Here is a 144,179-nt window from a genome sequence, read left to right on the forward strand (position 1 = left end):
TCATAAGAACTTGACTTATCTCGAGTCTGCCAAGCGGTTGAATCCTAGACAGGCTCGTTGGTCGCTGTTTTTTGCCCGTTTTGACTTTGTGATTTCGTACCTTCCGGGCTCTAAAAATGTGAAGGCGGATGCTCTGTCTAGGAGTTTTGTGCCCGACTCTCCGGGTTTATCTGAGTCGGCGGGTATCCTCAAAGAGGGAGTAATTGTGTCTGCCATCTCCCCTGATTTGCGGCGGGTGCTGCAAAAATTTCAGGCTAATAAACCTGATCGTTGCCCAGCGGAGAAACTGTCCCTGATAGGTGGACGAATAAAGTTATCTCTGAGGTTCATTGTTCGGTGTTGGCTGGTCATCCTGGAATCTTTGGTACCAGAGAGTTAGTGGCTAGATCCTTTTGGTGGCCGTCTCTGTCGCGGTATGTGCGTTTTTTTGTGCAGTCCTGTGGGATTTGTGCTCGGGCTAAGCCCTGCTGTTCTCGTGCCAGTGGGTTGCTTTTGCCCTTGCCGGTCCTGAAGAGGCCTTGGACACATATCTCTATGGATTTTATTTCAGATCTTCCCGTCTCTCAAAAGATGTCAGTCATTTGGGTGGTCTGTGATCGCTTCTCTAAGATGGTCCATTTGGTACCCTTGTCTAAATTACCTTCCTCCTCTGATTTGGTGCCATTGTTCTTCCAGCATGTGGTTCGTTTACATGGCATTCCAGAGAATATCGTTTCTGACAGAGGTTCCCAGTTTGTTTCGAGGTTTTGGCGAGCCTTTTGTGGTAGGATGGGCATTGACTTGTCTTTTTCCTCGGCTTTCCATCCTCAGACTAATGGCCAGACCGAACGAACCAATCAGACCTTGGAAACATATCTGAGATGCTTTGTTTCTGCTGATCAGAATGACTGGGTGTCCTTTTTGCCTTTGGCTGAGTTCGCCCTTAATAATCAGGCCAGCTCGGCTACCTTGGTTTCGCCGTTTTTCTGCAACTCTGGGTTCCATCCTCGTTTCTCTTCAGGGCAGGTTGAGTCTTCGGACTGTCCTGGTGTGGATACTGTGGTGGACAGGTTGCAGCAGATTTGGACTCATGTAGTGGACAATTTGACTTTGTCCCAGGAGAAGGCTCAACGTTTCGCTAATCGCAGACGCTGTGTGGGTCCCCGACTTCGTGTTGGGGATTTGGTTTGGTTATCTTCTCGTCATATTCCTATGAAGGTTTCCTCTCCTAAGTTTAAACCTCGTTTCATTGGTCCGTATAGGATTTCTGAGGTTCTTAATCCTGTGTCTTTTCGTCTGACCCTTCCAGATTCTTTTTCCATACATAACGTATTCCATAGGTCATTGTTGCGGAGATACGTAGCACCTATGGTTCCATCTGTTGATCCTCCTGCCCCGGTTTTGGTGGAGGGGGAGTTGGAGTATATTGTGGAGAAGATTTTGGATTCTCGTGTTTCAAGACGGAAACTCCAGTATCTGGTTAAGTGGAAGGGTTATGCTCAGGAAGATAATTCCTGGGTCTTTGCCTCTGATGTCCATGCTCCCGATCTTGTTCGTGCCTTTCATATGGCTCATCCTGGTCGTCCTGGGGGCTCTGGTGAGGGTTCGGTGACCCCTCCTCAAGGTGGGGGGGTACTGTTGTGAATTCTGTGGCAGAGCTCCCTCCTGTGGTCACAAGTGGTACTTCGGCTGATTCTCTCTGTGAGCTTCCGTTGGTGGAGGAAAGTGGTACTGCGGCTTCTGAGTTTCCTTCCTCAGGTGATGTGATGAAGTCGTTAGGTGCTGCTCTATTTAACTCCACCTAGTGCTTTGATCCTGGCCTCCAGTCAATGTTCTAGTATTGGACCTGTTTCCTCCTGGATCGTTCCTGTGGCCTGCTGCTCTGCATAGCTAAGTTCCGCTTTGCTATTTTGTTTGCTGTTTTTTCTGTCCAGCTTGTCTATTTGTTTTTTCCTGCTTGCTGGCAGCTCTGGGACGCAGAGGGTGTACCTCCGTGCCGTTAGTTCGGTACGGAGGGTCTTTTTGCCCCCTTTGCGTGGTTTTTGTAGGGTTTTGTGTCGACCGCAAAGTTACCTTTCCTATCCTCGTTCTGTTCAGAAAGTCGGGCCTCACTTTGCTAAATCTATTTCATCTCTACGTTTGTCTTTTCATCTTAACTCACAGTCATTATATGTGGGGGCTGCCTTTTCCTTTGGGGTATTTCTCTGAGGCAAGGTAGGCTTTTTTTCTATCTTCAGGCTAGCTAGTTTCTCAGGCTGTGCCGAGTTGCATAGGGAGCGTTAGGCGCAATCCATGGCTGCCTCTAGTGTGGTTGGAGAGGATTAGGGATTGCGGTCAGCAGAGTTCCCACATCTCAGAGCTCGTTCTATGTTTTTGGGTTATTGTCAGGTCACTGTATGTGCTCTGACCTCTATGTCCATTGTGGTACTGAATTACCTTATCATAACAGGCTGCCTCTAACGGCCCCGTCACACTTAGCGACGCTACAGCGATCCCAACAACGATACGACCTGTCAGGGATCGTTGCTGCGTCGCTATGTGGTCGCTGGTGAGATGTCAAACTGTGAGATCTCCCCAACGATGCAGCAGCGATGCGGCGACCTGTAGCGACCTGTACAACGATGTCACATGACAGCTATTTCATGACGATTAACAGACCTCAATGAGGGACGTCCTGTCATGAGGTTGTTGGTAAGGTGTCAAACACAGCGATGTGTGCTACCCAGCGGGACCTCAACGATCAAAAAAAGGTTCAGGCCATTCTGACACGACCAGCGATCTCACAGCAGGGGCCTGGTCGCTGCTATGTGTCACACATAGCGAGATCGCTACTGAGGTCACTGTTGCGCCACAAAACTTGTGACTCAGCAGCGATCTCGCTAGCGATCTCGCTTTGTGTGACGGGGGCTTAAGGGAATAGCTTATTTCCTCCCTGATGACCGCTCTAAGGTCTGATGACCGAAGGGGAGCTTCCTCTTCTAAGGTCTGACAGATGCAAGCCTGACAAAGCCTCTTAGTGTAACTGTCAGGCAAAGGAGTCGTGCATAAAGCACATTGCTTGTGCTTAGATTTAGCTGATTTTTTCCCCTAAAACAAATCACAAATAACAGACCATATCAGCACCAGGTGTTTTGTTAACACTCACCATAAGGCTGATTCTGTGAATACCGGTTCTGGAGGAGTGAGATCCTCGCACGCTACTGCCCCCGTACCACGCTGCTGCTGCTTCTCCTTGAGCGGCCGCTACCGCTCTTACTGCGCTGCTCCGTTCCCTCTCCATGAGGGTGCTCGGCGTCCCCTACTGAGGACATAGCTGCACGCATCATTCCATAGGCGCTGCTCTTTTACAACGCTGCAGCGCTCCTCCCCCGGCTTACCCCGGAAGTGTAAGAACTACTTCCGGGTTCACCAGCTCCGGTGTGAACGCTGCACCGCGCTCAACTGTGGACCAGGACGGCACTGCCCGACTTCTGGGACGCAATCCGCCTGGCCAGACGAGGGGGGGTCTGCAAGCAGGACACCCCCGACGCTGCTTCCGAGCCCCGATTCTGCTGTTCCTAAAGACACCGCGCAGAGGCATGGAGGCCCGGGTAAGACTGCTGATCCTTTCCTGCAGGTTCCCGCCGTCCGGACAGGAAACCAAACTGGAGTGATGAGGGGGACCGCCCCTTTAAATCCTGTAGGTTCCTGTCCGGAAGGTGGGCGGATCCCCTCTCTCATAGGGGTGCTGTCGTGGCGATAGGAAAAAGAGCCACCTTGACAGAATGCAGCATTAGCGCTGCACAAGATGGCTCTTTTAGTTAAAAATGCCTGGGGGGGTGACAGGTTCCCTTTAAATACAGCGTGGGAGCAACTCAAAATGTTTTGTTTGGGGGTAAGCAGGGGGTCAGAAGTCAATATACATGTCGGTGTAAGGGCAGCGCTTTGGACGCAGTGGATCCCGGCTCCGCCAAAAACGCTGCCCCCTTTTGTACATGCGGTGATACTGCATCGTACCTATACATAGGACAGGGATATTTATCTTGTGGAGACTGATTGTCTCCACAAGATAGACATGCTGAGGTCTATAAAGACGCGTCGCATGTGCGTAATTTTGGGTGTTTCACCCCCATCCATGTACGCATAGTGGAGATGGGATTTCATAAAATCCCCTCAACTATGCTGTAACATCTCGACACTACGGCTGTACGCAGTGTTCAATCCGCACCTAATCCAGACCAAATACGCCCCGTGTGCACATACCCTAATGCAGCACAGAGCAGGTAAAGGCGGCTGCATTTGTTAACAGACTCAAACACTGGTGATAAGTTCCCTTTAAAAATATATTAGTGTGCACAAATCTGCAACACAGGGCAGTAAAATGCAAGTCACAGACATACAGGGTTGGCAGCCTGGGGGGTCATGACTCTACTGCATTACAGTACATACACGCAGACTCACATACAGTACATAAACAGACACACTCACATACACTACATATACAGACACATAAGGTGCATATATATACTAGATGGTGGCCCGATTCTAACGCATCGGGTATTCTAGAATATGCATGTCCTCGTAGTATATTGCCCAGCCACGTACTATATTGCCCAGCCACTTACTATATTGCCCAGCCACGTACTATATTGCCCAGCCACCTAGAATATTGCCCAGCCACGTAGTATATTGCCCAGCCACGTAGTATATTGCCCAGTCACGTAGTATATTGCCCAGCCACATAGTATATTGCCCAGCCACGTACTATATTGCCCAGCCACATACTATATTGCCCAGCCACGTAGTATATTGCCCAGCCACATAGTATATTGCCCAGCCACGTAGTATATTGCCCAGTCACGTAGTATATTGCTCAGCCACGTAGAATATTGCTCAGCCACGTAGTATATTGCCCAGTCACGTAGTATATTGCCCAGCCACGTAGTATATTGCCCAGCCACATAGAATATTGCCCAGCCACGTAGTATATGTTAGGTCTCGAGTTCCCGCTTCTGCACAGAGGGAATCTCGAGCCATCTCCGCTGCGGTCTCCCATTCTTATCCAGCCGCAGTGGAGTCTGCTCAGCAGGGACGTCGGTCCCAGCATCTTGCTCGGTCTCACTCTGTACAGAGAGTTACTGCTGCTTCTTCAGCGTCTGCCATTAAAGTCAGTGCTGGTCAGCAGCGAGCGGACTTCTCTGGGACTAAGTCCTTGTCTGCACACACTGAGCATGCCCAGGGCAAGATCTCCCGTTGGAGATCGAGGGTCATGTGCTCAGGCTCTGCAGCACATTCCATTGGTCCTCTTGGCAGGTCTTGGAAGGGCAAAGTTTCTGTGGCCACTTCCTGTGCTGCAACTATATACAGTTAGGGCCAGAAATATTTGGACAGTGACACAAGTTTTGTTATTTTAGCTGTTTACAAAAACATGTTCAGAAATACAATTATATATATAATATGGGCTGAAAGTGCACACTCCCAGCTGCAATATGATAGTTTCCACATCCAAATCGGAGAAAGGGTTTAGGAATCATAGCTCTGTAATGCATAGCGTCCTCTTTTTCAAGGGACCAAAAGTAATTGGACAATGGACTCTAAGGGCTGCAATTAACTCTGAAGGCGTCTCCCTCGTTAACCTGTAATCAATGAAGTAGTTAAAAGGTCAGGGGTGGATTCCAGGTGTGTGGTTTTGCATTTGGAAGCTGTTGCTGTGAGCAGACAACATGCGGTCAAAGGAACTCTCAATTGAGGTGAAGCAGAACATCCTGAGGCTGAAAAAAAAGAAAAAATCCATCAGAGAGATAGCAGACATGCTTGGAGTAGCAAAATCAACAGTTGGGTACATTCTGAGAAAAAAGGAATTGACTGGTGAGCTTGGGAACTCAAAAAGGCCTGGGCGTCCACGGATGACAACAGTGGTGGATGATCGCCGCATACTTAATTTGGTGAAGAAGAACCCTTCACAACATCAACTGAAGTCCAGAACACTCTCAGTGAAGTAGGTGTATCTGTCTCTAAGTCAACAGTAAAGAGAAGACTCCATGACAGTAAATACAAAGGGTTCACATCTAGATGCAAACCATTCATCAATACCAAAAATAGACAGGCCAGAGTTAAATTTGCAGAAAAACACCTCAAGAAGCCAGCTCAGTTCTGGAAAAGTATTCTATGGACAGATGAGACAAAGATTAACCTGTACCAGAATGATGGGAAGAAAAAAGTTTGGAGAAGAAAGGGAACGGCACATGATCCAAGGCACACCACATCCTCTGTAAAACATGGTGGAGGCAACGTGATGGCATGGGCATACATGGCTTTCAATGGCACTGGGTCACTTGTGTTTATTGATGACATAAGAGCAGACAAGAGTAGCCGGATGAATTCTGAAGTGTACCGGGATATACTTTCAGCCCAGATTCAGCCAAATGCTGCAAAGTTGATTGGACGGCGCTTCATAGTACAGATGGACAATGACCCCAAGCATACAGCCAAAGCTACCCAGGAGTTCATGAGTGCCAAAAAGTGGAACATTCTGCAATGGCCAAGTCAATCTCCAGATCTAAACCCAATTGAGCATGCATTTCACTTGCTCAAATCCAGACTTAAGATGGAAAGACCCACAAGACCTGAAGGCTGCGGCTGTAAAGGCCTGGCAAAGCATTAAGAAGGAGGAAACCCAGCGTTTGGTGATGTCCATGGGTTCCAGACTTAAGGCAGTGATTGCCTCCAAAGGATTTGCAACAAAATATTGAAAATAAAAATATTTTGTTTGGGTTATGTTTATTTGTCCAATTACTTTTGACCTCCTAAAATGTGGAGTGTTTGTAAAGAAATGTGTACAATTCCTACATTTTCTATCAGATATTTTTGTTCAACCCTTCAAATTAAACGTTACAATCTGCACTTGAATTCTGTTGTAGAGGTTTCATTTCAAATCCAATGTGGTGGCATGCAGAGCCCAACTCGCGAAAATTGTGTCACTGTCCAAATATTTCTGGCCCTAACTGTATACTGCGCATGACCGCACGGCCATGCGCTAGTGTACAATTGTTAATGTGTGTATGTTGTGAGTGCAAGTCGTCCTTGGATACCCCTACCCTATTGAATGTCTGTTCGCGGAAGGTGTATGGTTGCTATCTAGCGCCCGACTTAGCCTACAGCACGAATCACACATTACAGCGTCCAGTTGCTGTGACCGCCAGTACGGCGCCGTGCACTTCCTCTGTGCTTTCCTTACCCAAGCCTGGGTGGTTAGTGGCGTTCGTCAGTGCGGCACCGCATGCACTCTTGTGCCTTAAAATCGTTATTTAGTTTCCTTACACACCCAGTTGCGGTGTTATGCCAGCAAGGGTCTAATCGGACTTCAATCCTAGTTGGGTTTGAGTTCGCTGAATAATTGCTCGCGCTCTATGTGCGGTACCGCGGTCCTGTGACGCAACAGGATCGCTTCCTTCACGTTGGGTGAAGTTTAACCCACGTGTGTATACTTATTAGTACCGCCATATAGTCCGTCGTTACTTGGCAGCAGGTTCCATCTCTGCACGGTGGACCCCGGGCTGCGAACGCACCATACTCTATCTGTCTTAATATTTGGTGCGTTCCGCTAGCCCTAACAGTATATTGCCCAGTCACATAGTATATTGCACAGCCACATAATATACAGCACAGAGCCTCGTAGTATATTGCCCAGTCACGTATGTAACAGGTTAAAAAATAAAAAAGAAACATACTCACCATTCGAAGAGCCCGTTGTAGTTCCGGCGCTTGTGTGCGGTGTCCGGTCCCAGGATTGGTATGAGCGCAGGACCTTCCATGACGTCGCGGTCACATGACTGTGACGTCACGGTTAGTGTTGAGCGATACCTTCCGATATTTGAAAGTATCGGTATCGGATGGTATCGATCGATATCCAAAAAATATCGGATATCGCCGATACCGATACCCGATACCAATGCAAGTCAATGGGACACAAATATCGGACGTGATCCTGGATGGTTCCAAGGGTCTGAAGGAGAGGAAACTCTCCTTCAGACCCTGGGATCCATATTAATGTAAAAAATAAAGAATACAAATAAAAAATATGGATATACTCACCCCTCCGGCGAACCCTGGCTGTCACCGCTGCGAGCGTCTCCCTCCGTTCATAAGAATGCAGAGAGTGAAGGACCTTCAATGACGTCGCGGTCAGGTGACCGGTCACCTGACCGCTCACGTGACCGCGACGTCCTCGAAGGTCCTTCACTCTCTGCATTCTCAGGAACGGAGGCAGACGCTCGCAGCGGTGACAGCCAGGGTTCGCCGGAGGGGTGAGTATATCCATATTTTTTATTTTTATTCTTTATTTTTACATTAATATGGATCCCAGGGCCTGAAGGAGAGTTTCCTCTCCTCCAGACCCTGGGAACCACATGCACCGCACACGCCAACGATGACTAGGAACTTCCGATTCCGATTTCCGATATCACAAAAATATCGGAACTCGGTATCGGAATTCCGATACAGCAAATATTGGCCGATACCCGATACTTGCAGTATCAGAATGCTCAACACTAGTCACGGTCACATGACCGTGACGTCATGGAAGGTCCTTCTCCCATAGCATCTTTGGAAGCGGAACCTGCCGCTTGCAGTGCCGAGGAGAGGACGCGACGGCGGAAGGTGAGAATAAGTTTTTTTTTATTATTATTATTATTTTTAACATTAGATCGTTTTACTTTTACTAGCTCCAATGTTTAGGCACACAGGGTCTCTCCAAACGCGACATGGTGTCCGCTAACGATGGAGATAATTTTTCATTCAAAAAGTCAAATGGCGCTCCTTCCCTTCCGAGGCTTACCATGTGCCCAAACAGTGGTTTACCCCCACATGTGAGGTATTGGTGTACTCAGGAGAAATTGCCCAACACATTTTAGGATCCATTTTATCCTGTTACCCATGTGAAAATGAAAAAATTGAGGCTAAAAGAATTTTTTTGTGAAAAAAAAGTACTTTTTCATTTTTACGGATCAATTTGTGAAGCACCTGGGGGTTCAAAGTGCTCACTATGCATCTAGATAAGTTCCTTGGGGCATCTAGTTTCCAAAATGGGGTCACTTGTGGGGGAGCTCCAATTTTTAGGCACACGGGGGCTCTCCAAACGTGACATGGTGTCCGCTAAAGAGTGGAGCCAATTTTTTATTCAAAAAGTCAAATGGCGCTCCTTCCCTTCCAAGCCCTGCCGTGCGCCCAAACAGTGGTTTACCCCCACATATGAGGTATCAGCGTACTCAGGACAAATTGGACAACAACTTTCGTGGTTCAGTTTCTCCTTTTATCCATTGGGAAAATAAAAAAATTGTTGCTAAAATATAATTTTTGTGACTAAAAAGTTAAATGTTCATTTTTTCCTTCCATGTTGCTTCTGCTGCTGTGAAGCACCTGAAGGGTTAATAAACTTCTTGAATGTGGTTTTGAGTACCTTGAGGGGTGCAGTTTTTAGAATGGTGTCACTTTTGGGTATTTTCAGCCATATAGACCCCTCAAACTGACTTCAAATGTGAGGTGGTCCCTAAAAAAATGGTTTTGTAAATTTCGTTGTAAAAATGAGAAATCGCTGGTCAAATTTTAACCCTTATAACTTCCTAGCAAAAAAAAATTTTGTTTCCAAAATTGTGCTGATGTAAAGTATACATGTGGGAAATGTTATTTATTAACTATTTTGTGTCACATAACTCTCTAGTTTAACAGAATAAAAATTCAAAATGTGAAAATTGCGAAATTTTCAAAATTTTCGCCAAATTTCCGTTTTTATCACAAATAAACGCAGAATTTATTGACCTAAATTTACCACTAACATGAAGCCCAATATGTCACAAAAAAACAATCTCAGAACCGCTAGGATCCGTTGAAGCGTTCCTGAGTTATTACCTCATAAAGGGACACTGGTCAGAATTGCAAAAAACGGCAAGGTCTTTAAGGTCAAAATAGGCTGGGTCATGAAGGGGTTAACCCCTGGCACACTGCAATCAAACGTGATTGCAGCGTTCTGGGGGCATAGGGAAGCATCGTGCAGGGAGGGGGCTCCCTGTTGGCTTCCCTGAGACCCTCGGTACAAGGTGATGTGCTCACCTTGTACTGAGCATCTCCTCCCTGCAGGCCCCGGATCCAAAATGGCCGTGGGGCTGCATCCGTGTCCTGAAGGGAGGTGGCTTACAAGCGCCTGCTCAGTGCAGGCGCCGGGAAGCCTTCCTGCTGTGCCAGTGTGATCGCTGATCTGACACAGTGCACAGCAAGGTAAAAAGTAAAAAATATTTACATGTGTAAAAAAAAAAATCCTAAATAAATGAAAAAAGAAATATTGTTCCAATAAATACATTCCTTTATCTAAATAAATAAAAAAATAAAAGTACACATATTTAGTATCGCCGCGTCCGTAACGACCTGACCTATAAAACTGTCCCACTAGTTAACCCCTTCAGTGAACACCGTATAAAAAAGAGGCAAAAAATAACGTTTTATTATCATACCGCCAAACAAAAATGGAATAGCACACGATCAAAAAGACTGATATAAATAACCATGGTACCACTGAAAACATCATCTTGTCCAGCAAAAAACGAGCCACCATACAGCGTCATCAGTGAAAAAAATAAAAAAGTTATAGTCCTCACAATAAAGCGATGCAAAAATATTTTTTCTATAAAATAGTTTTTATCGTACAAAAGCGCCAAAACATAAAAAAAGATATACATGAGGTATCACTGTAATCGTACTGACCCGAAGAATAAAACTGCTTTATCAATTTTACCAAACGCAGAATGGTATAAATGCCCTCCCCAAAAAGAAATTCATGAATTGCTGTTTTTTTGGTCATACTGCCTCACAAAAATCGGAATAAAAAGCGATAAAAAAAAGTCACGTGCCCGAAAATGTTACCAATAAAAACATCAACTCGTCCCACAAAAAACAAGACCTCACATGACTCTGTGGACCAAAATATGGAAAAATTATAGCTCTCAAAATCTGGTAACGCAAAAAAATATTTTTTGCAATAAAAAGTGTATTTTAGTGTGTGACGGCTGCTATAAAAATCAGCTAAAAAACCCGCTATAAAAGTAAATCAAACCCCCCTTCATCACCCCCTTAGTTAGGGAAAAATAAAAAAATAAAAAAAATGTATTCATTTCCATTTTCCCATTAGGGCTAGGGTAAGGGCTAGGGTTAGGGTTAGGGTTAGGGCTAGGGTTAAGGCTAGGGTTGGTGTTAGGGATAGGATTTGGATTACATTTATGGTTGGGATTAGGGTTAGGGGTGTGTCAGGTTTAGGGGTGTGGTTAGGGTTATGTTTGGGATTAGGGTTAGGGGTGTGTTGAGGTTAGGGGTGTGGTTGGCATTAGGGTTATGGGTGTGTTTGGGTTAGGGTTTCAGTTAGAATTGGGGGTTTCCACTGTTTAGGCACATCAGGGCTCTCCAAACATGGTGTCTGATCTCAACTCCTGCCAATTATGTGTTGCAAAAGTAAAACAGTGCTCCTTCCCTTCCGAGCTCTCCCGTGCGCCCAAACAGGGGTTTACCACAACATATGGGGTATCAGCATACTCAGGACAGATTGGACAACAAATTCTGGGGTCACTTGTGGGGGGTTTCTACTGTTTAGGTACATCAGGGGCTCTGCAAATGCAACGTGACACCTGCAAACCAATCCATCTAAGTCTGCATTCCAGATGGCGCTCCTTCCCTTCCGAGCTCTGCCATGCGCCCAAGCGGTGGTTCCCCCCATATATGGGGTATCAGCGTACTCAGGACAAATTGAACAACAATTCTTGGGGACCAATTTCTCCTGTTAGCCTTGGGAAAATACAAAACTGGGTATTAAAGATCATTTTTGTGGAAAAAAAATGATTTTTTATTTTCACGGCTCTGCGTTAACTGTAGTGAAACACTTGGGGGTTCAAAGTTCTCACAACACATCCAGATAAGTTCCTTGGGGGGGTCTAGGTTCCAATATGGGGTCACTTGTGGGGGGTGTCTACTGTTTAGGTACATCAGGGGCTCTGTATACGCAATGTGACGCCTGCAGACCATTCCATCTAAGTCTGCATTCCCAATGACACTCCTTCCCATCCGAGCTCTGCCATGCACCCAAACGGTGGTTATCCCCCCACATATGGGGTATCAGCGTACTCAGGACAAATTGCACAACAACTTTTGGGGTCCAATTTCTCCTGTTACCCTTGGGAAAATACAAAACTGGGTATTAAAACTAATTTTTGTGGAAAAAAAAGATTTTTTATTTTCACGGCTCTGCGTTATTAACTGTAGTGAAACACTTGGGGGTTTAAAGTTCTCACAACACATCTTGTTAAGTTCCTTGGGGGGTCTGGTTTCTAATATGGGGTCACTTGTGGGGGGTTTCTACTGTTTAAGTACATCAGGGGCTCTGCAAATGTAATGTGATGCCTGCAGACTAATCCATCTAAGTCTGCATTCCAAATGGAGCTCCTTCCCTTCCAAGCTCTGCCATGCGCCCAAGCGGTGGTTCCCCCCCACATATCGGGTACCAGAGTGCTTAGGACAAATTGGACAACAACTTTTGGGGTCCAATTTTTCCTGTTACCCTTGGGAAAATACAAAACTGCTAAAAAAATTAAAAAAAAATGTTTTGGCTCTGCGTCATAAACTTTAGTGAAACACTTGGGGGTTCAAAGCTCTCACAACACATCTAGATACGATCCTTAGGGGGTCTACTTTGCAAAATGGTGTCACTTGCAGGGGGGTTTCAATGTTTAGACACATCAGGGACTCTCCAAATGCAACATGGCGTCCCATCTCAATTCCAGTCAATTTTGCATTGAAAAGTCAACCGGCGCTTCTTCCCTTCCGAGCTCTGCCATGCATCAAAGCAGTGGTTTACCCCCAAATATGGCGTATCAGCGTACTCAGGACAAATTGCACAACAACTTTTGGGGTCCAATTTCTTCTGTTACCCTTGGGAAAATAAAAAATTGGGGGCGAAAAATTCATTTTTGTGAAAAGATATAATTTTATATTTACGGCTCTACATTTTAAACTTCTGTGAAGCATTTAGAAAGTCAATGTGCTCACCACACATCTAGATAAGTTCCTTAGGGGGTCTACTTTCCAAAATGATTATCACTTGTGGGTGGTTTCAATGTTTAGGCACATCAGGGGCTCTCCAAACGCAACATGGCGTCCCATCTCAATTCCAGTCAATTTTGCATTGAAAAGTCAAACGGCGCTCCTTCCCTTCCGAGCTCTGCCATGCGCCCAAACAGTGGTTTACCCCTACATATTTGGTATCAGCGTACTCAGGACAAATTTTACAACAACTTTTGGGGTCCAATTTCTCCTGTTACTCCTGGTAAAATAAAACAAATTGGAGCTGAAGCAAATTTTTTGTGAAAAAAAGTTAATTTTAATTTTTTTAAACATTCCAAAAATTCCTGTGAAACACCTGAAGGGTTAATAAACTTCTTGAATGTGGTTTTGAGCACCTTGAGGGGTGCAGTTTTTAGAATGGTGTCACACTTGGTTATTTTCTATCATATAGACCGCTCAAAAGTGACTTCAAATGTGATGTGGTCCCTAAAAAAAATGATGTTGTAAAAATGAGAAATTGGTGGTCAACTTTTAACCCTTATAACTCCCTAACAAAAAAAATTTTTGGTTCCAAAATTGTGCTGATGTAAAGTAGACTTGTGGGAAATGTTACTTATTAAGTATTTTGTGTGATATATCTCTGTGATTTAAGGGCATAAAAATTCAATTTGGAAAATTGCGAAATTTTTTAACTTTTTGCCAAATTACCATTTTTTTCACAAATAAACGCAGGTAATATCAAAGAAATTTTACCACTATCATGAAGTACAATATGTCACGAGAAAACAGTGTCAGAATCATAAGGCTCCGTTGAAGCTTTCCAGAGTTATAACCTCATAAAGGGACAGTGGTCAGAATTGTAAAAATTGGCCTGGTCATTAATGTGCAAACCACCCTTGAGGGTTAAGGGGTTAAGGACCAGGGGTATTTCCATTTTTGCTTTTCCATTTTGTCCTCCCCTTCTTCCCACAGCCATAACTTTTTTATTTTTCCATCAGTGTGCCCATGTGAGGGCTTGTTTTTTGTGGCACGAGTTGTACTTTTGAATGGCATCGTTGATTTTACCATTGATTTTACCATATCAGGTACTGGAAAATGGGAAACAAATTCCAAATGCGGTGAAATTGAAAAAAAAGTGCAATTCCACAATTGTTTTTTACCATGTTCACTAAATGCTAAAACTGACTTGGCATTATAATTCCCCAGGTCATTACGAGTTCACAGACACCAAATATACCTGGATTCTTTTTTATTTAAGTGGTGAAAAAAAATTCCGAAGTTTGTAAAGAAAAGAAAATGTTGCCATTTTCTGAGACCCGTAGTGTCTCCATTTTTCAGGATCTGGGGCTGGGTGAGGGCTTATTTTTTGCATGCCAATCTTGCGTTTTTATTGTTATCATTTTGATGTGTATATGATCTTGTGATCGCCTGTTATTGCATTTTATTGCAATGTTGCAGCGACCATAAAAACATAATTCTGGCATTTTTAGATTTTTTTCTCGCTATGCCGTTTATCGATTCAATTGATTGTTTTTCTATATTGATAAATCGGGCGAATGTGAACATGGTGATACCAAATATGTGTATATTTGATTTTTTGTAATTGTTTTATTTTGAATGGGACGGAAGGGGGTGATTTGAGCTTTTATATTTTTTTATATTTTAATATTTTTAAAAACTTTTTTTTACATTTGACTTGCTTCAATAGTCCCCAAGGGAGACTAGAAGCTGCAATCAGCTGATCGCTTGTGCTACATAGAGCAGGACTGCAGCTTTATGTACAAGAAATGCTCACTTGCTATGAGCGCCTACTGCTGGGTGGTGCGCATAGCTATCCAGCTATGACAACCACAGGGGTCTCCTGCTGACCCACGGTTGTCATGCCAACCCATCGGCGCCCCGCGGTCATGTGACATGGGCTCCGATGGGAGGAGGTAATGACACGTTTCCTGCGCGTGCATGTTAAATGCCGCTGTCAGAGTTTGACAGTGGCATTTAACATGTTAACAGCCGCGGGTGACTAGCGATTCCACCCGTGGCTGTTAGGGGCACATGTCAGTTGATCAGATCAGCTGTCATGTGCCGGAAAAGATGCGGGCTCAATGCTGGTGTCTGCACCAAGCAAGGGGAGGCATCACATGACGCACTCTGCCCGTCATTGGACGTAAGGGGTTAATGCTGTTTGTGCTTTTATGACAGGGCCACATAGTAACATAGTTAGTAAGGCCGAAAAAAGACATTTGTCCATCCAGTTCAGCCTACACTCCATCACAACAAATCCCCAGATCTACGTCCTTCTACAGAACCTAATTGTATGATACAATATTGTTCTGCTCCAGGAAGACATCCAGGCCTCTCTTGAACCCCTCGACTGAGTTCGCCATCACCACCTCCTCAGGCAAGCAATTCCAGATTCTCACTGCCCTAACAGTAAAGAATCCTCTTCTATGTTGGTGGAAAAACCTTCTCTCCTCCAGACGCAAAGAATGCCCCCTTGTGCCCGTCACCTTCCTTGGTATAAACAGATCCTCAGCGAGATATTTGTATTGTCCCCTTATATACTTATACATGGTTATTAGATCACCCCTCAGTCGTCTTTTTTCTAGACTAAATAATCCTAATTTCGCTAATCTATCTGGGTATTGTAGTTCTCCCATCCCCTTTATTAATTTTGTTGCCCTCCTTTGTACTCTCTCTAGTTCCATTATATCCTTCCTGAGCACCGGTGCCCAAAACTGGACACAGTACTCCATGTGCGGTCTAACTAGGGATTTGTACAGAGGCAGTATAATGCTCTCATCATGTGTATCCAGACCTCTTTTAATGCACCCCATGATCCTGTTTACCTTGGCAGCTGCTGCCTGGCACTGGCTGCTCCAGGTAAGTTTATCATTAACTAGGATCCCCAAGTCCTTCTCCCTGTCAGATTTACCCAGTGGTTTCCCATTCAGTGTGTAATGGTGACATTGATTCCTTCTTCCCATGTGTATAACCTTACATTTATCATTGTTAAACCTCATCTGCCACCTTTCAGCCCAAGTTTCCAACTTATCCAGATCCATCTGTAGCAGAATACTATCTTCTCTTGTATTAACTGCTTTACATAGTTTTGTATCATCTGCAAATATCGATATTTTACTGTGTAAACCTTCTACCAGATCATTAATGAATATGTTGAAGAGAACAGGTCCCAATACTGACCCCTGCGGTACCCCACTGGTCACAGCGACCCAGTTAGAGACTATACCATTTATAACCACCCTCTGCTTTCTATCACTAAGCCAGTTACTAACCCATTTACACACAATTTCCCCCAGACCAAGCATTCTCATTTTGTGTACCAACCTCTTGTGCGGCACGGTATCAAACGCTTTGGAAAAATCGAGATATACCACGTCCAATGACTCACCGTGGTCCAGCCTATAGCTTACCTCTTCATAAAAACTGATTAGATTGGTTTGACAGGAGCGATTTCTCATAAACCCATGCTGATATGGAGTTAAACAGTTATTCTCATTGAGATAATCCAGAATAACATCCCTCAGAAACCCTTCAAATATTTTACCAACAATAGAGGATAGACTTACTGGCCTATAATTTCCAGGTTCACTTTTAGAGCCCTTTTTGAATATTGGCACCACATTTGCTATGCGCCAATCCTGCGGAACAGACCCTGTCGCTATAGAGTCCCTAAAAATAAGAAATAATGGTTTATCTATTACATTACTTAGTTCTCTTAGTACTCGTGGGTGTATGCCATCCGGACCCGGAGATTTATCTATTTTAATCTTATTTAGCCGGTTTCGCACCTCTTCTTGGGTTAGATTGGTGACCCTTAATATAGGGTTTTCATTGTTTCTTGGGATTTCACCTAGCATTTCATTTTCCACCGTGAATACCGTGGAGAAGAAGGTGTTTAATATGTTAGCTTTTTCCTCGTCATCTACAACCATTCTTTCCTCACTATTTTTTAAGGGGCCTACATTTTCAGTTTTTATTCTTTTACTATTGATATAGTTGAAGAACAGTTTGGGATTAGTTTTACTCTCCTTAGCAATGTGCTTCTCTGTTTCCTTTTTGGCAGCTTTAATTAGTTTTTTAGATAAAGTATTTTTCTCCCTATAGTTTTTTAGAGCTTCAATGGTGCCATCCTGCTTTAGTAGTGCAAATGCTTTCTTTTTACTGTTAATTGCCTGTCTTACTTCTTTGTTTAGCCACATTGGGTTTTTCCTATTTCTAGTCCTTTTATTCCCACAAGGTATAAACCGCTTACAGTGCCTATTTAGGATGTTCTTAAACATTTCCCATTTATTATCTGTATTCTTATTTCTGAGGATATTGTCCCAGTCTACCAGATTAAGGGCATCTCTAAGCTGGTCAAACTTTGCCTTCCTAAAGTTCAGTGTTTTTGTGACTCCCTGACAAGTCCCCCTAGTGAAAGACAGGTGAAACTGTACAATATTGTGGTCGCTATTGCCTAGATGCCCGACCACCTGCAGATTTGTTATTCTGTCAGGTCTATTAGATAGTATAAGGTCTAAAAGTGCTGCACCTCTGGTTGTATTCTGCACCAATTGTGAAAGATAATTTTTCTTGGTTATTAGCAGAAACCTGTTGCCTTTATGGGTTTCACAGGTTTCTGTTTCCCAGTTAATATCCGGGTAGTTAAAGTCCCCCATAACCAGGACCTCATTATGGGTTGCAGCTTCATCTATCTGCTTTACTAGTAGACTTTCCATGGTTTCTGTTATATTTGGGGGTTTGTAACAGACCCCAATGAGAATTTTGTTACCATTTTTCCCTCCATGAATTTCGACCCATATGGACTCGACATCCTCATTTCCTTCGCTAATATCCTCCCTTAAAGTGGACTTTAGACAAGACTTTACATAGAGACAAACCCCTCCTCCTCTCCGATTTTTACGATCCTTTCTAAACAGACTGTAACCCTGTAAGTTAACTGCCCAGTCATAGCTTTCATCTAACCATGTCTCGGTTATTCCCACTATGTCAAAGTTACCTGTAGATATTTCTGCTTCTAGTTCTTCCATCTTGTTTGTCAGGCTTCTGGCGTTTGCGAGCATGCAGTTTAGAGGATTTTGTTTTGTTCCAATCTCCTCGCTGTGGATTGTTTTAGAAATGTTCATACCTCCCTTCTGAGTATGTTTTCCTGGATCTTCTTTGTTCAAGTCTAATGTTTTTCTTCCCGTCCCCTCTTCTTCTAGTTTAACGCCCTCCTGATGAGTGTAGCGAGTCTTCTGGCGAATGTGTGTTTCCCAGGTTTGTTGAGGTGTAGTCCGTCTCTGGCGAGGAGTCCATCGTACAAGTAATTCACACCGTGGTCCAGGAATCCGAATCCTTGTTGTCTGCACCATCGTCTTAGCCAGTTGTTTGCATCAAGGATCCTGTTCCATCTCCTGGTGCCATGCCCGTCTACTGGAAGGATAGAAGAAAAAACTACCTGTGCATCCAGTTCCTTTACTTTCTTCCCCAACTCTTCAAAGTCTTTGCAGATTGTCGGTAGGTCCTTCCTTGCCGTGTCATTGGTGCCAACATGTATCAGAAGAAATGGGTGGACGGCCTTGGAGTTGAAGAGCTTTGGTATCCTATCGGTCACATCCTTGATCATCGCACCTGGAAGGCAGCATACTTCTCTTGCAGTTATGTCCGGTCTGCAGATGGCTGCTTCTGTGCCTCTCAGTAGTGAGTCTCCCACCACCACCACTCTTCGTTGCTTCTTGGCTGTACTTTTTGCTGTCACTTGTTGCTATGTGCTCTTTTCTGTGTGCCCTGGCAGTGTGCTTGGGATCATTATCATGCTGAATGACCCAGCCACGTTTCATCTTCAATGCCTTTACTGATGGAAGGAGGTTTGCACTAAAAATCTTACGATACATGGTCCCATTCATTCTTTCATGTACACGGATCAGTCGTCCTGGTCCCTTTGCAGAAAAACATCTCCAAAGCATGATGTTGCAACCACCATGCTTCACGGTAGGTATAGTGTTCTTTGGATGCAACTCAGCATTCTGCCTCATCCAAACATGATGAGTTTTGTTTCTACCAAGCAGTTCTCCTTTGGTTTCATCAGACTATATGACATTCTCCCAATACTTTTCTGGATAATCCAAATGCTCTCTATCAAACTTCAGACGGGCCCAGGCATGTACTGGCTTAAGCAGGGAGACATGTCTGGCACTGCAGGATCTGAGTCCCTGGCGGCATAGTGCGTTACTGATGGTAGCCTTTGTTACGGTGGTCCCAGCTCTATGCAGGTCATTCACTAGGTCCCCCATGTGGTTCTGGGATTTTTGCTAACCGTTCTTGTGAAAATTTCAAGCCCCAGATCGAGGGAGATTATTAGTGGTCTTGTATGTCTTCCATTATCTTATTATTGCTCTCACAGTTGATTTCATCACACCAAGCTGCTTGCCTATTACAGATTCAGTCTTCCCAGCCTGGTGCAGGGCTACAATTTTGTTTTTGGTGTCCTTTGACAGCTCTTTGGTCTTCACCATAGTGGAGTTTGGCGTTTGACTGATTGAGGATGTGGATGGGTCTTTTATACTGATAACAAGTTCAAACAGGTAATGAGTGGAGGACAGAGGATCCTCTTAAAGAAGAAGTTACAGGTCTGTGAGAGCCAGAAATCTTGCATGTTTTTAGTTGACCAAATACTTATTTATTATTATTATTTATTTATATAGCACCATTAATTCCATGGTGCTGTACATGAGAAAGGGGTTACAATGACAGACTAGTACAGAGGGGAGAGGACCCTGTCCTTGCAGACTTACATTCTACAGGATAATGGGGAAGAGACAGATGGTCAGGGGTGCAGCAGCTTTGGTGGTGTTGAGGCGGCAGATCTGGTGGTGAGGCGGCAGCTCGGGTGGTGGTGAGGCGGCAGCTCATGTGGTGGTGAGGCAACAGAATGGTTATTGCAGGCTGTAGGCTTTCTTGAAGAGATGGGTTTTCAGGTTCCGTCTGAAGGATCTGAGGGTGGTAGATAATCGGACGTGTTGAGGAGTGGAATTCCAGAGGATGGGGGATATTCGGGAGAAATCTTGGAGGCGGTTGTACAAGGAACAAATAAGTGTGGAGGAGAGTAGGAGTTCTTGAGAGGATCGAAGATTGCGTGAGGGAATATATTGGGAGATTAGTTCAGAGATATAGGGAGGGGACAGGTAATTTATGGCTTTTTAGATCAGTGCTAGTAGTTTGAACTGGATTCGTTGGGGAATTGGGAGCCAGTGGAGAGATTTGCAGAGGGGAGAAACAGGGGAGTAGCGAGGAGAGAGGTGGATTAGCTGGGCAACAGAGTTGAGGATAGACTGGAGTAGTGCAAGAGAGGAGGGTGTTGTAGTAGTTGAGGTGGGAGATGATGAGGGCATGCGCAAGAGTTTTAGTAGATTGTGGGATGAGGAAGGGATGGATTCTTGCAATATTTTTGAGTTGGAGGTGACAGGAGGTGGCATGAGTTTGGACGTGTGGTTTGAAGGACAGGGCAGAGTCGAGAGTTACCCTGAGGCAGCAGATTTCAGCGAGTGTGGCGCCGTTTACCATAATAGGTAGATCAGGTGGGGGGATACGCGAGATGGGGGAAAGATGATGAGTTCAGTTTTGTCTGCATTGAGTTTTAGGAAGCAAGAGGTGAAGGAGGATATGGCTGATAGACACTCCGGAATTCTGGACAGCAGAGAGGTGACATTGGGCCAGAAAGGTAGATCTGAGTTTCATCCACATACAGGTGGTACTGGAAGCCATGGGACTTTATGAGTTGTCCTAGGCCAAGGGTATAGATGGAAAAAGTAGGGACCCCAGGACAGAGCCTTGAGGGCCTTCAACAGAGAGATGAGGAGGTAGTGTGGGAGTGGGAAACGCTAAATGTGCAGTCAGAAAGGTATGATGCAACCCACGACAGGGCAAGGTCTTTCATGCCAAGGGAAGAAAGAATCTGTAGCAGAAGGCAGTGGTCGACTGTGTCGATGGCAGAGATCAATTTTCCACCATAATTTGCAAAATAAATCTTGCCAAATCAGACTAGGTGACTTTCTGGATTTGTTTTCTCATTTTGATTCTCATAGTTGTGGTCTACCTATGATGTCAATTACAGGCCTCTCTCGTCTTTTTAAGTGGGAGAACTTGCACAATTGGTGGCTGACTAAATACTTTTTTTCCTCCACTCTATCTATCTATCTATCTATCTATCTATCTATCTATCTATCTATCTCTACCACCTAAAAATCTGTAACTTCTATTCTGCATTGTATTCAGGTACGTGTCACACGGACGGCACAGGGATGTCACACGGATGGTACACATGGACTTCCAACAGAAAAACCACACTGAGTAAAAACAGACCATCGCGCGTGTATGGTTTTTTTATGCGGACGTGTGAAGGGGGCCTAAATGCGAGTGTGACAGTGCTTTTCTAAGCATGTCAGGTGTGTGTCATGGAGTTTCAAGTGTGAGCAGAACTATTACTTTAGGATTATAAGGAAAACTTTCTCCATATAGAGCACAGGAGTAAAATAATAGTTATACAGAAAAGTGGAATTATTGTGTGTTTCTAAATGGTTGTAGTATGACACCTTGCACATCACTTGAAATCTTCTCAATTGCTTTAGGATCTTTTATTTGTAAGCGATCATAACTTTTATGCTCAATTTTGTTATCACTGTCATTTAATAGGAGAAAGCTAAATGTGTTGCTGCTTTTTTCTGGCTTCCCTAAGGTCTATCTCTGAAATGTTCTTCTGAACAAAATGAAAATAAAAATAAAAAACCTCTAAAGATGCATCAACTGGTTAATGTTGCAATGCAGACAAAGGAGCTCCAGGATTTATCTGACATTTATACGTTAATGTCAAGTTTAATTTCTTTTGTGTTTTATTGTTTGCCTCTATTCAAAATTAAAATATTATAGTTAAGTATTTTATGTTAATTACACTGTGACAAGATTGACATTTTGTGATCGTTTTATTTATAACGCTAGTATGTTTAGCGGCACGCTGTCTGTTTTATATATTTTTATTAGCAAGTCAAAAGAATACTTTCAGTAAAGGGGTTTTGTGATCTTTCGTAAGGTTTAGGAGCGATAAGGGAGAAAACAAAAGAAACAAAAAAGGCAATTTTAACAAATTTTAATAAAGACCATAAGACTCCTTTTAGTAAACATTAGCATCTGGAAATCATATTTGACTTGGGCTAGGGTGTTGGACCCTGACCGATCGGACATTGATGACCTATTCGCAGGGATAGGTCATCAATGATAAAGTAGTGGACAACCTCTTTAATGTTTTTTTCAATGTGTTCTTTTTAGCCAGCTTGTACAGCATATGAAAAACCAAGGCAGAAAAATTACAATAATTCTACAATAAAGGCAAAAAAACACCACCGTGGACCCAGTTTATTAAGACTGATGTTTTATGCCATAAGTAATTAGAAAGATTTGACAAATTCATTAAGAGGCGTGCACGCTTTAATGAATTTGGTGCCTATTTCAATTGCCATCTGCCTCCTCAAGTAATGCACTTTAAAATGCCAAGAGCTGGCATGCATTTATGTTGTAACTTATGCCACTTTTGAGGTGCAATTTAAGATAACGTTTTTTGGGAACATTTGGATGTGTCCCGTCCCGCCCAAGCTTAGCTCACTGTTCAAAAAGTGGGCAAAACTGGCCCAGACTTTTATAAGAACAGGAAAAGTCAGAAAACTAGAAGTTGCACAAAAATTTTGTGGCTGTTCTAACAGCTTCTTTTTGGCAAGAATTCAGGTGACAACTGCTTGATGAGTTGAGTCCTATGTAAGTAGATATTATAAAATTTTACTATAGAATTAAACGTATCATCTCATTGCAGCCTTTTTAAAAAAAATATATAAAATTAGAAAAAAACTGTTGAACATACTACTGAAACCATGACGAAGAATGAAAGCAAACCCGGATTTATGCCATTGTAAGGCATGTAAGTTAGACGATTTCTAATGTGTTTAGTGCATGCCAAAGGTGATGTGTACAGATTTTATTTGGACACATGAAGCGATTTGCACCTTTAGCCACTAGTAGAAATTGTCTATTATTCTTCAGATTGGAAAATTATTATTATGATACATAATTTGGAAAAATCAAGTTTAAAATATAAAAAGCATATTCAGTAATAATTTTTCTGGTCTTGACTGCGGGATCACGGCTCACAGATTCTGTAGGGTCTTATTTTTAGGCTATTCGGTATTGTTACCCTGTGAGCAATGCCTCCTTGTAAAGAGAAATTAGCACTACATAAAAAGGCCCATATCTCTGGAACCATATGGCTGATTTAAAAAATAAAATAAATAAAAACGAATATACAGGGGAGCAGCTGGATTAAAATAACAGCAAAAACTGTCCACCTGGTGTCAGGTCCTCTTCAAGACTAAAATAATAACACCTAAATTCTTCCCATTTATCAGTTTTTTGTCTTAGAACACTAGAATTATTTCACTCATAACTTTCTTGATGCATTTTTGGGATGAAAAATGCAGACTAAGGTCCCAAAACAGCTGCATAAATTACGTGCAGTCTTGATGCTTTTGTTGGAGGAATTTTGGTGCGTGTTTTTATTGCTAATCTAATTTGATCTAAATTGGGAAAAATTGCAGTAAAACCTTTGAAAAAAATTGACATGCTGCACTTTTTATAAAACACTCCGAAGATCAAAAAATTCAAGGAAATATTCATCATGTGAATACAATTTTAGAAATCACATTTATTTTTCAGTAACTGTAAGATGTTGCATATTTTCCATGAACAATACTTTGATGCTTCAGATGCACATACAAGTGCTTCTCACTAAATTAGAATATCATCAAAAAGTTAATTTATTTCAGTTCTTCCATACAAAAAGTGAAACTCGTATTTTATATAGAGTCATTACAAACAGAGTGATCTACTTCAAGTGTTTATTTCTGGTAATGTTGATGATTATGGCTTAAAGCCAATGAAAACCCAAAAGTCATTATCTCAGTAAATTAGAATAATTTACAAAAAATCACCTGCAAAGGCTTTCTAAGTGTTTAAAAAGGTTCCTTAATTTTTTCAGTAGGCTCCACAATCATGGGGAAGACTGCTGACTTGACAGATATCCAGAAGGCAATCAATGACACACTCCATAAGGAGGGTAAGCCACAAAAACTCATTGCTAAAGAAGCTAGCTGTTCACAGAGTGCTGTATCCAAGCATAATAATGGAAAGTTGAATGAAAGGAAAAAGTGTGGTAGAAAAAGGTACACAAGCAACTGGGATGACCACAGCCTTGAAAGGATTGTTAAGAAAAGGCCATTCAAAAGTTTGCGGGAGATTCACAAGGAGTGGACTGCTCCTGGAGTCATTTCTTCAAGGGCCACCACACACAGACGTATCCAGGACATGGGCTACAAATGTCGCATTCTTTGTGTCAAGCCACTCATGACCAATAGACAATGCCAGAAGCATCTTACCTGGGCCAAGGAGAAAAAGAACTGGACTGTTGATCAGTGATCCAAGGTGTTGTTTTCAGATGAAAGTAAATCTTGCACTTTATTTCAAAATCAAGGTCCCAGAGTCTGAAGGTAGAGTGGAGAGTCACACAATCCAAGTTGCTTGAGGTCTAGTGCAAAATTCCTACAATCAGTGCTGGTCGTGCTATCTGCTGGTGTAGGTCCACTGTGTTTTATCAAGACCAAAGTCAGCGCAGCCGTCTACCAGGAAATTTTAGACCACTTCATGCTTTCCTCTGCTGACAAGTTTTTTGGAGATGGAAGTTTCATTCTACAGCAGGACTTGGCACCTGTCCACATTTCCAAAAGTACCAATTTAAAAACAACAGTATCACTGTGCTTGATTGGCCAGTAAACTTGCCTGACCTTAACTACATAGCGAATCTATGGGTCTTTGTCAAGAGGAAGATGAGAGTAACCAGACCCAACAATGCAGACGAGCTGAAGGCTGCTATCAAAACAACCTGGGCTTCCATAACACCTGAGCAGTGCCACAGGCTGATCGCCTACATGCCACACCGAATTGATACAGTAATTGATGCAAGATGATTCCTGACCAAGTATTGAGTGCATTTACTGAACATACATTTCAGTAGGCCAACATTTCGGATTTTAAAATAATTTTTCAGTCTGGTGTAATAAAGTATTCTAATTTACTGAGATAATGACTTTTGGGTTTTCACTGGCTGTGAGCCATAATCATCAACATTAACAAAAATGATCTCTCTGTTTGTAATGACTCTATAGAATATATGAGTTTCACTTGTATTGAAGAACTGAAATAAATATACTTTTTTAGGATATTCTAATTTCGTGAGAAGCACACTTGTGTGTCCTCCATAGACTGCTTTGGGCCGATATTATTATACATTCATGTGTCAGTCATAATTCTAATTCTAATTTAGTGAGAAGCACTTGTATGTGTTTAAATACTTTTCCAGCATTCTCAAGTAATTTCTTGAAATTATACCTTTTATTAATCCATCAAACTAAATATGCAAGGAGCAGTGCATTTTGGTCAAATATCATTCTGGATTAAGTAACATAGTAACATAGTAACATAGTTAGTAAGGCCAAAAAAAGACATTTGTCCATCCAGTTCAGCCTATATTCCATCATAATAAATCCCCAGATCTACGTCCTTCTACAGAACCTAATTGTATGATACAATATTGTTCTGCTCCAGGAAGACATCCAGGCCTCTCTTGAACCCCTCGACTGAGTTCGCCATCACCACCTCCTCAGGCAAGCAATTCCAGATTCTCACTGCCCTAACAGTAAAGAATCCTCTTCTATGTTGGTGGAAAAACCTTCTCTCCTCCAGACGCAAAGAATGCCCCCTTGTGCCCGTCACCTTCCTTGGTATAAACAGATCCTCAGCGAGATATTTGTATTGTCCCCTTATATACTTATACATGGTTATTAGATCGCCCCTCAGTCGTCTTTTTTCTAGACTAAATAATCCTAATTTCGCTAATCTATCTGGGTATTGTAGTTCTCCCATCCCCTTTATTAATTTTGTTGCCCTCCTTTGTACTCTCTCTAGTTCCATTATATCCTTCCTGAGCACCGGTGCCCAAAACTGGACACAGTACTCCATGTGCGGTCTAACTAGGGATTTGTACAGAGGCAGTATAATGCTCTCATCATGTGTATCCAGACCTCTTTTAATGCACCCCATGATCCTGTTTGCCTTGGCAGCTGCTGCCTGGCACTGGCTGCTCCAGGTAAGTTTATCATTAACTAGGATCCCCAAGTCCTTCTCCCTGTCAGATTTACCCAGTGGTTTCCCATTCAGTGTGTAATGGTGATATTGATTCCTTCTTCCCATGTGTATAACCTTACATTTATCATTGTTAAACCTCATCTGCCACCTTTCAGCCCAAGTTTCCAACTTATCCAGATCCATCTGTAGCAGAGTACTATCTTCTCTTGTATTAACTGCTTTACATAGTTTTGTATCATCTGCAAATATCAATATTTTACTGTGTAAACCTTCTACAAGATCATTAATGAATATGTTGAAGAGAACAGGTCCCAATACTGACCCCTGCGGTACCCCACTGGTCACAGCGACCCAGTTAGAGACTATACCATTTATAACCACCCTCTGCTTTCTATCACTAAGCCAGTTACTAACCCATTTACACACATTTTCCCCCAGACCAAGCATTCTCATTTTGTGTACCAACCTCTTGTGCGGCACGGTATCAAACGCTTTGGAAAAATCGAGATATACCACGTCCAATGACTCACCGTGCTCCAGCCTATAGCTTACCTCTTCATAAAAACTGATTAGATTGGTTTGACAGGAGCGATTTCTCATAAACCCATGCTGATATGGAGTTAAACAGTTATTCTCATTGAGATAATCCAGAATAACATCCCTCAGAAACCCTTCAAATATTTTACCAACAATAGAGGATAGACTTACTGGCCTATAATTTCCAGGTTCACTTTTAGAGCCCTTTTTGAATATTGGCACCACATTTGCTATGCGCCAATCCTGCGGAACAGACCCTGTCGCTATAGAGTCCCTAAAAATAAGAAATAATGGTTTATCTATTACATTACTTAGTTCTCTTAGTACTCGTGGGTGTATGCCATCCGGACCTGGAGATTTATCTATTTTAATCTTATTTAGCCGGTTTCGCACCTCTTCTTGGGTTAGATTGGTGACCCTTAATATAGGGTTTTCATTGTTTCTTGGGATTTGACCTAGCATTTCATTTTCCACCGTGAATACCGTGGAGAAGAAGGTGTTTAATATGTTAGCTTTTTCCTCGTCATCTACAACCATTCTTTCCTCACTATTTTTTAAGGGGCCTACATTTTCAGTTTTTATTCTTTTACTATTGATATAGTTGAAGAACAGTTTTGGATTAGTTTTACTCTCCTTAGCAATGTGCTTCTCTGTTTCCTTTTTGGCAGCTTTAATTAGTTTTTTAGATAAAGTATTTTTCTCCCTATAGTTTTTTAGAGCTTCAATGGTGCCATCCTGCTTTAGTAGTGCAAATGCTTTCTTTTTACTGTTAATTGCCTGTCTTACTTCTTTGTTTAGCCACATTGGGTTTTTCCTATTTCTAGTCCTTTTATTCCCACAAGGTATAAACCGCTTACAGTGCCTATTTAGGATGTTCTTAAACATTTCCCATTTATTATCTGTATTCTTATTTCTGAGGATATTGTCCCAGTCTACCAGATTAAGGGCATCTCTAAGCTGGTCAATCTTTGCCTTCCTAAAGTTCAGTGTTTTTGTGACTCCCTGACAAGTCCCCCTAGTGAAAGACAGGTGAAACTGTACAATATTGTGGTCGCTATTTCCTAGATGCCCGACCACCTGCAGATTTGTTATTCTGTCAGGTCTATTAGATAGTATTAGGTCTAAAAGTGCTGCTCCTCTGGTTGGATTCTGCACCAATTGTGAAAGATAATTTTTCTTGGTTATTAGCAGAAACCTGTTGCCTTTATGGGTTTCACAGGTTTCTGTTTCCCAGTTAATATCCGGGTAGTTAAAGTCCCCCATAACCAGGACCTCATTATGGGTTGCAGCTTCATCTATCTGCTTTAGAAGTAGACTTTCCATGGTTTCTGTTATATTTGGGGGTTTGTAACAGACCCCAATGAGAATTTTGTTACCATTTTTCCCTCCATGAATTTCGACCCATATGGACTCGACATCCTCATTTCCTTCGCTAATATCCTCCCTTAAAGTGGACTTTAGACAAGACTTTACATAGAGACAAACCCCTCCTCCTCTCCGATTTTTACGATCCTTTCTAAACAGACTGTAACCCTGTAAGTTAACTGCCCAGTCATAGCTTTCATCTAACCATGTCTCGGTTATTCCCACTATGTCAAAGTTACCTGTAGATATTTCTGCTTCTAGTTCTTCCATCTTGTTTGTCAGGCTTCTGGCGTTTGCGAGCATGCAGTTTAGAGGATTTTGTTTTGTTCCAATCTCCTCGCTGTGGATTGTTTTAGAAATGTTCTTACCTCCCTTCTGAGTATGTTTTCCTGGGTCTTCTTTGTTCAAGTCTAATGTTTTTCTTCCCGTCCCCTCTTCTTCTAGTTTAACGCCCTCCTGATGAGTGTAGCGAGTCTTCTGGCGAATGTGTGTTTCCCAGGTTTGTTGAGGTGTAGTCCGTCTCTGGCGAGGAGTCCATCGTACAAGTAATTCACACCGTGGTCCAGGAATCCGAATCCTTGTTGTCTGCACCATCGTCTTAGCCAGTTGTTTGCATCAAGGATCCTGTTCCATCTCCTGGTGCCATGCCCGTCTACTGGAAGGATAGAAGAAAAAACTACCTGTGCATCCAGTTCCTTTACTTTCTTCCCCAACTCTTCAAAGTCTTTGCAGATTGTCGGTAGGTCCTTCCTTGCCGTGTCATTGGTGCCAACATGTATCAGAAGAAATGGGTGGACGTCCTTGGAGCTGAAGAGCTTTGGTATCCTATCGGTCACATCCTTGATCATCGCACCTGGAAGGCAGCATACTTCTCTTGCAGTTATGTCCAGTCTGCAGATGGCTGCTTCTGTGCCTCTCAGTAGTGAGTCTCCCACCACCACCACTCTTCGTTGCTTCTTGGCTGCACTTTTTGCTGTCACTTGTTGCTGTGTGCCCTTTTCTTTTTTGCTTGCTGGTATTGCTTCATCCTTAGGTGTGCCATCTTCATCCTCTACAAAGATTTGATATCGGTTCTTCAGTTTTTACTTTTTTAGAAAACTTTTCACATGTTTTAGAGAAATTTTGCAGCTTTGATCAGCGGGTCTGGATGCTGAGAACCCCAGTGATAGCTGAAATAAATGGGCAGAAACATTCAGCTGACATGTGCTCTTTCCTGTGACTGAAGACAGGCTCAGTGGAAATTGAATAGAGTTTGTCTTCAGTTTCAGATGAGAGAAATTGAGTGCTTTTGTAATAGATGCTTTCTAAAAACCCAGAGAAAAATAGCCAAAAAGAATGCCCTTTATAGACATTTAAAAAGTTGCTCCTGCATCTATATGCTATACAAACGATAAGCCTGCAGAAAAAGAAAGTCCCATAGTGGGCCAAAGTAAAAAAGTATAAAAAAGTAAAGAAAAAATTGTAAAAACCAAAAATAATAATAAAAAGACAAAATATATGTACCTAAATAAATCTTTTTATGAAAAAAACTATAAATAATAAAAGTACAGATATTTGGTATTGCCGCATCTGGACTGACACGACATATAAAACTGTCTCACTAGTTAACCCCTATAGTGAACATCATAAAAAAAATCAATAAAAAACAAGGCAAAATACAATGTTTTATCATCATACTGCCAAAAAAAATGGAATAAAATGCGATCAAAAAGATGAATGTAAATAAACATGGTACTGATGTCCTGTAAATACAAGCCATCGCACAGCTTCATCAGTGGAAAAATAAAATACCTATATCTCTGAGAAGAAAGCAATGCAAAAGTAATTATTTTTTCTATAAAATCGTTTTTTATTGTGTTTTTGTGTTTTTATTGTGTAAAAGTGGCAAAACATAAAAAAAGATATAAATGTGCTATCACTATAATCATACTGACCTAAGAATAAAGCTGCCTTATCAATTTTACCACACACGGAACCGCATAAAACCCCCCCATAAAGAGAAATTCCTGAATTGATGGTTTTTGTTCATTCTGCCTCCCAAAAATTGGAATAGAAAGCAAAATATGTAATGTGTCTGAAAATGGTACCAACAAAAACATCAACTTGTCCCCCCAAAAAGAAGCCCTCACATGACTCTTTGGGCCGAAATATGGAAAAATTATAGCTCTCAAAATACATTGATTCTTTTTCAAAGAAAAGCATCTTTTAGTGTGTGACAGCTGCAAAACATAAAAACCCGATATAAATATGGTATCGCTGTAATCGTCGCACTGAACCGAAGAATAAAGTTGTCTAATTACTTATCCCGCATGAGGAATGGTGTAAAAAAATAAAACCAATTCTTCACCTTTTGTTTTATTTATTCTGCCTCCCAAAGATCGCACATTTATCCTGCGCTCTGCACTGAGTGCTTCCATCGGGGTTTCCATGTAAATCTCAGAAATGCATGATTTAGATTGAACCCCCGTCGGAAGATTCCCTATAATGAAGCAGATAGAGGCACTCTAGAACCATAGAACCTGTGATTCGGCAGTGTCCGTCTTTTTAGGTGATCTTAAAAGTGCCGTGTTTTGTGCAATTCTGAAAAGAAGGACAACGGTGAATAGAGGTCAGACGGAGTACAGAGTAACTCTGCTGCCTCTTATAGTGAATGGATGCTTTGTGGGTTTGATCTGAATCACGTCACACGGAGGGTTAGATGGAAACAGTAACGTAAGTACTCAGCGTAAAGCACCAGATAAATGTGATCCCAAATTTTATGTAGAATGTTCCCAATGAAAGTTTCAACTCAATCCACAAAAAAAAGCAAGTCCCCATTCAGGTCCATCATCTGTTAATGGAAACATAAGGGCTTCCACATTACTGGTTATACAAAGGCTCTGGAAAAGCCAAATGGCTCCTCGCCCCTCAAAAGAAATTCAGCAAATTCTGCACTCCAAAATCAAAATGCCCCCCATATTTGGCATCTCTGAAGCGATGATAGCCTGCCTAACTTATGGGTGCATGTCTGCAGAAGCATGAGCTGGGTATAGCATACTGGTGACTTCAACATACTGGTTACTGCAACGTACTGGTCACTACAGTGGCAGTTTGCAATTTTCACTCAGAAATATTAATTGCTACTTGTTCATGGAAAACACTCATGGAGTAAAAATCGTCACTGCACCTGTAGTTAAATTCCCAAAGATAATATCATCTCAGTCACAGCAGGATGATATTATCTCTAATAGAAAGCCCTTCAGTTTGAGTCAGTGTTTTGCATAGAATGGTCTGCCTGATCACAAATGACAAGAAGTGATAATTTTTGGACTATTTTTTAATTTTTAGTGCATTGTGTTATTAAATGGGCTTCCATCAAGTTTCTATGGTGAGATCACTCTGACATTGCTCAGACTTGTGTTTGCGTCAAAGGGATTGTCTGAATCTGAGTAAATTTCATGTGATATGTCTATTTAATTTAATAACCTAACCAGAAATGCTCTACCCTTCTCTCTCTACTCTAAATTCTAGAGTTTTTTCTTACTGTCGATGACAAGTTGTTTGAGTCTCCCAGCATGCACTGGTGATTGATTCTGAAATGGATTGTCATCAGGAGGCTGGGGCTGCTGTCACTCCAACTTCTTCTTTTGCCGCTTTGACATGAAGCATCATCAGGAGGCAAATTTGTCACTGCTTTCCCCTGATGATGCTATGTTTCAGAGAAGTGACTGCAGCTTCTCTCGTGCCGCTCGCATGATCATTGTTTCCCTGCACCTTTAACTTTGATGCGGTCTGTGGTCATAAATCAGCTGAGAGCGGCTCAGAAAAGACAGATGAGTTACAAACTACCTCTCAGACAATCACAATGGACTGACTAATGGATTCTCAGTTAGGCTACGTTCACATTGGCGTTCCGCCAATGTGCGTCGCTGTTGCGCCGGCGACGCAGCGGCGACGCGCCCCTATGTTTAACATAGGGGACGCGTGCGTCGTTTTGGTGGCGTTTTTCGCCACGTGCGTCGTTTCCGACGCTAGCGTCGGACGCAAGAAAACGCTACATGTAGCATTTTCTGTGCGTCCGATTTTCGTCGGAAAACGACGCACGCGTCGCAAAACGCGCGCGTTTTTGCGCGCGTTTGCGCGCGTTTTAGCGTGCGTCGCGCGTTGCGTCGCCGACGCACGGCGGCGCAACGCTAATGTGAACGTAGCCTTAGCTCATTCTGCAGCCAGCAATAGGCAATGCTATAGAGGCTATAAAAGTCAAATGGTGCAAAGTTTGTAAAGAACCTACTTAATTGCAAAAATGCTTAATTTTTAGTTACAAATACACCAGTTTAAGTAAGACAAATTAATGTTCCAAAATGTGAACAACCATGGCTTGGGGACAACATGACTTTGGGCCATCTTGCATGATCTGCTGTTAACAGTATTTAACAATATGTTTTGCAGCAGCCATGCAGACCAAAAGTCTGGACATAACTTATTGCATTGTATGGGAGAGTGTTCTCAGCATGATCTATGATGTGCAGAAGTAATTCTGCAGGGAGGGGGAAAGGTGAGCTGTGACATCACTTATTTTTGAATGGTGGATCCTGTGTTTTTTATATATGGGTGTTAAATTTCATTTTCTGAATAGTGATCTCTACAGAATAGGAAGTGCAAATTTATAATGAGGATCTGTGGCCAGTGTGAAAATGCAAGATTTCATGGTTTTTTTTCATTAAATTATAAATGTTAGTGCTAAAGATGAGCAAATTCATTCTAGTAGAATTTAATTCTACTTCAATATACAAATAATCCACATTTTTGAGAATATAGATTTTTGCAAATTTGCTTTGTGAGGATTCAGCAAACTGTCATCTGGCTAGGCAGACAGGAGAGTGGTGAGTGGATGTTCACCATTTTGTTGAACCACAGGTAACAAAAGTTTTAAAAATAAAATAAAAAGTTGTCCTCACCTCATCACTCACCTGTCTGGCCCATATGCTGCTCGTAGATAACAACAGAAGGTGGAGGGCACCAACCAAAATATCTTAGAAAATAGAGAGGATCGACCCAGGGTATGTCAAAAAATGGCAGACAAATGAAAAAGAAAAAAGAAACATACCTGATTGGGGAACACCCAAAAACAATCATATGAAGTATATTCAAATATTCAAAGTGTTAATAAATTTATTAGAGTCCAAAACACACAAAAACATTTTAAAAACATTTAAAAACAATAAAGAGAAAACCCCATAAGGGGGTAGACCCCCCTGGACCACAATTACAATGCCAATAATTTAACAATAATATGACAATAACAAAGATGATGAGGGCAATTTGAGAGCAGATCACATGTTATCTACTACATAAAGCTGAATGTGTGTGTGTGTGTGTGTATGTGTGTATGTGTGTATGTCCGGAATTGGCATCTGCACCGTCGCAGCTACAGCCACAAAATTTTGCACAGTCACACGTCTGGACCCCGAGAGCGTCATAGGCTATATTGTGAGGTGAAATTTTAACCCCGCGCGTTCCAATTCACCAAACAATTTTGCCCCTATCTACATAATGGGGAAAAAAGTGAAAGGAAAAGTGTTGGAAGCGTCGCAGCTACAGCAACAAAATTTTGCACAGTCACATGTCTGGACCCCGAGAGCATCATAGGCTATATTGTGAGGCGAAATTTTAACCCCGCGCGTTCCAATTCACCAAACAATTTTGCCCCTATCTACATAATGGGGAAAAAAGTGAAAGGAAAAGTGTTGGAAGCGTCGCAGCTACAGCAACAAAATTTTGCACAGTCACACGTCTGGACCCCGAGAGCGTCATAGGCTATGTTGTGAGGTGAAATATTAACCCCGCGCTTTCCAATTCACCAAACAATTTAGCCCCTATCTACATAATGGGGAAAAAAGTGAAAGGAAAAGTGTTGGAGGCGTCGCAGCTACAGAAACAAAATTTTGCACAGTCACACGTCTGGACCCGAGAGCGTCATAGGCTATGTTGTGAGGCGAAATTTTAACCCCGCGCTTTCCAATTCACCAAACAATTTTGCCCCTATCTACATAATGGGAAAAAATGAAAGGAAAAGTGTAGGAGGCAAATTGACAGCTGCCAGATGTGAACAAGGGGGACTTAAAGAATGAGAGCGATGACGCCAAAGAGTATATACCGTACAGTTGCTAAGGTGGGGCCTCGACATGGGATACTCACCACACACGGGGATATGAACACACACAAAATGCGCCACACACTACCACGTGCTTGAACACATATTACCCTCAGCACACATTTCACCACAAATACACCAACCTCGCCACATAAAAGTCAAAACACAAAAGTCGCCACTCAAAACTCGCCACGCGCAGAACTCGCCACATGCAAAAACTAGGCTCTTGCAAAACTCGCCACAAGTGCAAAATTCTCCTCATGAAAAACTCGCCACACGCAAAACGAAAAATTGCCACATTCACAAAAGTTGCAACACATGCAAAAGTTGCCTCACACAAAACTTGCACATACTCAAAAGGCACCACAGATAATACTTGCAACGCGCAAAACTCGCCATGCGCAAAACTTGCTGCACACAACTTGCTACACTAACCTGTCACATGCAACTCGACACACAAAAAGTTGCTACACGCATGTTGCTACACAAAACTCATCTCACAAAAGTCGCTACATGCATGTCGCCACACGCAACTCAACACACACAACTTGACAAACGAAACTCGCCCTAAAACACACACAAGTCTGGTATTATCCTTCAAAAATAAAAATCTGATTAATAAGCAGACAAACTACAACAATTGCACCATATAGGAAATACGGCAGCTGTCAGTCACATGACCTGTCTATTATGTGTATGTGTGAGCTAATATATACTGCCAGGGGGAGGGCTTCCTGTTGGCTGGGGATTTATCAGGCTGCCAATTTAGCTTACAAATACTGAGGTAGAAATACTGAGCAAATAACGTGTGAACGAGGTCTAATACAGGAGGAGATGACACACAGGTATATACTATATACAGGGGAGATGACACACAGATATATACTATATACAGGAGAGATGACACACAGGTATATACTATATAGAGGAGGAGATGACATATAGGTACATATATATACAGGAGGAGATGACATACAGGTATATACTATATACAGGAGGAGATGACATACAGGTATATGCTATATATAGAAGATGACGTGCAGGTATATACTATATGCAGGAGGAGATGACACTCAGATATATACTATATACAGGGGAGATGACACACAGGTATATACTATATACAGGAGGAGATGACATACAGGTATATGCTATATATAGAAGATGACATGCAGGTATATACTATATGCAGGAGGAGATGACACTCAGATATATACTATATACAGGGGAGATGACACACAGGTATATACTATATACAGGAGGAGATGACATACAGGTATATACTATATATAGAAGGAGATGACATTCAGGTATATACTATATATAGGGGAGATGACACACAGCAGGTATATACTATATACAGGGGAGATGACATACAGGTATATGCTATATACAGGAGATGACATACAGATGTATACTATATATAAGGGAGATGACAAACATGTATATACTGAGGTGATGAGGTGAAAATGAGAGGTGTGAGGAAAAATAGTGGAGTGATCAGAAAATGACAGATGTGAGGTTGAAATGACAAGTGTTAGGGGGGAATGAGAGGAGTGAGGGAGAAAATGAGAGGTGTGAGGGAGAAAATGAGAGATGTGAGGGGGAAAATGAAAGATGTGATTGGGAAAATGAGAGGCGTGATGGGAAAATAAGAGAAGTGAGGTGCTATAACTAACCACAGATATTTACTATGCCCAGGCAACGCCGGGCTCTTCAGCTAGTGAGCAAATACAAACCAAACTTATGGACATGCAAAATGGGTGCATTTATATATATTTTTTGCATGTCCATAAGTTTGGTTTGTATTTGCTCATAACATGTGATCTGTTCTCAAATTGCCCTCATCATCTTTGTTATTGTCATATTATTGTTAAATTATTGGCATTATAATTGTGGTCCAGGGGGGTCTACCCCCTTATGGGGTTTTCTCTTTATTGTTTTTAAATGTTTTTAAATGTTTTTAAAAAGTTTTTTGTGTGTTTTGGACTCTAATAAATGTATTAACACTTTGAATATTTGAATATACTTCATATGATTGTTTTTGGGTGTTCCCCAATCAGGTATGTTTCTTTTTTCTTTTTCATTTGTATGCTGCTCGTAGCCCACAGTCCAGCAATCAGACCCACCTCTTCTTTCCTCCATCCCAAACCACATCTTCTGACCTGTTCACTCTAGGCTGTGAGCAGGCTTATGAAATCACTGCACATTGCACGCCGTGACTTCACATTAGTGTGTTTTACCTCTGAGGCCTGGTTACAACTGGAAGTCATGGCCTAGAGTAAACATGTTGAAGATATGACAGTGGAAAGAAGAGGACTGGACGGTCCTCGGGGCCTCTTCTTTTTGCTATTGTAGTTCCAGCCTGTTCACTCTAGGCCAGGATTTCCTAACACAACTAGGCCTCAGAAGTCACCGAGTGTCACATGTCCATGACATCATAACGTTTCATGAGCAGTGACCTATGAGGGTTGGTCACAGCCTAGAGTGAATATGCCAGGAGATGCAACTCATGACAGTGAAGAAGCCGCTCTGAGGACGGATGTCGCCCAGCGATCAGTGGAGGGGCTGGCAGGTGAGTGATGATGTAAGTATAGGTAGTTTTTCTACATTTTTTACATCTTATTTTTATTACTCTCTGGAGTCTAAAGGGATCCCAGTGCATAATAAGAGACATTCAGTTCAAAGAGAATAACTTTGATCAATTTCTTATGAAAATCCATTTGATTTGGAGATTTCAAATGTTACCAAATCCGCTCATTTCTAGTTTGTGCTAGCAATATTCAGTATGATTTCTTTGTTCATTGAATGATATAAGATTTTGGTGATGTCACTGTCTTTGTAGTTATTCTTTTTTAACACAAGATGCCAGTATAGGACTGAAGATGAGGAAGGAATGACTGAGCTAAGTTCAGCAATAAAAGGCATAATGTATACAATACAAGCGCTAAACAAGATGAATTCCGTTTGATGTACTGGGAAAAGCATTTTCTGTGTCTTAGTCTTGAAATGTATTTAAAGCATTCTAAGTGAATGTGATTAAATCTAAAGCTCGACGTTTAAAATGTCAAGTTAAAGGAGTATACTTTTCTAATAGTGCATGCTTATGCTTTGCCTCAAGGACGAGAAATGAGTGACCCATTTTCTTGTATATGTAGGAATATGGATAACTCCCTGCAGCAACATCTGATTTTTGTAGATTGTCATTATCTTGGGCACTGTCCCCAGCGCTTTGTTAAGTCTGTGTCATTGAGTGGGTCAGCACATGTTCATGTAAAAAATGTTAAATCAATATTCAAGTTAGAAATGTTTTATAAACTTTCTATCTTTCTAATAAATAAATACGCTATAATGCTGCTACAAATGTCATCACTTAGCTAAATACGCCTTACTACATTGTCTCCATAGGACTCTACGTACAGTAGTACATTTTGCCTTGTGACCATAAGTCACAACTTTACAGAGGGCAACCTTATAACCTATTTACCACCTAGCTATCCTAAAGTCTAGCCTAATTAAGTTGTTATTTGAATGCCAGGTTAGGCACAACGGAGTTGAAGACAGCAAGATGGTGACCCTTAGCAATGTTATGCAGACATAGGTAAAATCAATTACTAATAACGTGAGGCCGATTTTCCATCTATCTGACAGGGGTCTTTATTTCCCTCCAGCATAGCAGTGAAACTCCGAAGTGAAACTGATGCCAGAACAAATAACATGTTGTGTTTTTCAATCCTGCTCATTAGTTTTGTGGTAGAAACTAATGAAAAAGTAGGGCTACAGCTGATGCCATTTTTACTTTAGTTGTCATTAGTTGAGGGACAAGTGATAACTGATCTGGATGTTACAGATATACGGAAACTTGGCATGACAGATCCAAGCAAGGACTCATATCCTGTGATTTTTTTTTTTACATACAGGGGTTTTCCCAAGAACAAAGTTCATTTTGACCAGTAGATATTAGAATAAAAATAAGTTCCACAATTGAATGTGTTAAAAAAAAGTCCAGTGCTGGGATAACTTGTAAATGTGCTCCTACTGTGTACTGTGTAATGGCTGTGTCTGACAGTGCAGGAACATGTATCAAAAAAGTGCAGGAACATGGTCTGATCATATCACATCTCTTGGGCAGGGGAGGAAGGAAAAGAGTATATAGACAGGACATCATGGGATTGCAACCGCTGCTTTCTGTGAGGTAAATATTTTTACCTGTCCATTTAAATCAGGCAGTGAATATGTTTTACCTCACAAAAAGAATCAGCTGTGATCTCGTGCTGTCCTGTCAGTATACTCTTTTGCTGCCTCCCCTTCCCAGGAGTTGCAGTATGATCAGACCATGTCCCTGTATGGTGAGACACAGCCATTACACAGTACACAGCAGGGACACATTTATAAGATTATCTCAGCACAAGAAAATTTTTTTAAAAACACATCCAAATGTGGAAGTGGATTGCCCCCCAAGGGCCGTGGGGTACTTGGTACCGGGTCTGATGTTCACTGGGGGATGTCACTTTGGCTGACCCAGTCCGTGGCCCTGGGACGTCCGTATAAAAGGGAAAGGTCTTTAAAGGGATAAAGTTTATGTTCGTGATCCCACCTGTGGTATTCAGTCAGGGTGACCGATGCTGCTTTAAGGGGTCTGCTGGGGTGATGTTATGGCAGCTAGATAGTATACCTTCCCACAGGTGAAGTATGTCCCCAGGGCTTCCCGGTGTGTAGATGGTGGTATGGTGAGATACGCAGAGAAGAACGAGGACACAAGGTTGCAGTCTCTTTACCTTTAGTGAAAACTTCAGCATCCACAGTCCAGGGCACCAGATCACAGGGCAGGCAGAGTCCGGCCGGTTTGGAGGCAAGTCCAGAGTTCCCTTGTCCAGATGGAAATCAGTAGCCTTTCCTTGCTCTGGGTGGTCTAGTCCCTTACTGCCTACGGCTTTACATAAGGGTCTCACAGATGTGCTCTCTCTGTCCCCCATTTAGGATAGGACAAAACCTGTATGACTGGTGACTTGAGCCTGTTTATATGGTCTCTTAGATAACCTGGCTCTGTAGGTGTCACCGTGCCTCCTGGGTGTAGGTGCGGACAGGTAACCTGCAATTAGCTGTCCTGCCGGTCCCTGAAATAAGGCGTAGAGGTGCTTACTCCCTCGGTGTTCCAGCTACCGGGATTTTGCACCTCAGAAGGAGGCAGCCTGATGGGGGCTGGTCCCCTTCTGGTATCCTCTCCTTTGTTTCGACATCCTTCACGCTCGCTGCAATACAATTCTGCCTTTCAATGTCTTTTTCTGGGAGCTACAGCTCTGAGGGCATGCACAGCTCCGTTAACCTTCAGTCCTCCTCAGACTCTGATCTGGAACCAACTGAGCTGAGCTCAGCCAGCAACTAACTTCTGTCTGGAACTGACTGACTTTCCCTACAGACTACCAGTTATATATATATATGTGGGGAGTGACCTAATAAATAAAATAAAAAGCTCCCCATGGTGGCCTGGAGTGTGAATGTGTTTGTGATACCTGGATGCAGTTATCCTTTCTTGCCTCCAAACATAGCATCACTCTCCCCTGGAGGAAAGCAATACCACTGCGATGACGAGGACACTGGGGCGCTGCAGAAGTTTTTATTATTCCAGGATCTACTGATTAAAATGAACTTTGTTCTTGGGAAACTCCTCTAAGAACATTTAATCTATCATTTCTCCTACTTTTATAGTCAAATTAAATAAATTATGAGTATTGGTACTAAATTACTATTAAATCCTTCTAACTATCTGTTGAACACAAAATAGTATTACTCAAGCTATCTTTTCTTTGTCTCCTGAACCCTGTGTAACATTAAGATACGTGCAAAACAAAGTGAATGACACTGCTAAGGCTGGTTTAGACAGCTGTATTTCAAGTTCTGCATATAGACCAGAATGCACAGACTGACAGTGGGTTTTTACACCAGAAACTTGCAGTCTCATAGACACATACAGTGGGGCAAAAAAGTATTTAGTCAGTCAGCAATAGTACAAGTTCCACCACTTAAAAAGATGAGAGGAGTCTGTAATTTACATCATAGGTAGACCTCAACTATGGGAGACAAACTGAGAAAAAAAAATCCAGAAAATCACATTGTCTGTTTTTTTAACAATTTATTTGCATATTATGGTGGAAAATAAGTATTTGGTCAGAAACAAAATTTAATCTCAATACTTTGTAATATATCCTTTGTTGGCAATGACAGAGGTCAAACGTTTTCTGTAAGTCTTCACAAGGTTGCCACACACTGTTGTTGGTATGTTGGCCCATTCCTCCATGCAGATCTCCTCTAGAGCAGTGATGTTTTTGGCTTTTCGCTTCGCAACACGGACTTTCAACTCCCTCCAAAGGTTTTCTATAGGGTTGAGATCTGGAGACTGGCTAGGCCACTCCAGGACCTTGAAATGCTTCTTACGAAGCCACTCCTTCGTTGCCCTGGCGGTGTGCTTTGGATCATTGTCATGTTGAAAGACCCAGCCACGTTTCATCTTCAATGCCCTTGCTGATGGAAGGAGGTTTGCACTCAAAATCTCACGATACATGGCCCCATTCATTCTTTCATGTACACGGATCAGTCGTCCTGGCCCCTTTGCAGAGAAACAGCCCCAAAGCATGATGTTTCCGCCACTATGCTTTACAGTAGGTATGGTGTTTGATGGATGCAACTCAGTATTCTTTTTCCTCCAAACACGACAAGTTGTGTTTCTACCAAACAGTTCCAGTTTGGTTTCATCAGACCATAGGACATTCTCCCAAAACTCCTCTGGATCATCCAAATGCTCTCTAGCAAACTTCAGACGGGCCCGGACATGTACTGGCTTAAGCAGTGGGACACGTCTGGCACTGCAGGATCTGAGTCCATGGTGGCGTAGTGTGTTACTTATGGTAGGCCTTGTTACATTTGTCCCAGCTCTCTGCAGTTCATTCACTAGGTCCCCCCGCGTGGTTCTGGGATTTTTGCTCACCGTTCTTGTGATCATTCTGACCCCACGGGGTGGGATTTTGCGTGGAGCCCCAGATCGAGGGAGATTATCAGTGGTCTTGTATGTCTTCCATTTTCTAATTATTGCTCCCACTGTTGATTTCTTCACTCCAAGCTGGTTGGCTATTGCAGATTCAGTCTTCCCAGCCTGGTGCAGGGCTACAATTTTGTTTCTGGTGTCCTTTGACAGCTCTTTGGTCTTCACCATAGTGGAGTTTGGAGTCAGACTCTTTGAGGGTGTGCACAGGTGTCTTTTTATACTGATAACAAGTTTAAACAGGTGCCATTACTACAGGTAATGAGTGGAGGAAAGAGGAGACTCTTAAAGAAGAAGTTACAGGTCTGTGAGAGCCAGAAATCTTGATTGTTTGTTTCTGACCAAATACTTATTTTCCACCATAATATGCAAATAAATTGTTAAAAAAACAGACAATGTGATTTTCTGGATTTTTTTTTCTCAGTTTGTCTCCCATAGTTGAGGTCTACCTATGATGTAAATTACAGACGCCTCTCATCTTTTTAAGTGGTGGAACTTGCACTATTGCTGACTGACTAAATACTTTTTTGCCCCACTGTATGAGTCCAGAGACCAGCAGTTCGTATTATGATTTGTATGCGGACCGTGAAATATGGCCGTCTAAACAGTGCCTAAACCAGACAGAGGTTGTGCGGCCTATAATCACTTTTGTACATACTGCTCCACCAGCTTACCAACAACTGGAGGCGCCTCACTGATGAAGCCTGCAACACAGATTAAGAAGTAATGGCTTAAATCTTTGCTTATATGGCACACACACATCACCTGCAGAAACGCATAGGATCATAATCATAATCCAATAATTTTTTTGAAAATTTGAAAAAAGAGTTAAATTAAAAATTTAAAAAAAAGAATAATGATCACAAAGCAAATGTAAATCTAACTACTAACAGCACATTAACAACGGAAAAAACAACAACTTAGAATCCGGCATGTAGAGAGCAACATAAAGTGTAAGTACCAAAGAAAAGCACATTATCATAGACATGCACATCTAACAAAAAGAAACTTAAAGAAGTTTTCCATAAAATAGGAACTTATACAATAGCAGTCGTATAGGGACCCAACCCAAATACGTAAAGTATTGAAGAACTTGGCATCCGTTGAGGAATGTGTATCAAGGTGCTTTATTTACAGATGCGTCACAGACGCCACTCACACAGCGGCGATCCGCTATCCATAGGGCACTTTCCTTTTCATGCATTTACTGTGGATTACATTTGTAAATAAGGCACCTTGCTACACTTTCCTCAACAAGTGCCAAGTTCTTCATTAATTTAATGATTAATTTAAAACTGATATGTCACCAGATTTCTCAATGCAAACTACATACATTGATAAATTAAATATCCTAGACCTGATAAGGCTGGTGTGCTATATCAGAATGGCCATAATCCTCAAATTAAAACAACCATTTTTTTTTAATTCCATTTAAGGACCAAATAATAAAAAAAATCATTAATAATTGACTATGTACAGAAGATGATTTGCTTCCTTTATCCTATTTGGGTCTTAGGGTAATAATAACTGAGTACTTGAATTACAGCATCAGTATTGAGAATCACAACACTATTTTCATATCTGTGTTAGGATTGTTATGCTATTGAGAAACACCTAGGCATATCCACCAAAAAAGGGGGCCATGAAGTCAACAAATATAAATAACCCAAAAGAACCAAACTCCACACAAGGCCAGTAAAACTAACAATAATCTTTATTAGAATCAATGAAATACAACTATTAAAAAGTGGGCAAAAACACCACAAGCACAGGTAAATATGGTGGTCAACCCAGGAAACTACCCAAATAGGCAATGTCTACATCCATTTGAACAAATAATTAACATTGCAGAAAATCTATAGGTACAAAAGATGGTACTATGTAACCATGCACTGAGGAGACATATAGATGCTGAACAATATATAATAATAAAATCATAATACAAGTGTATATGTAAGCGATAATGTGCATAGTTACCTATGGAGTACTCCTGGAAACCCACCACACCAGACACGCGTTTCGCAATGAAATGCTTCGTCCTGGACGTCCTAGTTTTGAATGATACCATTCATTTTACCATGCATTGTACTAGAAAACTGGCAAAAAAATAGAAGTCAGATTGTCAGGCCTTCAGCATTAAGTCTCATTGTTGAGTTTCTTTGCAGTACACAGGCTTCATCTAGTGGCTGAATTTACTTTTCGGCATTAGATTTTTGTCCATCTGCTCTTCCTGTCTCTTGCTCTATAGTGATGCATTTTAGGAAGAAGAAGCTACTTACCTCACAGGCTGGTTTTCAGAGAGCATCCATCATTTTAACCTCTTAGTGACCGAGCCAATTTTGTACTTAATGAACAAGCCAATTTTTACAATTCTGACCACTGTCAATTTATGAGGTTTTAGCTCTGGAACGCTTCAACGGATTCCACTGATTCTGAGAATGTTTTTTCGCAACATATTGTACTTCATGTTAGTGGTAAAATTTCATTGATATGAATTGTGTTTATTTATGAAAAAATGGAAATTTGACAAAAATTTTGAAAATTTTGCAATTTTCAAAATTACATTTTTGTGCCCTTAAGTCAGAGAGTCGTGTCACACAAAATAGTTAATAAGTAACATTTCCAGAATGTCAGCTTTACAATCAGCACAATTTTGGAAACATATTTTTTTTGTTAGGATGCTATAAGGGTTAAAATTGACCAGTGATTTCTCATTTTTCCGAAAAAATTACAAAGCCATTTTTTTAGGGACCACATCACATTTGAAGTGAGTTTGGGCGGTCAATATGACATAAAATATGCAAAAGTGGCACCATTCTAAAAACTGCACCCCTCAAGGTGCCCAAAACCACACTTAAGAAGTTTATTAACCCTTCAGGTGCTTCACGAAAACTAAAGCTATGTGGAAGGAAAAAAATGAACATTTTACATTTTTCCCAAAAAAGGAATTTAGCCCAAACTTTTTTATTTTCACAAGGGTAAAAGGAGAAAATGGACCATAAAATTTGTTGTGCAATTTCTCCTGAGTACACCGATACCCCATATGTGGGGAAAAGCAACTGTTTGGGCGCATGGCAGGGCTCAGAGGGGAGGGAGCACTGTTTTTAATTTTTGGGCACAAAATTGGTTGTAATCAATGGTGGGCGCCATGTCACATTTGGAGAACCCCTGATGCACCTATACAGTGAAACCCCCCAATTCTAACTCCATACCTAACACAACTCTAACCCCAACCCTAACCCCAACACACCACTAACCCTAATCCCAACCCTAACCACAACCATATCCGCAACACACCCCTAACCCTAATCCTAATCCTAACCGTTTTTAATTTTATTATATTTACCTAACTAAGGGGGTGATAAAGGGGGGTTTGGTTTACTATTTACTCATTTTGATCACTGTGATAGGGTCTATCACAGTGATCAAAATAGACCAATAGGAAAAATCTCCTATTGTTGCCAGGTGCTGGCCGACAGATCTCAGCGGGTGCACTGCGCATGCGCAGAAGACGCCAAAGGTTGGGGGAGAGAGCAGGAGGGTCTAGTGACACCAGAGGTACCGGGGGGCTCAGGGTACCCAATTTCTCTCTCTTCTGGTATGCTAGATCTTATCAGAGGAGAGAGAAATAAACGGGAAATCTGACATTTTTTTTACGGTCGCCGTTATTCGGTGAATAACGCCGATCACAACACTGGAGACGGTAAAAACCGACCCAAATCATGTTCTCTGGGGTAGCTGAGACCCCACAGATTTTCCGATACTGGGGGGCACTATGCCCTTATTTCTCAGTGCCGTTAAAAAGCGGTGCTGAGGAATAAGTACCCTTAACTGCTGCCATTAAGAGGCATATCTGTAGTCATTAAGTGGTTAATCCCTTTCGGTGTTACCTGCATACATGTTCTGATACCTTGTTATTTAATTGCTCCAAGTTTCACCAAATCTATTTACTAGGGTTCAATAAACTGCAGAGACTTCAATATACAGTCTTCTTATAAGACTATGGTTCATCGGTTTAGCTGCCTATCAGTCTATGCACACAACTCAGGGTGACGTGTAGTGAGGACAGAACACTGATGAAACTGAAAAAATATCTGTGATTCTGCTATTATTTTTGAGTTTTGTTTTTTGTTGCCTTCATTGTTGATAATTTTGACCTGGCAATGAGATTGTCCGAGTTGGTATGATAACAGTGATATCAAGCTTGTCTAGTTTTTATATAATTTTAGTAGGGAACAAAAATCTGAAATTTGTAAATAAAAAAATTTGTTTAGGTTACCATTCTCAGAAAGTCATAACTTTTTTTTTTTTTTAGTTTTTTTGTCAATTTTTGCACCCACACCTAACATTTTTATTGATACCATTTTGGAGTACATATGACCCATTTTTTGTGGTGACTTAAGATAGTAATTCTGGAATTCTGATCTTATCTTTCATTTTCGGCGTTTATTGTGTGGTTTAAATAAGTGTCTTCTTTGATACGTCAGATGTTTTTGGTCATGGCAATACTCAAAATATTTATTTTTTTAACTTGTTCATTTTTTAAGAGGGTAAAGAGAGGCAACTTCAACTTTATGAATTTTTTTTATTTTACTTTACTTTTAATTCCCTTTATGGGACTTGAACCTGCAATAGTTTGATTGCTTAAGCTATATGCTCCAATAACACAGATTTGCAATATATAGCAAAATCACAGTTCTATGAAATCTACGCTGTGACCGAGCTTCACGGGAGGACTAGCATGGCAGATACATAGGCCTTCAGCTGGTCCTTGACTGCCAAGGTAATACATCTGTTCTCAGTGTTTTCCCACTATTACATCATTTAAATGTCGCTGTCAGAGATTGAAAATGGCATTTAAGGGGCCTTTTTCTGTTTACTGTTTTTTCACTGTTGTTTTGTGTCACTTTTTTTTTAAAATGGACCACATTTGTAATTTGAAGATTTTTTGAAACTCCTTTTATTTTGTGTTGTGGTATTTTTTGACTTTTTTGTGCCAAACTCTTCAAAATGGGTCAGGTGATTCATGCATTTTGTGCAACATAAAACATATTCGTCATTTTCATCTTTTACCTTTTTTAGAATAAAAAGTGACATGTCATGTCAAAATGTCGCAAAATTTGCACAAAAAATTCAGACATACATAAAGGTTCTAGTACATTTGCACAAAAATATTGTGACTTCTTAAAAAGTTGCAATTTCTGAACCACCTAAAAACATCTGGAAACACCCAAACTAGTCCATAATGGTGAACATAAAAGAAAAAAACACAGGCAAACCCACATAAGATAGACTTAAAAAAGGTGCAAATTAAAAGAAGAATAAAATGGTTACTAAAAAACAAATTGCACATTAACACATGCATTTTTTTCATGCAACAACATAAAAAATCCCATTTTTGTAATCCAGGTAGCTATAACATGCATTGGGAAATTTCTGATGAACATAACCAAATGGACTTGAGAACCAATAGCAAAGTATGGTAGCCATGTTTATTTAGTAATATGAATACTATTACAACTTTCATGACACCTTACTCTGAGAACTTCACTTTTATCATGTGTTTGTTACAGTAGTTCAAAAGGTCTCTATAAAATGGAATAGATATATTGAGAGTGACCCTTGATGTAAATGATAATCTTTTTCTCAGTCAAACATTTAACATATAGTAGCATGATGTGTATATACTAATATAAAAATTAGGGCAAGTTCAGTCTTATCCCTTATACGATAGAGGTTGCGTGAACATATACTTATTAGTGATGAGCGAGTGTGCTCGTTACTCGGATTTTCCGGGCATGCTCAGGTGGTCTCCGAGTATTTATGGTGTGCTTGGAGATTGTGTATGAGTCACTGCAGCTGCATGATTTGCGGCTGCTTGACAGCCTGAATACATGTGGGGATTGCCTATTTGTTAGGGAATCCCCACATGTACTCAGGCTCTCAAGCAGCCACAAATCATGCAGCTGTAGTGACTCAAATATAATCACCGAGTATGCCATAAATACTTGGAGACCACCCGAGCATGCTCGGAAAACCTGAGTCACGAGCACACTCGCTCATCACTAATACTTATTCATAGCCATGCTCAGTGGCATGCTGAATTTCTTTGATTTCTGAAATAGCTGACCTCCTCTCTTATTAATGAGGACCATGTTGAAGATGTATATTTATGGTTAGCTCTAAACATGTTATAAAAGCTATGTTACTATGGACATGTTTGTGGAATATTGTAGCTTTTTTAGCTTATTTATGATCTGACCAGTCAACATTGTCTTGATAGAGAATCATTCAAAGAGGTTTCATACAGCTTGGGGGAGATATAAAAAGCTAAATGCACCATAATTATGCACCTTGTCTAATAATGGAAAATGTGAGTGGTTCAGCAAATATTGGGCATGACCTAATATTGCGCCCCCCAAAAAAAATTGGTAACAATCTTTGAAACAAAGTAAGCTAAGTGATAGATTGTGTAAAATACAGCCCATCATACACAGTAGACTAATGTCTGCCGAACTTGTCAATAACGCATTCGGCCATCAGTCTTGTGTGTATGGGAACCCTGGACAATTTATTTTAGGGGGCGTTAAGAAACCGGCTTGTCTGAATAAACCTCTGCCAGATATGTCTGGTCGAGCAATTGTTCTTGTGTATGAGATAGCTGCCGTCTGAACGATCGGCCAAACCATGTGATGTGTATGGGAGACTTTATATTCTAACGATGACCCAGATTTACCAAAAAGAATGAAAAAGCCACTATGATAAATCTGACTAAACTAAGCTTGCATTGTCTAACAATTAGACAGCACTGATAAATATCCCCCAGTGTTTTTTGAAAAATGTCACTGCAGTTTTTTTATGCATTTTTTTACGCTAAAGCCAGAAGTGGAGCCAACAGGGAGGAGAAGTATAAGTCCTCCATTTACAACTGCCATCCCACGTGAATAATATTCCACCTTTAACTAAAGAATGCACTTGACTAAAATACATCAAAGACTGCTATCTCAGCAATGTCTCAACTTCTGCCTTATAACAGAAAGCACTTTTCTATTATGATACCATAATTAGTAATAATATCTATATTACGTACATTATTATTGTAGTTATTATATAATAATATAATAATGGGCAAATTAGTAACAATTGACTAAAGTTTTTTTTTTTTTGCACTACGGTTTGCCATTATAAGTCTGATAATTAAACATCAATTATGATTTGCATTTATACATTTGTCAGATGCCAATGAGAAGAAAGAATGCTGGAGATTACCCAGTTTATTGTTTCCTCTCAATATGAAGATATGATATTATACTAAATATGACGTAGTATATACAGTACAGACCAAAAGTTTGGACACGCCTTCTCATTTAAAGATTTTTCTGTATTTTCATGACTATGAAAATTGTACATTCACACTGAAGGAATCAAAACTATGAATTAACACATGTAGAATTATATACTTAACAAAAAAGTGTGAAACAACTGAAATGATGTCTTGTATTCTAGGTTCTTCAAAGTAGCCACCTTTTGCTTTGATGACTGCTTTGCACACTCTTGGCATTCCTTTTTTCTAGCTGTATTTTTTTTTTGTTTAATAAAGAACATAAAACCTTTTTGAAAAAGTAAAATATCCTAATAGCTAACATTGATTTGATTTATTGATATAGATACTTATAACTGTAAGACCATGAATGGAAAATTTTAATTTGAGATCCAGAATTTTGAGCTAAGTAATATAATATACAGTAACATGTAAAAGTTTGGGCACCCGTGGTCAAAATTACTGTTGTTGTCAACAGTAAAGCAAGTTGAATATGAAATGATTTCTAAAAGGCCTACAGTTAAAGATGACACATTTCCTTTGTATTTTAACCCCTTCATGACCCAGCCTATTTTGACCTTAAAGACCTTGCCGTTTTTTGCAATTCTGACCAGTGTCCCTTTATGAGGTAATAACTTAGGAACGCTTCAACGGATCCTAGCGGTTCTGAGATTGTTTTTTCGTGACATATTGGGCTTCATGTTAGTGGTAAATTTAGGTCAATAAATTCTGCGTTTATTTGTGATAAAAACGGAAATTTGGCGAAAATTTTGAAAATTTTGCAATTTTCACATTTTGAATTTTTATTCTGTTAAACCAGAGAGATATGTGACACAAAGTAGTTAATAAATAACATTTCCCACATGTTTACTTTACATCAGCACAATTTTGGAAACAACATTTTTTTTTGTTAGGAAGTTATAAGGGTTAAAATTTGACCAGCGATTTGTCATTTTTACAACGAAATTTACAAAACCATTTTTTTTAGGGACCACCTCACATTTGAAGTCAGTTTGAGGGGTCTATATGGCTGAAAATACCCAAAAGTGACACCATTCTAAAAACTGCACCCCTCAAGGTACTCAAAACCACATTCAAGAAGTTTATTAACCCTTCAGGTGCTTCACAGCAGCAGAAGCAACATGAAAGAAAAAATGAACATTTAACTTTTTAGTCACAAAAATTATCTTTTAGCAACAATTTTTTTATTTTCCCAATGATAAAAGGAGAAACTGAACCACGAAAGTTGTTGTCCAATTTGTCCTGAGTACGCTGATACTTCATATGTGGGGGTAAACCACTGTTTGGGCGCACGGCAGGGCTTGGAAGGGAAGGAGCGCCATTTGACTTTTTGAGTCAAAAATTGGCTCCACTCTTTAGCGGACACCATGTCACGTTTGGAGAGCCCCCGTGTGCCTAAAAATTGGAGCTCCCCCACAAGTGACCCCATTTTGGAAACTAGACGCCCCAAGGAACTTATCTAGATGCATAGTGAGCACTTTGAACCCCCAGGTGCTTCACAAATTGATCCGTAAAAATGAAAAAGTACTTTTTTTTCACAAAAAAATTCTTTTAGCCTCAATTTTTTCATTTTCACATGGGCAACAGGATAAAATGGATCCTAAAATGTGTTGGGCAATTTCTCCTGAGTACACCAATACCTCACATGTTGGGGTAAACCACTGTTTGGGCACATGGTAAGGCTCGGAAGGGAAGGAGCGCCATTTGACTTTTTGAATGAAAAATTATTTCCATCGTTAGCGGACACCATGTCGCGTTTGGATAGCTCCTGTGTGCCTAAACATTGGCGCTCCCCCACAAGTGACCCCATTTTGGAAACTAGACCCCCCAAGGAACTTATTTAGATGCCTAGTGAGCACTTTAAACCCTCAGGTGCTTCACAAATTGATCTGTAAAAATGAAAAAGTACTTTTTTTTCACAAAAAAAATTTTTCACCTCAATTTTTTCATTTTCACATGGGCAGTAGGATAAAATGGATCATAAAATTTGTTGGGCAATTTCTCCCGAGTACGTCGATACCTCATATGTGGGGGTAAACCACTGTTTGGGCACTCAGCAGGGCTCGGAAGGAAAGGCGCGCCATTTGACTTTTTGAATGGAAAATTAGCTCCAATTGTTAGCGGACACCATGTCGCGTTTGGAGAGCCCCTGTGTGCCTAAACATTGCTCCCCCATTTTGGAAACTAGACCCCCCAAGGAACTTATCTAGATGAATATTGAGCACTTTAAACCCCCAGGTGCTTCACAGAAGATTATAACGCAGAGCCATGAAAATAAAAAATAATTTTTCTTTCCTCAAAAATGATATTTTAGCCTGGAATTTCCTATTTTGCCAAGGATAATAGGAGAAATTGGACCCCAAATATTGTTGTCCAGTTTGTCCTGAGTACGCTGATACCCCATATGTGGGAGTAAACCACTGTTTAGGCGCACGGCAGGGCTCGGAAGGGATGGCACGCCATTTGGCTTTTTAAATGGAAAATTAGCTCCAATCATTAGTGGACACCATGTCACGTTTGGAGAGCCCCTGTGTGCCTAAACATTGGAGATCCCCCAGAAATGACACCATTTTGGAAACTAGACCCCCAAAGGAACTAATCTAGATGTATGGTGAGGACTTTGAACCCCCAAGTGCTTCACAGAAGTTTATAACGCAGAGCCATGAAAATAAAAATAAAAAATTATTTTCTCAAAAATGATCTTTTAGCCTGCAATTTTTTATTTTCCCAAGGGTAACAGGAGAAATTTGACCCCAAAAGTTGTTGTCCAGTTTCTCCTGAGTACGCTGATACCCCATATGTGGGGGTAAATCACTGTTTGGGCACATGCCGGGGCTCGGAAGTGAAGTAGTGACGTTTTGAAATGCAGACTTTGATGGAATGCTCTGTGGGCGTCACGTTGCGTTTGCAGAGCCCCTGATGTGGCTTAACAGTAGAAACCCCCCACAAGTGACCCCATTTTGGAAACTAGACCCCCAAAGGAACTTATCTAGATGTGTGGTGAGCACTTTGAACCACCAAGTGCTTCATAGAAGTTTATAATGCAGAGCCGTGAAAATAATAAATACGTTTTCTTTCCTCAAAAATAATAATTTAGCCCAGAATTTTTTATTTTCCCAAGGGTTACAGAAGAAATTGGACCCCAAAAGTTGTTGTCCAGTTTCTCCTGAGTACGCTGATACCCCATATGTGGGGGTAAACCACTGTTTGGGCACATGCCGAGGCTCGGAAGTGAAGTAGTGACGTTTTGAAATGCAGACTTTGATGGAATGCTCTGTGGGCGTCACGTTGCGTTTGCAGAGCCCCTGATGTGGCTTAACAGTAGAAACCCCCCACAAGTGACCCTATTTTGGAAACTAGACCCCGAAAGGAACTTATCTAGATGTGTGGTGAGCACTTTGAACCCCCAAGCGCTTCATAGAAGTTTATAATGCAGAGCCGTGAAAATAATAAATACGTTTTCTTTCCTCAAAAATAATTATTTAGCCCAGAATTTTTTAATTTTCCCAAGGGTAACAGGAGAAATTTGACCCCAATATTTGTTGTCCAGTTTCTCCTGAGTACGGTGATACCCCATATGTGGGGGTAAACTATTGTTTGGGCACATGCCGGGGCTTGGAATTGAAGTAGTGACGTTTTGAAATGCAGACTTTGATGGAATGCTCTGCGGACGTCACGTTGCGTTTGCAGAGCCCCTGATGTGCCTAAACAGTAGAAACCCCCCACAAGTGACCCCATTTTGGAAACTAGACCCCGAAAGGAACTTATCTAGATGTGTGGTGAGCACTTTGAACCCCCAAGTGCTTCATAGAAGTTTATAATGCAGAGCCGTGAAAATAATAAATACGTTTTCTTTCCTCAAAAATAATAATTTAGCCCAGATTTTGTTATTTTCCCAAGGGTTACAGGAGAAATTGGACCCCAAAAGTTGTTGTCCAGTTTCTCCTGAGTACGCTGATACCCCATGAGTGGGGGTAAACCACTGTGTGGGCACACGTCGGGGCTCAGAAGGGAAGTAGTGACTTTTGAAATGCAGACTTTGTTGGAATGGTCTGCGAGTGTCACGTTGCGTTTGCAGAGCCCCTGGTGTGCCTAAACAGTAGAAACCCCCACAAGTGACCCCATTTTAGAAACTAGACCCCCCAAGGAACTTATCTAGATATGTGGTGAGCACTTTGAACCCCCAAGTGCTTCACAGACGTTTACAACGCAGAGCCGTGAAAATAAAAAATCATTTGTCTTTCCTCAAAAATTATGTTTTAGCAAGCATTTTTTTAGATTCACAAGGGTAACAGGAGAAATTGGACCCCAGTATTTGTTGCGCAGTTTGTCCTGAGTATGCTGGTACCCCATATGTGGGGGTAAACCACTGTTTGGGCACACGTCAGGGCACGGAAGTGAGGGAGCACCATTTGACTTTTTGAATACGAGATTGGCTGGAATCAATGGTGGCGCCATGTTGCGTTTGGAGACCCCTGATGTGCCTAAACAGTGGTAACCCCTCAATTCTAACTCCAACACTAACCCCCCCACACCCCTAACCCTAATCCCAACTGTAGCCATAACCCTAATCACAACCCTAACCACAACCCTAATTCCAACCCTAACCCTAAGGCTATGTGCCCACGTTGCGGATTCGTGTGAGATATTTCCGCACCATTTTTGAAAAATCCGCGGGTAAAATGCACTGCGTTTTACCTGCGGATTTTCCGCGGATTTCCAGTGTTTTTTGTGTGGATTTCACCTGCGGATTCCTATTGAGGAACAGGTGTAAAACGCTGCGGAATCCGCACAAAGAATTGACATGCTGCGGAAAATACAACGCAGTGTTTCCGCGCTGTATTTTCCGCACCATGGGCACAGCGGATTTGGTTTTTCATATGTTTACATGGTACTGTAAACCTGATGGAACACTGCTGTGAATCCGCAGCGGCCAATCCGCTGCAGATCCGCAGCCAAATCCGCACAGTGTGCACATAGCCTAATTCTAAAGGTATGTGCACACGCTGCGGAAAACGCTGCGGATCCGCAGCAGTTTCCCATGAGTTTACAGTTCAATGTAAACCTACGGGAAACAAAAATCACTGTACACATGCTGCGGAAAAACTGCACGGAAACGCAGCGGTTTGCATTCCGCAGCATGTCACTTCTTTGTGCGGATTCCGCAGCGGTTTTACAACTGCTCAAATAGAAAATCGCAATTGTAAAACCGCAGTGAAATGCGCAGAAAAAAACGCGGTAAATCCGCCATAAATCCGCAGCAGTTTAGCACTGCGGATTTATCAAATCCGCAGCGGAAAAATCCGCAGAGGACCAGAATACGTGTGCACATACCGAAACCCTAACCCTACCCCTAACCCTACCCCTAACCCTACCCCTAACCCTAGCCCTAACCCTAGCCCTAACCCTACCCCTAACCCTAACCCTACCCCTAACCCTACCCCTAACCCTAACCCTACCCCTAACCCTACCCCTAACCCTAACCCTAACCCTAACCCTATTCTAACATTAGTGGAAAAAAAATTTCTTTATTTTTTTATTGTCCCTACCTATGGGGGTGACAAAGGGGGGGGGGGGTCATTTATTATTTTTTTTATTTTGATCACTGAGATATAATCTATCTCAGTGATCAAAATGCACTTTGGAACGAATCTTCCGGCCGGCAGATTCGGCGGGCGCACTGCGCATGCGCCCGCCATTGTGGAAGATGGCGGCGCCCAGGGAGAAGACGGACGGGACCCCGGCTGGATCGGTAAGTATGATGGGGTGGGGGGGACCACGGGGGGGGGATCGGAGCACGGGGGGGGGATCGGAGCACGGGAGGGGTGGAACGGAGCACGGGGGGCGTGGAACGGAGCACGGGGGGGCTGGAACGGAGCACGGGGGGTGGAACGGAGCACCGGGGGGGGGTGTGGATCGGAGTGCAGGGGGGGTGATTGGAGCACGGGAGGGTGATTGGAGCACAGGGGGAGCGGACAAGAGCACGGGGGGGAGCGGAGCACTGGATGGAGGGGAGCCGGAGCAGTGTACCGGCCAGATCGGGGGGCTGGGGGGGCGATCGGTGGGGTGGGGGCACATTAGTATTTCCAGCCATGGCCGATGATATTTCAGCATCGGCCATGGCTGGATTGTAATATTTCACCCGTTATAATGGGTGAAATATTACAAATCGCTCTGATTGGCAGTTTCACTTTCAACAGCCAATCAGAGCGATCGTAGCCACGAGGGGGTGAAGCCACCCCCCCTGGGCTAAACTACCACTCCCCCTGTCCCTGCAGATTGGGTGAAATGGGAGTTAACCCTTTCACCCGATCTGCAGGGACGCGATCTTTCCATGACGCCACATAGGCGTCATGGGTCGGATTGGCACCGACTTTCATGACGCCTACGTGGCGTCATGGGTCGGGAAGGGGTTAAGGTAAAAAATGTAATCTTTTATATTTTAAAAATTACAGGAAGGAAAAAGGGCAGACGCAAAATTTGGGCACCCTGCATGGTTAGTACCTAGTTGCACTTCCTTTTGAAAGTATCACACCTTGTAAATGCTTTTTTTTTTAGCCAGCCAAGAGTCTTTCAATTCTTGAAGGATTTTCAGCCATTCTTCCTTGGAAACTTCTTCCAGATCTGTGACCTGGGTCATCTTGCATGCACTGCTATTTTGAGGTCTAGCCACAGATTTTCAATGATGTTCAGATCAGGGGACTGTGAGGGCCATTGCAAAATCTTCAGCTTGTGCCCTTTGAGGTAGTCTGTAGTGGACTTTGACTTGTGTTTAGGATCATTATCTATATGTAAAAGCTATGTACTCCTTCCCTCACTGAAGCCAGTTTTAAACATGTTTTTCTGAAGCAACACATTGGATTTTATAGGACCGATGAATGGCACTATTTTTTCTTCTCATATACATTTAAATGGATTAGCTGCCAGTGTATGTATGCATCTGCTCCCCTTGCCTTCCCAAGACTCAACAGGTGCTAATGAGTTGTCCTGGTAACCAATGCCTGACATGCTAGTCTTCCTATGAAATCCAAAGAAGGCTAGCAAATAAATGAAAAAATACGTTTTTAAAAACTTTTTAAAAAATATAATAAAATATACAAGTTTCAATCAATCCCATTTTCCAGTTTGCAAATAAAGAAAAAAAAAGAAACATGCTATTGACTCATGTGTAAAAGTCTGGTCTATTAAAACATAAAATTAATTAAATGCCAATATGAGTAACAAAATTGAAACAGCAGTATTGCATTTTTCGGTCATTGTACCTCCCTAACAAAAAGCAACTAAATGCTGCCAAAATGTCAAGGGTACATCAAAATGGTATCAATAAAGACATAAGTTCAATATGTAAAAAAGAAACCCTCACACAGCTCTATTGACAAAACAACAAGGTATGGAAAAAATGTCGATAGAAGGAACCATTTTTAAAAAAAAAAATCAGAATTTTTTTTATCATTTAAAAAAATAAAAAATTGTACACTTTTCTTATCAACATAATTGTATTGACCTAAAACATCTTGTTGCCAGGTTAATTTTACTGCACAATGAACATCATTAACCCTTGTCAGGCTGCATAATTTTACAACCTTAACAGGCTGCATAGGTACAATTGTACCTTGACATATACCTCCACTGTGGGAAGACTTTACTTGGTTTCAGAAACTAAAGTTCATTCAGCTACAAATGTTATGCTGATATCTATTGTTCAGTGTTGTTACTGGTCACTTATGTTGCTGTCAATTAAGTTAATTCAAACTGGGAGTGGCTTCTACTTGTCTTCCTGCCTCCCTCCTCTCATTAGCCATTTTGCTGTTCATCTCATTGCTGTGAGCACACATTTCTAGGCTTGTGAAGTCTTCAATTTCTTGGAAACGAAGGTAGGAAAGTCTCACAACATCTAACAGCCAGTTATACCTTTATTCTCATTATGTGGGGACAGAACAGTCAAATTGTCTTTCAGCCTGGACTTGGCTTACATATATTTTGTATGAAACTTATCACTATAGGTATAATTTTTATACGAAAAATGGATAATAATTAGTATCTACATATTGTTTTACGATGTTTTATTTATATTCAGCACAAAATACGAAGCCAAAATTCATCTAGCAAGTCATCATGAGTGATAGTAATGCTGGATCTAGTTTCCGCCATAATCCAAGAAAACGTGTTTGCAGGTTAGTATAATTTTGTGAAAAGCCAATAATGTAGTATTTCGGAAAATTATTTATTTTACATTTTTTCATATTTACAGATTTACGTCTGACGAAATAATGCGAATGCTAGAAGAATCTGATTCTGAGCATGAGGATGAACCATATGTTCCATCTGATGATGAAAACTATGTACCACAAGTGGATGTTACTGAAGAAGATTCAGACATTGAACAAGAAATGGTCATAGAGCATGAAAATGAATACGAATCAGACGAAAGTGTTGAGGATGATTCTGTGCCTCAAAGTGCAGGTGACATTTGGACTGCTAAGGATGAAACTCAATGGTGCAGTAATCCACTGCCAAATGCACAAACAAAATCTCGTAATGTCCTACGACAAAGAGGTGGCCCTGCAGCAATCAGCAACCTATATACAGCAAAAGAGCTATTCAAGTCCATCATGACTCCCGAGATGTGTGACATCATATTACGGGAAACGAATCGAAAGGCCAAGAGAGTTTGTGATGCTTACAACAACGAACTGGTACAACGTTTTCCTGATTCTTCCAAACGGCCACCACAAAAAACATTCAAGCAATTTACTGAAACTGAACTTCATGCATTTTTGGGCATACTGATTGCTGCTGGTGTGCACAGAGCCAACAAAGAGAATCTGGAGGAAATGTGGAATGTTGCTGCTCTGCCTCTTATACGTGCAGCCATGTCTCGTGACCGCTTCAAGATGATACTCAGATTTATCAGGTTTGACAACGAAAATACACGTGCAGAACGTGTGCAAACAGATAAAGCTGCACCAATACGGGACATCTGGACAATGCTGAACAGTAATCTGGAGAGAGCCTACAAGCCATATCATTGTATCACCGTCGACGAGCAATTATTTCCATTTAGAGGTCATACTAAATTTACCCAGTATATACCTTCAAAACCAGCTAAATATGGCATAAAGATTTTCTGGGCTTGTGACTCATCAAATGCCTACCCTTTACAAGGTCAGCTCTACACTGGGAAACCAACTGATGGTCCTCGACAAGTAAACATTGGAGAACGAACAGTATTGGACCTAGTGAGCTCGTATAAAGGCTCTGGAAGAAATGTCACCACCGATAACTTCTTTACAACCATGGAACTAGCTAAGGTATTGAACTCCTGGAACATGACACTAGTTGGTACAGTGAGAAAAAACAAAAGGTTCCTACCTAACAACATGCAGCCTGCCAAAGAAAGGCCTGTATACTCGACAAATTTTGCCTACAATCATGATGCAACAGTCTGTTCATATGTACCAAAGAAGAACAAATCAGTCGTGCTTCTATCATCTATGCACATGACGGGAGAAGTTGAAGAGACACTAGCAGCCAAGCCAGAGATAATAAAATACTACAACATAACAAATGGTGGCGTTGATGTTATGGATAAAATGTTGGGAGAGTACACTGTGAAACGACGAACATCACGTTGGACTTTGGCATTTTTCTACAATATGATTGATGTCAGTGGGTTAGCATCCTACATCATCTACAGAGAACACAATCCAAGCTTCAGGGCAAAGGATCAACGAAGAAAGTTCCTGAAAGATCTCGCAAATCAGCTGTGTATGATTGCAATTGAAGATCGTAGTACAAACAAAATGATAATGAGAAACCATTTTCTTCGAGGTGCAGTAGAAATGGTGCTTGGACGATGCATTGTGGTAGCATCGCAGCCAGCAGCTGGCCCCAAAATACCTCATGGTAGTCGTGGACCCTCCCCTGTTGTTGGTAGTTGCTATGTCTGCAGAGACCTGAGGCGAAAACAACGCAAGACTAGAAAGTCTTGTGTGGTTTGTGTGAAACCCATTTGCGATGAACACTCTGTAGCAAAGCCAACATGCATTACTTGCAAAGAAAATCAATAAAAAAAAGTTTCTTACATTTTCTTTTATAATGTAAATGAACAGTTTTTTACTTGTTTATAATAGTTAAATAGCATTATCATTAAAAAAAAATTTATGCTTTTTCCCTTGCATTATCTTCATTCAAAATATATGAGGTACATTTGTACCTATGCAGCTTGTTATGGATGCAAAAAGATCTCGACCCCTTATCTCGGAAGCGGGTGGAGATATTTTATTGAAATTTGGCCAATATATTCTGGACCAAAAATGTAGAGATGTCACGAAATTTCAGCCCTCTACGTCTTTTCAAAAAAAAGTTATTGCAATTTTAAAACGGAATAGTTACAATTGTACCTATTCAGCCGGATAAGGGTTAAAAGAAAGCCCAGTACCCAATTGCGTTTATTTTCACCATTGCATTGAACTTTTGGTCCGTTTTCCAGTACATTGTATGGTGTATGGTAAGATGAATGCTGTCATTCAAAACTTCAATAACAAGCCCTCATATGACTATGTTGACAGAAAACTAAAATGTTATATTTATTAGAAAAGTGGGAGAAAAAAAATTGCTTGTGGTGAGAAAACGTTAAAACGGTAACAGGTGCCATCTTTTCACATAGGTTTTAAAACAGATGTGTGAATGAGGCTCGAATCTGTGCTCCATAAGCTTCTACATAAGAAGCTAGTGGCAGAGGAAGGGGCTAAACTAAATCATTATTATTTAGCTGTGGAAGGGGAAGCATTTGAACTATGTTCCAGAAAATTGGAGCTCCAACCATTAAACAAATATTTAAAAAAATATACTATGTATATGTAGACTTTTGCACCTAAAATTATATATTAATCATAGTTATAAATAGCTATTTTTCTTATAAAGTTAAGAAATTCCAAAGATATATTAAAGGTATGAAAATTGTAAAAATATGGAAACATTTTTATTTAATCAGTATCAAGTATGAGCACCATCCTCAGAAATATCTACGCATTTATGGCTTGACTGTGATGAATGAAGTTTTTATCAGTTATCTGAGGTATGCTCTGCCACTCTGAAGGCTCCTTAGCACACAAATCATCAATATCCACTGCTGTGATAACCCTTTGCAAATGCCGACCAATTACTTCCCAGATGAGCTTGGTGGGAGACAAATGCGGCGATGCTTCAGGCTATGGAAGCACATTTAGGCCATATAAGCGTTGCCCACATGGCTTCCAGACTAATCTCTGGCAATCATTGCATCCAAGACTCATCAGAAACAGGTTAGATATCTATTCCAGTTTCAATTACCACATTGCTCTGCACGACGATAACCTATAACCCCTTCACGACATGCCTCGTACTAGTGCGGGGCAAGTCGTGTCTCCCCCTTTGATGTGGGCTTCGGCGCTGAGCCCACATCAAAGTCGTGACATTTCAGCTGTTATGTACAGCTGACATGTGCGCGCAATAGCTGCAGGTGGAATCGCGATCCACCTGCCGCTATTAACAAGTTAAATGCTGCTGTCAAATGCTGCCAGCGGCATTTAACTACCGCTTCCGGCCGTGCGGCTGAAAATGAGCACATCGCTGACCCCGTCACATGATCGGAGGTCAGCGATGCATCAGGATAGTAACCATAGAGTTTTGCCTCTTGTAGCCCTCCTCAGCACTACTGTATCTGAATGTGTTTCCATTTCACTTTAGGTTGGTCTTTGAAAGAATTTAACCCTGCTGTGTCCTATAGAAAATAGTTTTACCGTGCCAGCAGGCTCTTTACTAGGCAACTACTCCCAGCACTCCTGACCTGAACATTGGTTCCTAGTTAGTTTGTTTTGCTAGTGTTCTGTTTTTGCGTGTGTGTTTTGTTTCTCCCGTTATTGATTCAGCTCGTATACCCATCCTGTCTGACTTTCTGCTCCTGACCTCGGCTACGTATTGTGAGGAAGTGAAGGGGATCAAATGCAAAGATCAATATGAGTCTCCCAAGACGCAGATGGAGTCCTATTAAACCTGCTGGAGTGCCTTGTGTTCACGGCAGGACGCTTTTGATTCACAAGGCAAAATAAAAGAAAGTATGGATTGGGTCCAAGTAGTGACTCAATCAGACTTTTAGGAAAACCCATTGAGGGCTTTTATTTTTAGAGGGATTTGCACGTTTGTTAGTGGGGCAAATCCCTCTTTCCACTCTGGGTTTTGGTAGTGGCTCTATGGCCATGATTCCATTTAAATCTGTCACTTTTTCCTCAGGTATGTCAATGTTGGAGTTTGCAAGCTGCAGGTTAGGTGGCTCTGTGCAACCCAGGTCTGTGTGGAGCCAACACAGTGCCAGGGACTTCCAGGCGGCTGACGCACCCAGAAGACACGGCGGTGCCAATTTCCACGGCAACAGGCTCTGAGTTCAGGGTGTGTTTATGGAAACCTGTCTGTGATCCGGAGGACAACACTCCTATGTGTGATTTCTAAAAATGAAGACACCATTTATGTTGAGCTTTCTGTGGTCCCTGCCTATCTGTCGCACTGTGCCAACCCCGTTGCACTATAGTATCCTCAACATATGCTGCCTACCCTGACCTTGCACCATCTTACCACGTCGTTGTTTTTGCCCTCCTGTACCTCTACCTGCACTTCTGACCCTCCGGTCAGTTGCTGCGGTCCCGGGGACTGCCCTGAAGTTGTACCTGATGTCTACCGGCAGCGACCAAAGGCTCTAGTGTAGACCCAGTAGACACTTAGTCTTGCCCCTCCAGGGTAAGTCAGGCCTGTGGTGCAGTGGGTGAGTGGGTCCATACTCACCAGGGTTATGGCATGATGCATGATGTTGGAACTTTTGTAGTCTTTATTTCCGATATATCAACAATAGAGGCTTACATTGGAGAAATGTCTGTAAGACAGGCTCCACAACACAATCAAAGTGTACCAGGGGCACTTTTCAACACAATAACGCCAGGTCACATGTTGCTAATGCCACGGACAGCAAGCTACATGGCCCAAATATGCTACCTGCAGGGTCTTCGGACTTGTCTCTCATTGCACACATCTGGGACATCATTGGTCGGCAATTGCAAAGGGAGCTTCCAGCAACGGATGACATACACAGGCACGATAATAAATAAATCATGATGTTTTGAAAATTTTGTTTCCATCTTTTAATTATTTGCATATCATTATCATTTCTATCAATCTTCTGATTTCCATATTACCATGAGTTTTCTTTCTTGGTGTTATAATTTCAATGTTGAGGAGTGTAAGTCTGTTAATAAGTGCACTGTACATTACATCTTGAAAAGTTTCATGAAAAAAAGAACACATTTTCCTGCATAAAAGTTTAAATTTAAAGTGCTGATATGAAAAATACAAATTATTAAAATAAAAATCCTAAAAGCTGTAATGAAAATTCTGTTTTGCTTATCATTTATGTATAATGTGTTATCTTTATGTTCTTTTATACTTGTAGAAATGTGACCTGTTCAAGGCCGAGTTTAAAAAGGTTAGATGATTTATTAATTTAGTGGTACAAAATAAAAATTAACTATCGGTTTTTGACTTCACACGTTTTATATGCTACCGTATAATATTATATGATTTTAAATAGAAATTTTACATTACATTTCAAGCCATGCAGGAAATTGTAAGTCAATGAATTTACCAGGAAATATATAAAGTGGGATGTAGGGGCTGAATTATGAACTGAAAGTCCCTCTTTCAAGGGCAGCATTCGGTGAACTAGACTGGATTCCTTTTTTCCCTCTATGCCTGTCGGTATGGAAAATTAGATTGTAAGAAATTTATTACAGAAAAAATTCACCTGGCACAGCAAAGTAAAAGTAAGGTCACTAGGTATCTTTATTGCATATTCAAGAAGCTTTTAGCTGTTCATGGCCAATATTTATTGTAAGAGCTTTTTAGTTAATGTCTTCAGAATGTAAATTCTTTAAAAAGCTGTATTTTCTTCTACTTTTTTGTGTTATAGAAAAATTCATCAGGAATTTTCATCTTAAAAACAAAAATGTGTTCACATGTATATGGCTTTATTCCAGAGTCAGACTTGTGGACACTTTTCCTTATGGCTCCATTGAAGCTTATTGGGATGAAACAGCTGTGCACATATGTCAGGCAATGTTTAGTTTTAGTCAGTGGCAATGCTTGAAGTGGTGGTTTCCTAAAACCAAAGTCTATGGGAACCTTCTTCACACTTCTGTTTTTATGTCAATATGCAGTCCGTTTTTTAAGGACCTCAAATACCGACATATGCACACCCATTGTATTCAATGGTGGTGTGCACATGTCAGGTTTTTTTTTTACACAGACCACATGTCCATGTGAAAAACCTGTAGACGTGTACCTTTTTTTTTAAATGGTGTACTACAGGCAAAATTGCGTGCTGCACCCATGCACACTGATGACACACGGATGACATCTCATAAATCCTGGTGAACTGTTGTGAGACTTTTTCTTACTGTGCTAGCGGTGATTTCACCGAGGTCACCGCAGTTCAGGGTCCCAGCTGGGAATGCAACCTCAGTGTCCTGCGGTAACCTTGATGATATCACCGCTAGTCACTGAGGCTGCGCATTGGTTCTCAGACTGGACGGTTGCATCTTGGCACTGTTCAGCTTGAAAACTATTTATCCATCCACCTCTCGTGTCTCCCCTTTTCCTCATAGTTTGTAAGCTTGCGAGCAGGGCCCTTATTCCTCCTGGTATCTGTTTTGAACTGTATTTCTGTTATGCTGTAATGTCTATTGTCTGTACAAATCCCCTCTATAATTTGTAAAGCGCTGCGGAATATGTTGGCGCTATATAAATAAAAATTATTATTATATTATATTATTATGATCCCAAACATGGATTGCGGTGAGGGACAGAATGATGGACAAGTGAGGGATATGGATTTTTTTTTGTTTTGTTTTTTTTACAGAAGACGTTGGCTTCAGTTGAATTGGGCATTAGGTGAGTATAAGTTTGTTATTTTTAAATAAAAAAGCAAAAGTGTGTTTTTACTTTTCAAATAAAAGACTTTATTCTGGCAGTGTGTTTATTTACTTCTAGATGGTGGCCCGATTCTAACGCATCGGGTATTCTAGAATATGCATGTCCATGTAGTATATTGCACAGCCCATGTAGTATATTGCCCAGTCACGTAGTATATTGCCCAGTCACGTAGTATATTGCCCAGCCACGTAGTATATTGCCCAGCCACGCAGTATATTGCCCAGTCACGTAGTATTTTGGCCAGCTACGTAGTATATTGCCCAGCCACATAGTATATTGCCCAGTCACGTATTATATTGCCCAGCCACATAGTATATTGCCCAGTCACGTAGTATATTGCCCAGTCACATAGTATATTGCTCAGTCACATAGTATATTGCCCAGTCACATAGTATATTGCTCAGTCACATAGTATATTGCCCAGTCACGTAGTATATTGCCCAGTCACGTAGTACATTGCACAGCGACGTAGTATACAGCACAGAGCCACGTAGTATACAGCACAGACACGTAGTGTATTGCCCAGACACGTAGTATATTGCCCTGCCACGTAGTATATTGCCCAGTCACGTAGTATATTGCCCAGTCACGTAGTATATTTCCCAGTCACGTAGTATATTGCCCAGTCATGTAGTATATTGCTCAGCGACGTAGTATACAGCACAAAGCCATGTAGTATACAGCACAGAGCCACGTAGTATATTGCCCAGCCACGTAGTATATTGCCCAGCCACGTAGTATATTGCCCAGTCACGTGGTATATTGCCCAGTCACGTTGTATATTGCCCAGTCACGTAGTACGTATATTGCCCAGTCATGTAGTATATTGCCCAGCGACGTAGTATACAGCACAGAGCCACGTAGTATACAGCACAGAGCCACGTAGTATACAGCAAAGAGCCACGTAGAATACAGCACAGAGCCATGTAGTATACAGCACAGAGCCACGTAGTACATTGCCCAGTCACGTAGTATATTGTCCAGTCACGCAGTATATAACACTGCCCACACAGTATATAACAGTGGCCACGTAATATCTAGCACAGCCCACGGAGGATATCACACAGCCCACATAGTATATAACACTGCCTATGTAGTATACAGCACAGATCCACGCGGTATGTAACACAGCCCACATAGTATACAGCAGTGTGGGCACCATATCCCTGTTAAAAAAATAATTAAAATAAAAAATAGTTATATACTCACCCGCTGGGATCGAATCCAGCGAGGTTCTGGCGCAGGTGATGAGTGCGCGGCTGCCACCATCTTCCGTTCCCAGGATGCATTGCGAAATTACCCAGATGACCTAGCGGTCTCGCGAGACCAATAAGTTATCTGGGTAATTTCACAATGCATCGCTGGGAATGGAAGATGGCGGCAGGCGCAAGCGGCTCGGCGGACTACGGAGGATAAGTATAGCAGTTTTTTTGTTTTTTTATTATTTTTAACATTACATTTTTTTTACTACTATTGATGCCGCATAGACAGAGGCCGCGACCAATGAATATCTGTGACAGACAAAAGGACAGACAAAAGGACAGACAGACGGATGTGACCCTTAGACAATTATATAGTAGATACAACTATAGGATTAGTAATGGAAAGGCATCTTACAGATGCAGATAACAGCGCCAGAAACAGTGTTTGGGAAGCAAAACCCAAACAGTAAGGCCATGTTCACACAGTGCGTTTTTTACTGCGGAACCGCAGCGGTATTGCCGCTGCGGTTCCGCAGCTGTTTTCCATGCAGGGTACATAACAATGTAACCCTATGGAAAACAGTCACTGCTGTGCACATGATCCGGAATTTCGTGTAAAAAGCTGCGCAGAATAGCTGCGGCAAAAAAGAAGGAGCATGTCAATTCTTTTTCCTGAACCGCAGCAGTTCTGCACCCATAGACCTCCATTGTGAGGTCAAAATCGCAGTAAAACCCGCAGATCAAAAATATATCTGCGGGTTTTACTGCGATTTGATGTGCAGAACCGCTGCAGCAGGAAGTGCGGGGGAGCGGGCGGAAGTGCGTGGGCGGAGTGTGGCTGCCCCCCCGTGCTCCGATCCCGCCCCCCCGTGCTCCGATGACCCCCCCCGTGCTCCGATGCCCCCCCCAGTGCTCCGATGCCCCCCCCGTGCCCTAATCTCCCCCCCTTATACTTACCCGGCGTCCCGGTGTCCGTCCGGCCGTCTTCTCCCTGGGCGCCGCCATCTTGCAAAATGGCGGGCGCATGCGCAGTGCGCCCGCCGAATCTGCCGGCCGACAGATTCGCTCCAAAGTGCATTTTGATCACTGAGATATAACCTATCTCAGTGATCAAAATAAAAAAAATAGTAAATGACACCCCCCCACTTTGTCACCCCCATTGGTAGGGACAATAAAAAAATTAAGAATTTTTTTTTTTTTCACTAAGGTTAGAATAGGGGTAGGGGTAGGGTTAGGGTTAGGGGTAGGGGTAGGGTTAGGGGTAGGGTTAGGGGTAGGGTTAGGGTTAGGGGTAGGGTTAGGGTTAGGGTTAGGGTTAGGGGTAGGGTTAGGGTTAGGGGTAGGGTTAGGGTTAGGGGTAGGGTTAGGGGTAGGGTTAGGGTTAGGGGTAGGGTTAGGGGTAGGGTTAGGGTTAGGGTTAGGGTTAGGGGTAGGGTTAGGGGTAGGGTTAGGGTTAGGGGTAGGGTTAGGGTTAGGGGTAGGGTTAGGGGTAGGGTTAGGGTTAGGGTTAGGGGTAGGGTTAGGGTTAGGGGTAGGGTTAGGGGTAGGGTTAGGGTTAGGGGTAGGGTTAGGGGTAGGGTTAGGGTTAGGGTTAGGGGTAGGGTTAGGGGTAGGGTTAGGGTTAGGGGTAGGGTTAGGGGTAGGGTTAGGGTATTTTCAGCCATTTTAGCCCTAAAAAGCTTCCCAGGAAACACACAGTCTCTGCATAGAAAACTGCATAAAAAAAGGATCAAAAAACGCCTCAAAAAACGCATCAAAAAACGCATCAAAAACGCATCAAAAACGCAGCAAAAAAGGACCAAAAAAAGGACCTGCGTTTTCTGCCAAGAGCTGCAGTTTTTAAAAAAACTGTCCTCATTCTCATTCTCATTCTCATTGGGGTCTGTTACAAACCCCCAAATATAACAGAAAGCATGGAAAGTCTACTTCTAAAGCAGATAGATGAAGCTGCAACCCATAATGAGGTCCTGGTTATGGGGGACTTTAACTACCCAGATATTAACTGGGAAACAGAAACCTGTGAAACCCATAAAGGCAACAGGTTTCTGCTAATAACCAAGAAAAATTATCTTTCACAATTGGTGCAGAATCCAACCAGAGGAGCAGCACTTTTAGACCTAATACTATCTAATAGACCTGACAGAATAACAAATCTGCAGGTGGTTGGGCATTTAGGAAATAGCGACCACAATATTGTGCAGTTTCACCTGTCTTTCACTAGGGGGACTTGTCAGGGAGTCACAAAAACATTGAACTTTAGGAAGGCAAAGTTTGAACAGCTTAGAGATGCCCTTAATCTGGTAGACTGGGACAATATCCTCAGAAATGAGAATACAGATAATAAATGGGAAATGTTTAAGAACATCCTAAATAGGCAGTGTAAGCGGTTTATACCTTGTGGGAATAAAAGGACTAGAAATAGGAAAAACCCAATGTGGCTAAACAAAGAAGTAAGACAGGCAATTAACAGTAAAAAGAAAGCATTTGCACTACTAAAGCAGGATGGCACCATTGAAGCTCTAAAAAACTATAGGGAGAAAAATACTTTATCTAAAAAACTAATTAAAGCTGCCAAAAAGGAAACAGAGAAGCACATTGCTAAGGAGAGTAAAACTAATCCCAAACTGTTCTTCAACTATATCAATAGTAAAAGAATAAAAACTGAAAATGTAGGCCCCTTAAAAAATAGTGAGGAAAGAATGGTTGTAGATGACGAGGAAAAAGCTAACATATTAAACACCTTCTTCTCCACGGTATTCACGGTGGAAAATGAAATGCTAGGTGAAATCCCAAGAAACAATGAAAACCCTATATTAAGGGTCACCAATCTAACCCAAGAAGAGGTGCGAAACCGGCTAAATAAGATTAAAATAGATAAATCTCCGGGTCCGGATGGCATACACCCACGAGTACTAAGAGAACTAAGTAATGTAATAGATAAACCATTATTTCTTATTTTTAGTGACTCTATAGCGACAGGGTCTGTTCCGCAGGACTGGCGCATAGCAAATGTGGTGCCAATATTCAAAAAGGGCTCTAAAAGTGAACCTGGAAATTATAGGCCAGTAAGTCTAACCTCTATTGTTGGTAAAATATTTGAAGGGTTTCTGAGGGATGTTATTCTGGATTATCTCAATGAGAATAACTGTTTAACTCCATATCAGCATGGGTTTATGAGAAATCGCTCCTGTCAAACCAATCTAATCAGTTTTTATGAAGAGGTAAGCTATAGACTGGACCACGGTGAGTCATTGGACGTGGTATATCTCGATTTTTCCAAAGCGTTTGATACCGTGCCGCACAAGAGGTTGGTACACAAAATGAGAATGCTTGGTCTGGGGGAAAATGTGTGTAAATGGGTTAGTAACTGGCTTAGTGATAGAAAGCAGAGGGTGGTTATAAATGGTATAGTCTCTAACTGGGTCGCTGTGACCAGTGGGGTACCGCAGGGGTCAGTATTGGGACCTGTTCTCTTCAACATATTCATTAATGATCTGGTAGAAGGTTTACACAGTAAAATATCGATATTTGCAGATGATACAAAACTATGTAAAGCAGTTAATACAAGAGAAGATAGTATTCTGCTACAGATGGATCTGGATAAGTTGGAAACTTGGGCTGAAAGGTGGCAGATGAGGTTTAACAATGATAAATGTAAGGTTATACACATGGGAAGAGGGAATCAATATCACCATTACACACTGAACGGGAAACCACTGGGTAAATCTGACAGGGAGAAGGACTTGGGGATCCTAGTTAATGATAAACTTACCTGGAGCAGCCAGTGCCAGGCAGCAGCTGCCAAGGCAAACAGGATCATGGGGTGCATTAAAAGAGGTCTGGATACACATGATGAGAGCATTATACTGCCTCTGTACAAATCCCTAGTTAGACCGCACATGGAGTACTGTGTCCAGTTTTGGGCACCGGTGCTCAGGAAGGATATAATGGAACTAGAGAGAGTACAAAGGAGGGCAACAAAATTAATAAAGGGGATGGGAGAACTACAATACCCAGATAGATTAGCGAAATTAGGATTATTTAGTCTAGAAAAAAGACGACTGAGGGGCGATCTAATAACCATGTATAAGTATATAAGGGGACAATACAAATATCTCGCTGAGGATCTGTTTATACCAAGGAAGGTGACAGGCACAAGGGGGCATTCTTTGTGTCTGGAGGAGAGAAGGTTTTTCCACCAACATAGAAGAGGATTCTTTACTGTTAGGGCAGTGAGAATCTGGAATTGCTTGCCTGAGGAGGTGGTGATGGCGAACTCAGTCGAGGGGTTCAAGAGAGGCCTGGATGTCTTCCTGGAGCAGAACAATATTGTATCATACAATTATTAGGTTCTGTAGAAGGACGTAGATCTGGGTATTTATTATGATGGAATATAGGCTGAACTGGATGGACAAATGTCTTTTTTCGGCCTTACTAACTATGTTACTATGTTACTATGTTACTATGTCCTGAAAAAAAAAGGATGGAAATCCTGAACGTGTGAACATACCCTAACACTGACTTCCTGGTGAAGTCCATGTTCAGGGTCTGTGCCTGAACAATAGGTGTTCGGTACGGACTCAGAAATTTCCTGTTTGAGTTTGTCCATCTCTTCACACGGACACATGGATGTCACACGGATGACAAGCAGATGTCACATACGTGCACACGGATGGCACATGGACACAAACCACAGATCTCACCTGTACTATTTTTTCCAGTACAGGATTCACCAGGACGTGTAAAGTGGGCCTTACACAAAGTGTTTGTAATGTGTTGCCTAATCAAAGCACAGCAGTGGAGATTTGTTATTAGTTTCTCCACTCTGCATAGGCAGCATCTGAGATGACAAAGCTATCAGTATAACAAAATGAGCTTTGCCATCTAGGTCAGTACCTACGCACAGTGCAGCAGCCGATCACAAATTAATCTCATCTCTTGTGCTCTTGCAATACAGGTGTCTGGATGCAACAAGCAGAAACCACAAGGCGGAAACAGGCAGGGGTTGATATATTGGTATTTATATACAACAATAACTTTTAAATAATTAGGGTTAGTAGATATGCAATTTAACAGTATAGGGAATCACAACAGATTTTGAATAAGCAAGAATGTCTCTCACTACTTAAAGTTAGTGGTGCGCCCAGTCTTGGGAGTCATCACGTGAGTTCTCGCCCAAAGCTCTAGCCCAGTGGGGGTTACCGGGTTTTCCCGCTAGGCCACAACTCTGTTCCTGACGCAGTCTATTAAAGCCCGTGGAGCCTCCCATGCACCAACCAGCCCCCTCCCAACCTGTAATCCTAGTCTAAGCCAACCTGGTACCGTAGTTGATAGCTGGAAGTGACAGCCATGTTCATTAGCAATATTCCTCATTTCTCTCAGTTTTGCATCTCCTGTCGCAGTCACAGCATGGCTCTTCTTGGCTTGACCATCGGTGGAAGTCTCTCAGGCTCCAGGCAGAGAGAACTGGGCTTCAGCTCTAGTCAGGCATAGTTGGACCTTGGAGGCTTAACTAGCACAGGTTGCAGATCCGGCTCTGACCAGCTTAAGCCTTACTTGAGAATATCTTCCAGGGGAATCCGGACATTGTAAGTGGTGACTGACATCTGAGTAGCACAGACTCCCCGTTGATGCTTGTCACGCTGGTTTCAGAGGCGTCTCTGGAGCATGTCCGTGCTGCTCTCTTCCCTGGTGCCAAATCTCCTTGTGGTTGGGCACGCAATGGTTTTATATCAGGTAAGTCCTTACTGAGGGTCACCTGATCAGGTCCAGCACAATAGGTATTTCCCCTTGCAAATCTTCTAACACACTTTGACTCCGCATGATTTCTGCTGGCCAGCAGATGGCAGTGTTGCCTCATTAATGGCACATCTTGCACTAATTTTAGCATTTTGTTACATTCCTTCCCCCTTTTTGTTTGCCAGTCCTCGGGCAAGAGGAATTCTTTGGAGTTCAAAGTTTCTCCACAGGTAATCGAGTTCAGCCAACAGTTGAGCTCTCTCCTGGGTCTTCTGCTGTATCTGGGACCAGATGAATTCATCCTGAGAATACCAATTAGGGGGAATGCTGGCATTGGCCCGCTCAGTATTGCGAAGCTCTTCCTGCAAAGGCGCGTCTGGGGTATTTGGAGACTCAAGCACTGGAGGTGCTAAGTTGACTCTGTGTTCGTTTTCTGTCCCATTCGAGAGTGGCAACAGTATCTCCAGTGAACTTATAAGCCCTGCAGCTATTCTTCTTTTTCCACTAAGACTGCCCTTTAAGGGACCTAAACCACTTCTGTTGGGGGCCCTGCCTCGGTATGCTGTTTTGCTTCAGAAGATCAGGGTCACAGCATATTCTTATGCAATACCCAATGTGCCACGGCGTCATCTCCCCCAGGTCTAACCTTGTAGACTGGGTTATTTGGGTGAATCTTCCTCACCACTCGGTAGGGTACCGCCTCCCAACTTGTTCCTGGGTCGTTTATCCCTCACCACTAGTGTTGAGCATTCCGATACCGCAAGTATCGGGTATCGGCCGATACTTGCGGTATCGGAATTCCGATACCGAGATCCGATATTTTTGTGATATCGGGTATCGGTATCGGAAGTGTAAAATAAAGAATTAAAATAAAAAATATTGTTATATTCACCTCTCCGGCGGCCCCTGGACATCAGCGGGAGGATCCGGCGTCCGGCACAGCTTCTTTCTTCAAAATGCGCGCCTTCAGGACCTGTGGAATGACGTCCCGGCTTCTGATTGGTCGCGTGCCGCCCATGTGACCGCCACGCGACCAATCAGAAGCCGCGACGTCATTCCTCAGCTAAAGTCCTAGAATGAGCGCCTTCTAGGACCTGAGGAATGACGTCGCGGCTTCTGATTGGTCGCGTGGCGGTCACATGGGCGGCACGCGACCAATCAGAAGCCGGGACGTCATTCCACAGGTCCTGAAGGCGCGCATTTTGAAGAAAGAAGCCGTGCCGGACGCCGGATCCTCCCGCTGATGTCCAGGGGCCGCCGGAGAGGTGAATATAACAATATTTTTTATTTTAATTCTTTATTTTACACTTTAATATGGATCCCAGGGCCTGAAGGAGAGTTTCCTCTCCTTCAGACCCTGGGATCCATGAGGATACCTTCCGATACTTGATGTCCCATTGACTTGTATTGGTATCGGATATCGGTATCGGCGATATCCGATATTTTTCGGGTATCGGCCGATACTATCCGATACCGATACTTTCAAGTATCGGACGGTATCGCTCAACACTACTCACCACCACAGGCCCAACACTCTCGCTCACGTTCCGCTGCTGGGCTACATGTGGTCCGGAATGAGTGACTTTCCCATTCTGACCTCCTCTTACGTGAGGTCAGGGATCAACCAGACGTTGGCGGAAGGGGTCCTTTGATGCTGCACAGCTTACCTTGAATGTCATGAATGTCTCAATGTTTCTCCCACACTCAGTCGGGATCAGTGCACGTTGACTCAGGGGTGACCACTTCATGACTCCAGACCACGGCAGTGAAAGCAGCGGTCTCTCTCTGCAAGACTCTGGCTTCAGCCCCAACCTCCAGAAAGCCCAGACCAGGACTCAGGCGTAGACATACCTTTAAGATTTACTTCAGAGAGGGATGCTTCAGTCCAGCAACGAGTTGATCCTGCAGCATTTCGACCAAGGGACCTAGCCCTCGGTGCCTGACTTGGGTCTACTTGGAGATATGGGCCGTCACTACCTGCAATGCATTAACATACTGAGTTATGGTCTCACTTTCCCCTTGGACCCACTGGAACCGCATGCGGAGGTGCCCTAGGTCCATGGTGTCACAATGCATATCCTCCAAGATTTTTAGGGTGACACGTCGGTACAGTCGACCATGGCAACCGGTCTCGGATACGGACTGTCTTGACACCTGGCTACGAACTGGAGGATACCATTTGCTTTCCATTTGTGAGTTTCTTTGGTCATTAAAGACATTTGCTTTGAACTCTTATGTGGTCTCTGCCTATTTGTTGGACTGCACCAACCCCGCTGCACTACAGTTAGTAGATATGCAATTTAACAGTATAGGGAATCACAACAGATTTCAAATAAGCAAGAAAGTCTCTCACTACTAAACTTAGTGTTATTCCCAGTCTTGGAAGTCACCACCTGAGTTCTCACTCAAAGCTCTGGCCCTAGCGGGGGTCACCGGGTTTTTCGCTAGGCCACATGTATCTTCCTGATGTAGTCTATTAAAGCCCATTGAGTCTCCCACGCACCACCCGGCCCCCTCCCAACCTAAAATCCTAGCCCCAGCTGACCCCCTAACTGTAGGTGATAGCTGGAAGTGACAGCGTTCCCACTCGCACTATTCCTCCTTTCTCCTTCAGGCATGCCTCTGCTGTCGCAGTCGCAGCACAGCTCTTGTCGACTTGACCTTCTGCGGAAGTCTGTCAGGCTCAAAGCAGAGAGGACCGAGCTTCAGCTCTTAACAGATGTAGTTGGTCCTTGGTGACTTAACCAGTGCAGTGCAGTTATAATTCAAGAAAATGTAACAAAAATAAAATGAAATAAAAATGATTTATTTAAGAATGTATAACTTTTAATTTTTAACATTTTATGTCAGATTTCAGCAAAACAAAAAAAAAAATAGAGTGTCAAAGGGCAAACTATAATAACATCAATATTTTCTTAAAATACAATGCTTGTGCACTGGGCATAAGGGGTTCAATACTGGAAAAGTAAAAGGGGCCTACGGAGTACCAGGTGGGGAGAATCCAGCTGTTTATTCAGTAAAAATATGGAAAAACTTTATTGTTGATTCAGATAAAACAGAATATTTCCAGTCCTATGAAATCAATTTTCATAGTATTAGGAATGCCTGTTTTATCTGAATCGACAATATAGTTCTTGCATATTTTTTGTCCAATAAACGGCTGGATTCTCGCAGAATTGGGTTTTTTTCATCTGAGCCCAGAATCGCTGGCTACTTCCACCTTGTTGGATCACAATTTTTCTTATGTTTAGCAGTAGAGATGAGCCAATCTTTCAAGGTTTGGTAAAGTTCGATTTACCGAACGTTTAGACGTTCGCCGAACATGTTCAACAAAGTACCCAAACCTCATTAAATTCAATGGAAGGCTAAACCAAACGTATACACAACACCTTAAGGGGTGATAAAACGCTTCTCAAACAGGTAAAATTAGGGGCACACACCATGAAAGTGGCATCAATTGACCCACAGTAGAAATTTGCAAATGACACAGCAACAGTCACACTCAATGTCACAAACATCAGTTTTATACAGTACTATTGGTGTGAAAATGCATTTAAAGAAACACAGGTAGTTGACGGATCAAATGACCGACAGTAGAACCTTTTTTAATGGCACAGAAGCAGTCAGCCATGGGTCATGCAAGAGGTATAAGGGTCTGAGCCAGCATTTACAGCTTTGAATTGAAGTTGCAGTGAGGACCTGGTGGTTAAGGGAGCAGTGTAAGACTTCTTAGTTGGGAGCACTGATACCTCATGCAACACCTCTAATTTTTTTTCCAGCCACACTCATATGGTGCAAACATCAGTTTTATACAGTATTATTGGTAGAAAAGTGTAAGGAAAGTAACACAGATAGTTGACTGAAAGTAACTGCAGGCCTGTCCATCTGGGAGCCCTACTTACACAGGCAGCCCACCAGATGGAGACCCAACTTCAAGTCTCCACATTTCAAAAAATTATTGTCACACACCACTAAATTGGCATCATTTTCGACAGAGTAGAAATAGTATAATAGGCCTCTGACACGCCTTCCACCATAGGCAACCCAACAGATGTAGACCCAGTCTCCATAGTTCAAAAAATTGTTTGTAACATCAGCAGAAGTAGCCACAGCAGGCACAGAAGCCATGACAAATGTGTCACAGACTGCAATAACGTGAGATCAATGCATGACACTAAAAACAACATACAAGAAAAGGTTGCACTCTATCGTGCCAAAGCATTGTCTAATATGAAATACATGAAATATGAATAGCAAAATGGCTTTTGAACATTAGGAAAAATATTTGAGAGACGCTTTGCACAGGAATTGGCCAAATAGTGTGAGCCCATCAACCATCGTCAAGGTGGACTAAAAACAACACTATCGCCTAGTCTGCCCAGTCTCTGACTGGAGTGTAAAAGTCATTGGAGATCCATGACGTGCTCATTTTGATGAAAGTTAAGCAGTCTAAACTTTTAGGGGATAGCTGGATGCGCTTATCCATCAGGACACCACCAGCAGCACTGAAGACACGTTCTGAGAAAAATCTGACTCCCGGGCATGACAAAAACTACAGTGTGTGATTGGCGAGCCCAGGCCACTCTTCCATTTTTGAAGACCAAAATTCAAAAGGGTCCATTTTCCCCTGATGGCATTGATATTGACCTCCAGATACTCCAGCCCCATTTTCTCCAGTCATTCACAATGTGTCAGACTTGTACTCTGTTCTGCTGGTGCACGGGCTGATCTAAAAAATGTGTGAAATGACTCACAGAAATTAGTTATGCCACTTACACTGCTGCTGTTGCTAATGTTTTTGCAATGACACCTTGACTTTCTGAGGAAAACAACTCTTTAGATTGTCTCTACTCTTCAGCATGCGCGTCTCTTTCCAGGTGGGGCAGCATCTGGCTAAAATTACTCTTGTACCATGAATATAACAGAGTGGAAACCCAGTAGTCATCATTATTTCAAACCATAAGAATATGGGCATCATGTTGAAGATAGTGCAAAAAGAAGGCGCACATGTGTTGGGCTCTTCTATGAAATCCAAGTCCATGGTGTGTTGGTGGTGGGGTAACAAGGTTGCTTCTTCTGTCCCCTCCCGCCAACCACGGGCAACAGAGAGGTGATTATTATAGTCTTCATCTCCTGGCTGTTGCGTGTCCATCGCCTCTTCCTCCTCGTAGTCCTCCATTTGTTCCTCGGCTCCTGCACCTTCACTAACGGTTTGGTACCATGAATCCCCCTCAATCATTGTAAGCCATCCTCCCATGGCACACACCCGTGCAACGAAAGTCCAGATATTTGAGAAATTGTTATCCCTTCTACATCCTCCTCTGCTTCCAACTCTTCTTCTGGGACCAGCCTACTCACGCAGACTATCCAAAGTGTGCTCCAGCAAGTAGATGACCAGAATAGTGATGCTGATGATGGCATTGTCAGTGCTAACCATCCTAGTAGCTATTTACAACTGTGCAGATGGGTAAGAGGTCCTTTATCCATGCCCACTCTGCAAGCGTGATTTGCACCAAGTCTGTACTGTGTTGGGCCAGGCTATGCAAAAAGACTTACTGCACCAGGGCTCGTCGCTACTTCCACAGTTGCTGCAACAAATGCAGCATGGAGTTCCACCATGTCAGAACATCGCAAATCCAACACTTAACCGATAGGTTGAAAGACATTTCTAGAGATGCAAGTCGATGACTTTAGGGGTGCGATCGTCAGAAGTGAGCACACAGTGACCGTGGTTTCTGCAGCAGCGCATCTAGGCCAGGATAGTGGTGGAGAAATTGCTGTACCACCTGGTTGAGGACATGAGCCATGCAAGTCACATGAGTGAGGTTGCCCTGGCATAGGGCCACCATCAGGTTTGCACCGTTATCGCACATGGCTGTCCCTGGTTCAGTGGAGACAGCCATTGCTCTAACTTGGTCTGGATATCTGTCCACATTACTATCATTGCGATCTACAACGCATATTAATTTTAACACTGCCTGATTGTGGTGAGCCATGGCAGCACAGTACAGAGGTGGGGGGATTCTATATGCACTGCTGGAACGAGTGTCTGATTAAGGGAGAGGTTGAGGGCACAGGTGGAGGCCCTAGAGGAGGTGGAGGAATAGAAGCACTGTAGGAAGTATTAGATACAGAGGTTTGTCCTGCAAGCCATGGGAATTTAAAGACTTTTGGAACAGCTCCTTGACCGCCTGCCCCCACAGCCACCAGAGTCACCCATTGCCCAGTCAGAGAGATATAACTCTGACTGTGCACTGGGAACTGGTGATGTTTTCAGGGAACAGGTGATGTTGTTTGCAACATGCTGGTGTAGGGCAAGCACAGCTTTCTTATAGAAGTAATGGCGACTGGGCAACTGTATCGGGGAACTGAGACAGCCATCAACTTTCTGAAACTGTCTCTATCCACCATGTGGAAAGGCAGTTTTTCAGTGGCCAACAGATTGGAAAAAGTGGAGTTGAAGCTCTTAGCTTTGGCATGTGTAGGAGGAAACGTTCTTTTATGTCACCACAACTGCAGGACCAAGGGCTGGTTGCTATGCTGAGAGAGGGTGGAGTACAGAGAAAAGTACCAGCTACTGTATTGTGAATGAGGTTCAGGCAGAATTGTTAAGGTGGTTTGAGAAAGATGTTTTGTGCTAGGTGATACAAATACAGCAGGCATGTCCACTTCCGTAACAGCTGATGGGCTCTCACTCAACATAATTGTAGGGGGTAAAGAAGTGTAGTTTCTGCTGCCTGTGAGATCTGTGTGAGAAGACTTGGCACAGTGATGGAGGAGGAAGAAGCAGCAGATGTGGTTAATGGGAAAGCTGGTGGTTGGTGAAGCCCGCTAGTTGGCATTTTAGCTCAGTGAGATTCATACACTAAGGCATGTTATTCCTGCATGTGCCGTGTCATACATGTAGTTGTCAATATATTGCAATTTTTGCCTCTACTAAGTTTTTATTTGAAAATTTGGCAGATAACATGAGTTGGGTCATCCTTTGCGGTCTCAAAAAAGGCCTAGGCAAGGCACACTTGCGACCGATGCTGCCCACAGCCAGAGTTGAGACTGAGAATGTAGTGCTTGTCATGGTTGCATCACTTTATCTCTGTGTGGGAAGTTGCAACATAACCTCCCCTTCTTCCTCCTCCTCCACCTCTTTTGCTGATCTACTCAGCTGCATACCTCTGGGCTCACACCAAGTGGGATCCACAACCTCATCGTCATCCTCTTTGTTTTCACACTCTGTTTCCTCACCTAGAGAGTCACCCTCCTCCTCTTCCTGCTCTGGCACCACAGTACAGTCCACATGCACATTTGGTATCTGAGTCTCATCAGGATCATTTCCACCCCTGTTGGTTAACGTCTGGTGATGAGGGTCTGGATACTGTTCAGACCCTACTTCATCCAGCCCTGGACCCAACATGAAAAAATTTGGGCCATCAGCGCAGATGCTTTTCTCCTCTGGATTCTGTGATTCTGGGACCTCTGATGCCCATGGAACAGAATGTGTGAACCGCTCTGCAGAATGGCTCATCTGTGGTTCCCCACAGCGAGTTGGGCATTTGGAGATTTGTGATGCGGGGGGAAACAATGGTGATCCCCTGAGGATTGTACTGTGTGTGATGTTAAGGTGGAGGAAGAGGAGGAGAGGTCATTTGATGCAGAGCTTGCCATCCACTGGAGCACATGCTCTTTCTGAGCCTCATCTACAAGGTGTACCATTGTGCGACTGCCAAAGAAAAGGAGTCGAGTAGCCCTTCCAAAAACAGATGTTATCAGTGGTCTTTGTATAGGTCGAGAAGGTGTTTGTTCAGTTGATGTTTCATTAAATTAACACCTCAGCAATGTACATGTCTATCACCAATCCTATTTCCCCTTCCACCACAACATCGCTTTTTCCCACATATGTTGTATGTACCATTCCCCTCTTTTAACATGCTGTTTCGAAAACTGCAGTACTTTGCTCTGCTCTCAACAGGGTAGACAAAATACGCCTGCGCCGGAGCCGCAGCGTGAAGACAAGAAGAGGTCGCCATCGTAAGAAGATGGGAGCCCCGAACCGGACCACGACGCCCATCGGATCGGACCGCAGCGGGAACGCCCCTTGGTGAGTATAATCTAACCTCTTTTTCACATCTTTAAGGATACATCGGGGGCTTATCTACAGCATTTCAGAATGCTGTAGATAAGCCTCTGATGCTGGTGGGCTTAGCTCATCATCGATTTTGGGGCTGACAGGTTCCCTTTCATGTCTCTCCCACCTAAAGTAAATGTACATTGAAAAGATGTCTGCACTATTGTTTATGGCTTTTTTTAGGGTCTTCTACTCTAAGACGACACTCGTATCAAACTCTGAATTATATACACTTCAAAGCTAATATGCATCAATATATAGTATAATAAATGGTTTATGTCGTTTCAATAAACCATATGTGTGAGACATCATAGCTGTTAGTCTCTATTCACTTTTGTAAGGAATACTGACAATTAGAAATGGTGTATGGATAGAAGAAAACTGGTGAAAAATGCTGGCTAGGACTCATGTATTGGCCAGAAACAGTGCTATTCTCATCTACATACAAGAGCTTATTCAAGAAAGTTAACTGAAATGAAAAGTAAACTTAAAGGAGGGAACCTATATCTCTAATACTATAATACCATAATTTTAAGAAGTTGTCAGATACTTTTTAAAAGTCTGTGCACCAATAAAAAAAGTAAATAACAGTACAATATACAGTATAAATAATATTGACATATTAAATCCAAATAACATTGCCATAAAATGCATTTTCTTGGTGTAGAGCAGTGGCCCCCAACCTTTCTGACCATGAGAGCCACATTCAGCTCTGAGAGAGAGTCACAAGTCACATTCAACTCTGAGACAGGGTATCGAGCCACATCAAGCTCCTGCCTCCCTCACAGTAGTGGCAATCAATGCCCCCATTATTGGTATAATGATAAAGCGTTTCCACAGAAATCACTAGAAAGTAGTTTACCAAAATACAGTGGTTCCCACAAGACCCCATTCAGTTTTCTCCCATCCCTGATAGGTAGTATCTTCCTGTCTCCAGCATAAAAGTCCCCTTAGTGACCGAGCCAAATTTTTGAAATCTGACCAGTTTCACTTTATGTGGTAATAACTCTGCAACGCTTCAACAAATCCCAGTGATTTTGAGACTGTTTTTTCGTGACACATTATACTTTATGATAATGGTAAATTTTGTTCAACATTTTTTGTGTTTATTTATAAAAAATATCAAAAATTTTAGAAAAATGTTAAAAAATTAGCAATTTTCTAAATTTGAATGATTATCCCTTTATTCCAGATAGTCATACAACAGCAAACCATTAATAAATAACATTTCCCACATGTCGGCTTTACATCAGCATCATTTGTAAAATGTTATTTTATTTTGTTAGCATTTTAGGAGGTTTAAAAATGTAGCAACAATTTTTCATTTTTTCAAATAAATGTACAAAATTTATTTTTTTAGGGACTTATCCATGTTTGAAGTCACTTTAGGGGTCCCATATATTGGGAAACCCACAAACGTGATACCATTTTAAAAACAGCACCCCTAAACATATTGAAAACAGCTGTCAGGTAGTTTATTAACCCTTCAGGTGCTTTACAGGAATTAATGCAAAGTGGTATGACAGAAATGAAAATGTGTATTTTTACCACCTAAATGCCTCTAACTTCTGAACAGATTACTACAGCCGTCAGACTCTAAGGCCGCTATTTGGTCATGAATTGCCATGGCAAACATCAGGACAACAAAATCATGATCTGAGGGCACCAATTGTGACAAAGAAGAAGCCCCCACACACTGTTAACCATTTATAATGATGTAGTCACTATTGACAGCAGCATCTAAGGGGTTAAACAGATTTAGATGGTGCAAATACTGATCGTGGCTGGTACAGCAAGTTGTCAGCTATAGTGTACAACCGACAGATGCTGGATTTTCATCTGTATGGGGAGGCTATTCTCTTATATCTCAGGTCAGTTAAAAGACGTATTGGCGGTCATTAAGGGGTTCTCTAAACTGCTAAGACCAGTATATGGGCATCCAGATCTGCTCTTCTGTGCAAGGCTACTCACAAAATTCACCATTTCGAGATGTGCTCTTCATACCTGGAGCTAGTGCACGAAGCTGGCCGACAGCCGCAAGCAACAATTCATGAGACCGCGAGCTACATGTGACTCTCAAGCTACAGGTTGCGCAGTGAAAGCAGCGGTCTCTCTCTGCAAGACTCTGGCTTCAGCCCCAACCTCCAGAAAGCCCAGACCAGGACTCAGGCGTAGACATACCTTTAAGATTTACTTCAGAGAGGGATGCTTCAGTCCAGCAACGAGTTGATCCTGCAGCATTTCGACCAAGGGACCTAGCCCTCGGTGCCTGACTTGGGTCTTCTTGGAGATATGGGCCGTCACTACCTGCAATGCATTAACATACTGAGTTATGGTCTCACTTTCCCCTTGGACCCACTGGAACCGCATGCGGAGGTGCCCTAGGTCCATGGTGTCACAATGCATATCCTCCAAGATTTTTAGGGTGACACGTCGGTACAGTCGACCATGGCAACCGGTCTCGGATACGGACTGTCTTGACACCTGGCTACGAACTGGAGGATACCATTTGCTTTCCATTTGTGAGTTTCTTTGGTCATTAAAGACATTTGCTTTGAACTCTTATGTGGTCTCTGCCTATTTGTTGGACTGCACCAACCCCGCTGCACTACAGTTAGTAGATATGCAATTTAACAGTATAGGGAATCACAACAGATTTCAAATAAGCAAGAAAGTCTCTCACTACTAAACTTAGTGTTATTCCCAGTCTTGGAAGTCACCACCTGAGTTCTCACTCAAAGCTCTGGCCCTAGCGGGGGTCACCGGGTTTTTCGCTAGGCCACATGTATCTTCCTGATGTAGTCTATTAAAGCCCATTGAGTCTCCCACGCACCACCCGGCCCCCTCCCAACCTAAAATCCTAGCCCCAGCTGACCCCCTAACTGTAGGTGATAGCTGGAAGTGACAGCGTTCCCACTCGCACTATTCCTCCTTTCTCCTTCAGGCATGCCTCTGCTGTCGCAGTCGCAGCACAGCTCTTGTCGACTTGACCTTCTGCGGAAGTCTGTCAGGCTCAAAGCAGAGAGGACCGAGCTTCAGCTCTTAACAGATGTAGTTGGTCCTTGGTGACTTAACCAGTGCAGTGCAGTTATAATTCAAGAAAATGTAACAAAAATAAAATGAAATAAAAATGATTTATTTAAGAATGTATAACTTTTAATTTTTAACATTTTATGTCAGATTTCAGCAAAACAAAAAAAAAAATAGAGTGTCAAAGGGCAAACTATAATAACATCAATATTTTCTTAAAATACAATGCTTGTGCACTGGGCATAAGGGGTTCAATACTGGAAAAGTAAAAGGGGCCTACGGAGTACCAGGTGGGGAGAATCCAGCTGTTTATTCAGTAAAAATATGGAAAAACTTTATTGTTGATTCAGATAAAACAGAATATTTCCAGTCCTATGAAATCAATTTTCATAGTATTAGGAATGCCTGTTTTATCTGAATCGACAATATAGTTCTTGCATATTTTTTGTCCAATAAACGGCTGGATTCTCGCAGAATTGGGTTTTTTTCATCTGAGCCCAGAATCGCTGGCTACTTCCACCTTGTTGGATCACAATTTTTCTTATGTTTAGCAGTAGAGATGAGCCAATCTTTCAAGGTTTGGTAAAGTTCGATTTACCGAACGTTTAGACGTTCGCCGAACATGTTCAACAAAGTACCCAAACCTCATTAAATTCAATGGAAGGCTAAACCAAACGTATACACAACACCTTAAGGGGTGATAAAACGCTTCTCAAACAGGTAAAATTAGGGGCACACACCATGAAAGTGGCATCAATTGACCCACAGTAGAAATTTGCAAATGACACAGCAACAGTCACACTCAATGTCACAAACATCAGTTTTATACAGTACTATTGGTGTGAAAATGCATTTAAAGAAACACAGGTAGTTGACGGATCAAATGACCGACAGTAGAACCTTTTTTAATGGCACAGAAGCAGTCAGCCATGGGTCATGCAAGAGGTATAAGGGTCTGAGCCAGCATTTACAGCTTTGAATTGAAGTTGCAGTGAGGACCTGGTGGTTAAGGGAGCAGTGTAAGACTTCTTAGTTGGGAGCACTGATACCTCATGCAACACCTCTAATTTTTTTTCCAGCCACACTCATATGGTGCAAACATCAGTTTTATACAGTATTATTGGTAGAAAAGTGTAAGGAAAGTAACACAGATAGTTGACTGAAAGTAACTGCAGGCCTGTCCATCTGGGAGCCCTACTTACACAGGCAGCCCACCAGATGGAGACCCAACTTCAAGTCTCCACATTTCAAAAAATTATTGTCACACACCACTAAAGTGGCATCATTTTCGACAGAGTAGAAATAGTATAATAGGCCTCTGACACGCCTTCCACCATAGGCAACCCAACAGATGTAGACCCAGTCTCCATAGTTCAAAAAATTGTTTGTAACATCAGCAGAAGTAGCCACAGCAGGCACAGAAGCCATGACAAATGTGTCACAGACTGCAATAACGTGAGATCAATGCATGACACTAAAAACAACATACAAGAAAAGGTTGCACTCTATCGTGCCAAAGCATTGTCTAATATGAAATACATGAAATATGAATAGCAAAATGGCTTTTGAACATTAGGAAAAATATTTGAGAGACGCTTTGCACAGGAATTGGCCAAATAGTGTGAGCCCATCAACCATCGTCAAGGTGGACTAAAAACAACACTATCGCCTAGTCTGCCCAGTCTCTGACTGGAGTGTAAAAGTCATTGGAGATCCATGACGTGCTCATTTTGATGAAAGTTAAGCAGTCTAAACTTTTAGGGGATAGCTGGATGCGCTTATCCATCAGGACACCACCAGCAGCACTGAAGACACGTTCTGAGAAAAAGCTGACTCCCGGGCATGACAAAAACTACAGTGTGTGATTGGCGAGCCCAGGCCACTCTTCCATTTTTGAAGACCAAAATTCAAAAGGGTCCATTTTCCCCTGATGGCATTGATATTGACCTCCAGATACTCCAGCCCCATTTTCTCCAGTCATTCACAATGTGTCAGACTTGTACTCTGTTCTGCTGGTGCACGGGCTGATCTAAAAAATGTGTGAAATGACTCACAGAAATTAGTTATGCCACTTACACTGCTGCTGTTGCTAATGTTTTTGCAATGACACCTTGACTTTCTGAGGAAAACAACTCTTTAGATTGTCTCTACTCTTCAGCATGCGCGTCTCTTTCCAGGTGGGGCAGCATCTGGCTAAAATTACTCTTGTACCATGAATATAACAGAGTGGAAACCCAGTAGTCATCATTATTTCAAACCATAAGAATATGGGCATCATGTTGAAGATAGTGCAGAAAGAAGGCGCACATGTGTTGGGCTCTTCTATGAAATCCAAGTCCATGGTGTGTTGGTGGTGGGGTAACAAGGTTGCTTCTTCTGTCCCCTCCCGCCAACCACGGGCAACAGAGAGGTGATTATTATAGTCTTCATCTCCTGGCTGTTGCGTGTCCATCGCCTCTTCCTCCTCGTAGTCCTCCATTTGTTCCTCGGCTCCTGCACCTTCACTAACGGTTTGGTACCATGAATCCCCCTCAATCATTGTAAGCCATCCTCCCATGGCACACACCCGTGCAACGAAAGTCCAGATATTTGAGAAATTGTTATCCCTTCTACATCCTCCTCTGCTTCCAACTCTTCTTCTGGGACCAGCCTACTCACGCAGACTATCCAAAGTGTGCTCCAGCAAGTAGATGACCAGAATAGTGATGCTGATGATGGCATTGTCAGTGCTAACCATCCTAGTAGCTATTTACAACTGTGCAGATGGGTAAGAGGTCCTTTATCCATGCCCACTCTGCAAGCGTGATTTGCACCAAGTCTGTACTGTGTTGGGCCAGGCTATGCAAAAAGACTTACTGCACCAGGGCTCGTCGCTACTTCCACAGTTGCTGCAACAAATGCAGCATGGAGTTCCACCATGTCAGAACATCGCAAATCCAACACTTAACCGATAGGTTGAAAGACATTTCTAGAGATGCAAGTCGATGACTTTAGGGGTGCGATCGTCAGAAGTGAGCACACAGTGACCGTGGTTTCTGCAGCAGCGCATCTAGGCCAGGATAGTGGTGGAGAAATTGCTGTACCACCTGGTTGAGGACATGAGCCATGCAAGTCACATGAGTGAGGTTGCCCTGGCATAGGGCCACCATCAGGTTTGCACCGTTATCGCACATGGCTGTCCCTGGTTCAGTGGAGACAGCCATTGCTCTAACTTGGTCTGGATATCTGTCCACATTACTATCATTGCGATCTACAACGCATATTAATTTTAACACTGCCTGATTGTGGTGAGCCATGGCAGCACAGTACAGAGGTGGGGGGATTCTATATGCACTGCTGGAACGAGTGTCTGATTAAGGGAGAGGTTGAGGGCACAGGTGGAGGCCCTAGAGGAGGTGGAGGAATAGAAGCACTGTAGGAAGTATTAGATACAGAGGTTTGTCCTGCAAGCCATGGGAATTTAAAGACTTTTGGAACAGCTCCTTGACCGCCTGCCCCCACAGCCACCAGAGTCACCCATTGCCCAGTCAGAGAGATATAACTCTGACTGTGCACTGGGAACTGGTGATGTTTTCAGGGAACAGGTGATGTTGTTTGCAACATGCTGGTGTAGGGCAAGCACAGCTTTCTTATAGAAGTAATGGCGACTGGGCAACTGTATCGGGGAACTGAGACAGCCATCAACTTTCTGAAACTGTCTCTATCCACCATGTGGAAAGGCAGTTTTTCAGTGGCCAACAGATTGGAAAAAGTGGAGTTGAAGCTCTTAGCTTTGGCATGTGTAGGAGGAAACGTTCTTTTATGTCACCACAACTGCAGGACCAAGGGCTGGTTGCTATGCTGAGAGAGGGTGGAGTACAGAGAAAAGTACCAGCTACTGTATTGTGAATGAGGTTCAGGCAGAATTGTTAAGGTGGTTTGAGAAAGATGTTTTGTGCTAGGTGATACAAATACAGCAGGCATGTCCACTTCCGTAACAGCTGATGGGCTCTCACTCAACATAATTGTAGGGGGTAAAGAAGTGTAGTTTCTGCTGCCTGTGAGATCTGTGTGAGAAGACTTGGCGCAGTGATGGAGGAGGAAGAAGCAGCAGATGTGGTTAATGGGAAAGCTGGTGGTTGGTGAAGCCCGCTAGTTGGCATTTTAGCTCAGTGAGATTCATACACTAAGGCATGTTATTCCTGCATGTGCCGTGTCATACATGTAGTTGTCAATATATTGCAATTTTTGCCTCTACTAAGTTTTTATTTGAAAATTTGGCAGATAACATGAGTTGGGTCATCCTTTGCGGTCTCAAAAAAGGCCTAGGCAAGGCACACTTGCGACCGATGCTGCCCACAGCCAGAGTTGAGACTGAGAATGTAGTGCTTGTCATGGTTGCATCACTTTATCTCTGTGTGGGAAGTTGCAACATAACCTCCCCTTCTTCCTCCTCCTCCACCTCTTTTGCTGATCTACTCAGCTGCATACCTCTGGGCTCACACCAAGTGGGATCCACAACCTCATCGTCATCCTCTTTGTTTTCACACTCTGTTTCCTCACCTAGAGAGTCACCCTCCTCCTCTTCCTGCTCTGGCACCACAGTACAGTCCACATGCACATTTGGTATCTGAGTCTCATCAGGATCATTTCCACCCCTGTTGGTTAACGTCTGGTGATGAGGGTCTGGATACTGTTCAGACCCTACTTCATCCAGCCCTGGACCCAACATGAAAAAATTTGGGCCATCAGCGCAGATGCTTTTCTCCTCTGGATTCTGTGATTCTGGGACCTCTGATGCCCATGGAACAGAATGTGTGAACCGCTCTGCAGAATGGCTCATCTGTGGTTCCCCACAGCGAGTTGGGCATTTGGAGATTTGTGATGCGGGGGGAAACAATGGTGATCCCCTGAGGATTGTACTGTGTGTGATGTTAAGGTGGAGGAAGAGGAGGAGAGGTCATTTGATGCAGAGCTTGCCATCCACTGGAGCACATGCTCTTTCTGAGCCTCATCTACAAGGTGTACCATTGTGCGACTGCCAAAGAAAAGGAGTCGAGTAGCCCTTCCAAAAACAGATGTTATCAGTGGTCTTTGTATAGGTCGAGAAGGTGTTTGTTCAGTTGATGTTTCATTAAATTAACACCTCAGCAATGTACATGTCTATCACCAATCCTATTTCCCCTTCCACCACAACATCGCTTTTTCCCACATATGTTGTATGTACCATTCCCCTCTTTTAACATGCTGTTTCGAAAACTGCAGTACTTTGCTCTGCTCTCAACAGGGTAGACAAAATACGCCTGCGCCGGAGCCGCAGCGTGAAGACAAGAAGAGGTCGCCATCGTAAGAAGATGGGAGCCCCGAACCGGACCACGACGCCCATCGGATCGGACCGCAGCGGGAACGCCCCTTGGTGAGTATAATCTAACCTCTTTTTCACATCTTTAAGGATACATCGGGGGCTTATCTACAGCATTTCAGAATGCTGTAGATAAGCCTCTGATGCTGGTGGGCTTAGCTCATCATCGATTTTGGGGCTGACAGGTTCCCTTTCATGTCTCTCCCACCTAAAGTAAATGTACATTGAAAAGATGTCTGCACTATTGTTTATGGCTTTTTTTAGGGTCTTCTACTCTAAGACGACACTCGTATCAAACTCTGAATTATATACACTTCAAAGCTAATATGCATCAATATATAGTATAATAAATGGTTTATGTCGTTTCAATAAACCATATGTGTGAGACATCATAGCTGTTAGTCTCTATTCACTTTTGTAAGGAATACTGACAATTAGAAATGGTGTATGGATAGAAGAAAACTGGTGAAAAATGCTGGCTAGGACTCATGTATTGGCCAGAAACAGTGCTATTCTCATCTACATACAAGAGCTTATTCAAGAAAGTTAACTGAAATGAAAAGTAAACTTAAAGGAGGGAACCTATATCTCTAATACTATAATACCATAATTTTAAGAAGTTGTCAGATACTTTTTAAAAGTCTGTGCACCAATAAAAAAAGTAAATAACAGTACAATATACAGTATAAATAATATTGACATATTAAATCCAAATAACATTGCCATAAAATGCATTTTCTTGGTGTAGAGCAGTGGCCCCCAACCTTTCTGACCATGAGAGCCACATTCAGCTCTGAGAGAGAGTCACAAGTCACATTCAACTCTGAGACAGGGTATCGAGCCACATCAAGCTCCTGCCTCCCTCACAGTAGTGGCAATCAATGCCCCCATTATTGGTATAATGATAAAGCGTTTCCACAGAAATCACTAGAAAGTAGTTTACCAAAATACAGTGGTTCCCACAAGACCCCATTCAGTTTTCTCCCATCCCTGATAGGTAGTATCTTCCTGTCTCCAGCATAAAAGTCCCCTTAGTGACCGAGCCAAATTTTTGAAATCTGACCAGTGTCACTTTATGTGGTAATAACTCTGCAACGCTTCAACAAATCCCAGTGATTTTGAGACTGTTTTTTCGTGACACATTATACTTTATGATAATGGTAAATTTTGTTCAACATTTTTTGTGTTTATTTATAAAAAATATCAAAAATTTTAGAAAAATGTTAAAAAATTAGCAATTTTCTAAATTTGAATGATTATCCCTTTATTCCAGATAGTCATACAACAGCAAACCATTAATAAATAACATTTCCCACATGTCGGCTTTACATCAGCATCATTTGTAAAATGTTATTTTATTTTGTTAGCATTTTAGGAGGTTTAAAAATGTAGCAACAATTTTTCATTTTTTCAAATAAATGTACAAAATTTATTTTTTTAGGGACTTATCCATGTTTGAAGTCACTTTAGGGGTCCCATATATTGGGAAACCCACAAACGTGATACCATTTTAAAAACAGCACCCCTAAACATATTGAAAACAGCTGTCAGGTAGTTTATTAACCCTTCAGGTGCTTTACAGGAATTAATGCAAAGTGGTATGACAGAAATGAAAATGTGTATTTTTACCACCTAAATGCCTCTAACTTCTGAACAGATTACTACAGCCGTCAGACTCTAAGGCCGCTATTTGGTCATGAATTGCCATGGCAAACATCAGGACAACAAAATCATGATCTGAGGGCACCAATTGTGACAAAGAAGAAGCCCCCACACACTGTTAACCATTTATAATGATGTAGTCACTATTGACAGCAGCATCTAAGGGGTTAAACAGATTTAGATGGTGCAAATACTGATCGTGGCTGGTACAGCAAGTTGTCAGCTATAGTGTACAACCGACAGATGCTGGATTTTCATCTGTATGGGGAGGCTATTCTCTTATATCTCAGGTCAGTTAAAAGACGTATTGGCGGTCATTAAGGGGTTCTCTAAACTGCTAAGACCAGTATATGGGCATCCAGATCTGCTCTTCTGTGCAAGGCTACTCACAAAATTCACCATTTCGAGATGTGCTCTTCATACCTGGAGCTAGTGCACGAAGCTGGCCGACAGCCGCAAGCAACAATTCATGAGACCGCGAGCTACATGTGACTCTCAAGCTACAGGTTGCGGACCACTGGTGTAGAGTGTAAAGACAATAATTCCATTCAAAGACCACTTCAGCTATTGTTTTACTGTCCCCTCTGTTGGCAATTACTACTATGTGTGTAGGACGTATTGCCATACTTATTGGTTGCCATCTTGTGCTGTTTCCATCACTGTCCGCTCTCACATCACATGACAGCATATGTGACCTGCCTGCCAGTTCGCACTTTGTCTTCTGTGTTTACTGGAGATCCCTTTCTCAATGTAAGTGAATGAGGTTAGGAGAGCTTCGAGAAACTTAAACTGAGAAAGTGATCTCCAGTCCATGCTGAAGGCACAGGTCACAAAATGCCGGAGCGGCGTATGGTAATACCATCTCTACACATAATCTACTAATTCTTAACAGTGGGGATAATAAAAAAACCCAGAGTGGTCTTTTATTAAAAATTGATGGTGTTCCAAAAAAAGTTTCATTTCATACCCACATAATATTGCTCCAAAATACCCACTACTATGATAAACTGTAAACCTAGTGATTCCATACAATGTCCTCTTAAGATGGTCACTCAAGGTCCAGCATATTCTCTACCTGAAAGTAATCCAACTAATTCTTCATTCTTTGGATTTATCAGCAAATATCTAAACAACAATATTAGTCTAGAAAAAAAATAAAAAAATGGAATCAAGCAGATGCCTAAACCTATCCTACCCTAGTCACTGGCACCTCGGTACTTGTATTTTAAATACAAAGAGAAAAGCGGAAAGCTAAAACAACTGAATCCCTTCTTCATTATGTCACTGCTTAAAAATGACAGACATATTGTATTTGGAGGATAATGCCTGTATATGAATTTTCCCCACAGCAAGATATGCTGATTTCACAGACCTTTTCTCAATAAGGGTAGTGGTCCACCATGGGTTCTCACCAACTATTTACAAATTAGATGGGATCAACCACGGCTGCAATCCTGATTTGTTCTCTATTTTCTTTTGGTATATTGGGGGTGATAGTGAGTGGTCAGGGTTTGTTTATCGGCTGCTGGTTTGGGCTCGCTCACACTATAAAAAGGATGAGTATAATCCAATAAAAAAATCAGATTGCACTAGGAGCAATGTTATTCAATGATCTGCGTATTTTTTCTCAGCTGTATTTGACATGAGAAAAAATGACAACGTGCTGCTATTTCACTTTGAAATTGGACAGTGCGAGAAAAAAAAATGCATACCATACAATCATTAAGGCATCCGATTTTTATGGATACATTACAATTGCGCAGCATAGGAAACTGTAAATGGTCTCATAAAACATAAATACCTGAATAAAAAAATGGATTTTGTGTGGACAGTACATGAACAGCACACGGATATCAAGTGAGAAAAAAAATCGTCCCACTTTTCTGGATTAGAATAGGACCGATTATTTTTACGCAAGTGTGAGCGTACCCTTAGACTTCATTTTTTATTCTCTTCAGCAGGTTTAGCGTTGCAGTACCATTTTCAGACCGGAAGAGAAGCTAAAATAGTGTGTCATAGACGAAAATATGACAATAACTTGGATTTTAGTCAAAATTTCAAAGAAGCAAATTACACCGTGTTATCTCCAGAAAATAAAAATGTGTTGTGCCCTTCTTTCTCTGATGGCAGAACATCTATTGGTTGCACAGATGTTCTCTGACAATTCTAGCTCCTGACAAGTAGCAAGCTGTGCTTTTTAGTACAAAAATGTTATACTGAACAGCTATACCCCTGGGAGGAGAGCAGTGTAGGATAAGCAATACATAAAAGTATCATTAAAAAGGGTAGCTGTCTTATTGTGTGTTTTATAGCTCTTAATTTACAGCAAAGATAAAGTCACTTCAATATATATATTTTAAGAATAACTTAACATGTTTATTTCAGAGCAAGTACGGTAATTGTTCCTGCTATTTAATATTGTAATATTGTATTACAGTGACTTAAAATATGTGAAACTCCGTCCCGTATGTTGTATATATTTGAAAATAAAGGTGTTATGTTAAAATTTTGGCTAGTGAACACAGGGATGGATCAATCAACAACTTATATGTAAAGAGGTTTTTCTCTACTTTTTCATTGATAGCTTATCCACAGGATAAGACATGAATGTCTGATCAGTCAGGGTCTGACACCCGGCAAACACACCTATCAGCTGCTATGGATCTTGGTTGCCGCCGGCCGGGATTGCTCAATTGCGGAGCTGCTCCAATTCTGGTAGTGGCTGCGGCAGGGTACTACATATCCTCGTCTCATCCAAATCAAATGGTTCCGGCCAGCGCTGACACTGATAACGCCTGATCGACCAGGGTGCCGAATGTCGGACCCCAACCGATCAGACATTGATGACCTATCCTAAGGAGTGTGAGGCAGTGACCCCTGTTACAGCTAGGGGGCGCTGTATGTGCTCTTCAGAATGTGCATGGAGGCATAGGGAGGCCACGAGGGCATGCTACAGACACAGCTGTGGCTGTAATTAGAAGAGTGAAGCAGTGACTGATTAAAAAACCCTGTAGTAATGGGGGAAGGGTGTCAGTGTGTTCTTGGAAGCAGACAGGGCAGTTGTCTGCAGAGCTCTCTCTGTGTGGAGCAGCACAGAGGCTAAAGGAACCAGAGAGACTGACACCCTTCGTCTTGGGCTGTCTTATGTGTACCCGGCTGCACTCCAAAGGATAAAGAGTGCAGTGCACTAAGTGAGTACAGAGACTTGTTACAGGCGTGTGGTCACCCAGGGAAACTGGACAGAGGGAAGTTCGGCTTGTGTATTGACTGCATCATATAGCCATGCATTATTAATGGACTGTATGAAGAAGCTGTATACTATATTGACTGTGTGAAGTAACACAATAAAAGAACGTTTTATTTGAATTTGCTTGGGTCACTGCTGTTTCACTGTATATGGTCCTACCGCTGCATCACAGAAGGGGTCAACAATAAAAAAATAGCGGATAGCCTCTTTAACCCCTTCCCAAAATTATCCATACAGTTGTTATACAACTAGCACATACCTCTGACTGCCGTGATCTTGCTGATGGGGTGATGAACCCATGACCCAATTTCAAAGTGACGATGGGTTATTAGGGTAGCTGGGGGCCTATAGCTGGGACCGTCTCCCTTGTCTTGTTATTATTTCAAGCCCCAGATTCCAGAAAGAGCTCTACACTTGGCAGTGGTTTGTAGTGAATGGAGCTCAGCTGCAATACAACACATATTTCTGAAATAAAGTGGTTATGTTTTTCTAATCCTCAAAAATCCTTTTAAGATGGGAGAGACTTGTTGTCGCACCCCTGAGGGTCCACTCGCCACAGAGGTACTGCATCTCAGCCAGAGGTGTGGTGCCCCAACTCTCTGGCAATACCAGCACCCATCGCTAGAGGAGGAAGAGAGAAGAGCAGACGTGATAGAGAGTTGGAGCTTGGGACAGGAGCTGTGAGGTGCTCGTCCCAGCACGAGAGAGAGAGAGAACGGAAGAGAGAAGGGAGAGAGGCTTCCAGGAGAAACAAAGGGGTCCTTGCTGACCATCGCCAGGTCGAAAGACCAGGTCGCAGTTGGGGAACCGGACCCTGATCTAGTGTAGGAACTACAAGTCCCAGCTAGGAACCCGGAGGCTGTCAAGTCTGCAAGTACGACGGCCACATGCGCATCTATTTCACTGAAAAGGTAGTCACAGAGCGTCAAGGGGACAGTGAAGATGTTGCCCGACAGGACCCGCAACTACCGGCTTGGGACACTGGGTGTGAAGCGCAGGGCAGGAGAGGCGAGAGCCAGCACAGTGAGTCAGCCAGGGAAGGCACATACTAACGGGGTTCTGGACAAGTGCCCCAAGTTTCTGGAGAGTTGGCTGGACCACTAACCCAGAGGACACAGAACCCGGCTGGATACCGTAGTCGAACTGTGAATAAAATGTGAAGACTGCACCCTGCTGTGTCCTCTCAATTCTTTCGTGCATCACTTGCCCTGCACTTCTAACATCCATCAGTAGTGTTACTATACACCCTTTAACTGACCTGGGGTACAGTTCTACCTGTGGAGAGCTGTAACAACTTTGCTGCGTCCCTATTTGCACCAGAGGATCTGAACTGCAGCGTTGGCTATTGCTGGCTGAATACCACATGTGGCGTCATAAACAACCCCCTTTGCTATATAAACTTTATTCCCATTTTCCATTCTTCATCTTTAATTGCGCGCCCGGGGCCACGGACCAGGTCACCGCCACCATGACCACCCCTTTAAGAACCGTCCGACCTGGTTCCGAGTACCTCACAGTCCTAGCGGGTGTTGCACTTGTCTCTTCAGGCAAGCTGGTGGGCAGAAGCCAATGGGGACAATCTTGTCTAAGTAGTCATATGTGCAGCTCGGTCCCCAGCTGGTATTAAAGAGAACCTTTCAGCACGATTCTTTTATGTAAGGTAAAGACATGGCTGTAATAGCATCATAAAACAGAATACATTGATACATTTGGTAAAGAAATATACTTTGTGATTTATTTTTAAACATCTTTTGAAGTTTTATCCTAGTTAGATTTCAGTGCACAGGGGCTGGGATGTGCACTGGCTCTACTTGTCCCTATCAATTATTCTCCAGCCCCTCCGCCTGCCTCCGGTCTTTGTATGACCAGTCTCCTCTGTTAGAAATCTCAGCAGTGACCTGTCAATCACAAACCAGAGGCAGGTGGAGTGGCGGAGGAATCACAGACAGGGAGGAGAAGACCCCATACTCAGTTTGGCCCCTGTGCACCAAAATTTTTATTTTAGCCGAAAACTTCAAATGGTGATTAAAGAAAAACAACAAAGTGGATGTCTTCACCAAGAGTATAAATTTAATCTGTGTTGTAGCACTATTAGAACCATGTATTTACCTCACATTACAAAATTGTGCTGACAGGTTCTCTTTAAGGCTACGTTCAGATTAGCATTGCGCGCCGCTGCGTCGGCGACGCAACGCACGACGCACGAAAAAACGCGTGCAAACGCACGCAAAAACGCTGCGTTTTGCGATGCGTGCGTCGTTTTTTGACGAAAATCGGACGCAAGAAAAATGCAACTTGTTGCATTTTCTTGCATCCGACGCTAGCGTCAAAAACGACGCACGTGTCGGAAAACGCAACAAGAAAAACGCATGCGTCCCCCATGTTAAACATAGGGGCGCATGACGCGTGCGTCGCCGCTGCGTCGCCCGACGCAGCGTCGGGAAATGCTAATCTGAACGTAGCCTAAGCTATGCTTTCTCTAAAACGCTGCAGTGTTTCAGAGTTTAACATATATGGCTGAAACCATGCAGCCAGTGTCTGATATTACCAATGGATCTAGCAAATATCAGCTATCAGCTTCACTTTAAGTTTTTTCAGATTTACTTTTTATTTTTGCCTGGACAGCTTACCAAAAAATCACAGACAAACAATATTTTTTACCGAAAAAAACATAATAAATGATTATAAGTGATGCATCTCTACCGCCCATAATTCTTATATGAAAACATCAGCTGAATTCACTGTAAACTGTAAAGAGACGATAATTACAATCAAAATAATCTATAATTATTATTATTATTATTTATTATTATTATTTATTTATATAGTGCCATTAATTCCATGGTGCTGTACATGAGAAAAGGGGTTACATACAGGGTTATAGATATCGTTTACAGTAAACAGGTTTACAATGACAGACTGGTGCAGAGGGGAGAGGACCCTGTCCTTGCGGACTTACATTCTCTATTATAATCCGTTTCTTCAGCTTCAAAAAGATCAAGGATGCAATCAAATTTTTTTTACAGCCAAGGTAAGTGCCCTTTTTTTACGGCTTGTCCTGGAATTTCTGGACAGTTGGCAACCCAACTTGGCTGTATGCACATGTCGCGCTTCTGCCGCATTTTTGCAGCGTGGGTTTGTCACAAAACCTGAAGGGTTTCCTGATGCCAGAAAAGTCAATGAGAATCTTGGAGCGTCATGTGCACATTGTTTGCTTGAGACTTGCCGATTTGTTGCAGATTCAAATCTAAAGAATGTCAAATCTTTCAGCGTTTTAGCGGCGTTTTTCACACACTGCCTTCAATGAAGTTAGTAAAAAAAAACACAAAAAAATGCAGATCTAAATTTAATTGCGGATTTGCTACGCATCTGCTGATTTTTTTTGTAGCGGTTTTAGTTGCGTTTTTTGCATGCATTTTCAGACAGCAGTGAATTCTCTAGAGATAAATGATAATAACCTATTTCGCCTCAGTGTTACTATGAGAGTCAAATGCCCCCTGGACATCCGGGTACATTCATATTGTAACTATTTTCCTGTATTGTTTACAGGTGTATTACACATATTATTGTTATATGTGGCTGTTATGTGATTTTACTCCTTGGTCTGCTCATTTGTTTGCACTGACTTTTTTTTCCCTACTCACCCATACTCACTTGCGAGAAACTCGGATGAGTCTCACATGTTAATACCCGGCGATGCTGCTGGCACTCAGATTGGAGCGTGCAGCCGCATAGCAATATATGCAGCTGCACGCTCCGCTCCTGAGTGCGGGGTGCAGTGCCGGGTAATGGCGTGCGAGACTCATTCGAGTTTCTCGCAAGTGAGTATGAGCCCTAAGCTAGACTCCCATACTGTCACACATTAGAGAATTATTTGCATGGGATTTGGATGTTTCGCCCCCAGCAGTTCGCCCCCAGCTGTTTACCCCCAGCAGTTCGCCCCCAGCAGTTTGCCCCTGGGTACATTTCGCCCCCGAACATTTCGTCCCCGGCATTTGGCCCCAGGATGTTTCGCCCCGCACATTTCACCCTTGCTCATTTCGCCCCCAGCAGTTCACCCCCAGCAGTTCGCCCCCAGCAGTTCGCCCCTGGGTACATTTCGCCCCCGCACATTTCGTCCCCGGCATTTGGCCCCAGAATGTTTCGCCCTCGCACATTTCACCCCCACACATTTCGCCCCCAGCAGTTTGCCCCCAGCAGTTCGCCCCTGGGTACATTTCGCCCCCGCACATTTCACCCCTGCTCATTTCGCCCCCAGCAGTTCACCCCCAGCAGTTCGCCCCCAGCAGTTTGCCCCAGCAGTTCGCCCCTGGGTACATTTCGCCCCCGCACATTTCGTCCTTGGCATTTGGCCCCAGGATGTTTTGCCCTCGCACATTTAACCCCTGCACATTTCGCCCCCAGCAGTTTGCCCCCAGCAGTTCGCCCCTGGGTACATTTCACCCCTGCACATTTCGTCTTCAGCATTTGGCCCTGGATGTTTCGCCCCCAGCAGTTCGCTCCCGGATGTTTGTACCCTTGTGATTCATGAATTCCCGTCCGTCATCAATGTTTCGTCCCCAGCAGTTCGCCCCGGTAGTTCACCCCCAGATGTTTGTACCCTTGTGGTTCATGAATTCCTGTCCGTCATCAATCTTTTTCCCCCAGCAGAACGCCCCCGGCAGTTCGCCCCGGATGTTTGTACTCTTGTGGTTCTTAAATTCCTGTCCATCATCAATGTTTTGCCCCCAGCAGTTCACCCCCGGCAGTTTGCCCCTGGATGTTTGTACCCTTGTGGTTCATGAATTCCCGTACGTCATCAATGTTTTGCCCCCAGCAGTTCACCCCCAGGATTTCGCCCCCGGATGTTTGTACCCTGTTTGCCCCCAGAATTTTGTGTTTGGATGTTTTGCTAGTTTGTCCTTGTGGTTCATGAATTCCCATCCGTCATCAATCCACATGCCACAAAAGTACTGTGCAGAGTGCTGCACTTTTGTGACATGTTAAATCAACTGTTTCCATCTTCTAACCTCACAACTGATTGCATTATAGTGTCAGAGCATTTTGCCCGCAAATTTAAAAAGACATTTTCCAAAACTTTTCTAAAACGTTTTTGTGTTACAAAAAAATAACACAAAAAAAATAAATGGATTAAAAAAGTGTAGTGTGAATGAGGCCTGATTTAGGTCGGGAATGTAAACCACTCTAAAATCAAAACATTTTGTGAATTTTTACCTGACCCAGCACAGACCTGCTTGCTTGCAAGTTTTGTTGCAGATGTAACAATTTTCATGTCAGGTTTCCTCCTGCAAGTTACCTTAGACTAGCTTTTATTCTATCTTTACATCCGAATATAGCAGTGTCTAAAATCTCTACAGAGAGGTGTACTAGCACAAAAAAATCAGTCAGCTTCCACAGCAATTCACTTTCTACAAGTATGAATTGAGTTCTATCCAAATGTGGGAAGAAGTTGGTTTACGAGAATCACATTTATGTATTTTTCAAACGAACTGCTGACGATGTCCATTCCATCTAGGTGTGTGAAAAACGGTTGACTTGTAAGGGTGCGTGTTTGGACCAATGAAGCGGTGAAAGTAACCAATCCCCACAACCAGCACAAGCAGCAAGACCTGAAGCAATCCAACTTGTCAATAAGGCGGTCACCAGGGCAAGGACAGCACAGGAAACACCACAAAAGATTCTCACAGAAGTCATTTCAGAGCCCATTCTAATGTTGTAGCACTTCTCCCAAAGAAAGCATCACTGAAGAGAACCATATGATTTCAAAGCACCTTGGCAATATTCCAAGGTTGCCCCAAACCCTTGATCAACATGTTATTCCCCAGGAGTTCCAGGAGATCAATATTGATGGCATCCAGCAGCAGTTCCTTCTGCATGACTCTGGTAAGCATTTAACATTTCCATTATGCAGAATTATTGCAAAGTTAATGTTGCACAAATGTGAAAATTTATATACTACAAAGAGCGGATATAGAATACTATGTGATTTTTTTGCCTTAAAGGGAAACTTTGAGAATAGTATAATGTAGGATGAGACCTACTGATTCCCACTATGCCTCATTTGTTTAGTTGCAGTTTAATTATCTGCTCAGCTTCAAAGTAGAAGTCCTGCCTTTAACCCCTTTACCCCCAAGGGTGGTTTGCACGTTAATGACCGGGCCAATTTTTACAATTCTGACCACTGTCCCTTTATGAGCTTATAACTCTGGAACGCTTCAACGGATCCCAGTGAATCTGACATTGTTTTCTCATGACATATTGTGCTTCATGACAATGGTAAAAATTCTTTGATAGTACCTGCGTTTATTTGTGAAAAAAAACGAAATTTGGCGAAAATTATGAAAATTTTGCAATTTTCCAACTTTGAATTTTTATGCAATTAAATCACAGAGATATGTCACACAAAATACTTAATATGTAACATTTCCCACATGTCTACTTTACATCAGCACAATTTTGGAACCAAAATTTTTTTTTGTTAGGGAGTTATAAGGGTGAAAAGTTGACCAGCAATTTCTCATTTCTACAACACCATTTTTATTTAGGGACCACATCTCATTTGAAGTCATTTTGAGGGGTCTATAAGATAGAAAATACCCAAGTGTGACACCATTCTAAAAACTACACCCCTCAAGGTGCTCAAAACCACATTCAAGAAGTTTATTAACCCTTCTGGTGCTTCACGGGAATTTTTTGGATGTTTAAATAAAAACGAACATTTAACTTTTTTTCACAAAAAATTTAATTCAGCTCTAATTTGTTTTATTTTACCAAGGTTAATAGGAGAAAATGGACCCCAAACATTGTTTTACAATTTGTCCTGAGTACGCCAATACCCCACATGTGGGGGTAAACCACTGTTTGGGCGCATGGCACAGCTCGGAAGCGAAGGAGCGCCATTTGACTTTTCAATGCAAAATTGACTGGAATTGAGATGGGACGCCATGTTTCCTTTGGAGAGCCCCTGATGTGCCTAAACATTGAAACCCCCCACAAGTGACACCATTTTGGAAAGTAGACCCCCTAAGGAACTTATCTAGAGGTGTGGTGAGCACTTTGACCCACCAAGTGCTTCACAGAAGTTTATAATGTAGAGCCGTAAAAATAAAAAATCATATTTTTTCACAAAAATTATTTTTTGCCCCCAATTTTTTCATTTTCCAAGGGTAAGAGAAGAAATTGGACCCCAAAAGTTGTTGTACAATTTGTCCTGAGTACGCTGATACCCCATATGTGGGGGTAAACCACTGTTTGGGCAGATGGGAGAGCTCGGAAGGGAAGGAGCGCCGTTTGACTTTTCAATGCAAAATTGACTGGAATTGAGATGGGACACTGTTATGATAGGCAATTCAGTACCACAATGGACATAGCGTTCAGAGCACATACAGTGATCTGACAATAACCCAAAATCATAGAACGAGCTCTGAGACGTGGGAACTCTGCAGACCGCAATCCCTAATCCTCACCAAACAACACTAGAGGCAGCCGTGGATTGCGCCTAACTCTGCCTATGCAACTCGGCACAGCCTGAGAAACTAACTAGCCTGAAGATAGAAAATAAGCCTACCTTGCCTCAGAGAAATACCCCAAAGGAAAAGGCAGCCCCCCACATATAATGACTGTGAGTAAGATGAAAAGACAAACGTAGGGATGAAATAGATTCAGCAAAGTGAGGCCCGACTTTCTTAACAGAGCGAGGATAGGAAAGATAACTTTGCGGTCTACACAAAACCCTAAAGAAAACCACGCAAAGGGGGCAAAAAGACCCTCCGTACCGAACTAACGGCACAGAGGTACACCCTTTGCGTCCCAGAGCTTCCAGCAAAACAATTAGACAAGCTGGACAGAAAAAATAGCAAACAAATAGCAAAGAAGAACTTAGCTATGCAGAGCAGCAGGCCACAGGAATGATCCAGGGAAAAACAAGTCCAACACTGGAACATTGACAGGAAGCCAGGATCAAAGCATTAGGTGGAGTTAAGTAGAGCAGTACCTAACGACCTCACCACATCACCTGAGGTAGGAAACTCAGAAGCCGCAATACCACTTTCCTCCACCAACAGAAGCTCACAGAGAGAATCAGCCGAAGTACCACTTGTGACCACAGGAGGGAGCTCTGCCACAGAATTCACAACAGTACCCCCCCCTTGAGGAGGGGTCACCGAACCCTCACCAGAGCCCCCAGGCCGACCAGGATGAGCCACATGAAAGGCACGAACAAGATCGGGAGCATGGACATCAGAGGCAAAAACCCAGGAATTATCTTCCTGAGCATAACCCTTCCATTTAACCAGATACTGGAGTTTCCGTCTTGAAGCACGAGAATCCAAAATCTTCTCCACAATATACTCCAACTCCCCCTCCACCAAAACCGGGGCAGGAGGGTCAACAGATGGAACCATAGGTGCCACGTATCTCCGCAACAATGACCTATGGAATACGTTATGTATGGAAAAAGAATCTGGAAGGGTCAGGCGAAAAGACACAGGATTAAGAACCTCAGAAATCCTATACGGACCAATGAAACGAGGTTTAAACTTAGGAGAGGACACCTTCATAGGAATATGACGAGAAGATAACCAAACCAGATCCCCAACACGAAGTCGGGGACCCACACAGCGTCTGCGATTAGCAAAACGTTGAGCCCTCTCCTGGGACAAAGTCAAATTGTCCACTACATGAGTCCAAATCTGCTGCAACCTGTCCACCACAGTATCCACACCAGGACAGTCCGAAGACTCAACCTGTCCTGAAGAGAAACGAGGATGGAACCCAGAGTTGCAGAAAAATGGCGAAACCAAGGTAGCCGAGCTGGCCCGGTTATTAAGGGTGAACTCAGCCAAAGGCAAAAAGGACACCCAGTCATCCTGATCAGCAGAAACAAAACATCTCAGATATGTTTCCAAGGTCTGATTGGTTCGTTCGGTCTGGCCATTAGTCTGAGGATGGAAAGCCGCGGAAAAAGACAAGTCAATGCCCATCCTACCACAAAAGGCTCGCCAAAACCTCGAAACAAACTGGGAACCTCTGTCAGAAACGATATTCTCTGGAATACCATGTAAACGAACCACATGCTGGAAGAACAATGGCACCAAATCAGAGGAGGAAGGCAATTTAGACAAGGGTACCAGATGGACCATCTTAGAAAAGCGATCACAGACCACCCAAATGACTGACATCTTTTGAGAAACGGGAAGATCTGAAATAAAATCCATAGAGATATGTGTCCAAGGTCTCTTCGGGACCGGCAAGGGCAAAAGCAACCCAATGGCACGAGAACAGCAGGGCTTAGCCCGAGCACAAATCCCACAGGACTGCAGAAAAGTACGCACATCCCGCGACAGAGATGGCCACCAAAAGGATCTAGCCACTAACTCTCTGGTACCAAAGATTCCAGGATGACCAGCCAACACCGAACAATGAACCTCAGAGATAACTTTATTCGTCCACCTATCAGGGACAAACAGTTTCTCCGCTGGACAACGATCAGGTTTATTAGCCTGAAATTTTTGCAGCACCCGCCGCAAATCAGGGGAGATGGCAGACACAATTACTCCCTCCTTGAGGATACCCGCCGGCTCAGACAAACCCGGAGAGTCGGGCACAAAACTCCCAGACAGAGCATCCGCCTTCACATTTTTAGAGCCCGGAAGGTACAAAATCACAAAGTCAAAACGGGCAAAAAACAGCTACCAACGAGCCTGTCTAGGATTCAACCGCTTGGCAGACTCGAGATAAGTCAAGTTCTTAGGATCAGTCAATACCACCATGCGATGCTTATCTCCTTCAAGCCAATGACGCCACTCCTCGAATGCCCACTTCATGGCCAGCAACTCTTGGTTGCCCACATCATAATTTCGTTCAGCAGGTGAAAACTTCCTGGAAAAAAAAGCGCATGTTTTCATCACTGAGCAATCAGAACCTCTCTGCGACAAAACAGCCCCTGCTCCAATCTCAGAAGCATAAACCTCGACCTGGAACGGAAGAGAAACATCTGGTTGACACAACACAGGGGCAGAAGAAAAACGACGCTTCAACTCTTGAAAGGCTTCCTCAGCAGCAGAAGACCAATTGACCACATCAGCACCCTTCTTGGTCAAATTTGTCAATGGTTTAGCAATACTAGAAAAATTGCAGATGAAGCGACGATAAAAATTAGCAAAGCCCAGGAACTTTTGCAGACTTTTCAGAGATGTCGGCTGAGTCCAATCATGGATGGCTTGGACCTTAACAGGATCCATCTCGATAGTAGAAGGGGAAAAGATGAACCCCAAAAATGAAACCTTCTGCACACCAAAGAGACACTTTGATCCCTTCACAAACAAAGAATTAGCACGCAGGACCTGAAAAACCGTTCTGACCTGCTTCACATGAGACTCCCAATCATCCGAGAAGATCAAAATGTCATCCAAGTACACAATCAGGAATTTATCCAGGTACTCTCGGAAGATGTCATGCATAAAGGACTGAAACACTGATGGAGCATTGGCAAGTCCGAACGGCATCACTAGATACTCAAAATGACCCTCGGGCGTATTAAATGCAGTTTTCCATTCATCACCTTGCTTAATTCGCACCAGATTATACGCACCACGAAGATCTATCTTGGTGAACCAACTAGCCCCCTTAATCCGAGCAAACAGATCAGATAACAATGGCAAGGGGAACTGAAATTTAACCGTGATCTTATTAAGAAGGCGGTAATCTATACAAGGTCTCAGCGAACCATCCTTCTTGGCTACAAAAAAGAAGCCTGCTCCTAATGGCGACGATGACGGGCGAATATGCCCCTTCTCCAGGGATTCCTTCACATAACTGTGCATAGCGGTGTGCTCAGGCACAGATAAATTAAACAGTCGACCTTTTGGGAATTTACTACCAGGAATCAAATTGATAGCACAATCACAATCCCTATGCGGAGGTAGGGTATCGGACTTGGGCTCATCAAATACATCCCGGTAATCAGACAAGAACTCTGGGACCTCAGAAGGGGTAGATGACGAAATTGACAGAAATGGAACATCACCATGTACCCCCTGACAACCCCAGCTGGACACCGACATGGATTTCCAATCTAATACTGGATTATGGACTTGTAGCCATGGCAACCCCAACACGACCACATCATGCAGATTATGCAACACCAGAAAGCGAATATCCTCCTGATGTGCAGGAGCCATGCACATGGTCAGCTGGGTCCAGTACTGAGGCTTATTCTTGGCCAAAGGTGTAGCATCAATTCCTCTCAATGGAATAGGACACTGCAAGGGCTCCAAGAAAAACCCACAACGCTTAGCATACTCCAAGTCCATCAAATTCAGGGCAGCGCCTGAATCCACAAATGCCATGACAGAATACGATGACAAAGAGCAGATCAAGGTAACGGACAGAAGAAATTTTGACTGTACCGTACCAATGGTGGCAGACCTAGCAAACCGCTTAGAGCGCTTAGGACAATCAGAGATAGCATGAGTGGAATCACCACAGTAGAAACACAGACCATTCAGACGTCTGTGTTCTTGCCGTTCCACTCTGGTCAAAGTCCTATCGCACTGCATAGGCTTAGGTTTAATCTCAGGTAATACCGCCAAATGGTGCACAGATTTACGCTCACGCAAGCGTCGACCGATCTGAATGGCCAAAGACATAGATTCATTCAGACCAGCAGGCATAGGAAATCCCACCATGACATCTTTAAGGGCTTCAGAGAGACCCTTTCTGAAAATCGCTGCGAGCGCAGCTTCATACCATTGAGTGAGTACAGACCACTTTCTAAATTTCTGACAATATACCTCTATCTCATCCTGACCCTGACACAAAGCCAGCAAATTTTTCTCTGCCTGATCCACTGAATTTAGTCTCATCGTACAGCAATCCGAGCGCCAGGAAAAACGCATCAATATTACTTAATGCAGGATCTCCTGGCGCAAGGAAAATGCCCAGTCTTGAGAGTCGCCACGCAAAAAAGAAATAATAATTCTCACTTGTTGAGCTGGGTCACCAGAGGAGTGAGGTTTCAAGGCCAGAAACAGTTTGCAATTATTTTTGAAATTCACAAACTTGACTCTATCACCATAAAACAAATCAGGAATAGGAATTCTTGGTTCAAACATAGAATTCTGAACCACCAAATCTTGAATCTTTTGTACATTTATAACGAGATTATCCATTGAAGAGCACAGACCCTGAATGTCCATGTCCACACCTGTGTCCTGAACCACCCAAATGTCTAGGGGAAAAAAAAGACAAAACACAGTGCAAAGAAAAAAAAATGGTCTCACAACTTCTTTTTTCCCTCTATTGGGAATCATTAGTACTTTTGGCTTCCTGTACTGTTATGATAGGCAATTCAGTACCACAATGGACATAGCGTTCAGAGCACATACAGTGATCTGACAATAACCCAAAATCATAGAACGAGCTCTGAGACGTGGGAACTCTGCAGACCGCAATCCCTAATCCTCACCAAACAACACTAGAGGCAGCCGTGGATTGCGCCTAACTCTGCCTATGCAACTCGGCACAGCCTGAGAAACTAACTAGCCTGAAGATAGAAAATAAGCCTACCTTGCCTCAGAGAAATACCCCAAAGGAAAAGGCAGCCCCCCACATATAATGACTGTGAGTAAGATGAAAAGACAAACGTAGGGATGAAATAGATTCAGCAAAGTGAGGCCCGACTTTCTTAACAGAGCGAGGATAGGAAAGATAACTTTGCGGTCTACACAAAACCCTAAAGAAAACCACGCAAAGGGGGCAAAAAGACCCTCCGTACCGAACTAACGGCACAGAGGTACACCCTTTGCGTCCCAGAGCTTCCAGCAAAACAATTAGACAAGCTGGACAGAAAAAATAGCAAACAAATAGCAAAGAAGAACTTAGCTATGCAGAGCAGCAGGCCACAGGAATGATCCAGGGAAAAACAAGTCCAACACTGGAACATTGACAGGAAGCCAGGATCAAAGCACTAGGTGGAGTTAAGTAGAGCTGTACCTAACGACCTCACCACATCACCTGAGGTAGGAAACTCAGAAGCCGCAATACCACTTTCCTCCACCAACAGAAGCTCACAGAGAGAATCAGCCGAAGTACCACTTGTGACCACAGGAGGGAGCTTTGCCACAGAATTCACAACAGGACGCCATGTTGCGTTTGGAGAGCCCCTGATGTGCCTAAACATTGAAACCCCCCACAAGTGACACCATTTTGGAAAGTAGACCCCCTCAGGAACTTATCTAGAGGTGTGGTGAGCACTTTGACCCACCAAGTGCTTCACAGAAGTTTATAATGTAGAACCGTAAAAATAAAAAATCATATTTTTTCACAAAAATTATCTTTTCGCCCCCAATTTTTTATTTTTCCAAGGGTAAGAGAAGAAATTGGACCCCAAAAGTTGTTGTACAATTTGTCTTGAGTACGCTGATACCCCATATGTGGGGGTAAACCACTGTTTGGACAGATGGGAGAGCTCGGAAGGGAAGGAGCGCCGTTTGACTTTTCAATGCAAAATTGACTGGAAATGAGATGAGACGCCATGTTGCGTTTGCAGAGCCCCTAATGTACCTAAATAGTAGAAACCCCTCACAAGTGACACCATTTTGGAAAGTAGACCCTCTAAGGAACTTATCTAAATGTGTGGTGAGCGCTTTGACCCACCAAGGGCTTCACAGAAGTTTATAATGGAGAGCCGTAAAAATAAAACAAAAATTTTTTCCCACAAAAACTAGACCCCCTATGGAACTCATCTAGATGTGTTGTGAGAGCTTTGAACCCCCAAGTGTTTCACTACAGTTTGTAACGCAGAGCCATGAAAATTAAAAAAAAAATCTTTCCCCCAAAATTATTTTTTAGCCCCCAGTTTTGTATTTTCCCGAGGGTAAGAGGAGAAATTCGACCCCAAAAGTTGTTGTCCAATTTGTCCTGAGTACGGTGATACCCCATATGTTGGGGGGAACCACCGTTTGGGCGCATGGGAGGGCTCAGAAGGGAAGGAGTGCCATTTGGAATGCAGACTTAGATGGAATGGTCTGCAGGCGTCACATTGCATTTGCAGAACCCCTAATGTACCTAAACAGTAGAAACCCCCCACAAGTGACCCCATATTGGAAACTAGACCCCCCAGGGAACTTATCTAGATGTGTTGTGAGAACTTTGAACCCCCAAGTGTTTCACTACAGTTTGTAACGCAGAGCCGTAAAAATAAAAAAATCTTTTTTTTCCCCACAAAAATTATTTTTTAGCCCCCAGTTTTGTATTTTTCCAAGGGTAACAGGAGAAATTGGACCCCAACAGTTGTTGTCCTATTTGTCCTGAGTACGCTGATACCCCATATGTTGGGGTAAACCCCTGTTTGGGCACACGGGCGAGCTCGGAAGGGAAGAAGCACTGTTTTACTTTTTCAACGCAGAATTGGCTGGAATTGAGATCGGACGCCATGTCGCTTTTGGAGAGCTCCTGATGTGCCTAAACAGTGGAAACCCCCCAATTATAACTGAAACCCTAATCCAAACACTCCCCTAACCCTAATTCCAACGGTAACCCTAACCACACCTCTAACCCTGACACACCCCTAACCCTAATCCCAACCCTATTTCCAAATGTAAATGTAATCTAAACCCTAACTGTAACTTTAGCCCCAACCCAAACTGTTGCCCTAGCCATAACCCTAGCCCTAACCCTAACCCTAGCCCTAACCCTAGCCCTAACCCTAGCCCTAGCCCTAACCCTAGCCCGAACCCTAGCCCTAGCCCTAACCCTAAACCTAGCCCTAACCCTAGCCCTAACCCTAGCCCTAACCCTAGCCCTAATGGAAAAATGGAAATAAATACATTTTTTTAATTTTTCTCTAACTAAGGGGGTGATGAAGGGGGGTTTGATTTACTTTTATAGTGGGTTTTTTAGCGGAATTTTTATGATTGGCAGCCGTCACACACTGAAAGACGCTTTTTATTGCAAAAAATATTTTTTGCGTTACCACATTTTGAGACCTATAATTTTTCCATATTTTGGTCCACAGAGTCATGTAGGTCTTGATTTTTGCGGGACGAGTTGACGTTTTTATTGGTAACATTTTCGGGCACGTGACATTTTTTGATCGCTTTTTATTCCGATTTTTGTGAGGCAGAATGACCAAAAACCAGCTATTCATGAATTTCTTTTGGGGGAGGCGTTAATACCGTTCCGCGTTTGGTAAAATTGATAAAGCAGTTTTATTCTTCGGGTCAGTACGATTACAGCGACACCTCATTTATATCATTTTTTTATGTTTTGGCGCTTTTATACGATAAAAACTATTTTATAGAAAAAATAATTATTTTGGCATCGCTTTATTCTCAGGACTATAACTTTTTTATTTTTTTGCTGATGATGCTGTATGGTGGCTCGTTCTTTGCGGGACAAGATGACGCTTTCAGTGGTACCATAGTTATTTATATCTGTCCTTTTGATCGCGTGTTATTCCACTTTTTGTTCGGCGGTATGATAATAAAGCGTTTTTTGCCTCTTTTTTTTTTTTTCTTACGGTGTTTACTGAAGGGGTTAACTAGTGGGCCAGTTTTATAGGTCGGGCCGTTACGGATGCGGCGATACTAAATATATGTACTTTTATTGTTTTTTTTAATTTATTTTGATAAAGAAATGTATTTATGGGAATAATATTTTTATTTTTTTTTCATTATTTAGGAATATTTTTTTAATTTTTTTTTACACATTTCGAAATTTTTTTTTTTAACTTTTTTACTTTGTCCCGGGGGGGACATCACAGATCGATGATCTGACAGTTTGCACAGCACTCTGTCAGATCACCGATCTGATAGCAGTGCAGGCTGCTTCACAGTGCCTGCTCTGAGCAGGCTCTGTGAAGCCACCTCCCTCCCTGCAGGACCCGGATCTGCGGCCATCTTGGATCCGGGTCTGGAGCAAGCAGGGAGGGAGGTAAGACCCTTGCAGCAATGCGATCACATCGCGTTGCTGCGGGGGGCTCAGGGAAGCCCGCAGAGAACCCCCTCCCTGCGCGGTGCTTCCCTGCACCGCCGGCACATCACGATCATCTTTGATCGCGGTGTGCCAGGGGTTAATGTGTCGGGGGCGGTCCGTGACCGCTCCTGGCACATAGTGCCGGATGTCAGCTGCGATAGGCAGCTGACACCCGGCCGCGATCGGCTGCGCTCCCCCCGTGAGCGCCGCCGATCGCGCTGGACGTACTATCCCGTCCGTGGTCATAGGGGCCCACCCCACCTCGACGGGATAGTACGTCCGATGTCAGAAAGGGGTTAAGATACAGTGGTCTGCCATGTTCATAAGCAGAGTTGTAACCTTGTCCACCTACCATGATTTGCAGGTATCTAGCCATTGTCAATCACAGCCAAAGGACAAGGTTGTCGCATCAAACCCGCATCTCTAGATGTTAATTTTAGTGTAGAATTTTCTGCTATAAATTAGCTGCAGATTGTCTGCTGTAACTACTTAGTGCATGTGAATGGACCTTAAAGGGACCTTATAAGCTGTGGCCACCAGCATCATGGGCTTATCTACAGCATTCTGTAATGCTGTAGATAAGCCCCCGATGTATTCTGAAAGATGAGAAAAGAGGTTAGATTATACTCACCCAGGGGCGGTCCTGGTTCTGTTCTGGTCCGATGGGTGTCCGGTCCAGGGCCTTCCATCTTCTTACGATGACGTCCTCTTCTTGTCTTCACACTGTGGTTCTGGCACAGGCGTACTTTTCCTGCCCTGTTGAGGGCAGAGCAAAGTACTGCAGTGCGCAGGCACCTGGAAAGGTCATAGAGGCCTGGCGCCTGTGCACTGCAGTACAATCTTCATCTACTGGCCCAAAGTAAAGAGTGGTTTGCTGATGGCATTTTTTCCACTACACTATCCCTGTAAAACCAACTTTATACAAATCATGTAGTTTACAGTGGCCTTGTTGTTCCTGTAGTGTACGCCTTACTGACAGACAAGAGCCGTTCAACATACCAGAGATTGCTACAAGAGCTGAAGAACATGCAACCTGGACTGCAGCCACACAACCTGATGTTGGATTTTGAACTAGCTGCAATCCAGGTATTTGAGAATGAATTCCTCAACCTCAAGAAGACCGGATGCTTCTTCCACCTATCACAGTCAGTTTGGCGTAAAGTTCAAAATGAAGGAATCAAGGTGCAATATCACGGTGACCATGAATTTGCTCCTTGGATACGCATGACACCTGCCCTTGCCTTTCTACCAACACAGAATGTTGTGCCTTCATTTGAAGAGTTAGTGGAAAATCCTGATTTTCCACAAGAAACCATACCCATTGCCAACTATTTTGAAGATACCTATATTGGTCAAACGACACGCAGAGGACGTCAGGCACCTTTGTTTCCAGTTGAACTTTGGAATATGTATGAACGAACATTAAATGATCAACAGCGAACAAATAATAATGTTGAAGGATGGCACCGTAGCTTTCAAGAAACATGTGGTACTCTTTTCCCAAATATATACCGGTTCATTAATTGTCTGAAACATCAGCAAGAGCTCCACAGTTTAGAAATTATTCAGATAATAGCAGGAAATCCCACCACTGCAAGAAACAAAAAATGCGCTGCAATTTCAGCAAGAGTTAAACGTTTTGTGCAAGATTTCAGCAACAGCTTTGAATTTTAGTTGATGGTCATATATTTAGCTGTAAAATAATTCACACATTAACACCTGCAATTTTTCTTTGCTTTCCTCTTTTTCTGTAACCTTTCCCCCTCTATGCCATTTATGTTTCTTCTTTAACAGTTTTAATTTATACAGTTAAAGCGTAACTCTAAAAAAAAAACAAGTTTTGCTATGTTATAGTACCTGTGGCACTAATCTTCTTTTCCAATGGAGAACCCCTTCCAGCAACTTCACTTCTGTGCGAAAAGTCCTATCCAAGTTTCAGCAGCAGCTCCATGTGTTGTGCAGGATTTCAGTGGCTAATAAGGAGGTTGTTTCGCCTTAGTAGCAGAACTTGTGGATCGGGGGCATGGCTACACGGGATGTGCAACTGTCAGGCCTCTTTCAGACTAGTGGTTTTGCTGGCGATTATCGCAGCAGTTTCAAACCGCGGCGGTAGTCGCCAGCAAAACCACTACATAGCACTCTATTTGCCCTATGCAAGTCAATGGGCAAGTCAATGGGCTCAAATCACGGGAAAACGGCAGCAAAAGCCAAACGGTTTTCCATTTTAAAACATGTTCTATCTTCCTGGCGATTACCGCCGCGGTTTTAAACTGCCGCGGTAATTGCCAGGAAAACAGCAAGTCTGAAAGAGGCATCAACGTGCTCCCTATGATGTATACAGGGCTGCTGGTTCACAGCCCTGCAAAGCTCCCCAATGCCCCATGTGCTCAGTCCTTTACTGGCTTTACACAGGGGGAAGCCTTCCTCTTGTCCAGCACCTAGCACATGAGGGGAGGAGGAAGGGGAACTTTTCAGAGGGCTGTGATCGAACAGCCCTGAATGTATCACAGGACGCCTGAATCCACCCACAATTTCTGCTACCAAGGGGGCCCGACTTCCTTAGTAATTACTGAAATCCTGCTGCACATAACTTGGATGCGACTTTTCACACAAAACTAAATAAAATTCACAAAATATCATGTTTAAAAAATTAAACTAAAGCTGCTGGAAGGGATTCTCCATTGGAAAAAAATCAGTGACCCAGGTACTATAACATAAAGTTTTTGGGATTTTTTTTTAGTTACGCTTTAAATATATTGTTCTGCAATGTTGGTTGGTTTGACCAATTATTAATATTTTCCTGACTGTAAAGTTACTTATCTAGAAAACTCAAAGTTTTGGAATAAAAAAAAACCTGTAACTTGATCACATTTATACATCTTATCTTAGACCCAAAATATGATTAGTGAGAAATGAACCTGCCAGATTCAGCACCCCCAAACTATCATCTCCATTGAACTCACTGGGTATGGAGACTCAGAGGAGTGGAGGATCTGTCCACCACATCCTCATCACTAACCAGATAGTAAAAAGAAAATATATATATTGCTACTTACCCATTTGCTGAGGTACCGGCAGACGCGGAGGGTCCTCTTCCATGCACTTCCACATGGAAACCGACTCCATGGAAGTGCATGGAGTCGGTTTCCAACCATTTGTGCAGACACATGCACATTTGTGGCCTGCTAGAGGTCATTTTGCAGGGCTCTGGCAGTGCTCCTCCTGTTCCTCCTTGCACAAAGGCAGAGGTAGCCATCCTGCTGCTGGGTTGTTGCCCTCCTACTGCCCCTCCCCGTCTCCTGTGTACTTGCCTGTCTCCTGGTAGTGCCTGCAACCTCTGGACACTATACTGACAGACACAGCAAACCTTCTTGCCACAGCTCGCATTGATGTGCCATCCTGGATGAGCTGCACTACCTGAGCCACTTGTGTGGGTTGCAGATTTCTTCTCATGCTACCACGAGTGTGAAAGCACAACCAAGATTCAAAAGTGACCAAAACATCAGCCAGAAAGCATTAGTACTGAGATGTGGTCCAGGCCTGCAGAGCCAGAGTGTGTCTTGATAATTGCCAATAAATTCCATGTGTTGTCTATTCTTTTTGCACAACAGCATGTGAAATTGATTGTCAATCAGTGTTGCTTCCTAAGTGGACAGTTTGATTTCACAGAAGTTTGATTTACTTGGAGTTATATTCTGCTGTTTAAGTGTTCCCTTTATTTTTTTGAGTAGTGTGTGTATATATATATATATATATATATATATATATACACATTAATGCATACACGTTTGCACATAAAAACATGTTCGTGATTGCGGTCAGAAGCGGAGAAATAGCAGGGGTGGGGACTAAATATACCTTCACATTTCCCTTCCTAAGGTTGGCACCCTAATTTGGATTGATAGGGTTCCCCCTCTCACCGAAGACTGTACCTATATGACTCTACCTAATCTGACTGTCAAAGGAAAATACACACAGTGACTGAATAGTTTAGTAGTGCAGAAATTCAAAACACAGCAAAGATACACACAGTCTTGGACTCAAGGGAATGTCATCCACATTATATAGTTTACATAAATTAAAAATTAGAGACTGCATAACACTAGTAAATCCTGGCAAAGTAGTCCTGAAAATATCATATAATATCAGATTCCTCTTGGAGCATAAATGGCCCATCATATGGTAGTATAATATATTATAATGTAACCACTAGGGTTGAGCGAAGCGGATCGGACAAATTCAAAAGTTGCCGACTTACGGAAAAGTCAGGTTTCGTGAAACCCGACCCGATCCTAGTGTGGGATCGGCCATGAGGTCGGCAATCTTCGTGCCAAAATCGTGTTTCGTATGACGCTTTCAGCGCCATTTTTCATCCAATGAAGGAGAACGCAGAGTGTGGGCAGCGTGATGACATGGGTCTCCGTCCCCACCATCTTAGAGAAGGGCATTACAGTGATTGGCTTGCTTTCTGCGGCGTCACAGGGGCTATAAAGGGGCGTGCACGCCGACCGCCATCTTACTTCTGCCGATCTTAGCATAGGGAGAGGTTGCTGCAGCTTCATCAGAAGAAGGGATATAGTTAGGGAGGGAAGATTAAGCCCCGAAACTGCTTATGCTGTAGCGATTTCTCACTGTCCAACACCACCTTTTCTTTGCAGGGACAGTGGAGTTTATTTTTTTGTGCATCAGCTCTGTAGCTTATTAGGCTGCCCTATAAGGCTCCCTGATAGCTGCATTGCTGTTTGTATGCTGCTGTGCAAACCAACTGCTTTTGTAATAGCAAAAATCCTGTTGCTCTTTTCTGCACAGTTCTCTTGTTTCTTTGTCCACACTTTTGTTTGCAGCAGTCCTTTTCATTGCTGCCATACTTGTCCTGAGATCATTGTAGGGAGATTGAAATTGTACTACAGCCCTTTTTTTTAAATATATCTTCCAACCACGTTCTGCCACTTACATTGTGTAGTGTAATACACTGGGCCTGATTTTTGTTGCAGTCTCCCCCAAATAAAAGGGAGATTTAAATTGGCACTAAGTGGATCTACGTCACAGTTCTGTTAGTTTGTCTAACATCTTCCAGCCACGTTCTGCCACTTACATTGTGTAGTGTAATACACTGGGCCTGAGTTTTGTTGCAGTCTCCCCCAAATAAAAGGGAGATTTAAATTGGCACTAAGTGGATCTACGTCACAGTTCTGTTAGTTTGTCGTACATCTTCCATCCACATTCTGCCACTTACATTGTGTAGTGTAATACACTGGGCCGGAGTTTTGTTGCAGTCTCCCCCAAATAAAAGGGAGATTTAAATTGGCACTAAGTGGATCTACGTCACAGTTCTGTTAGTTTGTCGTACATCTTCCAGCCACATTCTGCCACTTACATTGCGTAGTGTTATACACTATGCCTGAGTTTTGTTGCAGTCTCCCCCCCAAAAAAAAGGGAGATTAAAATTCTCCACAAGTTTATATGCACCTTCTACCTTGTTTCACAGTACCATATAACGGTTGTTATTTTGGTTAGATTCTTCCAAAAATGAGGAAGTCTGGTGGAAGAGGCCGTGGGCGGGCGTTGCCAGCTGGTACTGATGGTGGTGTTGGTGGTGGTGGAGCATCTGGTGGTAGTGGGAAAAGCAAAATAGCACCAAAGGCTTGAGGTGTTGAGCCAGCGTCATCGTCTGGCTACACAAGGCCTCGAAGGCTCCCTTATCTGGGAGTAGGAAAACAGGTTTTAAAGCCGGAGCAGCAGGAAAAAGTTTTGGCTTTCCTTGCTGACTCAGCCTCTAGCTCTTTTGCCTCCTCTTCAGAAGGTTCGAAATCTAAAAGCAGCGAGTCATCAGTGGATGCTCCCGGTCAGGAACAAGTCGCTTCCTTGTGTCCTTCACCCAAACTAAAAGTGAAGGATGCGGCAGGCGAAACTACAGTTTACTCCATGGAGCTCTTTACACATACCGTGCCTGGGTTAGAGAGGGAAATTGTTAAAAGCCCATTACAAGATGAATCGGACATGGAGTGCACAGATGCACAGCCACAGCTAGATTATTATGCTGTTCCATTGACTCAGATCACTACATTGCCCTTGCAGTTTACTGAGCCAGAATCTGACCCTGATGAGACTATGGTGCCCCATCACGAACGCTATAGCACCTTATACGGTGACACAGAGGAAGGTGCACATGAAATTGAAGAGGAGGTGATAGATGACCCAGTTGTTGACCCAGATTGACATCCATTGGGGGAAGAGGTTGCCACTGCCAGTAGCTCAGAAGCGGAGGAGGATGATCCGCAGCAACCATTTACATCGCAACAGCTTTCATCTGGCATGCCCGTATCTGGCCAAAAATGTTTGGCAAATCCAAAAACAGTTTTAGGACACCGTGGCCATCTGGTAAAAGTAGCACAGCGTGCAATGCCTGAAAAGGTAATCCATAGTAGGAAGAGTGCAGTGTGTGCATTTTTTAACCAAGATCCGAATGATCAGTGCAAAGTTATCTGTAAGAAGCCAGAATCTGACCCTGATGAGACTATGGTGTCCCATCACGAACGCTATAGCACCTTACACGGTGACACAGAGGAAGGTGCACATGAAATTGAAGAGGAGGTGATAGATGACCCAGTTGTTGACCCAGATTGGCAGCCATTGGGGGAAGAGGGTGCCACTGCCAGTAGCTTAGAAGCGGAGGAGGATGATCCGCAGCAGCCATTTACATCGCAACAGCTTTCATCTGGCATGCCCGTATCTGGCCAAAAATGTTTGTCAAATCCAAAAACAGTTTTAGGACACCGTGGCCATCTGGTGAAAGTAGCACAGCATGCGATGCCTGAAAAGGTAATCCATAGTAGGAAGAGTGCAGTGTGTGCATTTTTTAACCAAGATCCGAATGATCAGTGCAAAGTTATCTGTAAGAAGTGCTCAAAGACCTTTAGCAGAGGGAAGAATCTCCAAAGTTTAAATACAACGTGCATGCGTAGACATTTAACCAGCATGCACTTGCAAGCCTGGACTAACTACCAAACGTCCACTACCGTTGGTGCACCTGCTCTGAATGAAGGTAGTAAGCAACGCTACATTGCTTGCCTCACAGTAAGCCCACCGGTTAGGACACCACCAGCAACAAATGTGGAGGTATCGTTGCAAGGCCAAAGCAGTCAGGGAATCACAAGGTTCTTGGTAGGAAACACGTAGGTAGGCCAACATCAAGAATACCATCACCAACCCTCTCTCAATCTGCCATGCCCACCACCATCAACCCCGCTAGTTCCACCATATGCAGCTCTCTAGTCCAGCTCACCCTACAAGAGACTCTCGTTAGGAAAAGAAAGTAATCATCCTGTCATCCGCGTACACAGGGTTTGAACGCCCACATTGCTAGACTAATCTCGTTAGAGATGATGCCCCACTGGTTGGTTGAAAGCGAAGCTTTCAAAGCCCTGATGTCCTACGCAGTACCACGCTATGACCTACCCAGTCGACACTTCTTTGCGAGAAAAGCCATCCCAGCCCTCCACCAGCATTTCAAAAACTGCATTGTCCATGCACTGAGGCAATCAGTCAGTAGAAAGGTGCACCTCACAACAGATGCATGGACCAGTAGGCATGGCCAGGGACGTTGTGTGTCCATCATGGCACACTGGGTTAATGTGGTGGATGCAGGGTCCACAGGGGACAGCCATAGTGGGACAGTTCTGCCTAGCCCACGGTCTAGGAAACAGTTGGCTGTAGGCGTTCGCCACCCCTCCTCCTCCAGAAGTGAAAGCTCGTCCAGAGAGCGCAGTCGCACGACCACTCCATCCGCAACTGCCAGTGTTGCACACGAGGTGTCCCATTATGGAACAGCTAGCGGTAAGCGTCAGCAGGCTGTGCTACAAATGAAGTGTTTGGGCGACAACAGACACACCGTGGAAGTACTGGCCAAGTACTTGCAGCAAGAAACTCAGTCATGGCTGGGCAGTGTACATCTTGAGGCAGGCAAGGTAGTCAGTGATAACGGAAGGAATTTTTTGGCTGCCATAGCCCTTTCAGAACTGAAACACATTCCTTACCTGGCTCACACTTTGAACCTGGTGGTGCAGTGCTTCCTGAAAAATTATCCGGAGTTACCAGAACTGATCCTGAATGTGCGAAGACTTTGCTCGCACATCCGCCGGTCGCCCGTACACTTCAGCCATATGCAGAACCATCAGTGATCGCTGAATCTTCCCCATCACCGCCTAATAATCGACGTTGCAACAAGGTGGAACTCCACACTGCACATGCTTCAGAGGCTGTGCGAACAGAGGCGTGCTGTCATTTATTTGTGGGAGGATACACATACACGGGCAGGCAGTTGCATGGCAGACATGGAGTTGTCTGGTGTGCAGTAGTTGAAGCTCCAAGACCTCTGTCAAGTCCTTCAGTGTTTTGAGGAATGCACACAGCTGGTAAGTGCAGATGACGCCATCATAAGCATGAGCATCTCACTAATGCATCTGCTGATGCAAAGTTTGATGCACATAAAGGAGCAGGCGTCTGCAGCCGAGGAAGAGGGAAGCCTTGATGACAGTCAGCCATTGTCTGGTCAGGGAACTCTTCTGGACGAGGTGGCAGACGAAGAGGAGGAGGAGGATGATGGGGATGAATATTTATGGGAGGAGGATGCTTCTCAGGGGGCAATAGAAACTGGTGGCGTTGCAAGGTCAGGTACAGGGTTTTTGCGGGCCACAAGTGAAGTTGATTTGCAAGAAAGTGCTCCTCAACCCAACACAAGCAGTGAATTGACACCTGGAACATTGGCCCACATGGCAGAGTATGCCTTGCGTATCCTAAAAAGGGACCCCCGCATTTTCAAAATGATGACCGATGACGATTGCTGGTTGGCCTGCCTCCTGGATCCACGATACAAAGGAAAATTACAAAATATCATGCCACATGAGAACCTGGAGCAAATATTGGTTACCAAACAAGCAACTCTTGAAGACCGTTTGGTTCAGGCATTCCCAGCACACAGCGGCGGTGATGGTTCTCACACGTGCTGTAGGGGGCAGCATGGCAGAGGTGTTAGAGGTGCACAAATTCGAAGTGGCGTTGGACAGAGGGGTTTTATTACCAGGTTGTGGAGTGATTTTGCAATGACCACAGACACGACAGGTACAGCTACATCAATTCAAAGTGATAGGAGACAGCATTTGTCCAGTGTGGTTACCAACTATTTTTCCTCCCTTATCGATGTTCTCCCTCACAGGTCATTCCCCTTTGATTACTGGGCATCTAAAATAGACACCTGGACTGAATTGGCAGAATATGCATTACAGGAGCTCGCTTGCCCAGCTGCTAGTGTGCTATCAGAAAGAGTCTTCAGTGCTGCTGGTTCAATACTGACCGAAAAAAGGACTTGTCTGGCTACCCGAAATGTTGATGATCTAACCTTCATTAAAATGAACCAATCATGGATTTCAAATTATTTTGCCCCACCTTCTCCTGCTGACACAAAGCTTGCCTTAAAAAATGTCTTCCTTTTGGCCTCCTCCTACTGACTGCTCCAATTCCTCCATTTGCAGCTGCTGAATGTCCACCATAGGCCATTTTTATACCTCCCTAAATGGGCTGACTCCCCCCACAGGGCCGTGGTCACCACTTGGAGCAAGCACCCGTGCGAGTGCCGTTTCCTGGACAGGTGGGTTTGCCCACTCTTGGGCGACGGCACTGGCACAGGGTCCCTCATAGTAAAATGAAGTGTCTCTGGTGGTGGTGCACAACTAACGTCAGACACACCGTCGTAATATGAGGGGCCCTGTGCCAGTACCGCCGCCCACGAGAGAGTGTTCCCCCCAGCTCGAACAGTGCTCTACCACTTGCAAAACTTACCTCTCCCTGCTCCACCACTGTGTAGTCTGTGCTGTTAAATCCTTCAATGGCACTGCCAATACAAATTTGTTGAAATGATAGATGACAGTAAAAATATACAGGGGGGCCCTGGCCTCCATTTAGACCAGTTAATACTTTGTGCCAACTACCACTGTCTGCTACTCAGCAGAGGAGCCCACCCCTGTACCTAGCTATGCCACCAGTTTATTTATGAACATTTTTTTGGCTGACATTTAGCCCACTTTATTATTTTGGCCTACTAACTGTGTCAGCCACTTATTACAGTTGTCCTCCATTGAACTAAGCAATGCCGCCTGTGTACTCCTGTTACCAATTGTGAACTGCATTTAGCCTACTTTTTTATTTTAGGCCTACTAAGTCTGTCTGAGCCACTTATTACAGTTGTCCTCCACTGAACAAAGCAATGCCGCCTGTGTACGCCTGTTACCAATTGTGAACTGCATTTAGCCTACTTTTTTGTATTTAAGGCCTACTAAATCTGTCTGAGCCACTTATTACAGTTGTCCTCCACTGAACAAAGCAATGCCACCTGTTTAGTCCTGTTAGCAATTTTGAACTGCATTTAACCTACTTTCTTATTTGGACCTACTAACTGTGTCTGCCCCTCATTACAGTTGTCCTCCACTGAACAAAGCAATGCCGCCAGTTTAGTCCTGTTAGCAATTTTGAACTGCATTTAGCTTACTTACTTTTTGGGGCCTACTAACTGTTTCAGCCTCTTGTTACAGTTGTCCTCCGCTGAACAAAGCAATGCTGCCTGTTTAGTCCTGTGTTGTGAATTCTGTGGCAGAGCTCCCTCCTGTGGTCACAAGTGGTACTTCGGCTGATTCTCTCTGTGAGCTTCTGTTGGTGGAGGGAAGTGGTACTGCGGCTTCTGAGTTTCCTCCCTCAGGTGATCTGGTGAGGTCGTTAGGTGCTTCTCTACTTAACTCCACCTAATGCTTTGATCCTGGCTTCCTGTAAATGTTCCATTGTTGGACTTGCTTTTCCCTGGATCATTCCTGTGGCCTGCTGCTCTGCATAGCTAAGTTCTTCTTTGCTATTTGTTTGCTATTTTTTCTGTCCAGTTTGTCTAATTTGTTGCTGGAAGCTCTGGGACGCAAAGGGTGTACCTCCGTGCCGTTAGTTCGGTACGGAGGGTGTTTTTGCCCCCTTTGCGTGGTTTTCTTTAGGGTTTTGTGTAGACTGCAAAGTTACCTTTTCTATCCTCGATCTGTTAAGAAAGTCGGGCCTCACTTTGCTGAATCTATTTCATCTCTACGTTTGTCTTTTCATCTTAACTCACAGTCATTATATGTGGGGGGCTGCCTTTTCCTTTGGGGTATTTCTCTGAGTCAAGGTAGGCTTATTTTCTATCTTCAGGCTAGTTAGTTTCTCAGGCTGTGCCGAGTTGCATAGGCAGAGTTAGGCGCAATCAACGGCTGCCTCTAGTGTTGTTTGGAGAGGATTAGGGATTGCGGTCTGCAGAGTTCCCACGTCTCAGAGCTCGTTCTATGATTTTGGGTTATTGTCAGATCACTGTATGTGCTCTGACCGCTATGTCCATTGTAGTACTGAATTGCCTTTCATAACAGTCCTGTTACCAATTTTGAACTGGATTTAGCCTACTTTCTTATTTGGGCCTATATCTGTGTTTCCTCCTCATCCTGCCCATTGGCCAGCCACTGCTAGATGAGTCTGCTGGTACATTGACCCAGACCACTACATTCCCCTTGCACTCTACACAGCCAGAATCTGACCCTGCTAAAAGTCAGGTTCCCCTTCCCACATACTGTACCACCTTACATGGGGGCAAAAGAGGAAGGTGCAGATGAAAGTGCAGGTTCCTTCATCAGGTGCGGGGCATACTCATTGGCACTGGCACAGGGCCCCTCATAGTACGCAAAAGTGTCTCTGGCAGTGGGAGGTGCCGCCCGCCGTCAAACACACCGCCGATCTATGAGGGGCCCTGTGCCAGTGCCAACTAGTGGGCCCCCCCTGCCTGCTCAGGATCACAGCACTTGCAAAGTTGAAATACTTACCTCTCCCTGCTCCACCGCCGTGATGTATTCTGCGTTTCCTGGGCCCACAAAAATCTTGAGCCAGCCCTATCCCCCCACAACTTTAGCCAAATGACCCCCTGTTTTCAATGCCTAACTATTATAATAAAATAAATTAAGATTGACAAGCTTAAGAAATACGAATTGATGTTTTTGGCATTAAAATGGGCACTGTAGGTGTTTTCCTGTCCTCCACTCACTGCCGACTTTGATTCCCCATTGACTTGCATTGGGTTTCGTGTTTCGGCCGACCCCCGACTTTTCCCAATAATCGGCCGATTTCACCCGATCCGACTTTTGAGAAAGTCGGGTATTCACGAAACCCGACTCGATCCTAAAAAAGTAAAAGTCGCTCAACTCTAGTAACCACGTCATCCCATTTGTTTCTCACAGAAGCATAATATTCCCATGAACACCAAGTCATTGTCCTGCTAGAAGACCCATGAACCATACCACAAACTCAGCTTTCTCACACTGGGAACTACATTGCGACCCATAATCTTCCGATTTCATAATGCCTTGTGCACAGTCAAAGCTCCTAGTGCCAGAGGCAGCACAACAACCCCAAAACATCTTTGAAACGCCATCATATTTGACAGTGTTCATTTCTTTGTGTGCCTCATTCCATTTTTGGTAAACAGTAGAATGATATGTTTTACGAAATGTTTCTATTTTGGTCTTATCCACAAGATGCTTCCTCAGAACGATTTTGTCTTACTCACGCACATTTTAGCAAACGGCAGTCTAGCTTTTTTATGTCTGTGTCAGCAGTGCGATCTTCTGTGTCTCCTGCCATACCACTTAATTTCATTCAAATGTCCACAGATAGTTCCAACTGACACCTATGCACCTTGAACCTGGAGGACCGCTTGAATTTCTTTGCAACTTGATTGGGGCTGCTTATCCACCATCTAGACTATCATGCATTGCAACCTTCATCGGTTTTTCCCTGCCGTCCATGTCCAGGGTGATTAGCTACAGTGCCATGTGTTGTAAACTTCTTATGTTGTGCACCATGCACAAAAGAATGTCATGCTCTATTATTATATTTTTTTAACCTCACCTGCAATTTTTTTTTCCAGTATATTATATGGTAATATTATTTTTTTTCTTTTTCAACAAGGTGTTCTATCTTTTGCCTAATGGCTGATTTTCACTACCAACAATGTGGCTATGAACTTTTCTTTTCCTTTTGGAAAAAAATAGTTGGATACGCAAAAGAAGTCAGAATTCATTCATAAAAAATTGTATATTTATTTGTATGTTTTGAAACCTCAGTCTCTTTTAACGTGCTCTCCATTCGCAGCCATGCAATCGTCTCTGGCCAGGGATGAGCATGTGAGACATGAATTTTGCATCAACTTGTTTCATGTCCAATTCCTCCCTGAAAACTTGCTGACATGAACAGAAATCTAAGCTAACGCCGCAAGCTTTTCAATGGTCCAACGGCATTCTTCCAGAATGTCATCATAAATTTTCATCATAGTCTCATCTGATTGGGTCGTCAATTGTAAAAACATTGAAAAATAGCAAAATAAGAGAAAAATGGAACAACTCCTTGAAAATAAGTCAAGCCCTACATTCCCTATCAATATTGGCTGGCTTACTGGGTTTAGCAAACATTCACTTAATGGTGGAAGCCCATACTACAAGAGGGTACTTTCCTGAAGACAAAAAAAAAGTTATAGCTCTTAGAGAAATATGAAACAATGATAAATGTGAAGAAAAAAATGAAAGGACAAGAAGAAGTAATCTGTGGTTGGAAGAGTTTAATAGGGTTATCCAATGGATTAATAGGGATATTGGTGGGGAGACACTAGGTGATTAGCGATGTGATATTTTTTCATTTTACATAATTTCTTTAAGTTGTATTCCCCAATAATTTATTTGATTCAGTAAACTTAATGTGATATTTTCAATAGCTGTTGTTTTGTTAAAGCAAGTTAACATTTGATACATATGAAAGTATTTCAGTAATTTAATCTCACTCTATTTTATTACATGGTTATAATTAAGAAGATCTTTGGTATATTTTCAGCAAAAAATAATTAATATCACTTAATTATTGGTGAGGATCTGACCTCTAGGGCCTCCACCAATCCTAAGACTGGAATTCAAAAAAATGTACTTTGCAGATTTGCACTATAGTGTAATGATTAGTGGGAAGTATTGGTGAAGGTGAGGGGTCTGATATTGACACGTTCCCTTGGTATGATGCTGCATGAAATTCTAAAAGTAAAACAGGTTACTACAGAAGAACTGAACTTTACTTACTAAAGTATCATCAGTTACACATTTTAGGTTTAGTCCCTTGGTGGTTAAACAGTTCAGCCACATTCTATTATTAACAGTTCTGTGCAGTTGTTCTATGTTGCGCTTGATAGTGGTGGCTTTTATTAGGTGGGTAACTACACTTTCAATTGTCCACCTCAGTGAAGTTGCCACAGTCCATTACATCCACTCTCATTTCACTTCAATGGGAATTACTGGACAGGGATTGAGAGCTCCTCTACTCGAGATATTTGTAGGTTTGCTTCAATTAGGTTATCAAAGGATATCCTGTGATCAAAATGATCAAATAATAGATAATTACAAAATATAATAATATAGCACCTACTATATTAACCTATATACATATTACTTTTAAGTAAATTCCCACATTTTACTTCTTCATATTAAATAATAGGAAATCATGTATCACTTCAGTGACATTTTCATACCCAGAAAGACTTTCTGAGATTTATTTCAAGACATTTACAATAAATTGGTCCACTTTTGCATGAATAAGTGACCTTACTGTCCTGAAATCTCACAGTCTCTTCCTTCTCAGTAACCTATTAGATGTATCACTTGCTTGTCATTCATGTTAGTTTTTTATTCTTTTCGCACAGGAGTATTGTAACCCTAGATCTATTCACTTCTGTAATTGTTAATATTAGACTCCTTTCAGCTTGAAGGTATTTTCATGTTCTCTGTTTCTTTTCTCTCATTCCTTTTGGTCAGAAGTTCAATAGCTTTGCAAAACTTTTAGCTGTAAGGTATCCTACTAGAGAAAAAGCCCGGCTGAAAAACTCTAATACTTGATCTTACAACAGTTTTCATGCACCAACTCTTATTTCTCCATGTTTGTTTGGAGAGCACTTGCTTTACAATGCTGTATTCTGGTTTGTTAAATTAGATATGTAAATACGGATCAATTAGGATTTTCCTTACCAGTGAATACAATATATTTCACTTATCGTATTTTAGTTCACAATTTGTGCAAATGAACCATTATTATTATAATAGTTGTAAAAGTTTTACCTTTCTAAGGGCATTCCCAGACATTTAGTCACATAATCATGAAGTATGACCAAATGCAAAACTGAATCCTTATTGCAGCTATAACTTTACTGTCAGTTACAGGATTGCTCTTGACTATGTGCAGTTACAAATATAAAAGTGTACATCGTCTAATACCCTGCTCAACTAGTGGTCAACAAACTTAAAGTTCTGTTCCTTTTTGAAAAGGGAACCTTCTTTTTGAAAACTGCTCAATGTCAACTATAAGCAGAAATAGCAAATAGGAACAGATGAAGCTTAACTTCAGCATGCAACTTGGAGTTTAAATGTAATTTTAGTGCGATTAACTTCTCACAGGGCCTATGTGTTTCTTCCCATGGAATACTTTGTTTCACGATGTTGTATCTTCATCACTTGCAGGTACGCTTGGCACTAAATATGCCTTGTGCTATTCGCCATCACTCTCCATCTCCACCACTAATCTCTGGCTTCTCTATCATCAGCACACTGACATCTCAGTCTTTCCCTATCTCCACCACTCATCCTCTAGCTTCTCTATCATTAGCACAGAGACTTCTCCATCACTCTCCATCTCCATCACCAATCTCCGGCTTCTCTATCATCAGCACACAGACTTCTCCATCTCTCCTCATCTCCACCATTTATCTCTAGATTCTTTATCATCAGCACAGAGACTTGTCCATCACTCTCTATCTTCATCACCAATCTCTGGCTTCTCTATCATCAGCACACAAACAAAATGATTACACCCCATCTCCATCACACATTTCTGGCTTCTCTATCAACCGCACACAGACTTTTCCGTCACCCTCCCTCTCCATCACTCATCTCTGGCTTCTCTTATCAACAGCACATAGACTTTTCTATCTCTCTCCAGCACTCATCTCTGGCTTCTCTATCATCGAAACACAGACTTTGCCTGGGATTTTCTAGTTAAACATCAGGGCAGCTAAATTGATGGACTGAAAGGAAGAGCTAATACAAACATGATTGATACATAAGAAGAGACTGAAAGCGCACTCACCGGTATATGAACAATCAAAGCGGTTTATTCACATGAGATCATGCGGTGCAAGGAGGGTATGTGAATACAAAAAAGGATGACAGCTGTTTCGTGCTATGTGAGCACTTCAACAGATCCAATGGCGAGTGAAGAGAGAGAGGGCCTTATAACTAAGTAGTCTTCCGGTCCCTCCCATTATTCACTTCGTCATAATGAACTTATTAGTCACTATTCGGAGGAAAAAAAAGGGGGGGGGGAAAAGTGAAACAGTGAAAAGTTAAAATACAATAAAAACATTAACGGGTAATGAAGAATGTCATTTAGGAAGAAATATACCATAATATGATAACCAATACACAGGAATTTTTTACAAAAAAAGGAATTTTTTACAAAAAAAAAAAAAAAAAAATTTTTTACAAAAAAACATGAATTTTTTACAAAGAAACATGAATTTTTTACAAAGGGGATGCAAAATTGCTTCGATTCGCGGGGATAGAGAAAACTGCCCTACCGCAGGACGGCGGTAATTTAGATCGTATGCTTCTGCGTAATGAAGCAAAGTGGATATTAAGAGCTAATGCTTCTGGACCAATAGGGTTCAATGATAAAGTTGACATGTCTGTTTTTTTGTAAAAAATTCATGTTTTTTTGTAAAAAATTCCTGTTTTTTTTTTTTTTTTTGTAAAAAATTCCTTTTTTTGTAAAAAATTCCTGTGTATTGGTTATCATATTATGGTATATTTCTTCCTAAATGACATTCTTCGTTACCCGTTAATGTTTTTATTGTATTTTAACTTTTCACTGTTTCACTTCCCCCCCCCCCCTTTTTTTTCCTCCGAATAGTGACTAATAAGTTCATTATGACGAAGTGAATAATGGGAGGGACCGGAAGACTACTTAGTTATAAGGCCCTCTCTCTCTTCACTCGCCATTGGATCTGTTGAAGTGCTCACATAGCACGAAACAGCTGTCATCCTTTTTTGTATTCACATACCCTCCTTCCACCGCATGATCTCATGTGAATAAACCGCTTTGATTGTTCATATACCGGTGAGTGCGCTTTCAGTCTCTTCTTATGTATCATGTTGGATCTGTTTTTCTTAAGCAGCACCAAGGTATAATCTTTTTAGCGTTTTTTTTGTTTAGTTTGTTTTCTGACAAAAGGCTTTAATAGTGCATTTTTCTGCCCCTGGAGCAGTAAGGGTCTAGCGTATAGCGGCTGTGCGATTGCATTTTTTTCTCTTTATTCTGGACTTTGGATTTTTCTCATAGCTTTCAGCACGCCGTGTTTGGATTCCTATATATAGCTCAGGTGTGCAGAGGTTCCTTGTAACCTATTTAGCACTATGGAAATGGAAACTACAGCCCTGTCAGACTTTTAGCAGGGAGGGAAAATGTGAATACATTTTTTTCGGAGTGTGAAACAAAAGAAGATATATTATCATTAAGTACTAAAACCTTGGAGTATAAACTGTTCAATACCGCAGAGAGGGAAGTAAACCTCTTTTGGACAAATAACTCTCTACAGTCATATATTGAATGCGGAAGAGTGCCACGCGGTCTAAGAATGCAGAAAGAAATGTCTCAGTTTAAAGACAACGAGAGTTTTAGAAAGGAATGGGAGAAAATCCTTTTGAAATGCTCACAGGATCTTTTGCAATTGGTTTTAAAACAAAATGTGATAAACTATGAAACCACGAAATTAGAACTGAATAAAACTATGGACGAATTGAAAACAAGATTATCGGAATCACAATGGTCTGCAGTAAATAAAAAATTGGATACGAAATTGATTTTGCACAAAATGAGATAAAGCAAAGGAAAAAGGATAAGTTTATCCGAGACAAGAACGACTTTGAAAGCGGCAAAATATTTACTTGGAATAAAAATATTCAATTCCAGAAAAATTATAAGAAAAAAAGTTCTTCCAAAAAAAGTTATAGCTGGAGAAAAAATCAAAATAAAAAAGACTATCTTACCACTGACTCTGAATCTAGCGCTGGAGAAGACGCAGAAGTAAGATCAGAACCATCAACCTCGGCTGCTAATCGTTACTCAGATACAGCGTCCCTCCCTTTAGAAGAAGGACACGGTGTGGAGGAAAAAGAAGGGGTGAAAGGCAACGAACGGAAGAGGAAACAAGTCTCGTGGAGACCGCAGTAGCAGAGAGTGACAGGAATTTAATCGTAAATTTAACGGACTTTCCTTTGAATGAGGCACACGTGTCAGCCCTGTCCAAGGGCTTAAATTATTGCCTTCCTGAGGAGTTTGACATAGTGGACTTCAAGATAGATTTGTATAAGGCTGTAAGAAAAGTTCATCTATATAAAACGTTTACACAGAGAGCAGGTATTATTAATAAAAATCAGAATGAGAGTGAGAAAAAAATATTTCCTGCAGAACAACCTTGTAAAATGGGCCCTTTGGGTTTTTCACTATCGATGGATCCCTCTGAAAATGTACAACGAGAAGCAGAGTTATTAGTTAGTATTACCAGTGATTTATCACCTAATACAAGTACACTTCCAACAAGGCCTTTTAGAAAAGGGGTTAAATCCACATATGTTCCTCAGGTTTCCCCGGGAAATCTAATTGATGCCTTCGAGGCCCAAGTGGTCAAAGACGTGGAAGCAATCTTGTATAACAAAATCGGTAAAAATTTAAAACCAGCAGAATTAGAAGCCATAAAAGATATACAAAAACGCCCGGATATTATAGTACGCAAAGCAGATAAAGGTGGTAACACTGTTCTCCTTCAAAAAGAACTGTATATTAAAGAAGCCCTGAAACAGCTTTCAGATAGAAGAACCTATGAAAAATTAAAAGGAGATCCCACCTTTAAAATTCAGAACTCACTGCGGTCTCTCCTGAGGGTCTTTGTGGAGAATGGTACCTTGTCAAAAACACAAGCGGAAAAACTTTTTCCGGAATTTCCTAGAAAACCGCATTGGTACCATTTACCTAAAATCCACAAATCTCTAGAGGAACCGCCAGGTCGTCCTATTGTTTCCGGGGTGGGTTCAATAACGGAACCCTTGTCGGCTTATATGGATTGGCTTTTGCGACCCTTGTTGTGCGATACACCGGCATATATAAGGGACACTTAGCATTTTTTAAAAACTCTACGAGGCTTTGACTGGCAAGAGGGTTTTTCTTTAGCATTGATAGACGTGGAAAGCCTTTACACCCGCATCCCACAAGATGCGGGTGTGGAGGCGATCCAAGAAATCTTGAATAGTACCCCTACGGACCCCAATACCATCTCATTTATTAAAAAAGGTTTGACTTTTCTCTTGAAAAATAACACTTTCCAATTCAATAATACCTGGTACAGACAGGTGGAGGGCACTGCCATGGGTACACCAGTCTCTTGTACCCTGGCTAACCTCTTCCTGTCTGTATTTGAAGAGAGGTATATATATTCTGAGAAAAATCCATATCTCAAGTACATAAAATTTTATGTGAGATTTGTGGACGACATGTTCGTGGTGTGGGACGGCGACCGGGCTTCATTTACACAGTTTGTGGAGTACCTGGCGCTTTCTAACACCATGAACATGCAGTTCACTCACCAGTTTGGAGGCACAGAATTAACATTTTTGGATGTGACCCTAAAAGTAATTGATGGTAATTTGCACACAGAGGTATATCGTAAACCTTCTTCTTGTAATTCTCTGCTGCATTATAATAGTGCCCACCCAATGTATGTGAAGAAAGCATTACCTTGCAGCCAGTTCCTCCGCGTAAAAAGAATAAACAGTAATGTTGCGAGTTTTCAAAGACAATCCCAAGAATTATATGGAAGGTTCAGTAATAGGGGGTATCCCCAATCTGTCTTTAACTCAGCGTTGGAACGAGCAGAAACAGAGATCATAACAGAAAAAACATCTAAAAATGATAGAAAATTTGTTTTCTGCTTTAAATATGGTCCTATGGACGCACAAATTAGAACAGCAATTCGAAAAAATTGGCAAATTCTTTGCCAAGATCCAGCGTTGAAGGATATGACAGAGAAGGGTCCCCTTTATTCCTGCCGCCGCAGTAAAAATATAGGGGATTTAATAGTCCGAAATCGGGTAACTTCATCTCATAACAATTGGCTCCGAGATACTGCACCCAAAGGGAATTTCCGTTGTGGGCATTGTAATTATTGCAATCAACATCAAACAGGAACTAATTTAAAAATTGGCCCAATAATGCATACAGTACGTGATTTCATCTCTTGTAGGACAACTCATGTGGTTTATATCTTATATTGCCCTTGTAGTTTTTTCTATATCGGGAAAACAATTCGCCCAATGTTTGTTCGATTCAGGGAACATCTCAATTCATTGCGCATAGGTAAAGGGGTCCCCCGCTTGATAAAACATATGAACGAACAACATGGAGGGGATGCAAAATTGCTTCGATTCGCGGGGATAGAGAAAACTGCCCTACCGCAGGACGGCGGTAATTTAGATCGTAAATGAAGCGTAATGAAGCAAAGTGGATATTAAGAGCTAATGCTTCTGGACCAATAGGGTTCAATGATAAAGTTGACATGTCTGTTTTTTTGTAAAAAATTCATGTTTTTTTGTAAAAAATTCCTGTTTTTTTTTTTTTTTTTTGTAAAAAATTCCTTTTTTTGTAAAAAATTCCTGTGTATTGGTTATCATATTATGGTATATTTCTTCCTAAATGACATTCTTCGTTACCCGTTAAAGTTTTTATTGTATTTTAACTTTTCACTGTTTCACTTCCCCCCCCCCCCCTTTTTTTTCCTCCGAATAGTGACTAATAAGTTCATTATGACGAAGTGAATAATGGGAGGGACCGGAAGACTACTTAGTTATAAGGCCCTCTCTCTCTTCACTCGCCATTGGATCTGTTGAAGTGCTCACATAGCACGAAACAGCTGTCATCCTTTTTTGTATTCACATACCCTCCTTGCACCGCATGATCTCATGTGAATAAACCGCTTTGATTGTTCATATACCGGTGAGTGCGCTTTCAGTCTCTTCTTATGTATCATGTTGGATCTGTTTTTCTTAAGCAGCACCAAGTTATAATCTTTTTAGCGGTTTTTTTGTTTAGTTTGTTTTCTGACAAAAGGCTTTAATAGGGCATTTTTCTGCCCCTGGAGCAGTAAGGGTCTAGCGTATAGCGGCTGTGCGATTGCATTTTTTTCTCTTTATTCTGGACAAACATGATTGAGAGGGGATACAATAAATCCTAAAAGAAAATGTCATCTCCTATCTGCTAAAGATAATACCTCTACAGCATAAGTCTGCAGTTGTATACTTCAACAATTCTTGCACACTACTATGGATACTACAAGTCACGCTAGTAGCTTTCTTCGACAATCTTGTGCCAGCCTACTCCCCCTTAAACAGTTATCTCTTAATCCACATGTCACTTGTTTCTTTCCCTTTAGCCCACAGACCTACTCTCCACAAAGTACTAAACACCTTAATGGCCCAGACTTGCGCTATTTGAGCTTGATCATTGGAGCTTGCAATCTTCTTGCATATCTACACAAATTTCCCACACTTATTTGGCACACACTCTACTTTTAAACAGGGTCTAAAGAAGAGAGTTGATATCCAAATGTTATCCAAAATGTAGACTTCTCTTTACATCTTCTACATTCAGCGGTTCTGTTTTATTATACTCTCCCATCTTCTCAAAGCATCTCACAGAAGAAGGTTACAGAATCACTAATATCATGTCTGCAGACCAAATCTTCATATGTTTCAGTCACCAACTGACACACTTCCTGTAAGCATCTCTTTAGAAATCCATACCTGACCTCCTGAGACGGAGCCACTCAATGACAAGAGTTAGTAATGAAGACATAAATTCAAAGGAATTTGATTACAGTCAAAATAAAACAATAAAAATAAAATCATACATACACATATTGGATATCGCCACATTCAGAATCGCCTGATCTATCAATAAAAAAAAGATTAAGCTGATCGATAAACGGTGTAGTGAGAAAAGTCAAAACGCCAGAATTACGTTTTTTTTTTGGTCGCCACAACATTGCATTAAAATGCAATAACGGGAGATCCAAAGACCATATCTGCACCAATTTTTTTTGACCAGTTAGATAAAAAAGAACCTAGACATGTTTGGTGTCTATGAACTCGTAATGACATGGAGAATCATATTGGCAGGTCAGTTTTAGCATTTAGTGAACCTACTATAAAGCCAAACAAAAAACAAGTGTGGGATTGCCCTTTTTTGCAATTTCACCACACTTGGAATTTTTTTTCCCATTTTCTAGTACATGACATGGTAAAATCAATGGTGTCGTTAAAAAAAAAAGCCCTCACATGGCCATTTTGATGGAAAAATATAAAAGGTTATAGCTCTGGGAAGAAGGGAAGTGAAAAACGAAAAAAGCAAAACCGAAAAAAGCTCCGAGGGTTAAGGGGTTAAAATATATTTTTCAAGCTGGTGTTATAAAATATTTTACTTTATGGAGAAAATGACTTTTGGGTTTTCATTGGCTGTATGCCATAATCATCAACATCAACAGAAATTAACATTTAAAATAGATAATAATCTTAAATAATAATAATAATCTTTATTTATATAGCGCCAACATATTCCGCAGCGCTTTACAGTTAAACGGTTTCAAACACAACAGTCATAAGTAACAGAGTTAACAATAATATAATGATTAAAGCAAAATAAAAAAACAACCCTGCTCGTGAGAGCTTAAAATCTACAATGAGGTGTCGAGATACAAAGTACACATGTGTATTTACAATGATGTGTTTACAATGATGGTCTAGGCATCTTGAGGGGGTGGGGGATAGATGGAGATAGTGAATGGGATACACACACTTAAGGTACCGTCACACATAACGATATCGTTAACGATATCATTACTTTTTGTGACGTAGCAACGATATTGTTAACAAAATCGTTATGTGTGACAGCGACCAACGATCAGGCCCTTGCTGTGACATCGTTGGTCTCTGGGGAAAGTCCAGGACTTTATTTCATCGCTGGATCTCCCGCAGACATCGCTGAATCGGCGTGTGTGACGCCGATTCAGCGATGTCTTCACTGGTAACCAGGGTAAACATCGGGTTACTAAGCACAGGGCCGCGCTTAGTAACCCGATGTTTACTCTGGTTACCATTGTAAATGTAAAAAAAACAAACACTACATACTTACATTCCGGTGTCTGGTCACATCCCTTGCCTTCAGCTTCCCGCACTGACTGTGAGCGCCGGCCGGCCATAGAGCAGAGCACAGCGGTGACGTCACCGCTGTGCTTTACGGCCGGTGCTCAGTCAGTGCGGGAAGCTGAAGGCGAGGGACGTGACCAGACACCGGAATGTAAGTATGTAGTGTTTGTTTTTTTTACATTTACAATGGTAACCAGGGTAAACATCGGGTTACTAAGCTTGGCCCTGCACTCAGTAACCCGATGTTTACCCTGGTTACCCGGGGACTTCGGGATCATTGGTCGCTGGAGAGCTATCTGTGTGACAGCTCTCCAGCGACCAAAGAGCAACGCTGCAGCGATCGGCATCGTTGTCTAGATCGCTGCAGCGTCGCTAAATGTGACGGTACCTTTACACATAAAATGACAGATTAACCAACGTGATAGGCTGCTCTGAACAAATGTCTTTTGTAGGAGCACCTAAAACTGTTCAAGTTGTGGCTGGTCCTAACTTCTTGGGGAAGAGCATTCCAGAGGATTGGTGCAACGCAGGGGAAGTCTTGGAGTCAGGAGTGAGAGGTACGAATTAGTGCAGAGGTTAGTTGAAAGTCATTTGCAGAGCGCAGCGATCAGCTAGGCTGATAGACAGAAATGAGTGAGGAGATGTAAAGGGATGCTGCACTGTGGAGAGCTTTGTGGGTGAGAATAAGTACTTTGAATTGGATCGTATAATGAATGGGCAACCAGTGTAATGACTGGTGAAGAGTGGATATGCAGCGCCCCAAGGTCCTGGTCATTGCAGTAATGTTGTTTCCCTCTAGGGGGGAATGATGTTACGTTTGAAGACAATAAAGGAGATCTCTTTACCAGGTATCACAAACATGCAACACACTTCACACTCAAGCCCACCAGGGGGAGCTATGCTCCTATTTATTAGGGCACTCTTCACAATTAGGTAAAACTGGTAGTCTGGATAGGAAGTTAGTCAGTTCCTGTCAGGCAGACAAAGAGGAAGGTGGAACATCTAGTAGTTGCTGACAGGGTTGGTCCCTGACAGGGGTGGGAGCCTGTCAGAGACATAGACGGAAGGACATGGAGCTGCGACTGCCCCACGTGCACCAGCATCCTAAGAAAGGACACGAACAGAGAACTGTATTGTAGAGAGGGTGAGAAACGAAGTCATAGCAAAAGGAGAGGAAGCCAGAAGGAGTTCTGCCCTGCACTGGCTGCCTCCTTCTGAGGCGCAGATCCAGTAGCCAGAACACCGAGGGAGCAACAGTCTCTATGCCTTGCTCCAGAGACCGGCAAGACAGCTAATTCCAAGTTATTGATCCGCCCTATACCCAGGAGGCATGGTGGCAACTTGTGGGGGCCGGGGCGTGCTAGAGTCCCTATAAAACGCCTCAGGCCACCAGTCATACGGGTTTGTTCCTATCCATCTGGGGGACAGAGAGAAAGAGACATAACATCTAGAACATCTACAACAGTTCTGAGGACCTTATGAGAGGCTCAGCAATAAGGTACTACAACACCCAGGCGCTAGAGGAAGGCTACTGATTTCCACCTGGATAAGGGCACTCTGGATTTACCTTCAGACCGGCAAGACTCTGCCTGGCCTGTGATCTGGTGCTCTGGACTGTGGATGCTGAAGCCTTCAGTACAAGGTAAAGAGACTGCAACCTTGTGTCCTCATTCTTCACTGCGCCTCACACCATCCACCATCTACACACTGGGATCCCTGGGGACATACTTCACCTGTGGGAAGATATACCATCTAGCTGCCATAACATCACCCCAGCGGACCCCTTAACCCTGCTGTTCTGTTCGGTCTGGGGAGACCTATTTTGAACTTTGGTATTTTTTGGGGTGTTCAAGATGCGGTTCTGAAACTTGTGGTTGATTCACTTAAATGAGGATGGGTCGGTCGGCCACGGGTTTCAGAGCCGCATCTTGAATATTTTAAAGAATATTGAAGTTCAAAGTCGGTCATTTTTGACCAACAGAACAGCAGGGTTAAAGCAGCGTCGGTCACCCTTACCAAATACCACAGGTGGCGTCATGAACATATCCCTTTAAAGACCTTTCCCTTTTACAATGGACCTCCCAAGGGCCACGGACCGGGTCAGCCACGGTGACATCCCCCTGAGAACCGAAGGACCCGGTACCGAGTACCCCACTGCCCTACAGGGGCACTCCAGATGCGTCCGAGTACCAATTAGCCAGGTGGATGACCCTGGCTGCTGCATTAAGGATGGACTGCAGAGGGGAAAGTTGAATGAGGGGGTGGCCAATTTATAGAGTGTTACAGTAGTCCAGGCGGAAGTGGATCAGGGCGACAGCGAGAGTTTTTGTTGTTTCCATGGCGAGAAAAGGGCAGATTCTAGAGATGTTCTTTAGGTGTAAGCGGCAAGAGCGGGCAAGAGATTGTATATGGGAGGTGAAGGAGAGATTGGTGTCAAATATAACACTCAGACAGCGTGCCTGCTGCCGGGCGTTATTATGGTGCCATCATCAGGGAGGGAAATGTCAGATTTAGAGAGTTTTTGGAAAGGTTAAGTTTCAGATAGAGAGCGGACATGATGTTGGATACTGCGGACAGACAGTCACTGGCATTCTGTAGTACAGCTGGGTAAGTACAGGGGATGACATGTATAGTTGTGTGTCGTCAGCATATAGATGGTACTGAAAGCCAAATCTGCTGATGGTCTGTCCAATTAGGACTGTGAAGAGGGAGAAGAGAAGTGGGCCAAGGACTGAGCCCTGAGGTACCCCAAACAGTGAGAAGAATAGGAGATGAAGTGGAGTCAGAGAACAGAACACTGAAGGAGCGGTCATAAAGATAGGAAGAGAACCAGGAGAGGGCAGTTCCTTAATGCCTAGTGACTGGAATCTAGAGAGTAGGAGGTGGTCAACAGTGTTGAAAGCTGCAGAAAGGTTGAGAAGAATGAGCAGAGTGGTCACCATTACATTTTGCTGTCAGAAGGTCGTTGGTCACTTTGATGAGTGCAGTTTCTGTCAAATGTAGGGGGTGTGTTGTGAATTCTGTTGTCAGGCTCCCTCCTGTGGTCATGAATGGTACTTCGGCTGGTTCTGTCCATGGACTTTCTCTGCCTGATCCACTGAATTAGGTTCGTCATAAAGCAATCCGAGCGCCAGGAAAAACGCATCTACATCACGCAATGCCGGGTCTCCTGGCGCAAGGGAAAATGCCCAGTCTTGAGGGTCGCCACGTAATAAGGAAATAATGATCCTTACCTGTTGAACAGGATCACCTGAGGAGCGAGGTTTCAAAGCTAGAAACAATTTACAATTTTTTTTGAAATTCAAGAACTTAAATCTATCACCAAAAAATAAATCAGGAATTGGAATCCTAGGCTCTAACATCGGATTCTGAACCACAAAATCTTGAATGTTTTGTACCCTTGTAGTGAGATTATCCATCCAAGAGGACAGACCTTGAATGTCCATGTCTACACCTGTGTTCTGAACCACCCAGAGGTAAAGGGGAAAAGTGAGACAGAACACGCTGCAAAGAAAAAAAAATGGTCTCAGAGCTTCACTTATCCCTCTATTGAGATGCATCAATACTTTCGGCCAGCTGTACTGTTATGATCCGGTGGTTTGGACAAATAATGGACCTGATAGTTACAGATAATAAGGACGAGCTCTGGGATGTGGAAACTCTGCTGACCGCAATCCCTAAACCTATCAAAACACACTAGAAATAGCCGTGGATAGCGCCTAACGCTCCCTATGCAACTCGGCACAGCCTAAGAAACTAGCTAGCCCTGAAGATAGAAAAAGAAAGCCTACCTTGCCTCAGAGAAATTCCCCAAAGGAAAAGGCAGCCCCCCATATATAATGACTGTGAGTAAGATGAAAATACAAACACAGAGATGAAATAGATTTAGCAAAGTGAGGCCCGACTTACTGAACAGACCGAGGATAGAAAAGGTTACTTTGCGGTCAGCACAAAAACCTACAAAAGACCATGCAGAGAGTGCAGGGAAAAATACCTTCCGCACCGACTCACGGTGCGGGAGGCGCCCCTCTGCGTCCCAGAGCTTCCAGCAAGCAAGGCAATATTGACAAAAGCAAGCTGGACAGAAAAAATAGCAAACAAGCAAAATAGCACAGAGGAACTTAGCTTCTGCTGGAGCAACAGGAACTCAGAACGATCCAGGAGCGAACTAGAGCCATAGTACAACATTGACAGCTGGCATGGGGCAAAGATCTAAGTGGAGTTAAATAGAGCAGCCCACTAACGAATTAGCCTCATCACCTGTGGAAGGAAACTCAGAAACACCCACAGGCATCAGAGAAAGTTCATGGACAGAACCAGCCGAAGTACCATTCATGACCACAGGAGGGAGCCTGACAACAGAATTCACAACAGGGGTGGAAGCCGGATTGTGAAGAGTCTAGGTGGGTGTGGGTGGAGAGGTAACTGGTAAGGCGGGAGTAGACAAGGCGCTCCAAGAGTTTAGAGATGAAGGAGAGATTGGAGACTGGTCTGTAGTTGTTTGTGCAGGATGGGTCAAGGGCAGGTTTCTTTAATAATGGAGTAATGATAGAGTATTTGAAGGAGGAGGGGAAAATGCCCTAGGAGAGGGAGATATTAAAGATTGTAGTTAGGTGGGTTGTGACGACTGGAGAGAGAGACTGGAGGAGATGTGAGGGAATAGGGTCAGTAGTGCATGTAGTCGGACGAGAAGAGAGGAGCTTTGAGATTTCATCTTCTGTGATGGGTATTGAATGTGTAGAGTGAGCCAGGCGAAATGCAGGGAGGGATGGGAGTCATTGGAACTGGGGGCTAGGAGCAGATTTCCTGATGGATATTATCTATTTTCTCTATAAAGTGGGAGGTCAGGTCATCAGCACAAATGTCTGTCATGGCGCTTGTGTTTTCAGCCTGAGGAGGGAGTGAAAGGTGTCAAAAAGTTTCTTGGGGTTGTAGTATAGTGAGGAGATCAGGGTGGTGTAGTAGGTCTGTTTGGTGAGGTAGAGGGCAGAATTTTAGGTTCTAAACATAAATTTGAAGTGGACAAAGTCTTCTGGTGTGTGAGTTTTCCTCCATAAGAGTTCAGCACTCATAGAGCATCGCTGGAGAAATTGAGTTTGCGATGTGAGCCAGGGCTGTTTTACTCTGTGCTTGGAGGTTCTGAGGGTGAGGGGAACTACTTGGTCAAAGGTGCATCTAAGAATGTCATTGTAGTGATGTACAGCCAGATAAGGACAGGAGATTGGGGACAATAATGAGTGTAGGGAGTCTGAAAGTGTATGAGGGTTTATGGCATGAAGATTTCTGACTGTGTGTTAGGTAGGAGTGTGCTGAGGTGGGCGAGGAATTGTGAGCGTGAAGGAAAGAATGTTGTGGTCAGAGATGGGAAGCGGTGAGTTATTTAGGTAGGAGATTGAACAGAGCTGGACAAAGACCAGATCAAGGGTGTTACTGTCTTTATATGTTTCAGAGATTGAGAGCTGTGAGAGGCCTAGAGAAGTGGTTAGTGATAGAAGCTAGGATCCAGTTGTGGAAGTGGGCTGTTAGTGGGGATGTTGAAATCTCCCAGGATAAGGGTTGGTAGTTCTGAGGACATGAAGTGAGGCAGCCAAACAGAGAAATGGTCCAGGAAGTGGGTGGGTGAGCCAGGGGCTGGTATATGACTGCTACTCTGAGGGAGTGATGGAACTGGGGGGATGACCTGGAGGTGCATTGTGGGGACAAGAGAATGCCGACTCCACCACCATTCTGTTTGGGAGAATTGTAAGCCACCATGGGAAATTGCAGCAGGGGAGACAGTGTCAGAGTCCTGAATCTAGGTTTCTGTGAGGGCCAACAGATTAAAAGAGTTGTTCAGGAAGTAATTGTGTAGGAAAGGAAGCTCGTTGCATACAGACTGTGGTTTCCAAAGGGCACAATTAAAAGATGGAGATGAAGGAGAGCAGCTAATATTAAAAAGGTTAGTAAGATTTCGATATGAGGTGAGGCAGGGGATGAGGTTGGGGGATGGTGGACCAGGGTTGAGGGAGATGTCCCCTGAAATCAGTAGGAGTAGGAAGATAAAGAGCAAGTAGTTATTGGAATTGTAAGAAATGTTTTGTGCAATGTGTTTACGCAAGATGGGATGAGGTTTTTCAGGAAGGTGAGAAGTGCATGTGAGCTATACATGGGAGAGGGAAGTATAAAGGGGCTGAAGTGTATGCATCATGATGGAGGGGGGATGGGCCGGTGAATATGGATGGCAAGGGAACACAGGAGGATAGAAATAAAGCACATGGTTGAAAGGGAGAGCAAAGTGTGGGTTACCTGTCTCGAGCCCTAACTAACTCCCATGGAATAACTGTTTGTAATGACTCTATCTACTATATAATTGTCTAAGGGTTACTTCCGTCTTTCTGTCTGTCTGTCCTTCTGTCTGTCATGGATATTCATTGGTCGCGGCCTCTGTCTGTCATGGAAATCCACGTCGCTGATTGGTCACGGCAAAACGGCCTCGACCAATCAGCGACGGGCACAGTCCAGAAAAAAATGGCCACTCCTTCCTCCCCGCAGTCAGTGCCCAGTGCCTGGCGCCAGCATACTCCCCTCCGGTCACCGCTCACACAGGGTTAATGCCGTCGGTAACGGATCGTGTTATGCCGCAGGTAACTCACTCCATTACCGCCGCTATTAACCCTGTGTGACCAAGTTTTTACTATTGATGCTGCCTATGGAGCGCCAATAGTAAAAAAATGTAATGTTAATAATAATAAAAAAGCAAAAAACCTGCTATACTCACCCTCCATTGTCCGCAGAGTCGAGCGCGGCCTCTCATATCCAAACCCTTCTCACAACAATCTCCATCTCTAAATGCCAACCCCTTCCAGAGGCAAATGTCCATAAGAAATCTTCCTGCAAAGATGATTTCAAGAGGGTTTTGGAGGGGCATGGGAGATTGGCCTGCTCTTCTGGAAGATCATGAGGTTTCTCTATTTTATGGAAGACTCCATAACATTGTGGAAAACTTGACAAGTAAGGTGCACCCACAATAAAACTTACTACCACTACTGTAAAGGAGGACCTCTACACACGCGCCAGCGCCTTCATGTTACACTATTTCACATTTTTACCAGGGCCATAAGCAGGGCTGGACTGGCCATCGGGCAGTTCTGGCATTTGCCAGAGGGGCCGCCCCCTGCCGTGGGCTGCTCCCTCTGCAGGAGCACCATTGATGTGACAGGACAGGAACCACTCAGGAAAAGGTGGCATGGCCTCAACTGCTCTGTTCATGTTAGCAGCAGGAGTGAGACACAGGAGTCGGCAGTGAGGAGGATGGGCAGAGGCAATGTGGAGGGGGAAAGGAGGCATTTATTCTCAGACTAGCTCCCAGCTCCTGCTCATGGCCAGCGGGAATAATTTACATACCTCTCTAGGTGGCATCAGATCCATATCGCCATCACAGCTGCTGTCTAGCACCCAAGCCAATGAAAGCAAATAGGGGAGCTACAGAAACCAATGAGGTGGGCCAGTGCTCTGAGGAGAAAAAGACTGGAAGATCCCAGCACTGAGCTCCTGCAATAGCAACTCCAGTGTTCCCTCCTCTGCCGGATCAGAGCTGGAGGATGCAGGGCCCAGAGCAGGGTAGGAGGGCTCAGGCCTGTGTGTGCAAGCGCTAGCAACGGAGCTGAAATCCCCTGCTCCTAGGAAGTAAGATCACATGAAGAAATCCTACTGCCTGCAGAAAGGAGTGAGTATATATGTAACATAGTAACATAGTTTTTAAGGTTGAAGGAAGACTTTAAGTCCATCTAGTTCAACCTATAGCCTAACCTAACCTAACATGCCCTAAGATGTTGATCCAGAGGAAGGCAAAAAAAACCCATGGGCAAAGAGTAAGCTCCACATTAGGGAAAAAATTCCTTCCTGACTCCACATACGGCAATCAGACTAGTTCCCTGGATCAACACCCTAACAAGGAATCTAGTATATATAGCATATATACCCTGTACCATTATACTTTTCAAGAAAGTAATCCAGTCCCCTCTGAAATATAAGTAATGAATCACTCATTCCAACATCATATGGCAGAGAGTTCCATAGTCTCACTGCTCTTACAGTAAAGAATCCGCGTCTGTTATTATGCTTAAACCTTCTTTCCTCCAGACGTAGAGGATGCCCCCTCTAAGGTCTATGATTAAAAAGATCATCAGAGAGGTCTTTGTACTGTCCCTTCATATATTTATACATAAACATAAGATCACCCTTCGTTTTTCCAAACTAAATAGCCCCAAGTGTAATAACCTATCTTGGTATTGCAGACCCCCCAGTCCTCTAATAACCTTGGTCGCTCTTCTCTGCACCCGCTCCAGTTCAGCTATGTCTTTCTTATACACCGGAGACCAGAACTGTACACAGTATTCTAAGTGTGGTCGAACTAGTGACTTGTATAGAGGTAAAATTATGTTCTCCTCATGAGCATCTATGTCTCTTTTAATGCATCCCATTATTTTATTTGCCTTTGTAGCAGCTTCCTGACTCTGGCCTCTGAATATGAGTTTGTCATCCACCCATACTTCCAGGTCTTTTTCATTGACGGTTTTGCCCAGAGTTTTAGAATTAAGCACATAGTTATACATCTTATTACTTCTACTCAAGTGCATGACCTTACATTTATCCCCATTAAAGCTCATTTGCCATTTATCAGCCCAAGCTTCTAGTTTACATAAATCGTCCTGTAATATAAAATTGTCCTCTGTATTGATTACCCTGCAGAGTTTAGTGTCATCTGCAAATATTGAAATTCCACTTTGCATGCCCCCTACAAGATCATTAATAAATATGTTAAAAAGAAGAGGGCCGAATACTGACCCCTGTGGTACCCCACTTCTAACCGCAACCCAGTACGAGTGTGCTCCATTAATAACATAGTAACATAGTAACATAGTAACATAGTTAGTAAGGCCGAAAAAAGACATTTGTCCATCCAGTTCAGCCTATATTCCATCATAATAAATACCCAGATCTACGTCCTTCTACAGAACCTAATAATTGTATGATACAATATTGTTCTGCTCCAGGAAGACATCCAGGCCTCTCTTGAACCCCTCAACTGAGTTCGCCATCACCACCTCCTCAGGCAAGCAATTCCAGATTCTCACTGCCCTAACAGTAAAGAATCCTCTTCTATGTTGGTGGAAAAACCTTCTCTCCTCCAGACGCAAAGAATGCCCCCTTGTGCCCATCACCTTCCTTGGTATAAACAGATCCTCAGCGAGATATTTGTATTGTCCCCTTATATACTTATACATGGTTATTAGATCGCCCCTCAGTCGTCTTTTTTCTAGACTAAATAATCCTAATTTCGCTAATCTATCTGGGTATTGTAGTTCTCCCATCCCCTTTATTAATTTTGTTGCCCTCCTTTGTACTCTCTCTAGTTCCATTATATCCTTCCTGAGCACCGGTGCCCAAAACTGGACACAGTACTCCATGTGCGGTCTAACTAGGGATTTGTACAGAGGCAGTATAATGCTCTCATCATGTGTATCCAGACCTCTTTTAATGCACCCCATGATCCTGTTTGCCTTGGCAGCTGCTGCCTGGCACTGGCTGCTCCAGGTAAGTTTATCATTAACTAGGATCCCCAAGTCCTTCTCCCTGTCAGATTTACCCAGTGGTTTCCCGTTCAGTGTGTAATGGTGATATTGATTCCCTCTTCCCATGTGTATAACCTTACATTTATCATTGTTAAACCTCATCTGCCACCTTTCAGCCCAAGTTTCCAACTTATCCAGATCCATCTGTAGCAGAATACTATCTTCTCTTGTATTAACTGCTTTACATAGTTTTGTATCATCTGCAAATATCGATATTTTACTGTGTAAACCTTCTACCAGATCATTAATGAATATGTTGAAGAGAACAGGTCCCAATACTGACCCCTGCGGTACCCCACTGGTCACAGCGACCCAGTTAGAGACTATACCATTTATAACCACCCTCTGCTTTCTATCACTAAGCCAGTTACTAACCCATTTACACACATTTTCCCCCAGACCAAGCATTCTCATTTTGTGTACCAACCTCTTGTGCGGCACGGTATCAAACGCTTTGGAAAAATCGAGATATACCACGTCCAATGACTCACCGTGGTCCAGTCTATAGCTTACCTCTTCATAAAAACTGATTAGATTGGTTTGACAGGAGCGATTTCTCATAAACCCATGCTGATATGGAGTTAAACAGTTATTCTCATTGAGATAATCCAGAATAACATCCCTCAGAAACCCTTCAAATATTTTACCAACAATAGAGGTTAGACTTACTGGCCTATAATTTCCAGGTTCACTTTTAGAGCCCTTTTTGAATATTGGCACCACATTTGCTATGCGCCAGTCCTGCGGAACAGACCCTGTCGCTATAGAGTCACTAAAAATAAGAAATAATGGTTTATCTATTACATTACTTAGTTCTCTTAGTACTCGTGGGTGTATGCCATCCGGACCCGGAGATTTATCTATTTTAATCTTATTTAGCCGGTTTCGCACCTCTTCTTGGGTTAGATTGGTGACCATTAATATAGGGTTTTCATTGTTTCTTGGGATTTCACCTAGCATTTCATTTTCCACCGTGAATACCGTGGAGAAGAAGGTGTTTAATATGTTAGCTTTTTCCTCGTCATCTACAACCATTCTTTCCTCACTATTTTTTAAGGGGCCTACATTTTCAGTTTTTATTCTTTTACTATTGATATAGTTGAAGAACAGTTCGGGATTAGTTTTATTCTCCTTAGCAATGTGCTTCTCTGTTTCCTTTTTGGCAGCTTTAATTAGTTTTTTAGATAAAGTATTTTTCTCCCTATAGTTTTTTAGAGCTTCAATGGTGCCATCCTGCTTTAGTAGTGCAAATGCTTTCTTTTTACTGTTAATTGCCTGTCTTACTTCTTTGTTTAGCCACATTGGGTTTTTCCTATTTCTAGTCCTTTTATTCCCACCCTTTGTTTCCTATCCCTGAGCCAGCTCTTAACCCACTTACACATATTTCCCCCTATCCCTATTATTCTCATTTTATGTATCAACCTTTTGTGTGGCACCGTATCAAAAACTTTTGAAAAGTCCATATACACTACGTCCACTGGGTTCCCTTGGTCCAGTCCGTAACTTACCTCTTCATAGAAATTGATGAGATTAGTCTGACAGGAACGGACCCTAGTAAACGCATGTTGGTATTGGGTCATCATGAGGTTTTTCCTCTTCAGATACTCCAGCATAGCATCCCTTAGAATGCCCTCCAGGATTTTACCCACAGTAGAGGTTAAGCTTACTTGCCTATAATTTCCGAGTTCAGTTTTTGTACCCTTTTGGAATATTGGCACCACATTTGTTATATGCCAGTCCTGTGGCTCAGACCCTGTTATTATGGAGTCTTTAAAGATTAAAAATAATGGTCTATCAATGACTGTACTTAATTCCTGCAGTACTCGAGGGTGTATCCCATCCGGGCCCGGAGATTTGTCAATTTTAGTGATTTTTAGACACTGACGTACTTCCTGCTGGGTTAAGCAGGTGACACTTAATGGGGAATTTTTGTTATCATTGATCATATTGTCTGCATTGGAATTTTCTTGTGTAAATACTGATGAAAAAAAGTCATTTAGCATATTGGCTTTTTCCTCATCCTCATCCACCATTCCACCCAGACTATTTATAAGGGGGCCAACACTATCATTTTTTATTTCTTACTATTTACGTAGTTACAGAATATTTTGGGATTATTTTTACTCTCTCTGGAAATGAGTCTCTCTGTCCCAATCTTAGCTGCCTTGATTTCCTCTTTACCGAATTTATTTAATTTTCTGTATTTATTTAATGCTTCATCACTACCTACCGTATTTTCCGAACTATAAGACGCACTTTTTCCCCCCAAAAAGGGGGGAAAATGGGGGTTGCATCTTATAGTCGTAATGCAGGCTTACCGGCAGTGGTGTGGCGGCGGCAGAGGTGCGGAGGCAGCAGAGGTGCGGGCATGAGGAGGCAGTATGGCGTGAGCGGGGTCGCTTCCACAGGTGAGGTGATGCAGCAGCCCGGTAAGCAGCAGAGCCGAGTTCGCAGATTTAGATCTCGGCTTCAGGAAAATGGCCGCCGCGATCTCCATCTGCGCACGCACGGCCTCCGGCGGCCATTTTCCTGAAGCCCCGGGAAGCAGAGCACTCCATCTACGCACGTGCGGCCTCAGGAAGATGGCCGCCGCCAACGATAAACCGGTAATTAACCCAGCTCTGCTGCTCACATTAGAATGGATACCGGGCACCTGTGGAAGGGAGCCTGTTCATGCCATACCGCTCATTATCCCCGCACCTCTGCCATCACCACACCACTGCTGCAACCCCCCATGGACACCAGGCTGTGGCGTCGCCCACCTAAGCAGGAAGGGACCCTGCTCAGGTGCACGCCGTACCGCATCACCCCACCTCTGCTGACACCATGCCTCCTGTGACCCTGCTCTGCCACCGCCAGCCCTCAGGTAAGATCCTGTAAATTTGGACAATAAGACCGACCCCCATCTTATAAAAAATCTTTTTTTCTGCAATTTTCACCCCAAATTTGGGGTGCGTCTTATGGTCCGCTGCGTCTTATAGTCCAAAAAATACGGTACTTCCTTTAATTCTCTAAATGCTTTCTTTTTGTCACTTATTGAGCCCCTTACAGCCCTATTTAGCCATATTGGTTTCCTTCTATTTCTAGTATGTTTATTCCCATACGGTATATACTGTGCACAGGTCCTA

Source organism: Ranitomeya imitator, chromosome 1 (genome assembly GCF_032444005.1).
Source record: "Ranitomeya imitator isolate aRanImi1 chromosome 1, aRanImi1.pri, whole genome shotgun sequence".
In the NCBI taxonomy this organism is placed as follows: domain Eukaryota; kingdom Metazoa; phylum Chordata; class Amphibia; order Anura; family Dendrobatidae; genus Ranitomeya; species Ranitomeya imitator.